Here is a 144,179-nt window from a genome sequence, read left to right as displayed (position 1 = left end):
AAGGTTGCCATTTTCGAATCCCGAGCCGCCAAGGTGCCACTGAGCACAGCACCGTCCCCACACACTGCTCCCCGGGCGCCTGTTATAGCTGCCCACTGCTCACCAAGTGTGATGGTTAAATTTAGAGGACACATTTCACTGTGTGCACCGTGTGCTGTGCTGATGTGTATCACAATGACATTCACTTTACTTTTTATAGGCCTTTATCACAGTTTAAGTTTAATTTTTGTTTGTTAAATAAGAGACCTTTTTCCTGTATCTGTGTGAGCATTTCATATATGTGTGTGTGTGTGTGGTTTTCACATGTATCTGTGTGAGCATTTCATATGTGTGTGTGCATGCTTTCACCTGTATCTGTGTGAGCAGTTCATATGTGTGTGCGCGTGTTTTTCACCTGTATCTGTGTGAGTGTTTCATATGAAGAGCGGTTTTGCCAAAGCAGCTCGACCTTCTGTGCATACTGCGCAATTTCAATTTAAAATTTGCATGAGGTAATGCACATGACCAATAGATGAAAAGCACTAAAGTGGGTCTGAATCTTTAGCTCTGAAAGCTTACCATGACACTGTGTAGAAGGCAGTTTACTGGAGGAAACAGTCAGGTGCTACAGGCCTTCCAGGTGCGTTTTGACAGTGAATTTAATATGCAGTATATGAAAGTAGTAATCTCACGACTGGACTACTGTAACTCTCTTCTAGCTGGTCTACCTCTATGCGCCATCCGACCTCTAGAACTCATACAAAATGCAGCAGCACGACTGATCTTCAACCTTCCCAAATCTCCCACACCACCCCTCTGCTACGTTCCCTCCACTGGCTCCCAGTAGCTGCACGCATCAGATTCAAAATACTGATGCTGGCCAACAAAGCCAAACATGGAGTAGCACCATCCTACCTCACAGCCCTTATTACACCTCGCACTGCACCTCGTATACTCCAAGCCTCCAGTACTGCTCGTCTGGTCCCCCCATCACTAAAGGTAAAAGGAAGACATTCATCTAGACTCTTCTCTGTCTTGGCCCCTCGTGGTGGAATGAACTTCCCCTTGAGGTCAGAATAGCTCAGTCACTGACCACTTTCAAACGGCAGCTCAACACCTTCCTCTTTAGAGAATATTAAGATACATTTTTGTCTGGTCATAAGGTGTGGTGTTGGAGTGGGGAGTGCATTGCCATCGCCACTGCCTTATGCCACAGCCCTCTCCGTCTTCCACCTCGAATCCAGAATCAACCCGTCCAGTTTTAGATAACGTTCCTCCCTGTTACCACGAACTAGCTGCCGTCTTCAGCCCGTCCAAAGCTGCCCAGCTGCCACCCTATCGGCCAGGCGACATGGCCATTGACCTGCTACCTAGAGGACATCTCTACTCTCTCTCTACAGGGAGTGCAGAATTATTAGGCAAGTTGTATTTTTGAGGAATAATTTTATTATTGAACAACAACCATGTTCTCAATGAACCCAAAAATCTCATTCATATCAAAGCTGAATATTTTTGGAAGTAGTTTTTAGTTTGTTTTTATTTTTAGCTATTTGAGGGGGATATCTGTGTGTGCAGGTCACTATTACTGTGCATAATTATAAGGCAACTTAACAAAAAACAAATATATACCCATTTCAATTATTTATTTTTACCAGTGAAACCAATATAACATCTCCACATTCACAAATATACATTTCTGACATTCTGACATCTGTTCACCATCAACATTGCGTGCAGCAGCAACCACAGCCTCCCAGACACTGTTCAGAGAGGTGTACTGTTTTCCCTCCTTGTAAATCTCACATTTGATGATGGACCATAGGTTCTCAATGGGGTTCAGATCAGGTGAACAAGGAGGCCATGTCATTAGTTTTTCTTCTTTTATACCCTTTCTTGCCAGCCACACTGTGGAGTACTTGGACGCGTGTGATGGAGCATTGTCCTGCATGAAAATCATGTTTTTCTTGAAGGATGCAGACTTCTTCCTGTACCACTGCTTGAAGAAGGTGTCTTCCAGAAACTGGCAGTAGGACTGGGAGTTGAGCTTGACTCTATCCTCAACCCGAAAAGGCCCCACAAGCTCATCTTTGATGATACCAGCCCAAACCAGTACTCCACCTCCACCTTGCTGGCGTCTGAGTCGGACTGGAGCTCTCTGCCCTTTACCAATCCAGCCACGGGCCCATCCATCTGGCCCATCAAGACTCACTCTCATTTCATCATTCCATAAAATATTTCTTGACCCAGTCTTGACGTTTCAGCTTGTGTGTCTTGTTCAGTGGTGGTCGTCTTTCAGCCTTTCTTACCTTGGCCATGTCTCTGAGTATTGCACACCTTGTGCTTTTGGGCACTCCAGTGATGTTGCAGCTCTGAAATATGGCCAAACCGGTGGCAAGTGGCATCTTGGCAGCTGCACGCTTGACTTTTCTCAGTTCATGGGCAGTTATTTTGCGCCTTGGTTTTTCCACATGCTTCTTGTGACCCTGTTGACTATTTTACATTTACATTTACAGTATTTATCAGACGCCCTTATCCAGAGCGACTTACAATCAGTATTTACAGGGACAGTCCCCCTGGAGCAACTTAAGGTTAAGTGTCTTGCTCAGGGACACAATGGTAGTAAGTGGGATTTGAACCCGAGTCTTCTGGTTCACAGGCAAGTATCTTACCCACTAGGCTACTACCACCTTCATTTTGAATGAAACGCTTGATTGTTCGATGATCACGCTTCAGAAGCTTTGCAATTTTAAGAGTGCTGCATCCCTCTGCAAGATATCTCACTATTTTTGACTTTTCTGAGCCTGTCAAGTCCTTCTTTTGACCCATTTTGCCAAAGGAAAGGAAGTTGCCTAATAATTATGCACACCTGATATAGGGTGTTGATGTCATTAGACCACACCCCTTCTCATTACAGAGATGCACATCACCTAATATGCTTAATTGGTAGTAGGCTTTCGAGCCTATACAGCTTGGAGTAAGACAACATGCATGAAGAGGATGATGTGGACAAAATACTCATTTGCCTAATAATTCTGCACTCCCTGTAAAGCAGAGCAATCGGCCATGGAGCAGTTTGTGGCCGAGGCGCTTCAGAACGGCACCATCCGCCCATTGACCACGACGGGGTTCTTCTTTCTTTCCAAGAAGGATGGTGGTCTGAGACCCTGCGTGGACTATCGTGGCCTCAACAAAATCACCATAAAAAAACGGACACCCCTTACTATTGCCCCTTACTAACACGCCCTCGACACGTTCTCGGGGGCCAAGTTTTTCACAAAGATGGATCTACGCTCAGCCTACACCCTCATCCGCATCCGAGAGGGCGATGAGTAGAAGATAGCATTCATCACCCCCACTGGTCACTTCGAGTCATTAGTTATCCCCTTTGGACTGTGCAATGCAGCCACCGTCTTTCAGTAGTTCATTAGCGACGCTCTCCAGGACATGCTGGGACGGTGGGTGTATGCTTATCTGGATGATGTCCTCATCTACAAACCCACCTTGGAATCCCACATGCAACATTTACATTTACACTCCTTCTTCGAAGAGTAAGACTGTTCCTGACCTTATCTTATCCTCTCTCCTGAACTCCTTCCTCTCATCCTGTCCCGTACTAAATTGTACTATAACGCGAACAACAACATCCGTGTGGTGTTGCGGCTTACGCCAGTTCGCGTTCGCATATTAAGTTGGAGGGAACTTACCTGCCTCCTTGTGTCCCACTGCACCAGGGTTCCTTGTCTCCTCCTACACGTGCTCACGTTCTGGTTCCGTGGACCGTGACAACACAATGGTGTGTGTTTGGTAGGGTAGTGTTTCTTCCATGGGGCTCTGGTCTGTGACATCAAGTATATTCTTTATGGCCCAGATCATGGTCTGTCCACTACTAAATAATTTATCATTATTCAATTTCTGTCACACTGGCAGAACAGAGCAGAGAGAGAGAGAGGGAATGTCGCAAGAAACTGTAAACCCAGTTGTGGTCAGGTGCAGAGAGGTGGGTGAGTTTTCGCCTTTTGGTCTATGAGCGTTTAACAGATGATGATGTCACACCTACCGATGTTGACGCTGATCTAACAGCACTAAGCATGAGGAAAACAGGGTCCATGAAAAGATAGAAAGGAGACCATCAATCTTCCTTTGGATCGTAGAGGTGAAGATAGCAGAGTTGAAGATACTCATTATATGACAAAAATCATCCAGTTCCATATTCTCAACTGTCACATGACTGGAGTCATGTGAGAGTTTCTCTCTTTTACCCCTCCTCATTATATGTCTCACTGATTCATCTTTAATCTACACATCTTTAATCTATCACAAGCCACATTACTGAGATCCGAACCTTGTAACTGAGCTATGTGGCCAGTTTATAATGACTTTGTCAATGTCAGAGTGAGTGTACAAAACAGGATTTATTGAGGCTTGAAAAGTAATCAAGCAAGTAGGTCCAGTGGAAAAACCCAAATGATGATAAAGGAACACAATACTTTCAGCTAAAATGCTTTCATACCAAAATGATTTTCCACAAGGCTAAGCTTGTGCACCAACTAGGTCAAATATAATATATGACTGTAAGCACCAAAAATTGGTCTTATCGTGCTAAGGTAATAGGCTTGTCTACAGATGTACAAGTGTCTGCAAGTTTGTTTATGTTCGCGTACTACATACTACAAGGTATGTACATGTATCTCACCATTTCACCTTTTTCATGCCAGGTCGTTCACTTTTCCGGGGGTTCGGACCACTCTGAATATGTTAATAATCATGGCTCATTCATTAAAGACTACAGTCCTATTTTCTTAACCTGAGACCACAGTCAGTTTAATCTTGCTTCCCTTTTTTTATTGCCCTGTTTGCCTTATATTTCTATCTCTGTTTTCTAGGAAGTCTAGACACTTGGAACACTTGAAATAGTCTCATTGACATTGTGTGAAGGATAATGAGCTCAATCAGATTGCACTGATAATATCACCTTATCAGTACAGATACAAGTGCAAACCTTACCAGCAAATATTTGTAAAAATAATTGTAATAAATAGTTAGAGGAAACCTTTTTTGCAAATCATAGCTGCAGCACAATACTGTTCAGGAGAAAAAAATAAATAAATGGCACAATCAAAATGTTTCCTGTAAGTGTAATTTTGTGTAAATGACATCTATGACAGATCAGCCTTCAGTCAGACAGTACAAAGCCCCAGCCCCCTTCTCGGAGAGACAGAAGGTCCAGATTTAAAGGTTCCACTTTGCTTAAATCTAAATGTTTTTCTGGATAGCGCCTGAATTATTATAATTATTATTATTGGGGTTTTTTTCTGCACGTACTTTGGATTCTGAATGCTTTAAATTTAAAGCGAGTGATGGAAATGTCGTGCAGAAAGATCCAGAGATGATGAGCAAATAGAAAATGCAAAACACATGTTTTTTTTAAATCTTCCATTATGGGGTCTGAGTAGTCCTCAGCCAATTCAAACCAATCCCACATAATCCTTCACCAAAATTCAGAATCACTATAGCAATCAGTACAATTTTCTGAAAGGCACTGGGCAGATCTTGATAAGAAGCGATATAAAAAAATACTTAAAATGAATAATGCATAAAGACTGCTGTTGTGCACACAGCACTACAGAAGCATTGTTAACCTTGCTCTGTTCCCTTCATTGCAAATTCATCGTTTTTGCCATTATTTTTCTTCTTACTCCGTCTCACTGACATTCCCCACAAGTGCAGCAGATGTATACAAGCTGCACTTGAGTTTAACTACACCATCCACTGCTGATATTGTGTTGGAGGAATTGATTATCCCCCGTTTTTCTTTTAACACAGCATGGGCAAATAATCTAACAAATGGATATTTGAGGGTAAACGTGTTTGAGATGGGGGTTAATAGCCGAAGTAGTGAAATTGGACTGAGATAAGTCACATCGAACTGCGTCAACCTCTGGGCAGCATTCAGTGCTGAGTGCATCGGCACAGCATGTAGGTCTTCTGCCTATTACACCCACATTACACCACCATCTGCATGCATACTCAAGGGTGCACTTTGCAGCTGGTCTGATCCTCTTTCTCCCAAACGACTCACATTTTCATGCTGTCAGAGGAGTGCTGAAGCTATTGTCACAGACACCAGGCATCCAGCTCAAGCACTGTTCTCACCAGATCCCTCAGGTAAACACTGCTGGAGCCCTGCCTAAACGTTACTGAAACTTGATACAGTATTCCCCCACAAACCAGCCCTGTATTGTTTTATATAGGCTACCATGTATACTGTATCTTCACTGAGAGTAGCTCAGAAGGTTCCCATGCCTGATACCTTCAGTACCAATGCTTCCAGTACGTTGACCAAACAACTTGCATTCAGTTCATTTAAGGAAACATTTCCAGTCACTGAGGACTATATTAGTGCTAAATAAGACTTAGAACGATGGCATGTTTTCTAATGTCACATCAAGCAAGTGATTGTAGTTTTCAAAAATAAATAAAATCTAAAAATGGCTGAAGCGGTGGCTCTGAGAAGTGCCTGTAAACACTTAGCTGGTTGCTTGCCTTCATCTGTAATGACGATGAAGACGAATTTGTGGGCTTGGTGCGACAATCCACATGAGCTAAGTGCTATTTAGCATCAATTATAACACAAACATTGAACAATCAACCCCCTAGTATTATAATTAAAGCAACTGCAAAGATTGTCAAAAACCATGCGCCTGCTAGCATACATCTGTTCCCTTCATGGGGAGGTCAAAACATCAGGAATTATCAGTGTAGCCAGATCGCCTTCATGATACACTAACTAAGTGGAACAAATACCCTGCGTGGGTCTCTGAACGGTACGTAGACATGTTCTTTACATTACTGTAAATATGTTTTCTTCCACTGAACCATTGCTGCTGTTTTATATTTCCCACGCACTCCAGACCCACCTCTTTATGCAAATCAGTGTGTACTATCCGCACAAATACATTGCAGTTGCATAATTGCTAAGACAATAACAATTTAAACATTGGACCTATTTTAATTAAGCTGGCCAGATGCATGATGGGTTATTTTCCATGACAGCAAAACAACAAAGCCACACTGTGCGTAATTCTTTTGTTTTTCTATAATGCCATAGTTGTTATTTGCATCCTCCATCCCTCTAACCTTCAAAACAGCATGCATTGGTAGTGAATAAATACAAAGTCCCATCCGGGCTGTAATGAAAACAGCAAAGCGCAATATCGGCTCTGACCTTTGGTAAGGATGATAGACATTAGCATAAACACGTTGAGCGCAGAGACGGGGAGGACGGATAGCATTACGGTGGGAGGCAAAACCGCTAACGTAGCTCCCCAGCTTGGACGCAAGAGCACTGTCAGGTGCGCGGAAAGGAGAGGAAGCCAGTGCAATTATTTCCTGTTGTGCTGAACCGACATCTAGGACCTCCCACCCGTCCTTCTAGGAGCTTGTCTAGAGGGGGACATGCCAAGGCCCCTACTCCCCCCGCCCTTGCCCATTTCCTTCACAAGATGCCCTAGCTGCAAAGAACTGTAATTTAGAGTGATTACACCTCATCGCTCAAGAAATGGCTGAGTGCAGCGGATGCCGTTATGAGACACCTTGTCCGTGACCTTTGCTTCTCTACTTGGATCAATGAGTGGAGCAACTTTCTTCCAAGGGAAACTGTCACTAAGGTTTTGTCAATCAAAATGAATGGAAACTGAAAAATTATTGATTTCTGTTCCTTGTAACACAGGTGTTTTGTTCTGTCAGCCCACAATAACTTAGCAAATACGATATGTTCCATGTGGCACTCCATGCTACATGGCCTGCATATTTAACATCCCGTCTCTGCCACTTCCAGCAGCCATGGCACCGGCTCAGTTATGCTGCCGGCAATGCAGGGCCACTTCTGGAGCACAGCAGCACTCTGGAGGAGAGCAATGCAGAGAGGCTGAAATTTTTCTCTACTTTCACCCAGTTTGCACTCACTCCTTTGGGGAAACCATGAGTTCCCTGCTCCAAAGTCCTACTTGACCTTGTGAGCCAAGTTTCAGGAAGTCAGTAACAATGTAACATTCAAGCATCGGATCTCTTTAGAGTAGCTGTGTCACACAATTTGTCATCTTTATTAGTTTATACTGAGATCAAAAAAGATATAATGTCTTCAAAGTGTCATGTGAACAATTAAACAGACTATTACTATACTCTACTGGCAATAGTGACATGTCCCATACAGTTGATCATAGGTCTTTTATTTGCCTCCACTAAGTAAATAATAAAATGTAATAAATAATTATGTGCAATGCACAGCTCTTTAAAATGTTAGTAATAGTAAAAATGAATGATTTTTGACGTGTAATGTAACAACATCTGTTGCAAATGCAATTTAATAGAAGCCACCGTATGAGCTTTATCAAAATAGCCACCATTGCCTTTATCACCGCAGCCTGAATTATTTCCAGCTATTTTTTGGAAATAACCTGTGTCCAAAGTCATTCTAGCACCCTTTCAAGCATGCAAAGTGAATGCCACCTAGTAAATACATGTCTCTATTAACAACCAATAGTTTAAATCTTTATGGCTAGAAATAGGGGTTACAAAGTTTGATCTGTGGTGTAGATCTTGAAAAAACATCTTCATGTTTGTTATGAATATGAATCAGTTGGACCCACTGATTTTGGAGATCATGAGTGCAACGTCAAGGTCACTGGTGGTTATATAAAGTGATATTTGTGTGAAACTGCATACATCTGGGAACTGATTCTCTCCTTTGGAAGTTTTTACACTGTGGATCGATGGTGTCAGGCATCCTCACTCCTCTCTACTCCTATAAATCTATTGCCCTCTCACTCCTCTCCAAACTATGCAAAAACCTTGGCCCAAATATCCAAGCTGAAAAGAAAAGACTTCAAAGATCAGCTAGCCATTCCCTCAGCGACATCTTGGCTTAAAAAAAAAAAAAAATGTGAAAAAGAAGAGCAAAGCCCATGTGGTTACACAGCCGCATCATGTCATCATGTTAGTGTAAAGCATCTTGTACTACAGCTCCTCCTTAAAAACACAGTCGTCAACTACTGAGGTTATGATTAGCAAATGCACCGTCTGAACTGGGAGGGGTGATACATGAAGGAGGCTGATGTTATGAAGGCTACATGTTGTGAATAAAGATGTTTGTGAAAAAAAGAGACGGGACGAGTCTCACAAGCAGGTTTCTAATCAGTCAGAGGGTGCACGGAAACATCAGTGAAAGAGATCATTTGTGTGGAGCTTTTGGCTGGTTATTTCTTGTCCTATGGGATGACTGTCCTATGATGGAACATTTCTGTTCTTAAGGAGTGGTGACACCCACATGGCACAGAAGGGCTGATGAGCATGAGAATTATTATCCCCTCTTAAGCAGAGAAAATCTGCAGTGGTCCGCAGTGGCCGTCTAGTATAAATAGTTCCTGAGGAGCGGAAGTGTTTTTTGTAATGAGTTGCCGGCCCTGACATCGAACTTGAGTGCAGACGTTGGAGCTAGACCAGGGGAGGGCAAATTACGACCCACGGGCCACATCCGGCCTGCAGGTCTTTTTAATCCAGCCTGCTGTAGACTGGTACCAACTTGCCCATAATGATAACTGTGCAAGTTTGACCTTTTCCTCTAATGCCTGGCATTACACCGGGTGGCGCATTAGGCGTCTGTCAAATATTGAAAGTCAATGAGACCCCTGAGGTACAAAGTTTGCCCACTCCTGAGCTAGATCATTCTTGTTCTGCACCATTATGATTTGCCAGTAAGTTGAACAGCATTCTTGTTTTGTGGTCCCTTTCCACCTTGACACATGAGCGTCACCAGGTAAGCCCGGTGAATATTGGACAAGCTGTTATAAGGAAAAGAGACATTGTTGTGCACAGTCCTTGCCGGGAATTTTTGAGGGTAAATGAACAACAATCCTGTCGCACATGTTATGTGACAGGGAAGTAAAACTGATTAAGTTTGAGTGACGCAAAACAAAGGAAGTGCTGCGGTAGGTCAAAATGGCAAAAATGTTGCAGTAATTCAGTATTTAAAAAACATTCATTCTGATGTTACCTGGCAGATTATAAGAATGAGTTTCTAATTTATTAACACCAGTAGATTTCTATTGCAGTTACATGTAAATGTTGTATGTAAAAAAGGTACCAATGTTACAGAAAAACCCAAAATAACAGAAAGGAGAAAAGGCATAGAGGAAGAGAGAGAAAAGCCAGGAGCCAAGCTGCAGAGGGGCAACTTGGCCCTTAAGAAACAGGGAAAGCAAGCAAGACCCAGAAACTGGGGTAAGAACCCCAGCTCCCGATGGAGGAGGAAGTGCAAAGCCAGAAGCCCCCAAGAGAAAAAAAAATGTATACATTGGATGTCCTAAAAGTTCCCACAGACCAATCAGGATTTGTCCTTTGATGTTTCTGTCTTGTTACTTTCTCGTCGTGACACCTCAAGCAAATGGCTGGCGTTTTACACCTCTTGCTTGGGGGAGGTTGCAGTTTGACAAAGAGGAGGGGAACCCCAACGAAAAACAAAATCACAGAATGCAATAGACCTGGGAGTTTCCATCTTACAGATGGCTGCTTGATCCCTTGCCACACTCGATCCAGGGTTGATGGGGATCACAATTTGTCTATGACAAAGGTCCTGCTCCTTCCTGGTCAGTTGGGAATTCAAATGGAGCTGATGGTGGTAGTTCTGGCTAGACATTGCAGCTCCATGCTGAGAGGGGTGGTTTCCCCTCTCTCTCTCCCCCCATCTCCGGTTTGAATGTGCTCACAAGCAGAACTCACTTATGGACCGATCGACAAAGATTAATAAACAGAACATACAGGATTCCAAAGGACTGTAAAAAAAACAAAATCAGCACTGATACCTCAGACTTAATATACCACCATGTTCTCTTGTTGTGTATTAGTGTAAAATATATTTTATGCTATGTTAAAACACTATGTAGGTCATATTTGGAAATTTTTTAAATGTTGATGAATGTGTCTGAATGATAATAAATAGATTTTTAACGGTGTGGCTGGTGCAGACATGTCTGGGCTTAAAAAGTTCACAAAAAGGCCACAGACCCATCCCGCACAACAGAAGGTGAGGGGTCTATCCCATGATTCGACCTGCTGCTATGCAACACAGGAACTGACAGGTTAATCACAGATAGTTTGAACTCTTTTTGGTTCACAAAATTCCTGCATACATGCTATAGGATCACTATAGGATCACTATAGGATCAAAACAAATAAAAATTCTTGGTTGTTGACATATGATTAGAGAATTCCACCTTTTACCCACTAAAGGTTACTATTTAAGTCCACTGTTATAGAACTGTTGAGGTTTTCAGAGAGAAAACTGTAAATTCTGCTGTTATCATAAAAACAGACATGCAAATTCCATCTATGATCCTAAACATGTTGATCATATCATATCACTTGAACTGAAAGGATTTGGTTTTAACTGCAATTTCCAATTCCTGATCAGTTATTATCAAATTGTTCACCGTGGGCAGCTAAACAGTGTTTAGTCCATGTTCATTTTATACCTCGTCGGAGTGAATTTGGATTAAGAAATGCCTCAGTTTCTACACTCCCTGGCCTTTTAGGATATGTCCTTTTTATTTAAATTAAAGCATTCTATTCTTCACTATGGATTAAAATTCATATAAAAAATACTTAGTCACAGATTCACATCCGTACAGGGCATCACGTTATTGTTAACAACCCCATTAACACATTATTAACACCTGTAGATTACTATTGCTGTTACATGTAAATAATGTATTTAAAAAAGCCAAATAAAAAAAAAAGGAGAAAGGGGAAGAGAGAGAAAATCCAGGAGCCAAGCTGCAGAGTGACAACTTGGACCTTGAGAAACAAGGAGAGCAAGCAAGACTCAGAAACTGGGGAAAGTGAAGTGAAGAACGCCACAGCTGACAAGAAAAAAAAAATTATTTATACATTTGACTCCCCAAAAGTTCCCACAGACCAATCAGGATTTGTCCTTTGATGTTTCTGTCTTGTTTCTTTTTTATCGTGACACCTGGCTTTTTACACCTCTTGCTTGGGGGAGGTTGCAGATTGACAAAGACACAGGCAGGGAACCCCCACGAAATACAAAAGCACAGAATGCAATGGATTTGGGAGTTCCCATCTTACACAAATAGTTTGCGCTTATTGGCTGAATTTGTGTTAATTGTTGCAATCACAATGTTGCAATTTCATTATTGCTGCTACTTTTCTGTCTGGTTTGCACTACGTCCTGGGTTGTTGCACATGTCCTTTGCAGCGAATACCACATACACACACACACACACACCATGCCAGCTGTCTGTACTTCAAGAGTCCTGTCCAACCAAGAGAAGCCACTGGATCAGATGTGGAAGTTATCCTGAAGAGCATAAAGTGGACACTGCTTTCCAGCCATAACACTGAAAGTGACATTGGCCACCATCTCCTCCCCAATTCTTTAACATCCATCCTGACTGATGGTTGGCGGTGGAGAAGAATGCCTTTCACTCCTTAAATTATGCCTGACATGGGCAACCTTTCTGATGTGTATTCAGAACTCATGCTTGCTTAGACACAATAAATATTTCATATGAAATTACCTTTTGTCGACCTTATGGAATGTTGGCACTTTGAATTGCTTCGGGGCTTAGGGTCTACAGCTGAAGTATATGAGAGTTCACTGTCGACTGACAGTGGTGATATTCATGAATTCTTATTCCTTCTTAATAGAGCTTTGGCCAATTCCATGCAGTTCTTGCGCTTTGAGATTTTCTGCTTATGGGGGTAAAACTTTCAGATGCCATAAGTCCCACAAGTCATCCTGTTGCATCATAAGCATTACTTTTCAATTGCTAGTCCAGATTCTGCAGCCTTGTTAGTGTGTTTCTTATCCAAACTTGCAATCTCTCCTATTTTCATTTTTTTTTTTTGCTTTCCCTCCTCATTTGGGCTTTGGAGGGATCAGAAATAGCTCTGAATTCTGCTGCCTCATTCTAGAGTCTGCCGAAATGAGAGGGACCAAAACACATTTGTGAAAATAGCCCAGCATCATCCAGCTCTGTCAAACACTTCTTAAGATAAGATGCAAAAGCGATCAGCAATTTCTGTTACTGTCCAAATACCCTGTTTTTCTGCAGTTATTGCAATTTTTTATTGCTCATTAGGCTTGAGTCAGCTTGCAAACACAGCTCTGTGTTTTGCACTTTTCTAACTCGCTCATTTTTGGTTGGCCTCACTCCCTCTAAATCCCTCCTGCACGTCTTGCTGAATCCATGCAAATGAAGATAAAGTGCAGAGGAATTTTCAGAAGGAAAAAGTAGAACAGTGTAGGCAGGGGAGGAGGTCTTTCTATTTCTCTTACAGGACTGCTGAAACCAGCAAGCAGCGAAGACCCAAGTGCTGGACAACACATTTTCTCTGGAGCTTTGTCTACAAGAAGACATCTGTCAGCCTTGCTTTTTTCATCTAAAGTTTGCTTGCCTTGACATACTTGCTATGCGTTAGTGAGCACCTGGTAGAAAATGCAGAAATCGATGACGCCAAAGTAAATTAAGGTGTCAGCAGGAGTTCAGAGCACAGTTGTTCATTAACCAGTACAAGATATTGAAAGATTTTGATATAAAAACATTTTTTATGGAACAATTTTCATGTTAATTGTCAAATTTGTATTTTTTCTTTAAACTTTAAAAACAAAAGTGACCTGTAACGCTGGTTTGACATGGCGAGGCAGTATATCTGGAAGGATGGCTGGACATGACAAGGAAGAAGGACACATACAGGGGTTTAATACATGGTGACCAGGACAGGGGAGACATCAAGAAACAATGACCCGATGTCGAATACGTACTGGGCAGCTTTATACAATTAGACACAGGTGAAAACAACCGAGAAACATAATAGCACAGGATGAACCGGACCGGAGTTTCATGTTCGTCCTGTGCGATTATGGTTCCTGTTTGTTTTTATGATTGTTTTCTCAGATTTACCCCAGTACTCCAGGGGCTACTCCGGATCTGGGATTTTTATGTTCGTCCTGTGTTATTATGTTTCCTGATTGTTATGTTTCACCTATGTATGATTGTATAAAGCTGCCCTGTATGTGTCTGTTCGCAGTCGGGTCATTGTTTGGAGATGTACTGTCATGATCTGGTCCGGGAGGAGCTACTCCGGATCCGGGATTCGGACCAGAGTTTCATGTTTGTCCTGTGTTATTATGTTTCCTGATCATGTTCACCTGTGTATGATTGTATAAAGCTGCCCTGTTCATGATGTTTCCCCTGTCGTGTGATATTCTGCGTATGTGTCCTTCTTCCATGCCATGCCCAGCCATCTCTCCAGATCTACTGCCTGTCAAACCAGCGTGACAATATATCTTTAATTCAAATTTCGTTAAAGTCCAATAAATAGCTTCAAATAATATGAAAGTAATGTAACTAAATACATTTTATTCGTTTTTGATTACCATCAAAGGATGAATTTTGAATGAAAGAGATGCAGAGGGAGTCCTTGCACGTCAAAACGCCCTGACCAAGTGTCGGTTTTGACGCGTTGTGAGTGAGGCAGTGTTGCAATTAAACATATTGGCAATTATTAGACTAAAGTAATGCCATGACCGGGGCCTGGAAGCACATGATGGTTCCAGTTTGGGGAATTTTCTAGCCCATGCGAGCAGTTTGAACATGTCACATGTACAGAGACAGCAGAGGATACAGAATTAATGAAAATATAGGATATTAATAAGCCTATGCACTGTACTTGTCCGTTTGTCTCTATAGCATGGGGTGTTGATTTTATTGTGTCTAAGACATTTTAAAAACGATAAGAAAATGATCTGAGATTATCTCAGATTGCGGAAGAGTGAGTATGTCAAGGTCAGTACAAAATCCAGCATTTGACCACCTAAATGAGTAGGTCCTATTATACACAGATACAACCAGGTTGGAAAGAAAGTCTGTAAATTCACTAATAAACTCAGAGTAAGGTACAAGGGGTCTATAAATAATAATTAGTTGAATAATTTTGTAACTTAACCTATGTACGGTTATGTTCATATTGAGAATCTTAGAAGAATTAAATTAATGTTCATGTTTATGTGTAATACCGAAATTAGTATTATAAATTACTGCAACACCACCTTCTTTTAGAGTTAAAATCAAATTTTATTTTATTTGACATGTACACAGTTATACACAGTATAATATGCAGTGAAATACTTGTGCGACTGCTATTGCAAATATTCAAGTGCTACAAATATGCAAATATAGACAAATATTACAAACTTGTTTTTAAGCATAAAAGATATATAACAAGTAGGGTGAAGGTGTGCAAATGTGTAAAGTAAACATGTGCAGAAGTGTTTGAAAGTGCAGTAGTGTATTAGTGTTATGTCCTATGTAGTGTTGTTGTTGTTGTTGAGAACCTGAATAGCCTGCGGGAAGAAGCTCCTCCTCATTCTCTCTATATTAGAAAAGTGAAGTGATTGTCACATGTGATACACAGCAGCACAGCACACGGTGCACACAGTGAAATTTGTCCTCTGCATTTAACCCATCACCCTGAGTGAGCAGTGGGCAGCCATGACCGGCGCCCGGGGAGCAGTGTGTGGGGACGGTGCTTTTGCTCAGTGGCACCTCAGTGGTACCTTGGCGGATCAGGATTCGAACCGGCAACCTTCTGATTACGGGGCCGCTTCCTTAACCGCTAGGCCACCACTGCCCCACCACTGGCCTTCATGGAGAGGAAGCACTTCCCTGATCATGGCAGAGAGAACAGTCCATTGTTGGGGTGGCTGAGGTTCTTCACGATCTTCCTGGCCCTGGTTCAGCACCGTTTGCTGTAGGCTGATTGAAGGTGAGGGAGCTTGGTACAGATGATGCGTTCAGCTGATGGAACCATCCTCTGTAGGCCTCGCCAGTCCTGCATGGTGCTGTTGTTGAAGCAGGTTGTGACGTTTCCAATCAGGATGCGCTCTATGGTGCAGGAGTAGAAGTTCCTAAGCACCTTGAAGGGCAGTCTGAAGTCTCTCAGGCGACTAAGGGTGTAGAGATGCTGCTGGGCGTTTTTCACCACGGTGTTGATGTGACAGGACCATGACAGGTCCTGCGTGATGTAAACACCAAGGTAGCGGAAGCTGTCCCCTCTCTTCACTGGGCCCCTGTTGGTCCTCTCCTGCTTGGTACTAAAGTCCACTATCAACTCCTTTGTCTTGCTGATGTTCAGGTGGAGATTGTTCGTCTGGCACCAATTCACCAGATTTCCAAGCTCTTTCAGGTAGGCTGTCTCGACAGTGTCATCAGCAATTTCAACGCTCGCACTGTTGCACCAGCTGTTGTTTACCATCAAGCACACGCCGCCTCCCCTTGACTTCCCCAAAGTTGGTTGGTGTATCCAGGAGAGCAAGACTACTTTAACGCTACAAATTATTTTTGTTTTAACCAAGTTGCAGTCAGGCACAGTTCATCAAACCCTGATCTGTAATAATTTTGTTAACAAAGAGCGCTTAGGTGCAAGAGATATAACATTTAATAATGCGATTTTTATATCGGAGGTGCTGGTGGTACGTTCAGACGCCCTGCCCAGCCCGGGGAACCAACATAGCTTCAGCATATTTATGTATTTTATTATTAATCTTCCTGTTTATTGTATAAGCTCTTGTTGTAATAGAGCGAGGTAAAGACTCAGTGTAAATAGTGTACATGCTGGGTGGTGGCTCTATAGAAATGGCAGACGCTTGGTTTAGTCAGTCTGTCTGCCGCCTGTTCTCAGCTCCGGTGAGTCAGACTGTTTTTTTTTATTCTAAGACTATTTTTAGATAACTATGTGCCACACGCCCAGTTATAAAGCCCACTTTATCTTTTAGACTCCACTCTGACAACCAACGATTTGTAGCAAGGCAAGGAGTTGGCTGATCTTGTACTGAGGCTGTCATGGCTGAGGTTTGGGGGCACACCCCTGACATTGTTGCAGACAGAGTTAAGGCCACAGTGAGACTGTAGATGGCAGGGCAAGGGCGTTTGAGTTGCAGCAGGAAGACAGTAGGTGAGCTGAGCAGAAGCACCCGTGTGGGAAGTGCGGTCCAGAGGCTCGCTCTATGGTGGGAGATGTAATACACAGTGTAATTGAGGAGACTCTGGTTATTGTGGCATGGTTCTAGTGGAAGGCAGCAATGCTCAGGTGACAAGGGTCTACAACATTGGTGGGTGATGCATCCGAGGGCGAAACGAAAGATGGGTCAGGGGCAAAACGGGTGGTTGGCAACATCTGGGGAAGAGGTACAGACCAGGGCAACTCAAAAGATGTGGTCAAACAGGCAATCAGTCAGCCTGAAGCAATGGGAGTCAGATACAGCAAAGGAGTAAATCACAATGAGTATATGCCTTCCAAGATGGCTGCCGGATATTTATGTGCGACGCCGACCCTATCCTTGACCATTTCCGGGTGGCCATCCTCTTTGGGGTCTGTGGGCCTGCTGGTGAATAAATAGAGGAAGGTATTAGGGGACTGCTAAGAACACACCAACACAGAGGCAACAAATCTTATGCACAGCAACCTAATCCACAACCAAACCTAATCAATACCACAACCAAAACCACAAAGAGAGATCTCTAGTAAACTAAACTATGGTCTCTAAATATCTTCTGTAGCAGCCAATCGGACAGTGGTAGGTAGAGCTGGTAGGCATGAAGGTTTTCCCAGACACACACAAACAACAAGGAGAGACACACAAATACAGTTGAATCCACCAGGACATAACAGTGTCTAATGCTAAAATGCTATAAGAAGGTGTTTTGGTCTGATGGACTATTTTTAAAAAATCTTCATCACACAGGATGTTTGTATGCTGTTTAGTACACAAAAGTATGTTTTTTAGGTATATGACATAAACTGTGATGGTGTCTTCCTCCTAAATGTCAAACATGTAGGAGAAAGCTTGATGTGACCAGGGAATTGTTCTAGGTCCAGGGCTGGAGAATCATCCTGAACCAAATAATCTACCACAGAATTCTTTTATGTCACGCAATATCCTCTGTATGGGCCCATCCTACAGCAAGATAAACACCCAAAACATAAGTTAAAGCTATGCCAGAACAATCAAATAAAAATATATATGGTAAGCTTGAGAACATGGAGCAGCTAGCGCACTCTCCAGACTTAAATCCCATTGAGCTAGTTTGGGATGAACTAGACAGAGTCAAAGCAATGCACCTACATGTGCTACGTATTTATGATAACTTCTTGGGAAGATGGGATGTATTTTGTAAAGAATAATTGATTTGGTGGTAGTAGCCTAGTGGGTAACACACTTGCCTATGAACCAGAAGACCCAGGTTCGAATCCCACTTACTACCATTGTGTCCCTGAGCAAGACACTTAACCCTAAGTTGCTCCAGGGAGACTGTCCCTGTAACTACTGATTGTAAGTCGCTCTGGATAAGGGCGTCTGATACATGCTGTAAATGTAAATTGTTGTATTGATTTAGCATTTTCAGCTACTTGTGTTGCTACAATGAGTGAACAATTTGGAATGCATTTTGCTAAATATCTTTTTTCTGTTTTTGTCTTATTTGTTTTGTGCTTTCATTACATTGAACTGAACATTGAGCTGCAATGCAGAAACTGGGAGAATTGGGGAAGGGGGAAGTCATGTAAGTGCAATTGTCAAATTAATATTAAATTGAGATTATGTCAGATAAAATGTAAACCTGAACCAGTTAACTGTTAGGATAGATTTGAGTAATAGTGAGTGTGTGTGTGTGTGTGTGTGTGTGTGTGTGTACAGACACATATGTATGTGCTATGCTATTGTCTAATGAAGAGGTTGTAAGCTAAACATTTGCAGTCTGTGCTCTAGGTCCATTTCATTTCTGGTATAAACTGGCAGAGAAGAACCTAAACCAGGTGTGGTACCAATAGAAGACAGTGTAAAAAAAACATATTTGCCCATTTGTGCAGGCAATTCTTTCTCTTACCTAATACAATGCATTGCACCCATGTGTTTATGTGTTTTGTGATTTTAAAAAATGGTTAAAAAAATTGTCATATTTCTGGGATTGTGTCTTGCTGATATTACACTGATAAGCTTTTTAATGGGGTGATTTGGGGGATTTTGTGGCCAGTGTGAGAGAGCAATCACTCCTTTCTGTTGCTCTCTGCTCACTCCCACATCTCCTTGCTTCTCTGGAATGGCAGATCCATATCGGCTGAAACGCTGTATATCTTCTCTCTCTCTATCTTTTCTTTTTTTCTCACCACCACAACTCTCACCCTCTCTCTGTAAACATTACTGTCCATGTTACTGTTATCACAGCAAACAGACAATTCCACTTCACCTGGGGTCCCACAGTACGTTTTTGGGTCAAAAATCCCATGCCTGGCTACTAGGTCATAGGTAAACATATATATAAAAAAGGAGAAAAGTTATTTATAGTGGTCAAATAAATTTTGTAGTCCACTCCCCCTTTATAATACGCCTTTTTGTTTATTTCTCTGTGCACCAGATGGCCAAAGCAACGAGTTTCACTTTGTTCAGCATCACTACTGATATGAGGTCTTCTTCTTCTGCTTTCGATGTGTTGATATTGCTTGTGTAGTGTGACAAGTCAGGTCGCATCGGACTGTACAGTTCATGGCCATCTGGACCAGAGCTTCGTATGAGGTTGGCAGTTCATGGCTGACTATTTCCTTTTGTACCGGGGGCACCACACTCTCAAAAACAGAGAATACTTCAGGGTGGACTTTTCAGCGAGGGTCCTGAACTCCGCAGCACAATGGCTGATTTAGGATAATCCCTGGCGTAGATGGCACAGATAGGAGGATATGGTGCTCTGTGGGTGGCGCTACGCAAGCATAGCACTCAGCAGTCAGGTTATTTACATTCTGACTGCCGGGATGTTGCGTCACAAAGAGCAGGGAATTCTATGGCGTTCACACTATTGGGCTCAGTCATTCTGTCAGGCCAACGCAGAATATAAATGAACCCAACTGCAGAAATAAGCTGAAAGGCAGGTGAGTTTTGCTCATGTTCTACGAATGCAGAGGCGGCCAAAGCTGTAACACACGCAGTTCGTGCGCTTGAAGGAGGTGGAAATAAACAACAAAGATCAGGCTTACTAGATATGCTGAGATGAGGAGTCGAGGAGTTGAGAGTCAGCAATCTGTGGACCTCAATGACTGAGTGTGGAACTGCGGGTGGATGCTTGATTTATTCAGTGGGAAATCACCTGCTTCTGTCTTCCCAAACGGTCCTGTGACGAGGTCCAGTGACAGTTGTTTTATTATGTTTTTTTTTAACAATAATATTATTTATTATAGTTTTGTAATACATTTCCGTTTTGTTTGGTCATCAGGGTTTGAACATTGATACAAAATTATCTATGTAGTTCTCTTGTTTGTTTTTTTTTAGATCAAACCATATCATAGCTTTTAGTCAAATTATCTGACACAAGGAAATTAGCTAAATCAGATTTATGTATTTCTATTCAAACAAAATATTAGGTCCCTCACACAGCTGCTTGAAGCTCTTTTTTATGAGTTGAACAGATGTGCATGCCACATTAAAACTGTCAGTTTTTTCTGCATTATCTTGTTAATTTGTTTTGCTTTATTTCACTGTGGGGTTGATATTGAATTTTTAATGGACTCAATTTACAAGCTGTGGTGACTGAGGACTGTGTTCAACACCACAACAACACACACTGCACACCGTGTAAGACACTTCTATTAATCTAAGTAAAAGCAAATAAAATAAGATAACTTGTAAAGGATGTCAATTTGATTTTGCCTTGTCACTAGTTGTGTAAACTTTGAACTGCAGGTAAATTAATGAGATGATTTTAACAGATTCTTGTGCGGAAAATGGGATACTTTGTTTGGTTAACAGAAAGTGACTTGTGATATGTGAAGTACTATGTTGGTTGGAAAGAAGATAAACAAGCCAGAGCAAAGTCAGCAGGAGAGTCCAGGTGCAGTGCAGTGCTTTGCAAATGTCAGGATTGACTGCAGCTGGGCTCATCACCTGTACTCAATCCTGACAATGCATAAAAGCCGGAGATTTCCGCCCCTTCGGAATCTCCAGCATTTTCGTGAACTCTTTGCACGAACTTGACCTGTTTATGTTTCACGTGTATTTTTGAGTTCTGGCAATCGCCACACGCCCATTTGGGTTAGTTTAAGTTCTCCCCTATGTTTAAATCATTTTCGACCACCGCGACATGTTTATTTGTATTTATTGTTTATTTTATAATGAAACCCCTTCCCGGCATGTCCTGCTTCTGAGCTTCCCTCCCCCGTCAGCACGTCGGCGTGACAGCAAACGGGCTTGTTTGAGGACTTCTGGGAAGCCAGTCTAATTGAGTGAAGATCCAGAGACCTGTCAACTTTGGCGACATCTAGGTAGGATTAACCACTGAGGACATCTGAGGGGCTTTTTTCCTGGCCCACCTATGATTGCTGTGGTAGTGGGATGATCGGGTGGCTATTGTTTGCAATGAGAGCCATCAGGCTTGTTGTCTCAGACATTGTCAGATGCTGTTCTGGTCAGACTCTAATAGCTTCCTTGCCATTGTGAAGTGTCCACACACAAAGGAAAGAATCAGAAAAAGATAAAAATATAAAAAAAAGATGTTGGTACATCAATTCATTTTTTTAATTTGAACTGATGAATAGTCCCAAGCAGAAACTTACATTTTGTTTTTCTGAAATATCTCAAAACTATAACTATGATGTTTCTTCAGTCTTTCCCTGTTATGTCCTCATTAAGCATCACATGAGGCTGGCTGAATTTCGTAAGACTATACATCTGAAATATATATTGTTCACGGTTCACACTAAAATGCTGCAAAGCTATCATCTGGCTATTACTCAAATAACTATTAACAGCATGAAAACTTTAACATACAAGCAAAGCTTTTTCTCGGGCAAGAACGTCTTGGGAAAGTATGAGCATGTAATATTTCTCACACTTTAATCTGAATGTGTTTACAATGGTTTTAAATTAACATTGAAGATATATTAATATTCAGTTTTACCAAAAAAAAAAAAAAAACTTCCAACTACAGGTTCACAGTAATATTTATTAAAACATTAAGCACAGAAATAAACAAAGTAACACACAGGTAATTAAATATTTATTATTTTATTTATTTATTTATTTATTTATTTAGCTTCTCAATATAAGTAACTGCATTCATGGGAGGATTATTTAATTAGAGTTTTCATTAAATTCTGTGGCTGAGCTGTGTTTGGTTTATCTGCAAAATTTATTAACTCATCTATTAAATAAAAGAAAAAATCACAGAGTCGCTTTATTGTTATTGCCTATGAATTTTCACTCTTTGCTAATGGATTCGGGTTTAATTATGACCTAGTTTGCACATGGGCACAAATCGTCTTTCAGCTCTCTGTCCATAGTCCCTGCTGCGTCTAGACACTTTGCGACTTGGCTCTCTGCTCTTTATTTGTTCTTTCTTGGTGAGAATCAAGATTGGACCACTTTCCAAGCTCATTTAGAGAAGTAGATTACTAGGCCATGAAAGCCTAATTAACACGCTCCTCACACATGCTCAGTTACGCTCAGCAAGACAGAGACAGATTTTGATTCATGTGCAAGAATGTGTGATGCTGCATGTGCCACGAGCTTATTGGTCAAGCTGTTAGAACAAACATGGAGAGTGTAATGACAGACTGTCCTAGCACAATGGTGATCCTATTGAGCCTTGTGACCATTTTGTTCTATTGATAAGTGCACAGTTTAGGATATTTTTTATCATTGGCATGAAATTTATATAAAGAAAATAAGTTTCCTTATTTCCCAAATTAATATTTGGTTGCATGTCCCTTAGCAAGGTGCACCTCGGCCAGATTCCTTGGAAGTCGTCCTCCTTCATTATTTCAGTACCAGTACCACTGGCAGTATAACAGGCCTCAAGCATGATGGTAAAACTGCCATGTTTGACAGGTACTGTGGTTTTCTCTCCTCCAAGCATATCTCTTGTCAGTGTGGCGAAACAACTCAATCTGGTCTGACCATGAAACTCCTGAAGGCTTATGGTTTATCCATGGTCGGATGTGCGGATTTCAGTCAAGCTTTAACTTGTCCAATTTGGAGCAGTGGTTTCTTTCTTGGATGACATCCTGTCAGTCCATGGTTATGTAAAACTTACTTCACTGTACACTCACAGTGACATTGGAGTTCCCACATTTTCTAGCTTTCTAGCAAGCTTTGGCCTTGGTGGTTTCTGAATTGCTCCCGAATGTCTTAAGTAATTTCCTCTTAGCTCTGGGGTGGGTGTTTTCAAAAAAAAATTGTACTTGCATGCATTTGTTTGAACTGATGTTTTGCAAGCCTTCCTGGTCTGTAAAACCTTCAGCAGCTTTTATTTAAAATTATAACAGTGAAAACCTTGCATAAATGAGCAACTAGTTTAGTTCATTAATTCTATTAGTAAACATTGACTTCAAAATGAACAAAGGATGATTCCAGACTGGGCTAGACAGTTTGAATCAGTATGTAATTGAAATAGTCTGTTTTCTCCCTTTCTTTGGCTCTATCTTTTAAAAGCTCTGTGGTGGATTCTGTTAAAGATAAGAACATAAAAGTGTGCAAAGTAAAAAAAAATAATAATAAATAAATAACTAAACAAAGAGGAGCATGGAACTCACATGGGTATGTATGGATTTGATCTGGAAAACCATGCTCTTGGGCTCTGATATGTGTTGCCTTTTATAACTGTGTGTGTGTGTGTGTGTGTGTGTGAGAGAGAGAGAGAGAGAGATAGACCTATGGTGCTCCAAAGATGTTAAATTCTGAATTGTTTGATCTAGTCTGTCTGAAGGTGTGGTGAAGTCCCAGGTATTGCAGTCTGTCTGTACATTTTGCATTCTTTCATGGCCCTTTGTCTTGCCAGACAAGTCAGGCAAAGGAAAAAAGAAAAAACAATGAGGACATTTTCCTTGAGGTGTATGAGATGTATATGAGACAATAGGGGATGTTTTATTCACTAGTTAATTCAAGAATCATTGAATAAAAGCATATATGCATATATGGTTTAGTATGTTGTCTTGAACTGACAATAACAGAATATGTGATGTTCCCCAATGGTGTTGTTAGCAAGTGGTACTGTTATGAGATTCGGTGGAGGGGAACAGAAAAGGGATGGGAGGATAATGTTGCTCACTCTTGCCAGATAATTAATTTGAATTGAGGTATTGAGTAACTTCTATTTAAGCATGTAAATGAAATACATATCCAATGTCTGTGTGCATTTTAGCACAGTTTTGGACAAAGTAATTGCATATCTGCTAGGGGTGTTGAAATCAATCGTATAATCGATGCAGTGCAGTGCATATCATAATGACGTTGGTTGGTGATTTTTCTGGCGCCGGTATAAAAATTCTCGTTAAAAAGTAGAGATCTACAACAAGACATTATCATTTCACTGGGAGTGTAGAACGAGTCCTGTGGAGATTGCTGCGCTGCTGCATTTCGGTCTGTGTTCAGTCCATGCTCACCTGACTCCACGGCTTGTGGCTTCAGGTTGTAAGGGGTTTGGGTCAATGTGTAGTGCAGGGAACTCTAGTGAAGCACCGGACCACCGGGAAGAAAGAGACTCCACCGCCCTTGGGATTTCCGGACCCGGGCAGACAACTAACTCCGCCCACAGCATAGTGATGTACTGCAGGTATATACAACTGTTATAAGGGGAATGCCGACATTGTCATCATCTGGCAATGTATGGCATGCATACATTGCCAGCTGATGAAAAATGTATGGCATGCATTAATATTGAGGCATTGACAATCGTAATTGAATTGAATAGTGAGGCTAGTGAAGGTTCACACCTCTAATATCTGGCAACACTGGTTGTGCTGATTTGCTCACATGACAAACTGAAATGAAGGAATTTTTACTGTCCATAATGACGCAAAAGATTTCAATCAGGCCCATCTTTTTTAAACTTATTGTATGAAGCTATACATCTGCTAAATGTGTCAGTATAAATCTGTGCACTGCACAACAAACGGCATGTTTATTGTCACAGATTCTTTGATTACATATATACACCATTCTTCTAAAGATGGTTCCCCATTTTGCCTTTTATAATGGTGGTGAAGATGCTTCAACCGGTTTTAAATATATTACTGAAAACCCTAGCATCTTGATTTGCATTTTCAAGCTGACATTGGTATCGTGTGGTGATGGAACTAGATATAGTTTCTCCCAAATGTGCTAATTTTGTTTGACCCTGATCTATAAATTAGTTTCTCTGCTCATTCATTCAGGCTTTAACTTCATGTGGGGAAGAGGGTCAATGTGTTCTACAGAATCCCAACATGCAATCATTAGTAAAATACCATGAGACAATGAAAGACAAAAAGAAACAAAAAGGCGTGCGACCAGAGCCCATAAGAGAACAACAGTGTGGGGGTATTTTCAGCATAAATTCAAACCAAATCCCCAAATTCTGCACTTTCTGGCTCAGGTTATGTGTGAAGTCTTGCCTGAAGCTCACATATCAGCTGTGAATTCAGAGAAGCCTGGCCGATTGTCTGCCTCTTACATCATTCTTACATCGTTCTTTTCTGCCTTGTCCGCCCCTCTTCCAGGCACCAAGCCTACCTCCTTCTGCCCCTCTGCCACTTTTTTTCTCTTAACAAACTGCATTGGGGACTTAAATTTTTCAAGGTGGGAAGGGAATATAGGATAACCTCTGAACTGTTGTGCATGGGCTCTCCGTCTCTTAAGTAGGGGGGTATGTTGGGGGTTGGATGCATCTTTTAGTACTTGGACAAAAAAATGTAAACAAACTGAAAAAAAATATTGTTGGGCCATTAGAACACACAGAACGTCTGCATGCAAGGTGTATAAGCTCACTTACCAGCAATCGCAAACCCATCACTGCTGACAGTATTTTTAATGGTTAAGATAGATAAATAAACAAATTAATTAATTAATTAATTAATTAATTAAGTGGAGCAAAATGGAGAGCAGATTCCTGCTTTGCTGGAATTTTAAAAGCAGTTCCCTTCTTTAAATCATTTTGTTGAAGTCTGGCTTTGTTCCTACCAAAGTCTGGCCTAATTAACTTTGTGCTCTTCACTATTAATTATGATTAATTGGCAGCCGTGGAAACCAGCATGGTTTGATGTTCATGCTGGCGTCTAATGTCTTTCTTTATGAGCAGCTTTGTCCATGTGTGTGCGGCCTAGTCTAGTGAATCAATAAGAAAGTCTGTGATGTGTTACCTTCAACATCAGTCTTTTTGGAGAGGTGGAACAGAGATATGCAAGGGGAAAAACAAAGGAAAATGATGATCACCACGTGCTTTTTAGTGTCATGTTCTGGACTTAGCAGCATTGAACCTCTGGTGCCAAACACCTATCTGCATTCTATTCCATAGTTAACATACATAACCTCCCATTTACAGCATTTACCAGATGCCCTTATCCAGAGCGACTAACAATCAGAAGTTACAGGGACAGTCCCCCCCTGGAGCAACTCAGGGTTAAGTGTCTTGCTCAGGGACACAATGGTAGTAAGTGGGATTTGAACCTGGGTCTTCTGGTTCATAGGCGAGTGTCTAACCCACTAGGCCACTACCACCCTACCACCTCCCCCCTTCCCACCCCTGTCAGGATAAAAAAAAATATTCTATTCGAATCCTCTACAGCATCTTCTGTACAGATGATTCACAAATGAAAGAAATTAAGCATACGCTGTAGGAAAAATGAGTAACTATAAAATATAAATAATCTTGTTTATAGTTCCATTTTCCCTCTATTTATATCAGCCTATTACTCTGTTTCTGAGTCAATAATGATATATTAGTATGGTGCAGGGTGTCCATTTTGCAAGTTTTTTGCAGATGCAAGTCCTGCATAATGGCCAAAAAGATTTGGATGACATTACCTTGGATACCATGACTCAAAATATATTACAAAGGCTTGCTGTCCTGGTCACAGATGCACCAGCGAGGCAATTTTATCCTTTTATTATTTGCATTATGCTTCAAATTCAACCTTCACACTCTACTCATGCAAACACTGGCTACCAGACCGTGCATATGTAGGCATGAAACATCTTCAGACAATTTAGAGTCACCAATTCACCTTGTGTGCATGCCTTTGAATGTTGACCAGAGATCCCAAGAGAAAACCCAAAAGAAAAGTGAAGTGATTGTCATTATGAAACACAGCACAGTGCAAACAATGGGAGCAGTGTGTTGGGATGGTACTTATGCTCAGTGGCACCTTGGCGGTTTGGGATTCGAACCGGCAACCTTCTGATTACGGGTGCATTGCCAACTAGGCCACCACAAAAACATGGTGAAAACATGCAAACTCCACACTAGCAAGGTTCAAGGTCCTTGGAGGTTTCAGTCCACATCACTAACCGTGGCCACATTTATGTTAAAACATGACAAAGAACTAATAACTGGTAATTTAATGGTTAACTGATGCACTCTTCTCTGAGAACCAACAAGTCCACACGAGTATTTCATTAGAACTACTTAAACTCGCATCACCTCAATAAGTGTCAAAGCTTTGAAGCAGTGTTTTTAAAAGTCACCACCTGCTTATTATGAGGAATAGTTGATGTATAGTACCTATCTGTACTCTCAAACAGTTTGTTGTCCCTTTTCAATGCTATCATCTTTACAAATGGGGAATTCAGTAAATGACAGGCTTTGCTTTAAGAGACCCTTGCAACTGAAGGGGAAATGTGTGCAGAATGTCCTTCCAAATCAGTTTTAATTCCATTTTCTGTGATGAAGTGAACGGATGTGAAATGATTTGGAGAGGTGGTTGCTATGGCTGTCTAAATTAATCAACTAAACAATAAGAGAACCTAAACAGTAGCAAATATGATGACAAATCTGACAATCTTCTTGAATGCAATAATAAAATAAACTAGTATTTCTATCAAGATGATTACATGCAGATGCAAATACAAAAAAAAAAAGGGACACAACTGCAAAAGACACATTGTCTGAAATAATGGAAAGTTGTGCAAATAAAGCAAACTTGGATGGAAACAAGCAAGCACTAAAGGAACTTAAATGCATTATAATGGAACAGAAGACACAGATTTACACATACACATCTTTTCGCCTCACCCTAGCATTAAGGGAGTGTTTCCATGATGACCATTGACTCCAGATTCAGTGCACCGGCACGCTTCCGAGAGGTTTATAGGGGCAGTCTGGTGGATTTGAGGGATTTTGAAAGAGGCAGATGGAGAGGGCGATAAGGAAAGGTCTTCTGTGATTTGCTTGCCTTGTAAATTGCACAAATCAGGAGTCAGGATGGTGGTTTAAAAAACAAACAAACAAACATATAACATACAAGCCATGCCACCCCATGACAGATGAGAATTTTATGAAGGACTCATTTCTTTGATGTTTTTCTTCCTATCTTTCTCTCTTTTTCTCTCACCATAACAGGAAATTCAGAGGGGAACTATGTCAAGAATGCATTCAGGTTGGACCATGAGCAATATTATGTATGTTAAGAAACATTTCACTTGGGCTCATCCTAAAATCACCTGCCTGCCACCTTCAGTAGCCACAGAAGGTGATCAGCCTCATCTAGTAGTGTCTATAGCTTGTGGAAGGGCAAATGGGATAACACTGTCCCCTGCTGGTAAAATAATACAAGACAGGCTGGGGACTGGAAGACGTCTTGAAGCTACAGCTTGGTGCCTGACATAAATACAGTGCTGTCTGGTGCTGAGATGGGCACTAAATAATGGAAGAAATATGCTCACTTTCAGACTCAGCAGCTAATATTAGAAGAGTTATTATAAAAATGATGACTGTCAGTAGATTAAAATATCATGTGTGGCATAGAAAACTCATGATTAATCGCACCTTTAAGTCTGTCCTAAGCATACAGATTTAATACTCTTAACAGCATACCAGTAGACTTAGATTTTTGCAGATTTATTTATTTATGTTGCAAATGGAACCTTCAGGCATAGGCAATATAGCCAAATGCTAAAGACGGCATTCACCCAGGGGGCGCCACAGACGGAGGAAGGAAAAAAGTGTTTATCAAACTATTTGGTATAGATGAGTCTTAATATGAAATTAATCATGATATTCCATGTAGCAAAGCATTTTAATTAGTAGTAGTAATAATAACAATGATACATAACTTTTCTATGAGGTCACAATGGCGCACCCCTCCACGCCTTCTAAATACACACACACACGCACATTTGTTAAGGCCGGGCCAATACAGAATTACAATTACAAAATAACTGTGATTACTGACCAATGTCCAGTAATCCCTTGTGCGCGCAACTGAGCTGGTCTGTCTCAACATCTCCTCCACTTTAGCTTTCTCATGTTGAAACACACATTTTTTTGTTACAGTAACGGCTCTCGAAAGCAATTCATATGTGCAGCCACTAGATGCGATGCAAATTATTTCAAGCAGATCAGCCTGCAAGCTGTAGCTACTCATTTAAAGTTTGTTGCTTGTAGAGTTGTCCAGGCGTCCTATGCAACCAGACCAATGTGCTATGCAGAGAGTGGGGAGGCACTCTCTGCATCACACGTGTGCTTGGTTAGCAAGTGGTATTTAAGAATTGATGTAGACTGGTGATAGCATAGTTTACATTGACAGTATGTAAAAATCACTTTAGTTTTGTTGACTGAACAGTCCGGTTGTGCTTTGAATCTGAACTTTCCATCCTTTTCTGCTAATCGCTGGTTTGTATATATGTTTTCATGTGTGGCTTTCTGATATACGATGGGCTGTGCAGAGGGACGTAATGATAGAACACGTATGTGTTTATCTGCAGCTTTTTTAGTAGGTAAATGCAGAGATTTAATTTCCAGATGCTAAATATCCTAAACAAATGTTTGTCGGAAGAAATTTAAGTTGGTTCATTTTGTTATCATCTTTCATAAGATTGGCTGTGGGCTGAAGGTGGGTGCATTTTGCTCTGGAAGGTATGCTTTTTTTTACAATGAACACCACAGGAAGCAGAGGGGGAAGGGGACATGTCGTGCCATGACAGACATTTCTTGCACTGATCGGTCGGTGTCACTGATGCTATTGTGAAACCATTTTGGAGTACATAGTCGAGAGAATACTATCTGGCTTTGAGGCATGAAGCATGAAAGTGGCTGCCAGCTTCAGCCATGTGACTGCTAATTAGCTTTAGCCTCCCATCGTGCCTCCCAGACAACCCACTGTTGGGTAGTTATTTAGAGCCTCTTTCCTTCTTTCTTTAATTCTTACCAATGCCTCACATGCTTCCCCCATTCTTTATTCAACACTTCTGATGTGTAGGGATTATATCCACTGTCATCCTTTCTTGCCTCCATCCAGGCTGCCTGTATTGAGTTTTATGACTCACAGATTTCTAAAAGTATTATTTTTTAAAGTTCTAAAACCTGCTCTGTAAAATGTAACATGTACTGAATGCAAATACCCCATTTGTGTTTTCTGAATATTCAGTGTTTTCCATAGCTGCTCAGTGATCGTAGGTAAAATGCATTATGTTGGAATTGATTAAGCTATGTCTCCTTCCTTAAGAGCGCAGCCCGCTGATGTTGCTTTCTTATTCTAGAGATAGTGGAGGCATTTTAAGCAGGTGAGCTGAGAAGTGAAACACACACACACCAACACACACAGACTGACCATTAGTGTGTGGCAGTGTGTCCATCTGTGTGAAGGAATGGAAGACAGGTAGCTTATTGTCAGCACCTTATACATATCATTTCACTTTGTTTTGCCCGCTTACATTTCCCATCAACCCCTGAGGCCAGCACTCCATCTGACCAACGAACTCTCTCCGCACACTGTATAAAAAGGCTGATTGACGTCTCCATTGGCAACAACACACACACACTGACATACACACCAACTCTTGACTTAAATCGCAGTTGTCCAATTAGAGGCTCTACCCTGCTGCTAATCCCCAAAGCCCCTGCTGGCCACCCGATGCACGGGCCACAGCAGTCAGCATTAGGACAGCGACAGGCCACCGTAGGAGCTCACCTTGCTGTTTTTTGTGTGCATTTCCGGTGAGAGCGGTGGCCACTGGCAGCCCCGCCGCTGCACACTGAGGGCCGCTCATTTGTGTAACGATAATGGAGCTGGAGGCAGCAGCCAATGATTATCCGACACTTCTGTGAGATCCACAGGAGTCTGTGTTCCCTCCCCGCTTCCTCCCCATTGATTTTGCTTTGTGCTTCACTGTGTTACTTCATTATTGTTACTTATTCTATTGAGTTCCTGCAACATAATGCAATTTGCTTTGCTGTAATCGAGGCGCTTTTACCAAACTTTTCAGAATCTTAGATTAATGGCGTAGAGCCAAGGGACCCAGGCTCCAATGGTCTAATCTTAATATAGACCCGAATAATGCTTCATTACTGTATAATGCAAAAACAATGTTCAAGAAGCATATTGCTTTCAACTTTCCATTGTTTGTCTTGCTTGCCTAAACATTCTACCCATCACCTAGTTTTTGGATCTATGTGTTTAAATCTTATATTCAGCCTTCTTTACCTGAACTGATTGTTCTGATTGTGCTGCGAACACCATTTGCGGCATATTTACATTTACATTTACAGCATTTATCAGACGCTCTATCCAGAGCGACTTACAATCAGTAGTTACAGGGACAGTCTCCCTGGAGCAATTTAGGGTTAAGTGTCTTGCTCAGGGACACAATGGTAGTAAGTGGGATTCGAACCCGGGTCTTCTGGTTCATAGGCGAGTGTGTTACGTAGGGTGGTAGTAGCCTAGTGGGTATCACCCTGCATATCAGCAAACTATGTCAAGCCTGTTGCTGGCAAGCTACAGCCAATGAAAGCAAAAACTGAGAGAAAAGGTCAAAATCTTTCTGTACAAGTGACAAAGTTTCAAAAATCAGACACATTCTGGCACCAGCATCTAGCATCGTTTTGGCTATAATACTACATCTGCGTTCTCAGAATAAAGGTTCCAGATCAGTACACAGTGACAGTAAATGGATATTGGGTCTGCGGCTGGCACTGCATTGACGTCAGTGGTCCAAGCTGGCTGCCTGGCTGTGACCTTGTCCTTCTGTGTAATGGAAGTGAGTTGTCTGTCTCGCTGACAATGACATCTCTGTCCCTCCTTGTCTGGCTTCTCCACCTAGTCCCATTGATTTGGCCTCGCCGCCACTCAGCAGTGTAAATGTTGATGCAGAAAGTAATCGTTCAGAGATTGGCTGTCTATCTCTCCCCGACCAGCGCTGTGTCTTTCTCCCAGCCGCAGGGTGTATCTGACATTAGTCCCCGTGTTCAGCGTTCTGCTTTCTCATTCTCTGGGCCAGCGTGGCCATAAAATAGCACGGGCGTGAGATTACCATGTCCCTTTAGACAGTACAGGCTTTGGTCCATGTGGCCACTAATGCACCTTCCTCTTATTTTATAGGTGTAGACTTTATTTAGACTCAGAATTTGAGGCGCATGAATGAGACACATAAATAAAAGGTGGGCTGTATTTTGTGACCCAGCCGTAGGCCATGGGAGAAAATGCCGCTAATCCCTTTACAAAATGCTCGAGTGGAACCAGATGAGTTTGGCCCCCCTAGGGGTAATGTACAATAGCGTTTACCGATCGTTGCACACAGAACAGAGCGAGGAAAGCAAGACAGGTGGACGGTGAAAGGGAAAAAATATAGAAATATAGAAAGAAAGAACTATGTTCATCATTGTTGTCCTACATTCGCTGGCCACGTTTTTTACGAACTGCATGATGACACGTTCCCACTTTGTCAGGTATGTCTGCAGTTGCATATTGAGGAAGTAAAGTCTGTCATAAGAGTGGACACAAATTGACCTGGAATGACGATGGCTGGTGCAAAGTGGTAAAACCCAGTGGTGCCGACTGGGTTTTCAGCCTCTAACTCTGCTCATACAGTGAGCACCTGCTGGGTAAGTGTTTCAAATAAAGTGACTGCTGAGACTTCATCTGACCTCTGTTCTTCTGCGAATGCTATGACGAGAGATGATTCTCACATCAGCAGCTGTTAAACTCCCCGAACAGATCCCCACCATATGCCTGTCTAGGGCCCACCCCCCCAAAAAAAAAACTCTAATGGCTCTCTGTAATGAGCAATCTCTAGTGCCATCTCACCTACGGCGGCAGGCCGGCTGTCGCGACGGCAGGAAGAGGGGGCGGCCTGCCGCCGCAGCTCGTTAGCGACAGCGCGCTAGCAAACAAACATGTAAACGGACCAATAAACACACTGAATTAGCACAATGGCCCTTAATAAAGGGGGGGTACGCTGAGCTCCACGTTACCCCGCAGAGCGCTTTTATGCTATGGCTCTAAAAGCCTTTAAGAGAATTTCACAGACATGACTTCATTGGCGTGACTCATGTTGCTCTTGGTTGGGGTTTGTGTGGGCCTGGGAGTGCTTGGTTGTGCGCGTGTGTCGGAACGCACTGGCCTTCGGGCTTCTGAGCACGCCGCTTAATTCGGAGGTCGCTTATTTGTACATGAAGGCGAAGACTGCGATGGCAATCTCTGAAATGGACAGAATAAAGAGAGAAGTCCCCGAGGCACAAACCATGCGGAGCAGACATTAGACACCACATTTTCTCACACCCTTACATGTGGCTGCATCATTAAAGAAAAGGAGCGTATTAGCGAACCCCGGTGTCCAACAGCTGGAGCGTGAGTTCTGGCTGTGTTCGTCTGAGTCGACTCAAAACGCAATTAGAACACGGTTTTGTTGGCAGGGTGGAAAGTTTGTCAGATTGTAAGTGATTTTTTTTTTTTTGTATTGTGATACACAGCACAGCACAGCACATGGTTCACACAACGAAATGTGTCCACACTTCAGGCCTCATTTATCTTACAGTGGAAAAATCTGGTTATGCCAAGTTTTACAAGTGATTCATGAAACAGGTGTACCTGTGCCAATCCGTGTGTAGCATAATTTTAGCATAATTTACATGGTCGCGCCCCAAAACTTGACATGCAGGAATGGGGGGTGGCTAAAGAAGAAGAATTTATCTGACGTGGAAATTGACGCTGTTACACAACAGGTAGAGAAGACTTTCTTTAATAGTATTATTGCAAAGTAAGATAAAAAACAATGAAGATGTTCATTTATTCAGGTGGAGGGGAATAAAACAGTGCTGTTTGCCATCTTAAAAAGGCAAGTCGAATGTATGGAAGTACGTAAATTGGCGTACTCCATCTTAGGATGATGCATTTTTTTTTTTCCAAATGTTACCTCCTTTGGGGCCGGTTTGGGGTGCTCTGTGTTTGTGCGCGTTTTCCTTTTAGGATGTCTGCTGGGCGGAGATTGGCATTATGGTTCCGCCCACCGATTCCCTCATCAACTTCCAGCCAATCAATGCACAGGGCTGGAGCCCCTAAGGACCATTCCGACCACCAGTCGGGGCTCATTGTTGTGGAGCCGGAGGAGAGAGGAGAGTTTTGCAGTGTTGTAGTGTTGCAGAGTTAGAGAGAAGCCTTTGTTGTGTGTTACAGTAATAAGTTGTTAGTTGTGGCTTTGTTGTGTAACTGTATAGTCTCTCATTTCATGGTGTGATGTCCTCCTATGGATTGTTGTGTTGTTGTATATAGCACTTTAGGTTTGGTTGGTTGTTCACCACTCACTGGAAATAAAAGCACAATATTTCACTTGGGCCTGGTAACATTCCCTTTGTTGTCATGTTTCCCAATGTGACACAAGTGATGTGTTTAGCAGGTTTAACTAAAATCCTAGTAATGTGTTCACTAGTAATGTGAACTAAATTCAAAATGATTTATATTTAGGACTTGGAGATCACTACTTAAAAGTCTAAAATATATTTGAATAGTCAAACAGAGATAAATGTATACTTGATCCAATTTAATTTTATTAAACCAGATGGTACAGCTCCAAGCATCAGTCGGCTCTTGGCGAAGACTGGAACCACACAGCCCTGCGGAGACCGAAAACTGGCCCGCATCCATCTTCAGTCTCCTATCCAGGATGGCGACCCCTACAAGTTATGGTTGAGGCATTATTCCACGTGGCCCGTGCAACATTGTATTTCCTTTCCTGTCTGATAACAGCGCCAGATCTGCCATGGCTGAATATGATTACTGTCATTCTCTTAGTTAAGTCGATCTCTTTCATTGGTTCAACAATGATGTTACATCAATTAAACAATGATTTCATTTATTCTGGATGTGATTTCATTTATCCTTTTGACTGCCGTACACAATTACACATGAAAGACTGCCCAGGGAGCAGTGTGTGGGGATGGTAGCTTGCTCCAGGGAAGGAACCTTAGTGGTTTGGGATTTTATGAGTCTGCTTCCTTACCAGCTAGGCCACCATTGCCCCAAAGCCTTTATTTAGAGTCCTGATATCAATCAGTCTCCAATGGAGTCAACAGAAGTAGATGGAAAAATGTAGTCTTCCTCATTTGTTTGATGTTAGAAATGCCATGAAGCTGTGAATCTCAACAATGCTACTTAAAATAATCAGAATAATAACTATTAGTATTAGTTATTATTGTTAGTCTTTTTCCAGAAAAAACATTGTATGTCTTTGTGGAAGTAGGCACATGCTGCCTAAATGGTTATTATATATGGAAGAAATGTACCATATAGCCAGTAGTTGTTGGACAGTAGTGGTAACCAACCTCAGGTTATTAGATTTTTAATGTACAGAATGATCCAAACATATAGCTGGACATCTTGACATATTAAAGTCATAAAATGGGCTAGACGGGGCGGTGGCACGTGTACAGAGGACGCAGTTAGTGGAGAGGAGAGCCGTGCTGCCATAACAGAATCTCAAAGGCACAAATCAGACGCAGGTCACAGCTGCTCTAGGACACCTAATGTAATTACACAGCACAAGCCTTTATGGCCCAGACCCACTCTAATGGTGCACAAAGACCCCAGACTGCAGAGAACTCTGGGGGCTGCTTAATGTCAGGGGAGAAATTCAATAGAACTGATAGAGATGGAGAGAGATGGATGGCCCCAGAGAAGAGGGAGAAAGGTCCCAATGTGTGTGTTTGTATGCGTTCTTGTGTTTCATGGATATACGTTGACTGAAGTGTATGTACAGTCTGTGTGTATGTAGTATGTGTTATTAGTCTGGATTGTTCCCTCGCAAGCACACACACCTCAGCTGAGCATACATGTCTGTTATCTGAAAATGTGTGTGTATGTGTGGGACTGGGTTGATGGAGGTTGAGGAGAGGGTTGGATGTGATTTATTTTCTCCTGGCAAGCTGACCTAGGGGGCAATGGTGCACCAAGCAAACAACAGAACAGGACAAGCCAAAGAGTAATCCGCTCCCAGATGGCAAGACCTGGGAAAGGATGGCAAGAAAAGTATTAAAAAATAAAAAGAAGAGAGGGTTGTAGGACAAGAGATAGAGCACAATTTGAGAAATTCAGAGAAAGAGAGAGAATGAGAGATGATCTGAAGCGGGAAGGATTTCCTCCTTCTGAAGAAATGTTCCTCTTTTGTTCCTATGCTCATTTAATAACTTGAAGGCCCTGTGATGTTGGAAAACCACCTCTTCAGCTTCACTCTCAAGCATGAGTGAACTGTGGCTTTCGTACTTAACTACCAGATCAGAAATCAGATTCAATTATCCCGCAGGCTGGGCGACTCAATCTTATTAAAAAACAAAAAAGAATAAAGGAAGGTAAACACTTGCGTCTGGGCTACAGAGCCATCACAGTCCGTGGAAAAAAAAGATGCGTCGCCATATTGTTTAACTAAAAAAAAAGAAAATAATAAATCCCCATAATGAAATCACTTTGTAGATATGAAAAAGACAATTAGCATAATAATGGAAAGAAAACATCCAGTGACGGCAGCAGGCAGAAAACAAAGCTTCTTCCTCATCTCTATGTGCCTAAGCCACCTAATCGCCGCAGATCTCTTTAGGGAATTAAAACAGCAGAGGGGCTGTAGACAGACAGCACTGTAACTGGGGCACAACAGGAGGGAAAGTGTAGTATTTTGTGTGTGTGTGTGTGTGTGTGTGTGTGTGTCCTGATGACGATCAGCCATTCTCACAAAATATGGGAACACAAGAATCCGGGGACATTTTGCTAATCCTCTTTCAAAACTTCCTTTGGGTAGTTTAAGGCATGTAAAGTGTAGTGTGTGGAAACACACATTACACATGTCGTTTATTGCTGGGATGACAAGTGCAACACAGACATTTACTTCATTGGTGATTATTGTGGTCCTTTTAGTCTGTTTGTAACCCAATTAAAATTTCAGGATATTTACAATCTTTTTATGGCAATTTCATTGATTTGTCTAACGTAAATTTATATGTTAATGAGCATGTTTTATGTTCCTGGCCAGAACCACCACCTAGACACACCCAAAAAACCCCACATTGTCCTCTTGTTGGCCCCCTTGGAAGCTTTCCAGCGTTCATCCCCATAAGCTGTGCGCTCCTCCTCAGGACGGGAAGACCTCCCCCCCGTTAGGCCACCAGGCAACTCAAAAACACAAACACAGAAACCATTAACCCGGCACTGCTCAGACGGTGTGCCGGTGTGGCTGCCAGCGCACAAATACAAACAAATAGATCAATGAACATCCCCTGTGTGGCCTCAGCCACCACATGTATCGATAATTCATCAGTATGTCAGATACGTGCACATACCTGAGAGTTTAGAGTGTCCTGTTTTTTAACAGACTGAGCACCTGACCATCATGTTCCATTTGATTTTGTCGACCTGCAAGGTGTTGCTACTTTGCATAAAACTTTTTTAAAATGTATGTTTTTAATTATCCTCAACACAATGTACACCAGGTGAAAATTTGACTTGTATGTGTGTGTGTGAGTGAGAGAAAGAGCGCGAGCGAGAGAGAGGCAGGGGATAAAGTATAGCGGCTACTCTCCTAATGAACATTTGCATGGATGACATTGCCTTGAGCGCCTGAGCTCCAGATCGATGGGGGCTCATATCTCTCCCTCTCAACCCCTCCACCTTCTTCAGAGCACTCTAGTCATTAGAGCAGGGCTTTCACTTACACACAAAGACACACACACACACACACATATACCATACACAGGTTTTCTGAGGAAACCCAGAGGACCAATCCGGTTTACAGCTTAAGTAAATTATTTTGCTAATCTCTCACTCTATCTCTCTCTCTCTCTCTCTCTCTCTCTCTCTCTCTCTCTCTCTCATACACTCTGCTGTAAGTACAGTCCTGGTCTTCACCACCCTGTCTCTGGATAAGTGTATTCACATGTTTGTGATTTGGACGTAGACAGGAGGCACATGGCTGAAGATCCAGCAGCAGTGCGACTCACCTCTCTGAGGTAGGTGATCCCACAATGCACAAATCTGGCCTGCGAGTTTGTCACATATTGACAAATTCAAATTTATGCAGACTGTACACAGTCCATATGGTTTGTGTTTTTTTTTTTTTTGGTTGTTTTCTACCTTTATTACAACAAAAAATATGAAATAACTCATTCCATATAGACTTTTTTTTTCGAAAGAAGTAACATTGCATTCAGTTCTAACTTTGCTCTAAAATGTGGTAAAGTGGATCTGTAATAACATGCTTTGTAGGAAGTGAATTGAAAGCAAGTGAATTACCAAGGGAGGAAAAAAAATCTCACCATTTCCAACTGTGTAAATGTGTAGCTAACTGTGAATCTAATATCGGATCAGAAAAAAATAGTAACTGTTAACTACCCAATCTACACTCCATTTGTTGGCTGGTAGTTCCTCCTGTTCAAACTATTGTTTATTTCCATAAAACCCAAAGGTTTTGTGTGATAAAATTCAGATCACCTTTGTGAATCAAGCTGGCTTTAAAGTTTTCACTTGGATTTAAATGGCTATGAATTTAGGATGATCTTGAAATCCTATCCTCCATAAAAAATTTTTATTGAATAGTTTCTTGAATAGTTTATTGAATAGTTTCTTCATGAATAACAAGGGTTTTTCGGTATTAGTTTTTTAAGCTAATGGTTAATACAATTTATGCATTCTCTCTCTCGCTCGCTCTCTCTCTCTCTCACTCTCTGAGCAAATGCACCCTTTGCTCCCACTCAAGGCAAGATAAATATTTAGCCAAGGTCATTCAATCCCTTTTTTTTGTCACAAAGGCACAATCAGCCATTTATACCTCCATGCTTTTGAGGCCTGAAGAGCCAGAGGACTCCACTCATACACAGGCTATTTTTACTGCAGAGAAGAGCCATCCGTCCATCCTGCAATGCCACTGCCTGCTTGGATTTGTGTGTAAGAGTCTGCTGTTACATCAGCTCAGGCAGAAACAGGAAACTGTTCTTTTTAAGCAGAAGCAGTTATCTTTTTTTGCGGGGCATTGAGCAGCACAATTAAAATCAGATAAAAGGCCTTCATTACCTTGTGATCCTGTTGCTGTTTTGCTTGCTTTGTGGCTAAATCTCTGTAATTTCCTGTACATATTTGTGGTATGGCCCTGACTATAATTCTTTTAATATTGTTCCATTTAAAGCTTTAAGAAACTTGAATTTTAATTTGTGAGAGGGTTTGCAGGCAGAGATATTAAGTTTTACCAGAATGGAATATGAATATGAATTACATTTGATTAGATTGGGTCAAGGTACTAGGAAGGCAAATAATAGAGGTACACTATCAGTCTAGAAATAATTCCTAAAAGATTTTTGAGGGGTGGGGGAAAGAAATTTGATTAAGCTTTATCATGACACCCCGAGTTTCAGTTATACTTTAGTAAACCTGTTTTTCTCCTAAAAATCTAGTGTGTCTGAGACACTGGAGTTCATTCAAATACTCCATACTTTTGGTTTAGACTTCCACTGGACTTTTAATGGGCAGTGGTGGCCTAGCGGTTAAGGAAGGGGCACCATAATCAGAAGTTTGCCAGTTCAAATCCTGATCCGCCAAGGTGCCAATGAGGTGCCACCGAGCAAAGTACCATTGCCACACACTGCTGCCCGGGCGCCTGTCATGGCTGCCCACTGCTCACTCAGGGTGATGGGATAGATGCAGAGGACTAATTTCACTGTGGGCACCATGTGCTGTGCTGCTGCGTATCACAAGTGACAATCATTTCACTTTTAATGATGCCACTGTAATGATTGGCCTTGGTTTATTAGTTCATAAAGGGTTTTTGTGCAAGATCCTGCATGAAATCGATTCAGCATACTTCATATTTGGGCTTTTCCCCTCCTTTTTTTAAATTGTGCATGTTGCTATTGTAAAAAAACTGAGGAGAGTGGAGTAAAAAACTCTCTCTCTACACACAAAAGCACTGTATTCAAACCACTCCAACGTGATGTTACCTGCCAGAAAGAGGCATGGCACAATAGAGGTTAAAAGGATGAGCAGATTCTAATTTATTAACACAAATAAATTATTATTGCAGTTATATGTGAATATTGTAAGTAAAAGGGGTACCAATGTTACAGAGAAAACCAAAATGAAAGACAGGAGGAAATGATAGAAAAAGACAGAACCAAGCCTCAGATCCAGGAGTAAAGACTCAAAAGGCCTCCGATGGAAAAGCAGCTGAGAAAAAAGTGAAGTCCTCTCTACCACACGTGAACAATCCTTTATACACCTGGCCTACAGGAAGCTGTCACAGACCAATCAGAACCTGTTGTTTCTGACGTCACACCCCCGGTGCCTCCCGTCTGGGGAAGAGAATGAGAGCAGGGCGGAGTATCATTTACATTTACATTTACAGCATTTATCAGACGACCTTATCCAGAGCGACTTACAATCAGTAGTTACAGGGACAGTCTCCCTGGAGCAACTCAGGGTTAAGTGTCTTGCTCAGGGACACAATGGTAGTAAGCGGGATTTGAACCCGGGTCTTCTGGTTCATAGGCGAGTGTGTTACCCACTAGGCTACTACCACCCACTAGGCTACATACCACCACATCTTGTATCACAAGAACCTGTGGCAGGCATTTCACACCTCTTGCCATTTGACAAAGATACGGAAAACTGAGGTGTTGAATCTTCATGCAAAACAAAAGCACAGAAACATCATGTTCCTGCGACGAACATCTTGTTGCTATGCAGGCAACAGCTTATATTTCAGTAGGAAAAGCTTGAAACTGCATGATTAAGCCAAATCACCTTGTTTGTTCATTTATTTAATAGCAGTAAAAGGATCTTTGAGAGTATGTAAATGTTTAAAACATGATTTTCTCCAGACCATTTTTATAAGACACCAGTGTCCTTGCAAGTTTGTGGCATGACTCTGTTCTGCAACCTAGCTCTCATAATGCAGATGCTGTTCTCACTAATGAGCCGGCATGTCACCCAGTGAACTTGTGCACCCTCGTCCGCTCACGTGCTGTCCCTTGACTCTCTCGGTCAGCCCAAGCATTTCCTGCCAATGCTGCTGTGGCAACTGTTTCCAAGGACAACACCGTTGCCTGGACGTCTGTAGGAAGGGGCCACGCCAGAGCGGAAAGTGTCCAGGAATCAGAAACACATACACAGATGCACATTCCCACTCCACTGCAGCATCCAAGAATCCTCCTAATAAGATGCTGGATGAGATAATAACATAAATACTGCCAGTGAGACTGTGATTCCTGGAAGTCCACAGGGGGGGAAATTAACAAGATGTCCCGTACAATGGCTTGCTTTACACAAGGAAAAGAGAACACTGACAAAAGATCTCTGGTCACTGTTCGGTTTCCAGACTCCAGAGAAATTTGAAATGCTTTTTGTTATTTACCTTCCTTGTGCTGCTGATTTCCTATTTGTCTGAAAAGTACACTCTGCTCTTTTGCGTAAACGATGACCTTTAAGACAGTAAACATCTTGTCTCGAGAGAAGCGACCGCTGCTTCTGCTGCCAGTGAAATCAGATGCAGCCAGGGCCGTTGGATTCGTGCTGGTTTCCCCAAGGCCAACTGCTCTTCCAGTTTGCTCTTTACAGAATAAAAAAGACTCAGAGCGTGCTATCATAAATGCAAAAAAAATTAATAAATAAATTGTGCCCAGTGGTTCAAGGCATTGAAGTGGAGTGTGAATACGTGTGATTAAGTACTGTAGACCAGTTGGCTCAGAGTAGGAATTTCACAGTTTCCTTAAGGTGTCTGTAGTTGTTTGTTGATGGCTCAATTTGACAGGCCAAAATTTCAGCATTCAAGCTGTACTTTAGATGTTCAAATAGGCAGTCAGCTTTTGGTACAAAGAAATATTTTGTGTAAATGAAAAGAAAAATAGCATAGTGGATCATAACCAAGCATATTCCTTAAACCCAAGTTTGTAATAGTTTAGCAGAGCGATGGCATTGGAAAACTGAAATCCACTGCTTGAAAAACACATAAAAGAACATGCAGCATGTTGTCCAATATTGTGCAATACAGACAAAAAGAGCCAATAAATAAAAATATTCAGAGTTCCACTGGATCCTGGTTACATTAGGGAAACATTAGGATTTCGTAACGTTTGTGAAGTGTAGCACTAAGAAGAGCTAGATAGAAGGTTCACAGTCATGACCCGCAGCATACATCTGGAACAGAGGTTCATAGATCTTCTACTGCAGGACCCACTTGCACATGTGTTCATTCAATTTTTTGTTGGCAAGTACAGAATGGAGAACTACTCATCCAGAAAACCAGAAGTTTCTGAATGTACTCCAAGTCACCAACACAGCAGGAAGGAAATAGTCTTATAAAATAAGACAAATACTAGCACTGGTATCAAACAAGGGTCACTGAAACTGCAATGCAATCCAAATCAGTCTTCAGCCGCATTTGACCTTTTATGTTTGCTTTCCCATTAAAATGTTTGAATATTGTATTCTGCTTTGCTGCTCTGCGTTTGTCTAATGGGTATTTGCCAATCGGAGCCACTGGCCTGGTTAAATTTCCATAATGATTAAGGCTGGGAAGTGAGGGATGCAACTGCTCCTGGAACAGCCAGAAAAGCCGTTAGGAATATTTTGAATGTCAAGCCAGAAATACAGACGATATGACTGTCTGACACAAGTCCACTTGTTATAATGTGATTTAATTAGTAATGATTACATATGTTTTATGTCATGATTAGTCAGTAAAAAATATATTTAGAGCCCAATTTGCAAGGTGTGATCTACCACATTGCAACATAAGCACACCATAACATAACAGAAAATAAATTACATTCTATCCAATATCAGCTCTGGTTAAGTGTAAACATTTTAAATTCCATTACAATCCTGTTCCATTTTATTGAATAATGCTACATCAGAGCATCTTGCAGGTCTTGAGTGGTGTTTTCCTGTCAGGATTGGCTGCAGCTGGAGACATCACCTGTGCCCAATCAAGACAGGAGCTGAAAGGCGCCATGCAGCCGCCCGTCGGCAGCGCCGAGATTTTTCGTGAACTTGACCTTCTGTGTGAACCTGGCAACTGTTTGTGTTGGAGTTCTGGCAACTTGCCTGCGGGCTAGTTTTCCTTGTTTTCGGCCATTGCGCTGTGTTTCTTTATTGTTTCCAGAATGTCCCGTCTCTGCGTTTCCTTCCCCCGTCAGCTTGCCGACGTGACATTCCCGTATGGAGTGGTTTGTTCTTATTTACTTAGAGCTCGCAGTAATCTAGTGGCACGGCTGCCAATGGCTCAGTATTGCATCTGGTCTGATGAGAAAATGGAAGAGGGCAGGCTGATTTGGTGAATCACATTCCGTGATGCACCGTGGGAATATGATGAACTGTGAAAGAATGTGATGTTCTGGAACTTTCCATTCTGAACTCCTGTTCACTGGGTAGCATGGACATTTTTCATGTGTCTTTGAGTTCTATTATGGTCACACTATGGTGGGTCTGTTTGAAACAGTATTTCAATACACAGTATACACTGTGTTTACTGTTGCGCTGACAATGCATCTCTCTTGAATCTTGAAGTTGAAGGTTATAGTTCCTGCTCATTCCATGTAAAGGCAAAATCAGACCTTGGACAATGCCCCTGTTTTACTTATTCCTTTTCTGAGGTTCTTGTTCCATTTGCCTGAGACTTAACACCATGATCATGAAGGTGGGACTGTCTGACCACAAATTCTGATCTGTCCAGGCTCCTATATATTCATGATGCTGCAGTGACGTCTCTGGTGTTGATAGAGTAGATATGAATCCAAAAAGCCTAATATGTTTGCTTGTGATTTTATCACTTTGTTAACCAAGGATCACTTTGGACTCAGAAAATGTGTGTTTTTTTTTTGTTTTTTGTTTCCCTTTATCTTCCTATATCATTGATTTAAATTCATGAATAGCGATTAACCTGCCAGGATTTTCAATGATCATTAAGTTGTCTGTTCCCAGAAAGGATGTTACGGACATTAGTGTCACCCAAGGAGCGAAGTATCTAACACACCATGCTGGTCAAAAAGCACACGTCCCGAGCTCCGGGGCTAATTGAGATTCTCATTATGGCAGGCTGATCAGCAAGGCTTGCTGAGCGATTCACAGACTACCCGCCCATTATCTGATCGGCGTTCCACTTCAAGTGAGCTTCGGTCTGCCTTGTCTGTCCGGGTCAATACAGCTTTAATCGTCGGGGGGACCCGCTTTGCCTCCTCGCTCAATAGCCATCGACACGAGAGGAAATAAAGCCGGCTGCCAACGTTTCCCCGTCACTGGCTAATTAACAGTCTGCTTTTCGGCACAAAAACAACACGCGCACTTTCAGACATGATGAAGTAGCTAATGAAGAGAGAGAGATTTCCTCACAAAATAAGCCTTAATCACATTGTCCACACACATGCAAAAAAAAATGAATATGTTTGTGTTATCATGCGGCTGTGTAGGCCAAGTGCCCCGCTATTATTTCTAATTTACCGTCTCCATCCTTCCTCGTTTCTCTTTCAACTAATCTTTTTCTCCTTGCTCCGAACCTCTCCCTCGCTCCCTCTCTCTCATCTGTCTGGCCCTTTCTTTCCCCCAATCGCTCTTCATAATGATGACAAATCTAGCAACACACTCTCAGAGACAACTGACGCCTGAGCTCCCACCCACCAAACAGTCCAGGGCAGCACTTGTTTGTTGAGGATGTGACCTGTGTGTTTGTCTGATAGAGATGTGTCTTCAGGATGCTTGAAATCAGTGCTCGGTTCTTGAGGAAATCCCCCGGTCTCCTGCCGCTGCACCGCGGAGACGAGGCGAAAGTCAAGTAGACAGGGGGGAAAAGATGGCCGAGCTCACCAATGTGCCCTTTGCCCTGCACGCTGCTGCAAGCAACCCCACAAGGAGGAGATTAGATAGATAGATTATTCTAGCCTGGCCTTTGTGGGTTTCTCTGTCTGCGCCAACCCTGACTTCCTGTTCCCACGCTCGCCACGCCAAGGCCATCGCTGTGACCAGCATTAGCCCTTTTACCCATACTGCAGTGTATGCAGCAGAATCAAAGACAACCCAACAACCAAACAATTGTTGGTAATGTTGGGACAAGAGAGAATCTGTCTCATTTATTATTATTGATCGTGTGTACTGTGCTTCAAATTCATTTTTAAGGGTGTCACTGTTTGTGTGTGAGCGAGAGATAGAGAAAAATAGAAAACTCACCAGTATAATCACATGAATGTGTTTTAATGCAATTCAAGCACATTGTGCATTTATGGGTAGGTCATTCTGTGTGTTTTTGTATGTCGCAAAACCGCTCCTCGCTGTGTATTTGTTGGCTGTATTGACAGTCATAATGTCTCCTCTGTAAAACTAGTTAAATAAGCCTATGCTGCTAAATTTTTGTAAAAGTCATTGTTAAAGTCTCAGAATCCCTGCCATAGGTTAAATGTCTTCAGAAAGAGACAGTCGTAGTCAATTTCTGTCCTCTCAGTTAAAACAGTTAAATAATAGGGGAAAAAATAATGCTTACTCTGCTTTTCCATAGTAATGTTAAGTTCAGGGGCAGAGTAAATTTTAGGCTTGAATTCTTGCTAAATGGAGGTAGTTACACATTTACAGATGTCCATGTTGATCACCCTAGGGTAACCAGATTGTCACAACCTTTAGGCATGACGGGCCTTCCGGACCGGATCATGACACAGATTGTGTACAAACTTGTTTGTGCAAGTGCATGCTGATCAGTGTTCATTGTTTTGGGCACTGAAACGGTGGTCAGTGTTTTGATGCACATTATGTGTTAGATGCATATTGTTTAAGGGTCAGTTTAAAGTCATTAGACCAATGAATAAATTGTCAACTTTTCAGAAGCATTTAGTTACTACCGCACTTAACCAATAGCACTTACGCTACCATTTACATGCATGCGCGTGTGTGTGTGTGTGGGTGGGTGTGTAAGAGAGAGAGAGCGAGACACACAAGGAACCACTGAGTGGTTTGGGTCTGGGTATATGTGTGTATTTCAGTTTGTGGTGCCAGTGTAGCGGTTCTTGTCATCTCAATTGCCTGCCTTGCCACAGCCTCTCCAAGTGAAATTGGACAGAAAGAATGCAGTAGCACAGCGAGGGACATAGATACACTCAGACATCAATATTCTGACATTTCTGAATTTGTTTACATCTTCCCCATTCCCCATCTGACACCCCAATAATTTCTGCAAATTATTTTTTAGTTATGTTAAATCACATACTTATCAGACAGTAATTTCATTTCAAATTAAAGTGGACAGAAGTCGGTCTCATTGGTATCATTTCCAGCTGTAAATGATGTTGAACTGCACATTTTCATTAATATTCGCCTACTGTATTCATTTTCCAGATGATGATACCAGTTCCATTTGCAAAGTACGTTTTTTAATTAGTAATTGTTCATTTTGTGGTGAACTATGATTCCTAGTATTCATTCTTTCATAGATCATTATTAACCTTTAATCCTTCATTAAGCACTTTTCTTCAGTAATTACAATTAACAACTTTTTTTGGACTTCTTGTTGCAAATTTAGAAAATGTTAAAAAGCAACTTTATGTGGGCCTGTTAAAACTGTGAGTGTGACAGGTTTCATAAAATGATCAGTCATGACTTTGATATGACCATACATTGTGAAGGAGCCACCAGCTTAGTTCAGGTCTAATGAAACTTGGACTCCACAAGACCTGAAAAATTTCACCATTTCATGTGCTACCTGGTGCTGTCATTAACTCAAATGCTTGTGCATACGTCCAACACCGTACAAGACCAGCTCTTCTGCAATTATTTAATGTTGGTTTTAATGTTATGGCTGATCGCTGTGTAGCCCAGGCCTAAGCTAGTGCACAAATTAAGTCGCAGGACACAGTAGAACGTCCTCTCATTTGCAGCAATCTCTCATTCATCATCCTGTGGGGCTTTGATTTCCTTCTCTCCCCCTCTCCATTCCTTCTAATTAGCCTGGGATAAAGTAACTTTTAAAGGGCCGATATTTATGGTGAGACCCAGCCTGGCCACTAATAACTGTTCACTGCCAGCTTTCTGCCCTGCCTGCTTTATCAGCTGTAATGAAGCATGAAGCTGAGTCTGTTTGAGTGCTGCACTTTTTGCTAAATGAAATTTTGTGCGGAGTAGAAAGGCAAGCGACAACAAAGTAAAGAGATAAAAATCAATTTGACCCAAAGAGCTGCTTTGCAATTTAGATAATTGGAAAAGTAAAGGATTCAGGATTGCACTTGTAAAATTTAAGTGTGCGCCTTGCCATTAGTTTGTTAGCTGTTTAGCGTAATGAAATTCAATAGATTGTGAATTTTGCTGCCGGTCTCCTGTAATGCAGTGTACGCCTCTGAATCACCACGGCTTAATATGAGCTAACAGCCTGAAAGCAGCCTTTGTCAAATTGTCTGAGCAACTGCCCAGAAAAGGAACTTTTTGGGGTGGGGTGATATATTTTTTCCCTTTTCTTTTTTTAAAAACTTTGAAACCAAACTTTCCTCCAAAAGCAAAGCAGCATATCCCTTGCTCACAATTTAGACTGGATGTTTTCCAATAATAAACTATATCAGAGAGGAATTCGAGATCACTTCCTCCGGGGCCTCGTCCTGCACCACTTATGGGGCGTAGGAGAGAACAGTGTGGGATTATGGGTACTGCATGAATGGAGCATTCTTCACCCTCCCGGACACGTGACCTGTGACGCAGTCCACCAGAACGGTTTGTCTGATGATGTTCAACATGTATCCTCATGCTTGCACACACACCCACACACCCACATGCAGCACATAGTTATCTATACAGCAAGTCACATATACTAGTTAGGTACAGGTCAGGAGCATTAAAAATATGATCTGGCAGGTTAGAATGTGAAATTTGGGACTGTCTCTGGCAGTACAAGCACATGGGTTAAAAGTTAAAAGAATGGAATATGTCAGAAGCTGACTGTAAAAACTCTCCAGCAGCATTCTGCTATCATTTGTCTACTCCTAACATTGAGCGATTAAAGTTTTTTTTAGTTTGTTTGCATCAGGAAAAAATATATTACAAATCAGTTTGGAAAACCACCAGCTAGTCCAACTTTAATGCCTGAATTTATTTCCCCTCCTCTCTTGCTCCCTCTTGGCACCCCCTACCACTCTCTCTCTCTCGCTCTCGTATTACGACCATTGAATGTTTTGGAGTGAATTCACCTTTCATCTACCATGTTTTCTCTGATTCACAGAGGCACTGAATCCTAGACACTCGTGAAAGTCTGGAAAGTCTGTGTTTACCGTCGAGGGTGCTCCTGCCCACAGTAGTCGTGGATGCAACAATGCATATGGCACATGCTTACCAATTTTTTATCGCCTGTAACGTGAAGCCCTTAGCATCTGCTCCTCTCTGCATGTAGTGCCGTTCGGGGGAAATCTGTGGCAAGAGAACAAAAGACCCACCGAAGGTTTTCCAAATATTCGTGTGAATCCATACTGAGCAGCATCTGTGCAGCCGTGTTGCCGTGGTGGCCAGCCCCCTGAGTAGCCTACAGTAGCCCATTTCGGAGAGCGACGACTTTGTGTCAGTCCGCTAAATTAGAGGCTGCGAGGCTGTAATGGATGGACTGGCTGAGTCTTGACCACAAACTGTGCTGGTTGCTTCTTCAGAGTCATCAGCCTGCAGCCACTGAATGTAACATGCGGGCAGAGAGGGGTACACTAATGCTGAGGCGCATGCTCCGGCCATCCCTCAAAGTAATTCTCCAATCCAGTACTACGTAATTAAGGTCATTTTCAAGAACGTAGTGTTAGACAGAAAGTTAACTACAAATGCAACGCACTTTTTTACCAACTGATGGAATTATAGGATCTTGTTCTCCTTCACATAAAATGTGATTGGCACCAAGTGAAGAAAAAACCATCCCACGTGCATAACATCCATGTTTTAAAATACACAGCTTACAATCATTCAGATGCCCCTTTATGGGCATTCTATTATAGCCAGTCTGTTCTGGTGTGGCTCTGTTCAGGAGATAAAGAGCTTGTGTTACGTCTCTAGTGCTCATCTAGCAAACTTTTCTTCATTTCCGGCTTGTGAAGCATTACAGAGAGGATAATCACTTGGATTCTGTATGCTCTCCATGTACTTAAGATGACTCTTAAGTGTCCATATGTGTGGGTGTGCAGCTACAACTGTGAGGGCTAAAGTTGAGAATGATGAAGAATGGAATCTAGAAAAAGGACAAGAAGCTAGAAAATAAGTATGACTGGGCAGTGCAATCCGCTGGTTTCCTGTCCGCTCTACCAGCAGCTCATCTCTTATTGCCCCTTCTGGGAATTTCACAACCTGTCCCGTCAGGACTCTCCAACCGCACATCCTGGACAAGTGGTAGCCTAGCGAGTAAGGAAGCAAACCCATAATCGGAAGTAAGTATTAGTAAGTTTTAGGTTTTGAGTCCAAAACTGCCAAGGTGCCACTGAGGTGCCACTGAGCAAGGTACCGTCCCAAAACACTGCTCCCCGGACACCTGTCATGGCTGCCCACAGCTCAGTATGGGTGATGGTTAAACGCAGAGGACACATTTCATTGTGCCACCGTGTGCTGTGCTGCAGTGTTTCACAATGACAGTCACTTCACTTTCACTTTTCAATGGACCAGCGTGGAAACGCTACAACAGCTCTCTGCCCAAACAGATGGAACAAGGCACACGACGTATCACTGCTCGCCACTTCTCCTGCATCATCTCCCGTACTTACTGAGACACACTGCACCGGCGCTCTCTGATGACAAATCTACCACCAGCACATTGACAGGCCCCACCTCCTTCCTTCAGTGCCCATGTTCAGTTCCTGTTTTGTGCATTTATTATTAAACCTTTACCATGTCATGCAATTGTGCATCATGCCTTCACTCAGTCCTGACACCACCAATGATAAAACTGAACAAAAGTGATAATCTAAGATATTAAATTTTGAAGAGTTTTTTTTTTTGACCAACTTTTTCCTAATAAAAACATGACTGTTGAAACCTTATCTGTGATTGGGTATCTTTTGTAAGAAGATGAGAATGTCTGTCAGAAGGAAGTGGTTATTGGGCTCCACATTGCCTCACTTGACTTTCAGGGGAGCAGAAAAGGGACAGTCAGAAATAGCACATGGAACTCTTCCCACGAGTCTGACCAAGCATCAGCTTCCATCTGGGTGACCCAGAGGGAGACATCATGACCACCACATGCGTGTGTGTGTGGGAGACTTCAGATCCGCTGCATGGAGAATCCAAATTGTTGGCAGATCCACGGTCAATTGCTGTTAAGAGCTTATTACCCAACTGATTCTGATACGTAAGTATTTTCTATGGGTATGTGAGCAAATGGTAAGGGCTGGCACTTAGACTCAGATGATTGAACACCTATATATTCTTGTATCCCTAAAACAAATATGCTTCACGTCACCTCAGATTCGAAACTCTTCTCAAGAAATGACTAATTGAACATTTGCACACTCCCATAACCTCCAAGAATTAAAAATTGTAGATGACCTGGTTACCATATGAATAATACTAAATTCCTACTTGGTATTCGGAACTCTTAAACATTGAAAACACTGTTCGCTTACTGTTGTTTGGCTGTATGAGCAAATATAAAACCTTAAAGTACAAAGATGTTCATACTGAGCGAAGCTGCTAGATGAAAGCTGGAATGTGTAAGACGACTACTTTGCAACATTGTCCCGTTTTAATGTGTTGCATTAATGAGGATGCGCACACACAAACAATTCACACACACACACACACACACACCACACAATTCACTCACACACTCACACCTAGGTGGCCTGGGTGGGGGCAGTGGTGGCCTAGAGGTTAAGGAAGCGGTCCCCATAATCAGAGGGTTCCGACAAGGTGCCACTGAGGTGCCACCGAGCAAAGCACCGTCCCCACACACTGTTGTCATGCCTGTCGTGGCTGCTCACTGCTCACCAATGGGTTAAATGCAGAGGACACATTTTGTTGTATGCACATGTGCTGTGCTGCAGTGTATCACAATGACAATCACTTCACTTTCACTGCGTACAATACAGAGTCACCAATTCACCTAGTCTATAAACAACATACATGGATGGACCGAGAACCTGGAGGAAATATCATGCAATTTCTGCACACAGAGGGTCCGAACCGGGATTCTGAGGCCACCATGCATTTTTTCTTTGTTTTTTTTTTCTACATTTTCACACAAATGTTCAGCCAGTTCATTTCCTTATATAGACATGTTACTTACACCAGTGGTAGTGTATTCCTTCACCCATTTCATTCAAAAAGCTGCTGGATGCCAGGTGTTGCGTTTTTACCGGAAGGGTATATTCACAAGCATTGGGTAAACATTTATCTAATTCATGTCCTGTAATTCCAACATATGTGGATATATGAACATTTGCAAAGGTGACAGAATGAATAAAAAATGGCGGGTGGACTGTTCACTTAAGAAACACGGGCCAAAACATTACTGCAATCTCTACTGGGCTTTTGTCCCATTTTTTTTTACAAAACGGTCTGTCTGTTTCTAATCAAAACTAACTGCAGCGCTCCTCTCCCAGCTGAGTCACGGAGACTGTACTGAGAGAGAAAGACAGAAACGGGCTGGTGAGAGGGTGAAAGAGGAAGCGTCTGAACCTCTGTGAAAAGAGGAGGAGGAGGAAGAGAAAGGGAAGATAAACAGAAGAGTGAGTGGGCTTTGACCAGCCAGGCACTGGGATGTGGAACTCTGAGCCTTCGGGATGAAGGAGAAGAAGGGAGGAAAAAAAAGACGAAAAAAAATTGAGGCAGAGGGAAAGAGCCAAAGCCACCCCTACTCCAGGGTAGAGTGCAGTGTCAGGAGAGAAAAGCACCAATGTGACCAGGGTGAATGCTGTCTCTGGACTTCAGCTGGACTTCAGATCTTCTGCCAAACTCCTTGTCTTCTCCGGGCCTGGAGAGGGAAAGAACTGAGTGAGCCGTGGAGATGCACAGATGCGGTCACTTTGACTTCAGCCTGCTCTAGGGCTGCCTTGATGTGCGCCTCATCTTCATGATGACAAATGAAGATTACATATGACTACAATCCTTTTTTGGTATTGGATTTCTGCGGTTTCTGTGGTTCTACAAAAAAATGGAATTATTCAGTTTTCGGATTTTTTATTTTTTTTTTGCAATGTGTGTGGCTGCTATACATGACAAAGATGCATTGTTGGGACACCTTTGACACCAGTCATGCCATCAGAGTGACATCAACCAATTCTCTGACCCTGGTCTGTGTCCAGACCTGCCTGCACTGACAGCTGAGGTCACTGGTGAGGACAGAGGGTAACAGGCAGCGACAGCATCAGCTCCAACAAGCCATCTCCTGTCCTCAGATCTAGCTAGGAAGTGGAAAGTGACAGAAGCCACCAACCCTTTTGTTCCGATTTTTTTTTAACACGTACATAAACGCATGCAAAAAGTTTTCATTTTGCATCAAGTTTAAAATGCTTTTAGAAGACAACATAGATGCTGGATCACAATTCTCCTGGTGAAGCCACACGCCTCAACTCAGCACTCACTGCACGTGCCTTCATTTTGCTGTAGGTAAGCATTTGGTGACGTGGTCTGTGGAAAAAAACTTACCATTAAGAATGAAAATCTAATGTTCCACTAGAATCTGGGTTGGAGGGTGTGTTGAAATGAGAGCACAGGCTATAAACAGATGCACTGTACAGTGGGGAGCTGCTACCATTCTGCACAGATGGCTAAAGAATGTCTTTTCAGCAGTCGGGTGTGTGTGTGGAAATGTGTTTATGTGAACTTGTATGTGTGTGATCCAACCTCAGAGCCATTAGTGCAGTGTAAACAAGGTCTGGCAGCTTTCCGACATGCATTTACTGGGCACTTTTTCCACTTCAGTAAAAAAAAGCTTCTAAAAATATGGTCCGTCTTTTATTTCATGTGGCTGAAAAATGTGGCAGAACATATTTAGGAAAAAAAAGTGGAGAGTGGGGAGATAATAGGAGGAAATCTTTGGGAACAGATGCGTGAGTCAGCACACAGCCGAAGGGAGGTTATGTGGGGAGTAATGTCTTTACGTTCATTGGATCAGCATTCAATTTCCTCTTGCCATCTCCCCCTGAACTGTGTGTATTGGTGAGCTCTTTCAGTTCTGGTAAAACCATTAGCGACTGGCCATATGCTGGTTTTTGATTCATATGTACATATACAAGTGAATTGAAGTGGGCCGGAGGTTATGTACAGAAATGGCAGAGACAAGTATGCACGCACACACACACACACACACACACACTGCATGGCTGCATAGACACTTAATCAGCTTCACTCCCTGTCGCCCTCCCACATTCTCTCCTCACATAGTCAGCGTGGAGCTGAGCTGCAGAAAATGACTCTGTCTTCTGTCACTCTAAGGGAGTAGGCAGTCTGGGCGACCTCATCCTCATTGGGAAACTGGCCCAGGGTGTTGACACTTGTGGTGCATTGAAGGAATCATAGTCATTTTCATTTGTTGGTTTTCATATTCTGTTGTAATGCAAAAAGATTCTCCTTGGTTTTTGAAGTGTTCCAGAGTCATTGTGTTCATTATTGGGTCTCATTTCAGACGGCTGCTGCTGAAAGATTAGTTTCTCAAAGTGCACTTTGGTATAAAACGAAGAGCACTTTCTGGCCAAACTGCTTTCTAGCTCCTTCAAGAATCTAAAGAAACTGATGTGTTGTTTTAATTCTCAGAAGCTCATAAAATACGTTAGCTATGATAAAGCCATGGTATTGATAGGTACAGATAGTTTTCTTGGCTTCACTTCCTGTGCAGTGATTCTGTTAGAAACAGCACAAACATCATTTGATTGCCTCAGAGTTATCCTTGCAAGCCCTCTCGCATAACTTCTCAAATGCAATCTCCCTAACTATGTTAGCATCTGAACTGTCTGCTAACCCCATAACTTGGAGGTCCGGAAATATGGGTGACTGTTTTTCACTCATCAGATCTTTCTTTTTTTTGCTCTGTTACAGGAAGCTGTGCAGCAGTGACTCTCGCCTTTTTAACAGGACACATGGGATAGGTGTGGGTGTCCACCATGACTGTTGCCATAAGGAAAAGAAGTTGGGAAGATCATGTAACTAACCGCCCTGGACTAAGGTATAGCTATGATGACCTAGACCTTGTCTGCTGCTATGGAATTAGCAGGGTTGGCTCACAGTCCAGACGTGGTCGCCGGGAGCGGTGTGCTTCAATGCCCGAATGCTGCCATCCAGTAGGGGCAGCCGCCTTCCTGGACAGAGGAGAAAATGGAGATGGAAATGTTCCCATATCAGAATTTGATAAATGTGAGATCGAGTGTTCTAATTTGCATTTGGACATGTTTGAGGAGGAATCCAGTCAAAACACTCAGGTCATGAAGAGCCAGTTGCAAATGGAGCAAAGTGAACAAAAACCTGTATCAAACTCAGTAGTATCTTCTGTAGCTCAATGCCACACTTACCTAAACAGCAAATGCAGTGGATCTCAGTATGATGCTAATGTAAGAGCCACATTTTGCCAGCCCCCTGTTCTAAGCATACCGCCAGATCATAATGGTGCTGTGGAGTTGAAGGTGGAACAGAATAAAAATACAGCCATAAAGGATGCTTGTGGATTCGGAGATGAGCCTAAGGAGACAGATGTCACTAAGTCAGAATATCCTGCTGTGCAGGATGCTGAAGTCTGTCCTGCATTTATTAACATCATGAATACAAAAACACCAAGTGAGCCAGAGCTTCATGATGCAAATGTTCACGATGATGCTTCCTTGGATAATTCTGCATGCATGTCTGGCCCTATTAAAAGTGAACATTTTGATGCTGTTGATAAAAAGAAGATGGACATTTGTAACCCTCTCCCCAGCAGTCTCGAAACAACAGTTGAGCAAGGTGATGTGTCGAAACCAAGCATTCACTCAGCTGGAACTGAGAGTGTATCAGAGCTTAAGAGTGAAGATGTTTTTGAGGAGCGAGTGACAAGATGTGCAATGGCTGGTGAGCAAAAATTTCTGGGCAAGTCTGATGAAGACATTTCAGACATGGATGTCACCCAAAAGTCACAGGTCCCTGAAGGATTAGTTGTTTTAGAATCTGGATCAACCCTTGCCATTCAAATAAAAGATGAATCCCAAAGCGCAGAGACTGCTCTTTACCAGACCATAGCAAATCAGGCCAAGTGTGAACATTCAGAAACAGATGAAATTCTTGACATGGACGTCTGTGATGGGTCCGCAAAGAATGAATGTTTTAAATCATCCAACTTCCAGTCCACAGAAACAGAATTGTCATTTATGGGGCCTCAGGATAAGCACCATGAAACCAGCTCTAAATTGGACACCATCTTGGAGGCTTCAGTGTCAGAGACAGGAGATGAGAGAGGGAATCTTAATAAGCCAAGGAAAGGTCAAAACAAGACAGAAGAAGACTTTGTCACCACTTCCCCAGGACTTACTATGGTCGACTTCTGTCAAAGACTGCCAGAGCAATGTCCCAGTAACCAAAGCCCAGAATTTTTTCAGAGCAATCTTCAGGAGTCAAAGGATATGGCCTCTTATATGAACAGCAAGGAGCCAAACCCTAATCAGATTAATCATGTGGATGCAAGGAATAACATGGAATCAAGTAACAACAGGACAGAACATACCCCTGTCAAACTACGGACAAAAAAGGTAATGCCACTTCTAGCGTATTTTTGAACTGTAGCCATTAACACAATGTTCGAAATGTTTCAAGCATGCAGTATGGATGAAATCCCACAAATACCCGAGGATCTTTGGTGAGGTTCTTGGTTCTTTTTTCATAACCAAAGAGTTCATAACTCACTTACACTTACTAACCATAACCCATTATCCTGATCAGGGTTGTCGCAGCCGTAGCTCATTCTGGGCCTTGCCTTCATAATAGCAGCACAGATTAACGGCATCCTTTACAACGATCTTTTTATAAATAATAGCATCTTTTAGAGATGCCTGAAAGAAAATAAACATTAATTCATGAAAGACACACTTGGTATGAGTTAAAAAAATTACTACTGGCCATTTTTACACATGCACAGGGAGGTAAACAGTGCAAGGGGAATAAGGAGAGTGTTTATTTGAAAATAAATGTAAACAGTCCTCAATGGCCCAATAAAGGCAGAAAGCAAGTATAATGATAAATAAGAAGATGTGCAGGTAGAGCTGGGACATGAGGGACAGTGGGAGTGAAACTAATGGGGAGCTAATTTTCAAAATGACTGTGTTTCCTTGAAATTAGCTTTTGCAAACAAAATGCTTGATGCCCTAAGGCATCCATACTAGGTGGATTATGCCTCTAGGTCATCGTTATGTGTGTGTGAGTGAATATTTTGAATGAAGTGTGTGCCCTCTTGTTGGCTGGTTCCATTCTCTGGGTCCCGCCCGAATGTCAAGGGATGAACCCTGGCAGCTGCTACCCCTGCTTGAGAGTAAGTGGTTATGGATAGTGTAAAAACTGTGAGAGAACCAGTAAAAACTCTCTCTCTTCACACAAAAGCACTGTATTCAAACCATTCCAACTTGATGTTACCTGGCAGAAAGAGGCATGGCACAATAGAGGTTAAAAGGATGAGCAGTTTCTAATTTATTAACACTGGTAAATTATTATTGCAGTTACATGTGAATATTGTATTTAAAAAAGTACCAATGTTACAGAGAAAACACAAACGAGAAGAAAGAGTAAAGAGAGAGAGAAAGAGAGAGAAAGAGAGAGAGAAAAGCCATCAAAAAATATTAGAGGATAGAGCAGACTCGAAAACCGGAAAATCCGGTTTCGATGGAAAGGCAGCTGAGAAAGAAAGTGAAGTCCCTTCCCCACATGTGAACAGATCTTTATACCCCTGGCCTAGAGGAAGCTGGCACAGACCAATCAGAACCTGTTGTTTTTGACGTCACGCCCCCGGTGCCTCCCGTCTGGGGAAGACAAAGAGAGTGGGCGGTCCCGACGGCCGACACCACACACGTTTGGCTCGGGGGAGGACCGGCAAATGTTGTAATGCCGTCCGACAAAAGACATGTAAAACGGAGTTGTTGAATCTTCATGCACAACAAAGGCACAGGAATGTCATGGCTCCGCGACATCTCTTATTACAGACGGCCGCTATGCAAAACAAAAGTGTAGAAAGGTTATGGTCCTGTGACGTCCCATCTTACAATAGTAAGCAAGTGAGTGCGTGAGAGAGTGAGAGCATGAACATATGTACTGTAACATTTCGAAACCCATGACATCTGTTGGTGACATTTACTTGGCACAAAGCATTTAACACAGTGCTTAAATCATCTGGTTCCGTTGGCTGGCTGGCCTGTTGGAAAACAATGACTTCATGCCACATGCTACAGTGTAGGCCTACAGAGGTCTGTAAAGCGTGTGTTTGTTTTCTGACCACTTCACACTGCTGAAGGAATTCCTAAAAGGGCATTAGCAGTGTGCATATTTTTCATATTTTTCAGAGTGTGTGTTTGCATGTGAGACAACACAGGGCCTGAGTGACAGCAGTGTTGGCAGCCAAACTGTGGCCAGTCTCCCTAAGGTAAACTATTCAGAGCCAAGTCAGACCCAAAGCACTCCCTCAATATTTCTCTCCCACTCTCGCTTTGTGTCGGTCTCAGCCTAGGCCTTGTCTATTCACTTAGGCAAGTGGGACAAAAGAGAATGTCCCCAAAACAACAGTATTATTTTTATGAAGCAGCTTCATTAAGTGGGCTCTTTCCTGACCTCAGCATGCATGATGCATAAATGACACTTATTGCAGTGCAATTCCAACATTGCTTTCTATGAGTCTTGTTCGTGCCATGTAAGGAGATGGTTCCACAGCAGTTAATTAGGTGAATGTGAGGGGGTTGCTGGGTTTCACTGTGCCTATTTGTTTTGTTTTTGCGGCTGTGTGTAGACTCATTGTTTCTCTCAGACCTTGGTGATGGTGGTATTTGTGTTTTTGTGTTGCGCTGTACAGGGATGAATTTCTGTGTATAATTATGAGGCAGACACTCCCTTGTCAGATCCATGCGGAGATTAGGCTCGGAGCCGAGCAAAACCAATGGTGTCCCTGGTGATGATAAGAGATGCTGACGGGACTGAACACTTGGTTACCATGGTTGCAATAGCAGTGATTTTTAAGATGATCATGCCAACTTTTATAAATAATTATGTGGTTAATTAGGACAGAACAACAGCAGGAAAACCTGGCCTGGCACCAGTTTGGGTTGTGACATTCCCAATAGAACTGTGCTGAAGATATTTAAATAATAAATATTTAAATGAATTCAAACCCAGTGAAAGATTGAAATTGCGATTCTGCTGACTTTTTCTTTTCTATAACCAGCTGTCTTACTTACTGCTGTAGTACTGTGTGAGTATTTATATTTATTAATTCGGGCTTAGTAGCTGAGCTGAATGGTATATTTTCTGTCAAAATGCTTTTGCCAGTGTGCACTTAAATTTACTGCTGCCACACTTTCTTCACTTTGGGAGTGCTGACAGGGAACACACTCCGCTTCCAAGTACATATCCCTTTAATCTCTCCAGAGGCAGATGATTTTTCTGAGGACGTTCTCCAATTAAATACATGCTGAGTTTTGGAAGAAGATGAATATGAATCCAAAAATCTGAGGCTGGTGCTTTTGTGCCCAGTAGAATACGTTTCATCTGGAGAGCTGCTCAGTTTGCCCCTCTCTTTCTCAGTAGGGGAGGATGCCTGGAGGTGAATGAGTGGGCTGAGAAACAGGAAGCAGAACAACTTGTAAAAGTAGCTCATAAAGCTCAGACGCCATTCAGACCACTGCCATTCATTTTGTGGGATGGAGTCGGGTCATGTTACATCTACTAACAGTTGCTCAGATTCAAGGTTCAAAGTTCCAAGGTGTTGATGGTGTACAAGGCAAAATGTCACTCTTCATGGAATTATCCACCACAGACTAGACCAAGTACATTAGTCTTTACATTTAACATGGTGATGTTGTGACAGAGGTATATAGCAAACTGTCACAAAAATAGGATCTGCTAGGAGTGCAGCAACAACTGTACAGTAGCAGTCATTAACAGTAAGTTACAGTGATCTGCTGTGTCATGTATAGAATGAACTCTGGTCATGCTATAAAAAATAAACAGTTTTTTTTTTTTACCATTGTGAATACTTAATGCGTAAGTGCTGAAGAACACATGAGTTAAAACTATAACTTTTGTTCTGTGTGTAACTCATTCTTACTTCAGAAAGGGAAAGGTTTCACGTCTGCATGCCATCAATAAGCCTTGAGTGTGTGTTTCTGACAGTGTCACTGATGCTGTCTGTAATACACAATGTGGTAGAGGTGTGTGTATCCGTGTGTGAGTGTGTACCAATTGCATTATTCATCAGGGCAGTGGATGTGACAGTGGTGCAAATCAGAGCTTAACCACTGCAGTCCGCAGCTTCAATCTCGTCATTGTTGTGATTTTATTAATCATTTACTCAGCACATGGCCTTAGTATTTGAAAGGGCTGATGTACAGTCTCATGTGTCCAATAGCTTACTTATGCATACGTAAATGTCTGAGAAATGTCACCGTCAATTACAAAAAAAAAAATAATAACTTGTTTTCTAGCTTTTCTGTTAATGAGCAGTGGGTGAATATAACTAATATAAGCTGTTGCCATGGTAATAAATAATAGAACTGCCTAAATCCACCCTTAATGCACTTTTGTTCTGCTGATGCTTTCCATCTATGGTCTACTGTTTAAAACTGTTGAACATATGTTCAAAACATCTCAAATTCAATGACACAGACAGGGTGGTTTTTCAGACACAGATTCAGATAGATGTTCTTGGTGATCAACTACATTTAAATATTTCATTTTTTTTGTCAGACCATTCTTTTTAAGAGTGTAATTTAAGTCTATAAATAGAATTAGAATACGTCATTATTTTTCTGCACATCTAGGTTCAGGACATTTTCTTCAAAGCCATAAAATTCAAATTGGGGTATGAGTGAAAAGTATGATAATTTCTCTTCACAAAGTGTGTAGAAAACACTTGTGTTACTTTAACATATGCAAGAAACCTTTGTATTTCATGCTGAGAATATTCCCTTATTCCAGTAGATGAGGAATCCATGAATAGGTTTTCATTAAATATTCCAAGGCTGTGAGTTCAAATGGCCCTGGCTCTGACTTTGTGTGATTTTGCATGTTATAGAAGGTTTTTTCTTTGGGTTCTCCAGACATGCACACTTAGTGAATTGGTGACTCTAAATGATCTGTTTTTGTGAGCCTGTGGTGGGTTGGCACTCCACCCTAGAGCAGTCCCTGTCTTGCACCCTTTGTGACAGGATGTGCTACAGCCGCCACATCTCTGATTAGGAATAGTTCAAATAATATGAACAGAGTGATGCCTTAGCATTATGTAACACATAATGTAACACAGAGGTGATCATTATTTAGAAAAAGGCCATGACACTTACTAGTTCCATTCAACATTCAGCTTTGTAGATGATCCAGTATTGTAACTGGGTGTAAATGTTAATAACAGTACAGCGAGGCTTCTAAAACATTTCTGGATATTCTAAAATCAATAAAGGATTAAATGTGTAAAACTGTGCGCAAAACAGTCTTTGGAGTCAATTGAATCAAAATGTGAAAAAGAACCTTAGTTTTGTACTGGGTGGTAGTAGCCTAGTGGGTAACACGCACGCCTATGAACCAGAAGACCCAGGTTCAAATCCCACTTACTACCATTGTGTCCCTGAGCCAGACACTTAACCCTAAATTGCTCCCTGTAACTACTGATTGTAAGTCGCTCTGGATAAGGGTGTCTGATAAATGCTCTAAATGTGATAGTAAATGTCATGTGGTGCTCCACACTGACGTCACATGACGAATAGGAAGACAGGTGACAGGTGATTCCTGTTGTATTTTAATCCCAGTTGTCCTGAAATCCTTACTCAGTCATTGTGTTCCATTCGTCTCCAGCTCATGTCAACTTGATTCAGAGTTGCAGTATATAATGATTTGTGTTCAGAGAGTAAAAGTGCAACACTCACCGGTTCCTTTGCACCATTCTGCAGTTGGGTTCATTCGTATGAACGTTGCCATGCTTCCTCCCTGACAAGTTTGGTTTTCTGTCCTTCGTTTATACTCTGTCTCTGGTGAACTGAGGACTACAGTTTTAGAATATATATTAATTAATAAAGTAGTAGTTATCTACTATACAACTGCCAGAACCAACTTTGGTGGGATGAAATAGGTGGTACCTTCCTGCACACCATATCAATTTGAAACCGTCTCTGTCTTTATAAGACGTGAGAGTCTCTGGGAAAACGGAACACCATTCTGTCAAACCGTGCTTCAGCTGTGGGAACTCTCTCCAGTCTCCAAACAGGAAGTGGTTCTGGAATGTGTCCCCAGCACCCCAAAGACCACCAAAACTAGATCTCAGTGGAATGGCACCAATCACAGCTCCACAAACAGGCTCTCACACGACTCCTTTCCTCCATACCGCTGCTAATAAAGTTGTCATTGTGTTGTTGTTGTTTTTTTTTTTTTTTCACCGTATCTCTGTGACAAAACAACTTTTGTCAGCTGCGAGAGTCAGATGTCATTTGTTTGCTGCCTGCACAACAGTGCAGTCAAGGGTAGAACAACAAGACAGATGTCTGTGTGTTTTGCATTGAAAAATGCTGAACTCTTCCATTCCATTCCATTCCTCTTGGCTGCCCTTGGCCAATCTATTTGGAACATAGTCTCTGATCGCGTAATTCAGAAAAAAACTGGAAAACAAATGTGAGTGCAGTCACGAGGCATTACAAAGAGGCCAAGCTACACAACTAAAATCAAGATGCTTTCTGCTCAGCGGAGTGTATACATTTGAATCAGATGTTGAATAAGGGGCAGTGGTGGCCTAGCTGTTAAGGTACTGGCCCCGTAATCAAAAGGTTGCCGGTCCGAATCCCGATCCACCAAGGTGCCTCTATGGTGCCACTGAGCAAAGCATCGTCCCAACACTTCTCCCCGGGCGCCTGTCATGAATGCCCACTGCTCACTAAGGGTGGTGTGTTAAAAGCAGAGGACACATTTTGTTTTGTGCACCATGTGCTGTGCTGTAGTGTTTCACAATGACAATCACTTTACTTTCAGATAATCACAGATTCAAACTCCCTCCCTTTACAACTGCCTACTATTGTGTATGTCTTCCTTGTGTCACCTAAACAGTTCTGGTATTTGTTGGTCCCACTGTTCCCACATGTCTTTTGGCAGGGGACACTAAACCTGGTCTTGCAGGGAATTTATATTTTTGGGTTTACCCTCATTCAACCTCTCTTTTTTTGTTGTTTTTTTCTCTTGTAGTTAAATCTGGTGTGGTGAAACTCACTGAGATGCACATGGATATCTGTGACCTATGCCCCTTGCTAGTGATTCACCAAATGCCCTTCCTTGTACTTTCAGAATTCTCTGACCCAGTTCTCAAGCATCACTCTGAGGACTTTGCACATTGTCCCATTTCCAACACATCAGCTTTAAGAATAATAACAACTTATTGACCATGGCAGATACCTGTCAGTGATATGAATTTTGTTGAACGATTGGTGCATACTGAACATTAAAGACATGTATAGCCATATAATATGGGAATAAGATACCATACCATATTGCTATAGACTTGTCTCACCAACCCACCCACCTACCGACACACATGTTGCAGCCGCCTGAGTCGTATTACATCAGTCTCATAAAACAGTTAACAGGACCTTGTGTGCTGAGATTTTGCACTTTGCTAATAGGATTTGTTTGTGTCCAATGAGCCAGGCCTGATGATGTCACATCCTGACTTTGGCATGGCAGCATAAGTTACACAATTTCTAATGAGTGGGGAAAATGGAAAGAGAGCAGGAAGAGGTAAGAAACAGGAGATGAGGGATGATGTATTCTAATATTCAAGTGAAGAGCTCTGGAGCTCTGGAGACTCAGTGGAGTGCAGATGCTTCGGTGGAACGCAATGAGAGATACAAAGTACTGTGTACCTCATTATGATCGGCTTGTTCTGAGGAATGCCAGTCTCTCCTCTCTCTCTCTATCTCTTAGCATCTCTCATTCTGCACACATTGGTCTTTAGGTGCTGTGGTTTGACAAGGTGGGTTCATTTGCCTCCGTGTGCCAAGCTGAAGGAGTATAATGTGAACAGCAAAACGGGACAAATACAACGGGCGCTGCTAAAACCTAAACTCAATTAAATTATTGTTTCTCATCCATCCAACCACTTCTCCTAATAAGAGACAGACTATAAATCGTATTAAAATTATTCATTCAGTTTTCTAATTATTGTGCATATTAACTATTCATGAAAACGCTGTCATTTTGTCTATTGTCATGTTGTTACTTAAAACCTCAATTGGCTGTGTAAATTAACATGAAGTTGCTTAGTTTTTTTCTTGTTGGAATGCTACTCACATTAATGCCAGTCAATAGAAAAATATGTAAATGTAAACAGCACTGTAGCAAGTCACACAAAATTGAGTAGAGTAAAATTAATGTGGCTGTGCAGACAAAAACCTGTTCCGTCTCACTAATTAAAATATTTTAAACAGAATCCATTTAATTCTAGATGAAATGTCAGGAGAAAATGTCAGGACTGAATGTCATTGTGTGAATGATGATGCATGGCGACCTGGTCCTGCTCAGGTGTGCACGGAAGATTATCTGTGTGTGTGTGTGTGTGTGTTGTGCACAGTCAAAGGCTCTGGTTGTCTTATAGAAACTTACCACCTGAGGTCAGCATAAGACCTCCAATGCCTGTTAGCCCAGAGAGGCAGCTGAGTTTTGTGTGAGGAAGCTCAGGGTAAAGGAGAGCAGATGATTGGGATGAAAGGACAGGGAATGGGGAAGGTCGTACTATGCTGGAAACCAAACTGGGTTTCCGATCAGCAGGACAGTAATGAGTGTGTTTCGTTTTAGCTTTAATGCACATTCCTCTCCAGTAGTGTTTTTAAATGAGTGTGTGCGGGTGTCAGTGAGTCCATGGCTGTATGTTCTTTGGCCATGGGAACAGAAGCGCAACTCAGATCCAGAAATAGTCCCGCGTGATGAATGGCTGGACTGTGTGGGTTTTGCCACCTGTAGAGAGCACTGACCTATATCTTTCTGAAATGAATGGAGAAAAAAATCATTATAACACAAGCTGTTGGATGGATGGATTGATGACAGTATAAATACAAATTTATAAATGAAATGACAACCTCCAAAGCAAAGAATCCAACAGAGCCCATGTTAATAAAAATTGTGTTCTCAGAAAACTGCTGATGGCTCAGTGATCTTGTGTTTCCTACACTAAAAATAATAGGCTTGACCTTGACATGTGGTGTATGAAAATCTTTAATTAATTTCAGGTAGCCTGCCCATACCTCTTCTTCCTGCCGAAACTGGAATGGCACCAGACCTTCAGAGTTGCTTCTTTAAAGATTAATCTTAGTCTTAGTCCCTAGTCCAACCGTGTCTATAGAACAGTTTATTGACAGCACACTACATCTGAATTACATTTAGAGGAACATTATGTAAAAGACTATTGGTCTTCACTGTTGTGTCTGTAATGGAAAAAAGCAATTGTGGGCTGAGCCTTTTTTATCCATCAGGTGGAATTTTTGTGTCTCAGTGACTTTAAAATGTGATTAAACTGTTGACCAAGCATGACACAGCTGGGGATCCTGGAATGACTCTGGGTCAAACCACAACTCCTGCCACCTCCAGCAAAAATGATTCTGTGTTCTTATGCCTCTATTAAGGAGCAGCAGCAATGCAATAGATTATGACATTCAAGGATATGGCAAACTTTTATTGCAATCGTTGTAATAAATTTTTGTCTGGCAACTATCTATTTACAAACAGTCTACATAAAAAGGCAGCATTTTAGGACATTTTAGGCAGGAAGAGAACATTTGGTAGCCAATAGTAGTAGCCTAGTTGGTAACACACTTGCCCACGGTTTCTCACTTTTTAGAGGTCTCACGGAGCCCATTGAGACATAATAAATGTTGTTGTTCTCATAAACCAGAAGACCACAAAGTTACAGGTTCGAACCCCACTTACTGCCATTGTGTCCCTGAACAAGACACCTAACCCTGACTTGCTCTGTCCCTGTAACTAGTGATTGTTAATCACTCTGGATAAAGGCGTTTGCTAACTGCCGTAAAAAAGTAAATGTTTTGTTCTTGACATTTATGTGTTTGGAAGCAGAAAACATGGGCAAGAATCAAGATTTGTGCAATCTTGACATGATCCAAAGAATTCTATTAAAAATAAATAAGCTAAATGACAACTGCAGCTTTTGTGGGGATATTCCAATTCGGCAATAGTCAGAACCTCTACCTGTCAGGTTCACCGTGCCAAAGGCCCTTAAAAAAAGCCTAGCGGTTAAGGAAGTGGCCCCGTAATCAGAAGGTTGCCGCTTCGAGTCCCGATCCGCCAAGAAGCCACTGAGGTGCCACTGAGCAAAGTACCGTCCCCGCACACAGCTCCCCAGGCGCCTGTCATGGCTGCCCACTGCTCACCAAGGGTGATGGTTAAGAGCAGAGGACACCATTAAAAGTGTCCACAATAGACATGAGAGTGTAAAAACTGACACACAGAGCAATTTGTGTGATCTTTTGTCTCCAGGTGCCAAAGGCAGTCCATGCCAGTCCACAGAATAATACACAATATCAGTCATAATGCAATGGGCAATTGATGAACAGAATGTACAGTATGTACAGTACATTTGTATCTAGGATGTGCTCTGTATATTTCAAAGACAGCCTGTAATTATTTTCCTCAATTTTTATAGCATTTAGACATTTGCATGAAAGTTTTTTTATCAGCCTTCTGTGGACTTAAAGTGCAAAGCCAAGGTTTGCTATGCAACCCATCACATACATGCCCAGTCGCACACACAAGCCCGGCTTTGTGCTTGTCTGTTTGCTTAAACCTGGTTCAGGCTTAGGGCAAATGCCAGAGTAATTCCTTTCCACTTGAACTGCATAAAAACTTAGTCTACATGTGTGTCGTGTTTGTGGATGCATTCATCACCCAACCCTGAGCGCAGTTTTACTGAAGCATTATAATCTTCTTGAATATTGTAGGATTATTGTGTCTCAGTGTTGACTGACAAAAACCAAACAGCTGAGACCATTTCTCTACCAGCTATGGACAAAACAGTCAATTTTTTATAAAACTTCAGAACATGAATACTTAATGCATAAGATTGTTGTAAGCAGCATTTATGTTTAATATTCTCTTCTCCAGAGCTCCAGAGAGGAGAGGGAGCGTTCCGGTTTGGACTCCATGGTTCTACTCATCATGAAGTTGGATCAGTTGGATCAAGAGATTGAGAGCGCACTCAGCAATGCCTCATCAATGGCCAGCACCCCCACTCCAAAGAGGCGTGGCGTCTCAGTGAGTGGCTGCATGTCATAATCAAAGTTGATGGTGCAACACACCAATCTGTGTTTATTTCTTGAATGAAAAATGATATTTGATAGGCTAAATTATTCCATAATATATGTTGTACCCTGTAGGGCTGATATAAATTCAATCATGTTAGCTAAAAACAATACAACAAAAAAAGTTTTTTTTTTTTTTTCAATGATAAAACCATAAACTGTAAAAATTAAAAAAATGTTTTGTGTGTGTGTGTGTGTGGGCGGGGTGGTGATGATTCAAAAAGGCAGACTGTCAAGATTCCTCACACAGTCCAAAACCAAACCTGCATGTGGAACTGGCAACACTAATTTGGACTTAGTGGGTGCTTGTTCACCATGCAGTGGACTGTTGTCATGACAGGTGGATGGGATCATACAATGAATTGCACTAAAAATAGCTGTTTTACAGTTGTAATACACACAAAATTCTCAGATTTTTTTCCACCAGAAACAGCATGATTTTTTTGTTCCAGCTGCCTGCTCATAGAGTAATTTCTCCCATCTTAAGTTTGGCTAAGGCTTTTCATACAGCATCTTTTCTGCAGAATATGGATTTGGGAGCTCTGAATGGAGACGGGAGTCTATCTGTCTCAGCGCAGTCCCTGCCATCTTCTCCTCATCATATCCCTTCGTCATCGTCAAGATCTGCAGGTTCCTCAGGGGCAAAACCTAAGACTGGGGTGAGTGTTCTGGAATAGCACAGTTTAATCAAATACTGCAAGCATACACATTTCTACATGGAAATAGACAAATATCGCTGTCATTTCCCCATGCCACTTCTGGTAGAAAAAAGAGAAAACATCTCATCTCAGCATCATTAGTGGCTTTCGGCTGTGACCTCGTAAAGGCAGTTATCCTGCCCCATTAGGCCAGAACACTGTAGAGGCCTGGAGTGCGGATACGAAAACCCTCCCTTCACACCGAGCCAGCTGCGGGATCGAGTTTAGGGTTTAGCATATCAGCAGAGACCCTTTGTCCCCCTTTTTTTTTTATTTGCTTGTTTTCAAGGTTCTGGTCTGATACGGTGAGTGGGTCTCCAACCAAGAAAAATGGACAAACACACAAAAGCAGGTGCACATACAGGATTTTTCAGGATTTGAAGTACACAGAATGGTCATTCCGGCATCCGGTCACACACCCACGCAGAACATGCTGTCACATCAGCTCAGGCAGTGACTTGGTGGAATGTCACACAGCTCTTGTGGCCGCTTGACCCTGCAGACAGTAAAGCCTGTAATTAGCAGGATCCTGAGGGCCCAACCGCACACTCACAACAAAAAGGGTCACGGAGGAGAGTCAGGAGGTGGCGTGTCAGGACACGGCTGAGAGGAGAGCGGGTGGGGCCGGATGAGGGAGATGGGTCATTTGTGTTCATTGGTTTTCCCTGCTGTTTCCTAATCAAAGGAGCCAGAATTTTGAGGAAAACTGTCCATCGTTAAGAGAAAGTGAAATAGGGATCCATGAGGCCATACTTAGAAAACATATATATGTATACATATATGTGTGTACAGTTTCCTTTGTTTTCTTTGACATTTTAAATTGATATTATTTTCTTAAAACAGTTAGCAAGGAAATCCCGACTGGGATTTGAACCGTCAAATCCCAGTCGGGATTTCCTTGCTAACTGTTTTAAGAAAATAATATCAATTTAAAATGCCACCCTGTTCCATTTACTTAATCCAGAACATTCCAACACAATCAAGCAAATTTAAAGTCTCATTGAATCACTGTAGCATTTTTAATGATTCCCTGTGCTTGTCTCCGTGATCTGGTCCATCTGAACAAGTTCTCAGTGTAAACATGGTGTAACTACATATTTGACAACTGGTCATAATGTGAGCTCATGGGCCTGGCATCTGCAGAGCTGTGTGTTCTCCGATGTGTTTTTTGGCTGCAATACAGACATGTGATTGTGTGTGTGTGGTCACTTTCCCAGCTGACAAACTTTCCACTTCCAAATGTTCACCAGATCAGCATAAAATTTGATTTCACAAGCCGGGCACAGCATGGTGCAAAGAAGGTCAGATTCCCGCAATCCCAGTGCAACTCATCCTTGTCTCCCGTATCAGTGAGTGTAAATGGTGGAATAGGTCTGACTTTGGCAGAGTGCAGAGGCCTTCCAGGGCTTTGCTGCTCCCTGAACATGAACGCCGGCACGTCACAACCGCCCACATGCCTTCAGAATGCAGGGAGGCAAGAGGTCCATCCAACGATATAGGTTGGCTTCCAAGAATGAGAATGATGGTGGAAAAAGAGAACGGAAGTGTAAGGAAGGAATGCAGAGCAGAGGGGGATCTGGGTAATGTAATTAAACAGCAGGGCCATGGGAGAGTGGGAGAGCTACTGCTCACACAACACACATGCGCGCACACACACACACACACACACACACACATGTGACTGGTCAGCCCAAGGTCAACACTCAATCTCATGCTACTGTAATGAGATAGGTAGGCACGGGCTTCTGCAGAATAATCAGGTCAAAGAGTTAACAAGGTCTGGATCAGAGGCCATATTCACCTTACACCACGATAAGACTTAATTGTGGCACATAGTTTGCTAATATCTCACTATTACGAAAGCAAATGAATAATGATTAGCCAGTTGCTCCTACAGATGATTAAGGAGTCAAGTGACCATGCCCACATTTTATTTAAGACTAATTTAAGAATAATCATTTTATCAAACCAAACAAATTCTAGATATTAGATACATTTGGCCCATAAAACATGCTTTTGGCTGCCAGTGCTCTAGCAGGTGAAGGTGGATTTTAATGCAAGTGACTTTTTTTCAGATCTTACTGGCACTTATTTAATTTGTCAGTCCCTTCTATGGTTGTTGGAAACCAATAACAAACCTCCAAAAGAGACTCAAGTTGCATCTGAACTTTCTTGTTTTTAATATTTTCTAGCTTATAGTAACACATTGTTAATGCCTAAAAGCTCAATGTCAATGTTGGACATCAGCATTCACTTTGCATGATTTAAAAGGATGCCATGACAAAGTTCTCATTTTGTCTACTTTTCAGCAAAGACATGTGTGTCTGCACTTGCCATTGGTCATTGACACATTCTCTTTTCATTTTTAGCATTCCTTGCAGGATTACGTAAGCGTTTCAGGTAAACAGGGCTCAGACTGGTCTTTGTGATATGCCTCACACACACACATGGACACATACCATCGCTTGCACAGTCCCTGCGTGTCCATAACTGTCCTCTGCCTCTATTATTCTTGAGCCTGATGTGTGTAAACACCGGATTAGTCTTGTGAACAGCAAGATTGCCCTGTATTGTGTGTTCAGGAATAGACTGCTGAAGCAAAAAAAAAAGTTTTCCTGCTTGTGTGTACTGTCCGTTATGTCATGGTTGATGTATTTGTATCTTGGTAGTATATACAGTAAATATACTTTCATAAGATATATGTCAAGATGACTGATGCCCGTTGGTTGCATAAGAGATTTTACTTGCAATGACATAAAATGTTAAAAAAATGTTATTACATTATAATTTAATGTCAACCACTAAAAATGCTGACTAAGCATATGATGAACTTAATAAAATATTAGAAATCCCCTATTATCAATGACCTTGAGCTGCATAAGGGATTTAAGATTCTATTAACACATTTGAATGCCCGGACGGACACCATAATTTCTCTAGAGGCCCTATATTTGAAAGATAGTCAAATATCTAACTTGCCATTTGCTCAGAATGAAATTGTCAGAATTAACTTTTTTTTTTTATTATTTGTTATATAATCTCAAGGTGTTGGTGACCATTGGCCTTGAGCCCTTATCAGAGATAGACAAGAACAATTCAGTTGGATTCTCCCTCTAAAGTTCACAACCTCAGATATTGCATTTTGTTACGACAACACCAGCAGTTTTTTGCTGCCTCAGAACCATTTCAGTGCGTTTGCAGTGCTGTGTATGATCTTCTGAAGGCTGGGTGGTGTCACGTTGTGAGTTCACTTTCGGTGACAGGAACATTTGATTTTCTTATAATTGCATTTCCTTTATTGTATTGTGTAACTGTGCTGTGTTGATATGTAGCGGAGAAAAGCTTTTATTTTAGGCTAAAATGATCTAAATTCCAGCACGTTGCGACCCAAGTTGTCCTGAGTGAATTCATCCGTTCAGAATTTCACATCTCAACTATAGTGCCAGTCGAAGAGAAGACAAACAGAGCAGTGGAATGGAGGCAGAAGAATCCCCTTAGATGGGACTTGTTTACACTTCTTTCCATTTAGAGCCGGTGGAGTGACCTGTGCCTCCACACACCCCTTTACACACTCTGTCCCTGTTTGTTTCGATGTTTCTTAAACCCTTGCCTAGCAACGGCCCCTCACTCAAAACATGGAGTCAGTCATCACTGTTGCTGTGAAGAACATTACATCACTGGAGCAGCCAGGTGTTAGAATGTTGGCGCTCTTCCCCCTATTTCTAGTCCGGCTCTCCTGTTTTCGTCGCTTGGCGTGACAGCCCAGGACATGAGGTCGGGGGGGGTGACGGCGGTGGCCCATGTGATTGATTGAGCCGCATGTTCTGCGTTGTTGGTTCTGCATGGGTTTCTTTGTCCTGTGCACGATAAGGCTGCTGCCTTTGCTTGGGCTGTGCCTCTCAATCTGTCTTCCTGTTTGGCAGGTGGCCTTCATACATGCACACACACCAAACACTCACACACACTTAAACACTGACATCCAATGAATGACTGCATCTTTACGGAACGTAATCCTATTCAAATGATTGTGATAATAATTTTCCATTGTTCTACGTTACGTTTTATACCTTTGTGAATTATAGATCTAATTTACAAATGCTGTTGATCATGTAAGACCTGCAATACATAAGTGCATTCTAATCATATACGTATTCAAATGATGTCATTATTTATACCAATTCACGCGCACACACATTATTCTTTTTTAAGTCTTTAAATGATTGCTGGCCTATGCACAGGATCAGATGATGTCACCGGACTGTAATAATCTCCATTTCTCCATGTGAGAGAGAAAATTCCCTCGTGTTCAGTTCTTGGAATACGTAATGCAATAACCAGCGCTCAAAAATTGACAGGAAAGAAGTGATTTTCCTTGTCTTTTTTTTTCACTTTTAACTGGAGACGAAACGTTGAAAGCTGTCTGTCTATGTATGCGCCACTGGTATCATACTTTTTAAATAAAACACATTCTGATCTCCTTTTAGCAGTGCAATGCTACTCTAAAACTCTGCACTCCTGAATTATTCAGCATAAAATCAATAATAAATGTGCAAGCAATGCAGGGAGAATGTGGGAGGAATAGGCAAAGACAAGAATAGAAATAATTGAAATTTACAGGTGCAGTGAGATTACCTGTGTGAAAGGACAGAAGTCGACTGTGTGTGTGTGTGTGTTTTTTTTTTTTTTTTTTTTTTTTTTTTTGGGGGGGGTACTCTGCTTATGAGACACTAATGAATCTGTATTTAAAAAGTTCATTTCCATTCTCATGTGTGAAGATGCACATGTTCATCTATCAAGGCCAAAACGCACAGTAAAACCTGTGTAGATGTACAGGGGGAAGCACTGGAGTGTCTTGTCAAGACAATAGACGTCAGTATGTATAATTACGTTGATGGGGCTAACAAAAGTTACATTTGCACAAAGATAGTAGTCCAGGGCAAGACACTCAGGGAACACAAAGGAGTGATGAGTGCTTCCTAAATAACCCCAGGTAATTATTTACCTGGAACTACTGTATGTGATACTTTGTACTATTAGAGTTGTTTAGTAACATTTGGAAATTGAAGTTGAATCATATTGCCTGTATTGCATTTCTGACAAGTTATAATTGCCCATATGACTAATACTTGCACAATTAGGCATGTGCAGATCTGTGTTTTGTTGTGTCTAAATCTTAGTTAGGATCACTCTTAATGCAACTCAGCTTTATGTGCCAGACTGAGAGAGATAATGAACAAATCATATGTAATATGATTAATTAATATGCTATTAATTAGCCATCATTGGCAGAGGCCAAACCATGCATGATCATGTTTGTCTTCATGTGTCTGCATGTCCATCCACATGTGGGTTTGTGTGAATATTTGTGGCCATGCATATGTGTTTTGCCTTCTGAGCATATGGAGTGTATGTACATGTGTTCCAGCTTCTTATTTTACAAGAGCAACCATCAAAACAGCACTCACATAGCTTTGAGTTCAGATGTGTATCAACTAGCAAGAGCTTCAGGCTACATGAACCTAAGCTATAAGATCTCTCTTCAATCAACTGTAAATCAGACCTCCCCTGGAGCGAATGCGTAAAGGAATCCATATAAACCGCACCAATAAATAAACAAGCACAGACACACACAAGCACATTCATCCCGCCATGGAAAACACCGTGGAAGGCAGGTGTGACAGTTGTGTGTGTGTGTGTGTTTTTTGACATCACCCCTCAGCATTTGCTCTTAAAGCAGAGACAGTGGGAGTGGGTGACTCATGTTTAAAGCGTTTTTGTGCAGAGTGTTGGCTTTGTGTTTGTTTTATGATTCAGTGTCTGTGAGTGTGTGCAGATGTGTGTGAATCTGATGAGTGAATGTGGATTTCTCGCTGTGGTGCTACAAAGCGTACCTCCTTCTTCCCGTATGTCTTCACAACTCCAGCACCCTTGGTGAGACCCCATGCCACCATGTTCCATCTCATCTATTTCCAGGGACTCAACCACTGCATGTTGATGTGTGTATTTGAATATTCATTTTCTAGCTTTCCTTCCTATAGCGCATTATGAGGTTATACAGACTCAGACTAGACCAGGCCTTGTCCTAATTGGCTTGTAACAGTAAATGTAAGAACTGACCCCCCGCCAAACACCCCCTATAACGTAAAATAATGTAGCGTCCATACATGTCTCTTGGTGGAATTTAATGTGTGTTAAAATGATTTACTTATGCTCTTGCCATACAACATAGAAATATAGTCACATGTGAAGCTTAATAAATGCCGTTTGCCTTTATTACAAAGGTAGGATATTTTTGATAGATTCTTCTTCAGAATGAATTAGACATGATAAAATTAATGACCCCAGAAGCAAATGTGTTTCAAGGAAACCATATTTAGATTTTTTGATGATGTCGTTAAGAGCGACAGAGCTGCCGTGACACATGAGCAGTTGCATTAGAATTTAAACCATGTGACTGGCTCTACACTGAACAAACATTTAATATAACAGCAAATCCCTCTGTGCATACCTCGAGGTTTAAAGATTGGAGTAAGTGTTCTTTTGGGGGTTGGGGACGTGCTTCTACACCACCAGGAAGGTAATTGGCTGCTAGTCCCATATGTCCACATCCAAATCCCAGCTGTGCAGTTCCCCGATACTTTTTGTTTTCCCAAAGCACCACAAGCTAATCCATTGTATACCATTGTTGCTGGAATAAGGATGACAGGGATTAACCCATGGAGACTTGGCTGTCTAAGCCCTTGGAGTCAACTGACAAAGACAAAAGGAGCAGATTTCCCTCCACATATTGAAGAAGATCCACCATGTGCACTCTAATGCGTGTGTTGGTCGAGCACAGATTTTCTGAAGCCACTGGCTTTTAGCTCTTTGGGAAATTGAAACACTTTGGGCACATTTCAGCTTCACATTCAGAAACAGAAGCTAACAGAAACTAGAACCAGCTGGTACTTCATGGGCTCTTTGGGGGGAAATAGAATGAGATGTTTTAGCTGTAAAAAGAAAAATGCAATTTGCCATGGGTTGCACTATGCAGGTTCTTCAAGCTGGATCTCCAGAAGTCTTTCTTCATTGAACATTTTCTTCAATATTTATTTAATTTGCAGCAGTCTGTCTGACCTATGATAATGTACTCTGTATTTGTATGGTGTCACTGATCAATGATAACAAAACTTCATATCAATGTTGTCCCCAATGGTCTACGTACGTCGACCTGTCATTTCTAATCATGGGCAAGGTCTCTTATTCTAAATGCTAGGTGAAACGTGTGAATAATGACCACAAGCCCACACCTCTTGTACCTCCACTGCTCTGTAGGTGGGTGAAGAGAAAATGCGGTGAAACTGAACTTTTACAATCTAACCTCAAGTGAAGAAGGCAAGAGAACGGATATGGTGGTTTTGAGTGGAGAGGCTTTTTCAAAGATATGAGAAGGAACCTTGAAGGTGAAGGACGAGACAGTTGGAAGGGTGGTAGAAGCCTAGTGGGTAACACACAGTCACAGATTCAAACCCAACATACCACCATTGTGTCCCTGAGCAAGACACTTGAGTGTCTCCAGGGGGACATTCCCTGGCGCTCTGGATAAGGGTGTCTGGTAAATGGCGTAAATATCAACGTAAACAGTAGGCGCAACAGGAGGTGTGTGTGGAGCGGGTAGCGCAAGGGTAGTTAACGGCAGAGCGATGAGGTGTTTTACGGCAGAGTGGGGCTTGTAGATTATATGGAGGAGTGTGAGGTCACAGTGAGGAGCTGGCTGATGAGGAGCAGCGTCTGAGCAGACAGCAGAAGCTGGGGCCTGTTACAGATGGAGGGGGAGGAACGGGCCTGTCTGTTGATGGATTCCTCTCCCCAGTTTTCCGTTTACATTCAGGTCCTATCAGCAAAATGCAGCAGACATAACCTGAAACCAGGAGCCTGCTGCTTGGCATGCTGCAATAAACAAAGGGAGGGTGTGTGTGTGTGTGTGTATGTGTGTGCGCGCCTGTGTATGAAACAGAGCGAGAGACAATTTCTTCCTTCATATCCATCATCGTCATCACCATGATCATATCTAAAGTTAACAAAGTTGAAGGAGAGGACACAGTCTCTGTGTGTGTGTGTATCTGTGTTTGTGTGTGTGTGTATGTGTGTGTGAACAAAAAATATGTTCCATACATTTTAGCAGACAACAGGAACTCTTCTAGAAGGTTTCAGAATGAACAGTTTCCAGAACAAGGAAAAATATTTCACAGCAAGGAGCGAACAAAAAGAGAGAGAGAAGATGACATCACTTCATCCTCATGAAATGGAATTTAGAATGGGGTAGCCTGAAGTCCCTGTGGAATTGGAGTTAAAAAAGAAAAAATGTTTTTCCCAGGTCTTTTAGCCCATCCGTAGGAATGTGTAGATTAAATATGGAAGCCACATTCCTCTATAAGTGCTGAGTAAACGCTTCATGGTTCTACTCTCCCTGTTCACAGGCAGAGAAGGACATCAGATAAGCACATTAAACACACACACATAAAAACTGCCATACACAGGCATTAATAGATTTGCAAATATAATTACACTTTCAGTGACTAAAGCCTACACATATACACAGATCAGAATGAAGGAGAACCACTAAGCACAAAAACTGCATATTAAACATGAGCATATGAAGATAAATAATGACACACACATACTGATGAGTCTCCCTTGCTTTATCTCTCTCTCTCCCATACACACACCTGTGTATAGCCTGTCTGCTGAGTATTAGTCCAGGCCATTAGAGTTAAGTGAATGGAGAAGGGATGCCTTTAAGCTCTAATATCCCACAATCATCTGGTGTCTAAACGTCTGGGTGGTCAGTTCATCTGCACATTCTTAGGTTAGGGGCAGGTAGTGTATGAGTTTAAAAGCCATATTGTTGTATTTGGCATGGTGATATACAGTGAAATGTTCTTACATGGCAGTAAAGGCGCATGAGGACTGCTGCATTACCATGAATAAAAGAACAGCCATACATGCTGTTTTTATGTGTCAGATTAAATTTGCTCACATGTAGGGAACATGTAGCATGATGTGGCGTGACATAGCAGAGGGAATGCATCAGGGCCAACCTTAACATAGGAAGGCCATGAGTGTGTTATCACTATTCTAACTAGGTTTAACTTTCATTGATTGTGAATCAATAATATTTAAAGTATGTTTAAATGCTCCCATTTGTACCCTCGAAACTCCCTTCAAATCATGGAATATATATGCAAAATATGGTAAATACACATGAACATTCACCCATACACATGCTGCTATATGCACACACAAACTCCTCCACAAAACAGGCTCCCCCGGCATTATTTTAAAACACCTCTCTGTGCCTGGGCACCCAGCTTGACCCCCGTGACCCCACACATCGCCACCCGGCGCGCCAGGCCCCTCCACGCAGAAAAATGTGACCCTAATCTCTCCACAACAGAGAAGCTCAGGGGACACAGCAGACCCCCCCCCTCCCAAAAAAAATCCATGTGGTGAGTCTCTCTAGTGCTGGGTGGTCTTATTTAGCAGAGGTTTTAAGTATATACGATCTTAATGTTTTTGGGTTGGATATGAGGAGAGAAAAAAAACAACATTGCTGTTGCACCGTCTACACACCTCTATGGCCTTAGTGTAAACAGGTTTCTGGACACTCAAAACCACTCATGGCTGAAGGTTAGAATGGCTCATAATGGTACTTAGGTTTTGTTTAAAAAGGATAAGTGTTTCAGAGTAGGAGTGCTTTTCTTTCTCTTGGCTTCAAAATGTTATACTGACTCTTTACAAGGACATCTGTACACATAATATCTCCTTTAAAAAGTCAGACAATGTAATCTTGAAAACTTTATTTGAATCTTCAGTGAATAAATGACTAAATAATTCTATTTTTAATGTTTATTCCTCTTTGAAGACAAACTGAATTGCAACAGAAAGGGTAAAGCTTAAGTACAGGGACAGTGGTGGCCTAGCAGGTAAAGAAAATAGACTCGTAATCAGAAGGTTTGAATCCCAAACTGCCAAGGGGCCACTGAGGTGCCACTGAGCAAAGCACTGTCCCCACACACTGCTCCCCGGGCGCCTGTCATGGCTGCCCACTGCTCACCAAGGGTGATGGTTAAAAGCAGAGGACACATTTCGTTGTGGCACCGTTTGCTGTGCTGCCTTGTTTCACAATGACAATCACTTCACTTCCACTTTCATGAACAATGAACAATGCACAGAACAAGATGAACACATTCATGGATTTCAGGAATGACAAACTGAACTTAAACTCAAATAAACAGAAAAGAGGAGCAAGGGTGTGGCAAACAATCACATATTTAAAATGGACAAAATATGATGGGTTGAATACACACAAGTTCATTTAAATGCACATTTGTGTGAATTACCTTTGAGTATACAAAAACAGTTTTATTGTCTCCTCATTATTTGTGTAATTGCAGCAGTATCAGATCTTCTTCCCCAAAACACTCCCCATGATGCCAACAATCTCTCAGTAGATCTTGCAGTTTGATTATCTGATTGGACCTGATCTCTTGGGAAGAGTGGGGCCCATTGGTTAAGGCAGGTGGGGACTGTCTGGTCTGGTGTTTCTGGAGGTGATATAGGAAGATAGGGGTAGGTGGTAAATTGGTGAATTATGTATTTATGTTTGCATTTACATCATTTAGCAGATACCCTTATCCAGAACGCCTTACAATCAGTAGTTACAGGGACAGTCCTCCTGGAGACACTCAGGGTTAAGTGTCTTCCTCAGGGAGACAATGGTAAATAGTGGGGTTTGAACCCTGTGACTTTAGTTCATAGGCGAGACTTGTGTTATGGATGCATTTACATGAACCCATCTGAGGAATAACGCTCCTCCATTCCACACCTCTCTAAAAAGACAGACAGATCTGGACAAGACAACACTATCCCACCATCTATAGCAGCACGAGCAACAGCCTCACAGAGAAGGTATGTGGCAGCTCATTTATGAGCTTTCTGCTGGATGTTGAGATTACCGGCCTCAATGACTGCCTATCCCCAAAAAGTTTTTTATTATTTCAATCGGCTCAGTATGTTAATGGCATTTTACATTTTTAAACACAATCTGATTGGGGAAGTAAGTATCTAGCATCCTGGCCTCTTTGTGTTATCTCTTCTGCACATTCCGCCTTTGTTCATCGAAGAACTACTCTGTATCAGGCTGACCTTGCTCTGCCCATACGCCTGTCCCAGCCTGCAGTCTGGAGCCATATTGATCAGCAAGGTGCCAGTCAAACTGCAGTCTCTGAGGAATGGGAGATATGGGGTGGGTTATTAATCTTTCTTTTCAAAGGACCCTGCCTACATCTAGCTAAAACAAAAGCCCATCATGTGACATAAGAGACCCTCCACCGAGATAAGATGCATTTTCCCTCCAGTGTGTTGTGTCTTGAGGTCTGCTGAGTGAAAAAGGGGAGATGGGTACAGAGGAGAATGTGTTTATGGCTGTTATACACTTCTAAAATAATGTTCTAGTCATGAGTAAAACACAGATAAAAAATGATAAATTAGTAAATGATTGAATTTGTGTTGAAAAAAATAAAATTTTAATACAATTGTTTTGATTTAAACATTAACAATATAGTTATTCCTCATAAAAAAAATCTATATAATATCATTTCAATTGAACATTGTTATATTGGTTGATGTGTATATGGATTGACTTAATACAAATATGATGATACACAGAACACAGAAGTTTATGGCAAAGTGAAAAATATATATATACAAATGAGGGAGAACTGATTCAGAAATCATAAATATAGCTACCTAACTGAAAAAAGAGTGATAATAAAAAAAATGTTATGACCTATAACTTGATAAACACCACATACAATGAGAAGAATTTTAAAAAAGTTAAAAAAAAATTCAAAGTATTACTGTTGCAGAGTCAAATCCAGAGTCAAATCCTGGGGTTACCAAGTCTCAATTCCCTGAAGTGAACCCTTTTGAAATCCTGTGGAGTGATGTGTAGAGACACAGGAGAGTGCCATGGTGTCACTGAGGTTTCCTTGAGCAAGGTACTGTCAACATGCACTGCTCCCCAGGATAAAAGCAGAGGACACATTTCACTGTATGAACTGGTTGCTGTGCTGTGGTGTCTTACATGTGACAATAACTTTCACTATTTTATTTGAAACAACATCTGGACCCCAGTATGAAAGACCACCAACTTGTTCAGACATGAGATGTCATAAGGTGGCGATGTTGATCATATAAAGAGAGATGATCAAACAATTTCTGTGTGTGTGTGTGTGTGTGTGTGTGTGTGTGTGTGTGTGTGTAATAGTGTGTGGGGGCGATGACAGCAATAGGTGAACATGTACAAACTATGTGTACAAAAAGTTCAAATTGAAAACAAAGTCAGAAATGCACAATGCTTATTGTTTTTATTGAATTGTACAGGTTCTAAGTCACATTAAAGGCGGAAAAACCTTTGAAATAATTTTTATGGTCTCACAAAATCTTGGAATTCTTAACAGCGCTGTGCACACATTTTATATCCACTGTAGTTCTGAGGGTGTGGCTGTGTTTGCAGGGGTGCTGTGGATTAGAAAGTGTCAAAGGTCGGTGGTCAGTCAGGTCAAATGGCAGCAAGAGAGACCCTGTGCATTCCAGCCCCGTTCCTTATGAACAGTAACCCTTCTGACTATCTAATTATTACACAATGTCTTTAACATCCCAGGTCCTTATTGAACCAACCTAGTTGTGTCTTTTAAATGTCCATCCATATACATAACTTTTGAGCAAATTGATACACTATGTAACCTTACAGAATTTGCAAAATATATGTCCAAAATGCTAAATGTCTATGTGCTTGTGGTTCAATTAAATAAATGTAACAGAACTATGTGTTGGGTCTTGGTCAGTGCCCTGCTTCATGTTTAAAAACACTCTTATCTGCTATGCCTACAAAACCTTGCCTGGCTGGGTCAGGGTTCTGTCACTCCTCATACTGAAAGGAATGTTTTTAGCCTGTCAAGGTTTCTTCTAGATTATGGAATATCTTGCCCTTGTATCTTAGATCAGATGGGTCTTTTTACTACTTTTTTCTTTCTTACATGAATATATGACTACAAAGTGTAAAGAAGGATAATGCTTTACTAGTCATCATTGCTGTCCCACAGTGCTGTCTTCACTCCGTCTTTGGGCCAGCTGTTGTGAGACTGTTAACTTTGTGAATAACAACTTCACACTGCGTCCAACTCAAATATTAAATTATCATGAATCATCGGAATACCATTGCAATACGCATTCGCAACATTCCTTCACAACCACGTCAAATTTTGTTATTATGAGATTAACTCAGCACATTTAAGGCATTAAAACCCCAATTATTGGAAACCATCTGAATGCTCACCTCCCACAGAGTTATTTCAAAACACTACTTCATTATGGAAGCATATGACTGACATTGCTTTTTTTTTCATTTTTGATTTTGCAGATGCCCACGGCCATTGCAGAAAAGGATAAAGCTGGTAAGTCCGGGAATTCTTAATTATTGAAAGTTAACTTGTCCGTTGTTATCAGCTTCTGGTTGGCCAGTCTGCTATACAATGAGCTGTACATTCTACAGTTTGTGGTTGGCGTTCGCTGCACTATTCCATGGCCTTTTGAGTATGTTTTGGGTTGTTGTACCATGTTTACAAAGGCGAAACCCTTCCTCAATTCACAACCAAGAAACCGTCTGTTAAAGATAAGCTACATGCCTTGCACTGGCCCAACTGCCCCTCACCTTCCATCATGCCCCTCCTTGCTGGTGGTTTCCTGTTGTAAATCTTCCCCCTAGGCCTGACACTTTGAATGTGTTAGCGCCATTGGTGTCAGTCGTTACTTGTGTAACTTGTGTCATAAAAATGAAGCCTGTGTACATTTAGAATTATTCGTCACCAGAGTGTGAAAACTTAACTAGAACATCCAGTAGTAATGATCAGTAATGTGAAAATGTGAAAACCTCGAGTCAGCTGAAGCCAGCATGCCTTTTGCATTTTGTTCGCATGCTTGCCTACGGGCAGGGATGCAGAGAAAAGGCCAGTTGGTGCCTTCTGTAGGAAAGGAACGGTGCAAGTTTTAGAGTATTTATGCTCGCTATGCTTTGTGAGATATCAGGGCTCTTTCCAAACACACACTGTAGAAACCACCTGGTAGCCGCATGGCGCAATAATGGCTCATTAGCATCAGAGGGCTAACCACATGTTGTATAATAATCCCATCTGCAAGATTTCTGGGCTGATTGCAGCAGTTTAGATGCACAATCAAGAACGTCTGCCACAAACAGGTTTGTGGTGAATGCCTCCGATACTTAGCAATTGAAACTTGGAACGGGTGCTTGTCTGAAACCTACAAACAGATGCTACGTACGACAACGTAGCTCAGGTCAGCTGTGGGTTTTCTTCCTCGGCGTGATGTTAGTATACTAAATGTTTGTAAAATGGGTCGGAAACATAATGGCGCTTGTCTGAGGAATGTTTGTATGGCTGGCTGGACTGTCAGGGGAGCAGCAGGGGTCTTATGTTCATTACACACACCCCTACATCTCCCGTGGGCTGGTAAACAATACAGGGCAGACACCCTTGGACGGGCCATGTCTTCCCCACTGTCTGTCTGTCTGCTGTGAGTCTCTCTTCCTCAGACCAATGTCTCATTAGAGCAGTGGGCCTGTATGTGATGTAACTTGAATGTGTGAAACAATATATCTGCATTGTTACATCATAACGTTTTACTCATTCCCATGATTACAATCAGTTGTGACCTGACCCTGCAGTAACCGATAAAGGGTCCATTCTGAGGATGTTAAATAATAATGAAAAACTGCCCCAGGTTTATGACCGGTGGCAGTGATCCCACCGTTTCAGCCCTGTGGCCTTGGTTATGCAACGACCCCCTCCAGAGAACCACACTGGGTTCTGATGAAGCACAGGACGCGGTCCTAAGAGCTGCACAAAGGGATGCGTTCACAGCACATGAAAGCCCCTCTGTCCTCCCCTCTCGCTCTGCCGATCGCCAGGCCTCTGGGAATGTGGAGGGCTCCAAGGGTCTCTGGCAGTTGGTAGAACATCACGCAAGCCCTGCCGCCCTCAGAGCATTTGAGGGTGGACCCCATGTAGAGCCCTGTTGACACTCTACATGTGTATGAACTTTTGTGTCTCTATTTTTATCGAAAGGACATTCTCTTTTTTTCTGATTGGTGATGAAATTCAGACAGGACCCTTGTTTTGCAATAAAATTGTCTATTTGGAAACTGTGGGTGTCTGCATGCCATAATGTTGTGGTTCATCTTAAATTTGCAATTTAATTCAACCACACAAGTCTTGAAGATATGAGAAGTAGCATGAAGCAGAAGCAGAAGCATGAGATGCAAGAGCTTAAGAGTGCTCTTGCTCTGGGGTTATCAGGAGGGATATATGGGATAGCCAGTTGAGCCTGGAGCTGTTGTTGTCACATGATTCCATTCATGTGACCGTGAGAAACGCGGAAATGAGGTAACGTGACTCCTATAAATTGGCAGAATAGCCACTCTGTCATGAAGTGAAGTGATTGTCATTGTGCACACGTTGACACAATGAAATGTGTCCTCTGCTTTTAACCATCACCCTTGGTGAGCAGTGGGCAGCCATGACAGGCGCCCGGGGAGCAGTGTGTGGGGACGGTGTTTCAGTGGCACATCAATGGCACCTTGGTGCTTCGGGATTCGAACCGGCAACCTTCTGATTACAGGGGCGCTTCCTTAACCGCTAGGCCACCACTGCCCCATCAGTCATTGATTGGCATTCGTCAGTTCGACTCGGCTAACTCGACTAACCCTCCATCTCAACCAGTAAGTATTATCCCACTAGTCTTCTCACCTCTCCACTCTTCCCTGTCATCCTGTCCCTTCCCCAATTCAACCTAGAATGCAAACAGCAGCCCACGCCAGCTCTCATTCGCATATCAAACCAGAGGATACTTACCTGCCTGCATGCAATCGCAACAGGGTTTCTCGTTTCTTTGAACACGTGCTCACGTTCTGGTACCGTGACAGTTGTGAGAAATGGAGACTTTGGTATCAGAAATAATCTGTCTCTCATTCAGATTTTGTTGTCTCCTAGATGTATGCTCATATATATGCTCCTTTGGGCAGTGGTGACCTGACATTTAAGGAAATAGACTCATAACCGAAAGGTTGCGGGTTCAAATCCCAAAGAGCCTGAGGTTCCCTTCAGCAAGGTAGCGTGCCCACACACCGGTCCCTGGGCACCTTTCATGGCTGCTCACTACTCACATGGTGAGCAGGGGATGCAGGGAACAAATTGCATTGTGTGAATAATGCGGCCTCAATGCTGTGTATTACAATGACAAAACAATCCCTTAAAAAATATTTAAGAGGACATGTCAGATGTTGCTTAACGGAAAGAGTCTCCAGACAAGCTGACACCAACCCCCTACAATGCTGAGAGAGTTCCTTTACACTTCTTCTCTGTTAGAGACAGCGACCTGGCTTCCTCTTCCTGTAAAATCCATGCTCGGGCAGGAAGTTATGCTCATGTTCTCTATGGGCGGCAAAACAGGAACATGGGATGAAAGGTGAAATGAGATCTTGAAAGAGAAAGACAGTTGACTGTGAGTTGGAAAGTGGCCGTAAAGCCTCCCACTTTTTTTTCCCTTTGCTTCTTTGTGTGAAATGAAGTTGAGTTGAAGTTGACAGGACAACGTTTCTCCGGAACCTGGTGCTACATGTTACGTTTGAACGACTACACAAAGTTACGTACTGACATGGTATGAATCAAAATCTATTTGTCTTATGTACAATATACATCCTTAGCCTAGCGGGTAAGGAAGAGGACCCAGTTTGATTCACGAGCCGACAAGGTGTCACTTAGGTCCCAATGAGTTCCACTCCCACACACTGCTCTCGGCAGTGTCATGGCTGCCCACTGCTCACTTAGGGTGATGGGTTAGAAGCAGAGAACACAATTCGTTGTTGCGGTGCTTTATAATGACAATCACTTCACTTCTTTTTAATATAAGGACTCTAGTTTCATCCCATACAGTTCCTGCTGTATTCCTAGAAAACAATAGACCTATTGATTCATCCTCACCAATGCCCATTTCTCTGCAACCTCACCTGCACATGAAGTCTAGTTTTGCAGGTGGGGTGATTGCTGGTTGGGTTAAATGAAAGCAGCAAGCCCTGCTGGTGCAACGCTTCATCGAACATCAGCAGTGTGACTTTTGCAGTATGCTGAAGATATTCTTCCTATGGGAGATCTGTGAGTTGCTTCACATATTGATGGTCTGGGAATGTAGAGAATCCCTCTATTGTCAGATTTCTACATTTCTCCCTCTCTTTTATTGCCTCTCCTTTTTTATTTTCCCCTCACTTTCTGGCTCTGTGCTTTGTCTCAAAGAAATGGGCACGCTTGAGCTGGAACATGTGATTCCCATCATGAGGTTCTGGTGATATCAGTCGAGTTGACAATGGCAGTCTATGTGATGTTACTGAGTGGGGCAGGGAGTAAAGTGTGGCCAGTTACTTAGAACAACCACAGTTGCAGTTAATTAAATCATTTTGATCACTGTTTTTATTTTCTCTGTAAGATAAGTAAATTTGGGAATAAAAGTTTTATGAAGAACCAATTTTTATTGTCTTCACTATGGTGCAATGGAAGGAAATGTGTTCATGGCTATGTGTGGGTGAGGAGCCGGTGATGTAGAGTGAAGGAGATGGTCTATAAATAACCCCATTTGGTAAAAATAAACAGCACACAATGACCGGTATGCACCCAGCAATCAAAGGTCAAAGCCTGACCCTTCACCTGAACTGCACAGTCTGGACATAGATCAGGGAGAAAGGCGAAGAGACAGGGAAAAAACATAATGGAGGAGGGGCAGAGATAAACAAAAGAAGCAAGATTAAGCACTGTATTTCCGCAATTCCAGGAGCAGAACATTTTTTTTTGCCATATGTCCAGGTTCTATCTGTATTATCCGGACACTCCATGCAGATCATTTGTGATCTAACACATTTCCTGTTAAGGCGATTTTTCGTTCAGGAATTACTGGCACACTGTGGGGAAATTTACTTAACATTTCATCTGGGGATTTTTGCTTAAGGAAAAAACAGCTGGTCTATGCATTGAGTCTTGTGGAACCTCAGCAGAGGTTAGTCAGCAATCCTACATTTTTCTTTGCTCTTTGTCATTCATGACAGAACGTGATTGTTGTTTTTACTGGCATTTTTTGAACATTTGGCTTTTGTGTTTTAATCTGACTCAGGCAAAGCAGATTTAAAGATAATCAGATAGTCACATTGTCAGACACAGATTCTAGCCTTATTATTCTGGCTGGAATTGGAAATGGTTTATTATTGAAACATCCATTTCTTGAAACACCAATATCATTAAAACACAGTTTTTGGAGTAATTATTTTGTAATTGGGATCCATAGAAGTCTGTCAGTGGATTTTTTTTTGCCTTTAAAATATCATCCTTTTACCCCACTGTGTATTTCCAAGGTATTGACTGTCCCAGTAACTGCTGGTATATGGGATAAATAAAATCCCATAAATATAAAATGTCCAGATTTCCCAGGTCAAATCCCCATACAAACAAGGTAAAACAATCATCTCCACAGGATGCCAGTCCACCGTAGCGTTACTGTTGTTGAAACAAAATATTATATTTTGTTTATAATCTGAAAACCACCCCAATGGATCAATGAGTGTATTAAATCCTGTGACCAGTGCCAGCATTGCATTTAGCTGCATTTGGAGCCGTCCTATTTCAATATGATACAGTTAGTGTTGATTGCAATTCTCACTCAGCTTTTCCAGTTTTGTTTTTCATTTGTTTCCCATTACAAAGTTCTCTCTATAGCCGCTGCACCTCACACCATTCATTTGATATCCTGGCAATGAAGGTGGCAGTCTTTTTCCACAGAGGCACATTCCTGGGTCTAGAGTCAGCCGCATCCTGTGCAAGCTATTTTTCCTCCCCATCCGCTTGACACACTTTCTCCCTGACTGCTTTCTATGGCCGCATGTACACAGTGTTATACATTTATAGGCCCATCTATTATACAGATGCTGGACCTGCACCCTAGCACGCACTCACACAAAGAGGGTTACATGGCAAACCTCATGAACTGAGAAAGCACCAAGAGACACTCAATAGTACTGATTTAAAGTCCTTTTCAACCATACTGCCCATTGCATAACATTGTTGATTCGCCTTCTTTAGAGTTTAGTCCTTCAAAGTGTGACACTAATAGCAGTGGATGTGTATTACAGATTTAGAGTCCCATGGACATTCGTCTGCTAGAACAGCTACAGTCCTAAGGAGTCCTTGGCAGGAAGTAGTCCCATATAAAGTGTGCATAACAGGAAAATGATTTCTGCTAACTCCTACAACAGGAAAAGACTATGCTTCCCTGATAATGTTCATTAAACACTGGAGAAAATTTCTCTTTCCACTAAACAAGATCACAGCTCTGGCTCATATGGAGAGCATGCCGCATGCCTGTAAAAGTCCTCTGTTTTTTTGTGGGGGTTGATACAGGGGGTGGGCAGTCCAGCATCTCCCACAAGCCCCCAACATATAATGAAGCTGAGTGCCTGACGAGTGGATCCCAGCTACACCTCAAGTCATTCTAAGACCCTACCAGACCTGTTTGTACTATCTGCTAAAAACTTCAGTCCATCCCCGCTCCCGGCCCACCCTATTTCTCCCCCTCTCCGTAGTCACAGCCAACCACCACACTACAACCACACTGTAAATCCCCTGTCTGATGGTGAGATAAGTGTGATCTGAGGAATTTTGGGTGGGTGTGAGTGTGTGTGTGTGTATGGCCTTTTGTACCTGGAGGAAAAAACAGTAAAGATTTTTATTAAAAGTGGAACAGCATCAGGTTACCCGGAGAGTATAAATGTTACATGCCAGTAAACAAACAACTAAACACACATATACACACACACACATTAACCAACTAATATCCCTCCCTGTTTCTTATGGTTCTGCTGATGAATGTGTTTTCATTCACAAACATAAGGTACTCTCCCTACTTTAGATTGACACATTTTTGGCATTACAGGGTGGCAACTGAACTCTCCTATGCCACCCCCTCCTCTCTCTCTCTCTCTCTCTCGCTCTATCCCCCTTTCTCTCCCTCCTTCTCGGTCTCTGCATTCCCCTTTGCCAGCCTCATAAGCAGGTCACCGTCTGCGGCCAGTGTTTATCACACAGTCAGGTGAGAGACAGCAAGAGAAAAGAAGGATGAAAAAGAGACAGAACACACTGATGTGTTGTCCTGATAAGCGCGGATACTTGTTCCCACACAGACCTCTCATTCACAAGCCCGCTGCCACCGACAAGCTTTCATGTCACTGATACAATCATATAAAGAATGGAATGTACTGGACTGTCGGGTGAGAGTCCACGATCCGTCTCACAAAGGTACCAGGCACGAGCCTGTGAAACTGTACGCCAGGAATGACTTTAATGCCCCCGCTGTTTTCCTGTTCAGAACCAGGTCAACGAAGAAACCTGAGAAAAATGTTCAAAGAGAGATGTATAATAACCATATTGGTCGTTAAAATTACAATAAAAATCTGCATACATTGCCATTAGTTTTTTATATTGACCTGCTAGCATTTAATTAAATGCTATAGACCACAGACCAAAACATTTTGGTTCTGGGATAAATTGTTTTAAGTTTGTTTTATAGAACTTTTCAGTTTAAATTTGAGGCAGGTGACATTTTTGACAGGATTGGGGTTTTAAATCATCCAGAAAGAGGAACTAGGATGTGTGAAAGCTGTTGAACACTGGCTCCTCCCGCTAGCAAACATGCTTAATGCAAGATGCCCAATGCACCTTATTTTTACACATTTTATTGGTATATTTGATTTTACATGATTTAAATTATATTTTGTTTTATTTAACTGCATTTTGTAAAAATGTATAGAACTTTTTTTGACATTCTTAAGCACAGCTGTTCTGAGTCAAATTTCACAAAATATAAGATGTGCAAAACCCTTGAAATGTTGAAAAGCAAAAAACACAACTGGGCAGCTGCAGAGGTATGTACGAACGAAGCCTGTGCCTAAGCGCCCACTGTTATTCCAAAGGCTGTAAAGTCAATTAGCCTGAGAGGTTGCATGGGGGGGCACCGGCGCTATCTGTTACCCCCCTGGTAAGCCACCATTGTGCGGAGTCTGCGCTCGGCAATTAGCATGATTGCCTAGCTCACTGGCGCGGCTCATGGAATGTGGAAAGCTAATCTGAAATTTACGCTCCCTGACAATGCAGGCACGCAGAAACAACGCACACAGGCAAAGATCCTAGACACACACGCATTTAGCGTTCGTAAAAAAAAAAAAAAACATCATTCACACACCATTGAGCGAGGGAGGAGCGTTTAGACTGCTTTGACAAAACTGAAAGGAAGGAAACACCAAACGATAGAGAGATTACGGGATCAAGAGAAGATGGGAAGATGAGAAGAAAGACGTAGGAAGGCAGAAAAGGGTGTGAGCCTGCGATCTAACCACAGAGCGGTTGTGTTGTGCAACCGGACTACACATTAAGTCCTAAGTTGCCTTAGCTAGAGGAGTGTGGGGAAACAGCGGATGGATTTATGATGCTGTTTCTGATTGTTTGTGGCCCAGCACCAAATCAGTGTTAGAAATACAAAATGTGGATTAACCGCCCAAGCCCTTTCCGTGCCACGGCACATTTGCAGTCCAGCGTGACAGCGTGGCAAAACATATAAGCATGTTTTAGTGCTCAAAGCTTCGCTTCAGCACACTGGGTTATATAATGCAGCTTAATGCTTTTGTTTCTTTTATTAATGAGAACATACTTTGTGTCTGTGTGTTGTGTTCATGCTTGCATATGTAATGTGAGCTATTTTTGTGTTTGTGTGCTCCTGTCACCCTGCAGTTTGAGATTATAAATGCACTTGATTTGTACAGCATATGTTAAAATAAACAAAAACCCTCTTAAAATTTCAGACTTCTGCAAATTAGACGACAATAGATCATTTCCGATCTTTTCACACCTTTCATCTGGTACACCTATAACCTGTATAATCCAGTTCAAAACAAACAAATACAACAATTTTTAAAAATGCATAAGTGTTCTTAAACTAATCCTTTGTTAGAAGGACTTGTAAGTTGAGGCATATTGACGAATCTTGACTTGGCAATACTTGCCCACTCTCCCTTGCAAAAAGCATTCCAAATCTGTCAAATTGCAAAGGCATCTCTCGCACCACAGATTTTCTATTGGATTTAAGTCTGAGCTGTGCCTGGACATATCCAAAACCTTCATTTTCTACTGTCGAATCCATTCTTTTGTTGATTTCCTCTGGGTCCTTGTTGTGCTGAAAGGTGAAATTCCAGTTCATGTTCCGCTTTCTAGCAGAAGAATTACAATATTGGGCCAAAAAAAAAAAATTGTGTTTGGAACTGTTCATAATTGCCTTTACCTCTCAATAAAGTTTCCCAAACTCCAAAGGATGACACTTTACTACTATGCCACACCTTGGGTATGGTGTTCTTTGGTGATGCAAAGTATTGACAAAAATATATTTTGAAATTGTGACAAGAAAGTGCATCACACCATAACACATTTTCCTACATGCCTTTAGGAGATGTAGTGTTTTTTTGTAGTCATTTTTGCCAAAACTGGATGTTTTCTATGCAGTGCTGTAACCTTACCCCATATCCAGGCATCTGGAGAATATGGGAGAGTCCACTACACTGTACTACAGTGTACTACATGGGAACCAGTAAATTCTTGCAGTTCCTTCACTGTTGCTGTAGGTCCCTAACTTGTTAATTGTGGTGTGTGTGTGTGTATGTGTGTTTTTTTTTTTTGTATGTCCTCTGTATATTCTGCCATTGTGTGGCGTCGAAAGAGTGAGTCGGGGTACGCCTTGCTTCATTTCTTCCTCTTTTCTGGCCATGTATAAGAGAGCAGCAGCCTGGTTCGCAACAGTAGGGCCAGACCCTCACGCACTGCCTGGCAACTGACCACATCAGGAACAATATGCCTCACTGCATCACTGATGAGAGAGAGAGAGGCTGGGAGGAGACCAAGTAGGATGGAGCATGAAACCGCTGAGACTCGCTAATGTGGCCTTCTCTAAAATTCACACTGCAGAACACTCTCCTAGGCCTCTAAGTACATGCTCTCTCTCTCACTCACACACACACACACACACACACTCACTCGCAGGCGCAGTATTGAACATGAGCGTGATGCTGCAGCTCTCAGAGGCTCTGCGCTGCAGCTGAGAGAGTAGCGCTGAACAGGGCCGTGCTGCCGAGAGGGGGGATTTCACACTCAGGTCCGTTTTAAAGGTGTGGAGCGCAAGAAGAGGGCGTCGCTGGACTCCACCATGTCTCGGTCCATGCGACTCAGGCTGCTGCAGCGTTCGTTCAGTGAGCACATAAGGTACTCCACGTCCCGGGCCATACACCTGATTAACAGAACGTCCCCAATCCGGAGGAGCCGAGGTGAGTGTGTATCTGAGTGCGTGTTTGAGATGCGTCGAAAGGGACGTTTTTCTGTCCGAACTGTACGTGTGTGCTGCATCAGTGTTTGTGCCTCTGTCCTAACTGTAGTGTCTGATGCTGCAGTATCCACCCCTCCACTTCCCTGCCGCTCCTCTGTCCCGCCATGACAGTTTATAGTGGGTAATGCTGAGCAGACGTGTCTGCCTGATGGACTCCGGCCTCTGCAGAGGGTCTTGGGCTGACGACATGCACTCTGTTCACACCTCAGACAGCGGCAGCCTCCGAGCGCGTGATGACTGTTCAGAGTGCGTCTGTGTGGGTTAAACGCGCCTTTATTGCAGTCCGAGAGACAGCCTCCTTAATGAAAGGTGCTGCGTCATCCCCCAGTTCTGAATGTGTGTGTGTGTGTGTGTGTGTGTGTATGGTGATGCTCAGATTGGGGAGTGGTCATGTCTAGTACAGCTGCGGTGCAGCATTCTTTAGACATTACTTTAGCGTTACACGGTGGCTCTGCCGCAGCAAAATAAAGGCTGCAGAATATTTCATAAAAAAATCACATCCAGCTGAAAATGTACGGTCCACCAACAGTCCTTGTCCATGTCTATATTACAGATTGTATATGATTGTGTTTTATGTGTGTCATCATTTAAGGATAATTGTTGTAATTCTGTAACAGCTTGCATTATGTATACATATATGCATTGATTAATGGATTAGGTAAAAGTCGGGATGAAGTGTGAGAAAGAGAAAGAGCGAGAGTGTTCAAACACACAGACCTGCCCTGCCTTCATGTATAAATAATGTCAGCATTAGACTGCAGGACATATGAGATGCTCCACCAGGACAATGTTTCAAATTCATATTTCACCCAATTTTAAGCCTACACGTCTACAATTCTCAACCCAGACAATATGAAACATAGTGTGGACTATGTGGTCTGTAGTGTGGACATGTGGTCTGGGCCAGTGGTCTGGAATCAATAACAGAAGACAAACAAGAGATCTTAATAATCAATATTGGCCCCAAGAGGTAAACACATGCTGTGCTTAAGTTAGATGAAGTTATTTATTTATTCATCTTTTTTTTAGAGAGATAAACACATCATAATGAAGCATCATCATCCGGAAAAGTAAATCCGATGGAAACTCGTAACTCGTAAAGGTTGCAGGTTCAAATACCAAACAACCAAGGTAGTCCCCTTGAGCAAGGTACTGTCCCCACACACTGCTCCCCAGGCACCTGTCATGGCTGCCCAGTGCTCACCAAGGGTGATGGTTAAAAGCAGAGGACACATTTCATCGTGTGAGCCGTGTGCTGTGCTTGTTGTGACAATAGCTTTCACTTAATCCTAATGATTTCAATTAAACACTTTACAATACAATTATTTTTTTTAACAATTTTATCTGGACAATAGTTCTGTGTTCAAAAAGCCTCAGGGGGCTTCCAAAGTGTTTTTTTTTTTTTTGTCCTTTTTTAAAGAGCATTATATTATGTCATGGAACATTTTGGATATAATTGATTGGTTTACCAGCCTGAAAAACTTCCATTCACAACATGTCTTCCTGTGAATGGACAACTTCTATCTTCTCCACTTTCTGGTTCTGGCTGATTGGAGGGATGAGACGTGAGCGTCTGTTTCAGCTATTCATTTCACATTTAGCTTTATCTTAATCACCTTCCATTATTTGGCAATAAAACATTTTTTTTTTAGCTCTGGACACTCTGTATAGACATTAAGTCATTATGCAGTGTGCATGTGATTTGACTATTTCTCTCTCACTTGTGCACTGTGTCCAGTCTCTTTGACAACATTTGATGGATAGAAGCATGCGTATTGTCACATCCATGCGGGCATGACGATACAGGTGAATGGAGAGGATGACGAAGAGTGACGAGGATTGAAGGACGCTTTCACCTGACATCACGGAACAGGGGTTTAATGGTGAAGCACAAGACAGGGGAGACATCTGAGACGTAGACACTGGTGAACACGGAACATAAATTTAAAGACCTGACAGCGAACAGAAACGAACAGGGCAGCTTTATACAATTAACACAGGTGAAAACGATTAGGGAACATTACACATGACAACAATGAAACCCCATTTCGGACCGGATCCTGACACGAATGCTTGGGTTGCAGACATTGCAATTCGAGGCTTCTGTCCTGTCACCGAACAATTTGCCCTTTTATTTAATTTTTTAAAAAATTTCCAAGTAGTATGAAGTGTAACTCACCTCTCTCTTGTAAACATGAATACAGATCTCCATGCTGGGTAGATCTTTGTAGAGCTTGACTGCTGTTAAATGTTGCCTGTCTTCAAGGGTCCTTCTGGTTCCTGAGAAACATTTACACACCAGCTCTTTCAAAGCTGTGAGAAGCATCCAAAGCCCCAAATTCTACAAAATGGATTCATCCTTGGTCTTTCTCTCTCTTTCCAGAACTACCTTGGAACATGTTGGGGTTGACATGAAATCATAAAGATTTTGAAATTCCTTGATATTTGATAGAATGTTGGAACCTGCTGTTCTAGAATGCAGGACCAAGCTCAGATTAAAACTGTAGTCCTATATGCATGTGTGGGTGTGTCTGCATATGCAAGTGTGTCAGCCAGTCTAACAGTGTGAACCCACCGCCACATGCATCACAAGACCACTTTCAGAATGCCACTCGATGCCCCAGGCCCTGGAAAGAATATGAATGCATGGAGACTCTTTAGGGCCCGGGTTTATGTGGTGATGCATAACACACAAGATCTTAGCATCAATACAACACATGTCCTCTGTACCTCACATTTTCAATAATTGTAAAAGCAAACTAATAAATCTGGATTTAGCAAAAAGTCCCCATACATTGAACAGTTTATCTGAACTACGCCCCTAAAAGCATAAAGATTGATTTGCTTCTACTTTTTCACAGTTTTCTCTAACACCCTGGTTTTGACTGAACTAAAGTTGAGGAATGGAAGGCATCTTAACTTCTTTTTGAACCAAGGGAAAAGGGTCATCTGGGGGGGTAAAAGGGTCACAGAGCAACAGGAAACTGGGGGAAGGCGGTGAGTGCACAGCATAGAAATAACCTCAGGAGCAAATAGTCAAAGATAGCACCTCTGACTGTACAGACGCGGCCTTTAACTTTAAGTTCTGCCCAGTTCAAACTTGAGGTCACACTAGATGCCGAAGAAATGGTGTTTTATTCATTAGTTTGAATTAATTATTTGCATTTGTTTATAATGTACCTTTCTTCAATTTACTTGGACCATCATATCAGCATGGAGGCAGGTTTTTTTTTCAACGGAAACACGAAAGGTCACCAGTGCAGCAGGGACTGCATCTAGAATTTTTACTTCTCAACTCAAGTGCTAACCTCCTAATGGTCTTATGTAACTGTTCAGCTTAACTCAGCACAAGTCCTTCAAGAAAACCTCCAAGCAGCTTAAAAGCAATGAATGAGGAAATAGGCTTTCTGTTTTTTTTTATATATATATATATATAAATTTTAAGATGTCTTAGTTTTTTGTAACTCAGCTGACTTTTGCACTGTTTAATGTAACCTATTTGTAATCTATTTTCTACATTTGATTTAAACTAATGCCATTGGCTAGGTGTGGTGTAACTAATCTAGCCATTGGCACATCTTTGAAGATCAGCTTGTATGCAGCCATCCATCCATTAATTTACACCTAAATATCTCCATGGACGGCCATTTTCTCTGTGAGGCTGGTTTTTAACAAGCCGGACGCTCTGTGACCTTTTTTAAGAACCCAGTTTATAGCTCATTGCCTCTAACCTGGCTCAATACTAACAATTGTAGGGGGTGGGTCCATTGCATTTCCAATGCCTGGGTCCATTTTTCAGACAAAAGAGGTCCTGGAACAATGAGAGTTGACAGAATATCTCATTTTTAAGAGGTTCTTTATGTTCAGTGCTTTGATTTAGTTTTTTTAGTTTTGGGGCCATTTTGCAGAAAAAAAAAATCAGCCTGTCAGTCACCCAACACCCAAAATTCCCCCCTGGGATTCATGTCTTCGTCGAGACAATTCTGAAACTCAAGCCGTGGCTATAAAACTTATGATGCCTGAAATCATAAAAATGTTTGAGGTTTACTATAATGGCCCTTTTGCTTTTGCATTCATAGACCCCGCCAGTGTTTTTCATGACCGTATGGAACAGTGTGTATGCATCTAGCAGATATCTTAACACTGCAGCTGCCAAGGCGAGACACCCTACCTTAAATATAGACCAGCATACTTAGCACCTTCAAGTCAACATCACCCTGAAGAGGCCGGCGTTGACGCCGCACTGTCTTTGAGGGGACATGGTGCTGAGGTTTCCCCCATCACCAAAGCTGTGCCTTCAATTGCATTCTGCTCCCCGCCACTCATAAAGCTGCGGTCTGATTGAAAGGATTGTTTTTCGTTCTCCCAGGGTTTAATTAGAGCCACAATGATGTGGAGGGGGGAGAGTTGAGGAATGCGGGGAGAGGGGGATTGATGCCGAGTGCGTGCGTTGTGTATTCCTGGGTATGTGTACGTTTGAATGCATGTGTTTGTGTGCATGCCCTGGATGCTGCTCAGTACGTGCTGTACGTGTGAGGGTGGGCGTGTGGACGTGCCAGTGCTGCTGGTGGAACAGAGGGTACCTCATTAGAAATGCATCAGGCAAGTAGGAATATAGTTACAAACATGTCTGTGGAACATTTGGAATTTAAAATGAGTGTTACGATACTGGCTCTGAACAACAAGACCTATGCCTAGAAATTGTCAGGAAAAAAAGGTTTTAATCAAACATACAATCAAAATCGGTAGTGGCCTAGTGGGTAACACACTCGCCTATGAACCAGAAGACCCGGGTTCGAAACCCACTTACTACCATTGTGTCCCTGAGCAAGACACTTAACCCTGAGGGGTCTCCAGGGGACTGTCCCTGTAACTAATGATTGTAAGTCGCTCTGGATAAGGGCGTCTGATAAATGCTTTAAATGTAAATGTAAAATCCATTAAGAATGTCTCTAAGCTCAATTATATCACTCCAATTATATCACTCCAGTCCATTTGGGACAGTCAAAATTCTCAAAATGTCTAGTGATTTATGGGTCATCTAATCATTTATTGTAGAAAAAAGCAATTCATAGTTCAAAACTATGAGTAACACATAAAATTTTTCCAAATGCAGATAGCCACTGGAGCTGGTTTTTCCAACAGTCCTGAACAATTTCCTGTGTTAAGCATGTATTGGCTGTTTTTCAATCACTCACGTTAATGAGCATCTTCTGAAGCTGGTCATGATAATGGTGAATGGTATGCAAACTGATTGCTGGGTAAGATGCTGGGTAGCTTCTGCTGAACTTATTTTACTTGAAAATTGAGTTCACAGAAATGGTACATTTTGTATTGTATTAACCAATCACATGCTTGTTTCCAGCATTAGGTATATGGTTGGTAAATATATTTACAAAGGTTTGCAAATGTACATGTTGGATAACCACATGAACTTGTGGTATGTACTTTTTGCTGGTCCATGTGAATAGGAGGGGAAAAGAGGTCAGAGTTTAGAATGTTTTTCTAAATGCAGTGAGCCCTAAAAGCTTACACCCGACCTGTTTACTTTTCTCTCTTTCTCCTCGCTTTCAATTTCGGATGGCCTCATGGACCACAGCCTTCCTTCGGGGCTGTCTGACCTTCACCTTACGGTCATGGTTCCTACTCAACCACACTGACACTTTATCCTAGGAAAACATGCTGTAGCATCCTGCCAAGCTGATAGCCAAAACATTCCAGTGTTTCACTGTCAATAGCCTTCCCCCAAACAGATATCTCACTGGAAGGGACCTTCACGTGGAGGCTAGATTGCCATGGGGACTTGCTGTGACACAGCCAGCGAAGCCAGGGTCACATTATCATCAGGCATTACTACTGTCTTAACGTGTTCTGCTGTCTACACATTCTGATGTAGTTCACATTCATTCGTAAAATGAGGCTGCATTAACACACTGAGGTATTGAGATTCAGCTTAACAAGATGCACACAACTCTTCCTGAAGATCTTCCCACCTGTGGTGTTTTACTGTCATTAATACTGTTACTCATATTATCATATGATTTATTCCATTTTCATGTTTATCAAACATGTCAAATGTCAAAATGATCCAGAAATAACATATTTTTACTTATTTGCCATAAGCCAAAAAAAAAAAAACATGAGAAGTGCCCTCTTCCTGGTGTCCATGAACCTCACAGTTTGAATGTTTCTGAGAGAGAAGTCAGAAGTCAGGGTTTGACCACTTAGTGAAAAAGCACTCATGTGAAATGGGATGCACACATATTTCAGGTTGTCACTTTATAGAATCAAGACATTTTGAGGTGAGAAAGTCTTTATTTTCACACATTTGTCAGTGCATACACACTCTAATATGCAGAAGAAAAAAAATGAAATATGGACCTCTGCTCTATACAGTTGGCATGCAAATGCATGTCTGCCATATTTGGCATTAAGTATTAGTATTAATAGTATTACATTAATATTAAATAAATATTAATATTAAAACTAGAATAATATTTTCCTTACTTTTTTTCTCTTAGCCAAACAGGGCGGTGAGGGGCATTCTGCTTCTCCTGCACCTCCACCTGGAACCAGGCGGCAGATGTTAATGAGTCAACCAAGTCTGCTTTCATAAGTATACATGTGTGTTTGAAGGAATGATTTCATACTTACTCATATGTGACATCTGCAGGCACAGACATATACACATCCATACAGAAGGAAGAGTTGCACAATAGTGGAAAAATGGCAACGTGCAGCAGTTCATTGAAACAGGCAATAAACTGAGTGTCCGTCTGTCTCCCACATGACACTTTGCACGCAAACAGGGGCCAGGAAAAGAGACAGAAAAAGAGAAGAGAAGGAGATACCAGAAGTTAGAAGATCCCAGAGCCTCTAAATATGCAAACAGGAAGTCCCTCTGGAATGACCCAGTCCAGTGCAGTCTGCCCGGAGGCGCGTGAGTGTGACATGAGAAAGGAAAAAGCCAGCGCTAACACCAGCTTTGTGTCAAGGTCGCACAAAGCCGTGTTGGCCATTCTATATCTCATTAGTTCATAATGTCACTGTCAAACACATTAAGACTTTCAAATTCAATCAAATTCAAATTTTATTTGTCACATACATAGTCATACACGGTATGATATGCAGTGAACTGCTTTTTCCAACTGCTACAGACCACAGTATTGCAAATGATGCAAGTGTACATTGAACCAATATTGCAAATATGTGTAACTGGTAGGGTGAAGGTATGCAAATGAGTGAAAGACAATTTTTAAACAAAAGAGCCTTAAAAAAAGAGCAGTAAAGTAAAAAGCGCAAAGATTTTGTGCAAAGTGATTTCACATATGAGTCCAGAGTGATTGAAGGTGAAAGTGGAACTGGAGTGGACAGAAGTCCTTCCTGGGTAAAACAAACTGAGATTTTGGGATATTTGTGAAACTGGAAGGAGAAAATTTATATTATAAGTATATTATAATTATACCATACCTATACATGTTTTGTCTGTAAAGATTGTAACAAAGAAGACATTGGAAAGCTAAAGGGAATGGTATAATGATTTACGTATACATTTATGGCTTTATTCATGCCCTTGGAGCAACACGGGGTTAAGTGTATTGCTCAAGGACACATTGGAGGTAATTGGTGCTTGAACCTACAATCAGCCATGAGCCCACTAGGCTACTACCACGCCAGTGGTGATGCTAGCATACTTACAGTCTCAGTACAGCAGCTTAAGAACACACAACTGTCTATGGAATGGTGTTATTTAGGAACTCAATGTAAAATATAAATATATATATAGAGGGTTAAATTTTAAGATTTGCAACCGAATGGTCTACATTAAAGGAGTAACAGAAGAATATGGGCTGTGTTGGAATAGGAGACAAGATGCAATCTCTAGGAAAAGCATAGCCAAAGCAATCATCCTAAAGAATAAGGTACTTAGGTCAACCAGGACAAACACAGACCTCAGGGCAATTCTTTTATATCTAGATTGTGGCAACTTAGGGAGTTGATACATGGACATTGAAATGGGAAAAAGAATGTCAAGTGAGATGGATAAGGAGGGCTCAGACTGACAAGACAAGATGAATGGAAAGTAATAAAAAACAACAAGGAGGAAATTGGTAAAAAGATAGCTGTGAGGGAAAGTAAAAGATGAGAGATGTATTAAGAACATACAAGGACCTGAAGCAAACAAAACAAAATATTAACAAATGTCCATATAATTTCAGCGAATATTCAATTACAGAACATGCAGCATGTATAAATAACTTATATTTTATTTATATTTATAATATATGCATCCAATGTTGTTGTTTTTTGCTAATTCAATTGCAATGTGCATTAACCTACATACGTACACACACTCTCAAATGAACTCCTGGTAATTTCCACAAGTTCCACAAAAATGGAATGCAAGGACTCTGCTAGTCCTTGCAGAAGTAATCGCATTTAGGGCTACCCATTGAGGTTAGACAATTATCATCTTCTCTGTAACACCTGAGACTATAATGAAAACCGGTTATGAGACCTAATCTGTTTTGAATAGATAATGAGAGGTAGAATCCTAGAGAGTAACACACTTACCTGTGCCTATGGGCAGTGGTGGCCTAGTGGCAAAATGAAACAAAACTGAAAGGTTGCAGGTTCAAATCCTGAAACACTTAGGTGCCACTGAGGTCCCTTTGAAAAAAATAGTGTCCCCCCACACTGCTCCCCGGGCGCCTTTCTTAGGTGCCCACTGCTCACCAAGGGTGATGGGTTAAATGCAGAGGACAAATTTTTCTAAGTGCACCATGTGCTATGTTGTGCATCACAATGACAAAACCAGTAGCTTTCACTATGAACAAGGTGACCACAAAGTCACAGGTTCAAACCCAACTTACTACTATTGTGACCCTGAGCAAGACACTTAACCCTGAGTGTCACCAGGGAGACTGTCCCTGTAACTTATGGTTGTAAGTCGCTCTGGATAAGGGCGTCTGATAAATGCTGTAAATGTAAATGAGGTCTAGAAACATGGAGGTACAGTGACCTCTTCCCTAACAACAATAAGCACAGGGGTTGTTCTAGACTTAAAACCAAATCTTCTGCTCCCAAAAAACCCTAACCTGGATCGGAAAATAGATAGATTGATGGATGAATCAGTGGAGGGAGGGACCATCATACCCCTAGGTTCAACTTAACTTATGTTAATCATTAGTTATTCGTATTTGTAGGATGGGGGAACACTGTTGTTTCATGTCTGAATCCCACATGTTTAAACAAGATACACTGTCATGTCCATCTGGCTACTGACCCCTCAATCAATATTGGTACATGCAATTACTCAAAATTATCATTGGGTTTGACCAACCATTTTATTGTTAAGAATATTAAGAAGTAAAAGGTTTTCTGAAAAGGTAATGACACAAGTTGCCTCAACATCTCAGAAAAAAATTTCAGAATTTACCGCACCTCTCCAAATAACTTTATATTCCTTATAATACAACAATTAGCCATTTAAGCCCCACCATCCATTAATGTCTAATAGTTTTTTTACTACCCCTTCATTATAAGGTGTGCTGTGCTGTGTATCACAATGACAATCACTTCACTTATGTTAAGTTAAATGCCTTTATTAGCATGATTGACACCAGCTCTAGACCTGATTTTTTTAAAAAAAGCCTCCATATGCCACAAGAAATTTGATGATGGCAATATGATGATAGTGAAACTTTTGCTTTATTCTGACAGCTGCATAATAACAAATATAACCCCTGCTAAACATGACATACTGCATTGATTATCAATCAATACAGCAGATTCCACTGATGGCCATTCCGTGCTCTCTCCACTTCTCTCCTCTCCTCTGAATTTAATCTTTTTCTGAAGACAATTCTTTCAGCAGCTCGTTCACCAACTTTCAGCCCATTGAGGTATCACTGTGACCTCTGACCACCTTTGACCTGGCAGACTGCAGAAAACCCCCCTTCAATCTGGCCCAATCCCGAGAAAAACCCAGTTACCTAAACTCTGACCCCTTCTCCCCGTCGCTGCACTGCTGGACAGTTTTCTTTCTCTCCAGCGGTGCGCATTAGGAGTTTAGGTACAGTTTATACCGAAACTAAAGCTAAACTCCGACAATATTCCACTTATATAGGACAAAGAGTTGAACCCAAGCTGCTGGTGTGTGTGAATTCATGCATGAATCCTGACCCACTCCACGGTGCAATGAGTTTGCTTCAGCTTTTTACATTTTACATTTACAGCATTTATCAGGCGCCCTTATCCAGAGCGACTTACAATCAGTAGTTACAGGGACAGTCCCCCCCTGGAGCAACTTAGGGTTAAGTGTCTTGCTCAGGGACACAATGGCAGTAAGTGGGATTTGAACCCGGGTCTTCTGGTTCACAGGCGAGTGTCTTACACACTAGGCTACTACTACCCATGGCCTTGTATCACCCAACAGAGAACCTGTAGTTTGCTGTCCTGGGACCCGATGCCAGACGGCGAAGTCTCTTGTCACCGCAGGTGTAAAGACCCAGGACGTCTGAAATTATTTTGGATGGTGATGGCCCTCTAATCTCCCTGTTGTTAGCAGTCCAAGCGTGGCCTCATATTCTCCGTCTGCGTGTAGTAAACACGCGTCTCTCCATCCTCTCATGCCGTGGGCCGGTGTCTATGTCATGTGAAATGCTTTGATAGTTTTGGCTAAAACGTTTTGCTGAAATTAGATCCTCGCTGCTGCATGTTTAGGCAGTGTGACAGATTGCAGAGAAAGTTCAGCCCTGGGGTTGTTTTTCTGTCCTTTTTTTCTTTCTTTCTCTAAGACTCAAGAGAAAGGAGCTTTGGTCTCAATCGCTCCCTTTTGGACTATTTTTCTGACTTCACGCATAAACAACAGAGCCCTTCTCGAAGGTCCGTAAACACGTTTTCCCCTCAGGGATGCATCTCTCCTGTGTCTGTCAGTGTGCGTATCTGTTTGATGGCGAGGGGGTCGAGGACCTTTCGAGGCCAAGTCCTCGTGTCAGCCGTGACAACACAACAGATCTCTTGTCCCATGCCTAAACAAGCAACATTCTGTGTGCCGAAGCGAGCATCATGTGAAGTCGCCTGCAGTTTAAACAAGGGGAGATTCTTAAATCTTTTTTCAATTATATTTGTGGGGTCAACAATGTTTTCAGAGGTCGTCATTTGCTTTTGCGTCTCTGTGATTGCAGTTGTCTCTGCAGATGTCCATTCAGAGTTCGTGGCCCCCCCCGAAAAATGATTCTTTAAGAATTCCCATCGCACCAATAACGGAATTTCACAGCTCAAATGCCATCTCCAGTCTTGGGCTGTGGAGATGCATTAGGGGTTTGGTTTGGGAAATCTGAGAGGGAGGGAACTCTATCTGTGGGCATATGGAGCTGTTGTCATAGTTCCTTGACTCCAGCTGGATGGCATTAGTGCCCCGGTGTTATGGCCACCCCCTCTCTCAGCCTCCAGGGCCTCTCTGGTCCTCATTAGAGCAGTTCATTAACTCCAGAGCAAACATAACCTCTAGACGAGCGGGTATGAAAAGACCAGGGCTTTTCTCACGTGCCGGACCCCACCTGGGTCACTGGCACGGCTTTGAGAGCCAGATTTGTCTGACGTAGCACCACACATCACATAAAACAGAGAAACGTTTAGTGTTAATGTTAAAGCCGGATTTTATCTGTCCATCTGTGTATCTCTTCAGTATGATGAAGCTTTTGTTTGTAATGAGAACTTATCTGTCCTTGGATGCTGGTCATTTTTTGGATTCCACTGGCCTGCAAACAACAAACCTGATAGTAAAAGAAATGGCCCGTGTAGCTCTGGATCCATAAAAGCCAAACATTTTCATCTGGAGGTTAAACATCCATAGACAAGCAAAAACAACTTCATATTAGATTTTTACACGATTCATTCCATGAATGCATACCATTTTATGCACTTTCAAGAAACACAGTCGCCGCAGGTATTTGACTGTTTGACACCAACTTCACAGTTTAACTAGAATCTGATCAAATTGTGGCTGTCTAGAACCAGCATTTTATAGGCATAAAATAAATAGATAATTTAGAGTGTGATCTTCTTGGTTTGCATTCACTTTTAAATTAATTCATTCAAGACAATTGTTAAAAGTGACCATTTAAATGAATAAATCATCTCCCTTTGTAGTAAAAATGTCATTAAGTTGCATGAACCCATCCTCACAAAATTGCTTCAGTGGGCCAAAGGTGTGAGCAAAAACTCCCTAGCTGGCTTTAATTTTTTTTTGACCTAATCAAGTCAGCGAGACACTGTTTTGTCTAATTGTTAATTTTTCAATAGAACATAAATCCTTCAATTCTTGCTGTGTGACTATTTCTCTTTCGTAGCCAGAAAATTCAAACTGACCCGCCGTTTATTTCTGTCCAACCCCTTATTTCCTTGTATCATCCTTCTAAATACATACATACATGCATATGTATTTTGTAGGATGGCACATGGAACATGGGGTTTGACAGAAATAATATATATTGCATACCCCAAGTACTACACATCTGTAATTGAGTGTGAGATGTGTGTTGTATCGAAATAAATGAGATCATTTCCTGTTCCAGAGCAGAACATTCTGGGTTCTTTCATCCTTGTCATAAGATATAAAGCTGGGTGTTAAAATCAGCATTAATCACATTGTTCTGAAAAGACTCACTCACCAGTGTGTTCTCTGACCCCCAGCTGTTGACTTTTCAACTTTTATCTCCTCACAGGTCTGCTTTGCGTTGGGGGCGGAAGTCGTGGCTCTGTGATCTGTGCCGTACTGTTCCTCATTTTGGCTTATGGTTCGGACAGGGGTTAAAGGTTGAAGAAAAAAGGTTGAGTTTCTACCTGCTCTGCGTTATCTCTGAAAACTTGGATAGGTGGATGGAGCATATGGTTCTAAGATATCTGGGCCTCCTGCCATCTGTTTTTATGAGAGGTATTCAGAGTGAAGCTAAACTCAACCATCCTTTAAAAGGGTCATCGTTTTTACTGCCTTTTTTGTTGGTTACACTTACACAACCTGTCTGTTCTGCTTACCCTGTCTGTATTTTTAGGTTTCGGGCCAGCTTTACTTGCCAAATCGTTCTGCCGTTGTACTGCTGTTCTCACGTCTTTAATTTGATAACATTCATAAAATATTATTATTAGCTATTGTGGATCTATGCACTAGCTAGTTATTAACATGTTCAAATGTATTAGCGGAATTACTAACGCAGCATTTTGGTTACTTCTGTAAGTGTGACCTGTGACATGTATGCAAAAGTCACCCTAGACCAGACCAATCATAAATACAAAACCATACGTGTTCCATGATGATGTTGTGTCAGTCCGATTATTTATTAACACATCAAGTAGAGCTTAATGAACCTGCGATCGAATTTTGTGACCCACGTCTCACTGAAGCAAACTCTACTTATCCTGCAGTATCAAAACTATGCGCCTGGAGGGGCCGCTTGTGTCAGAATGATTTAGCGTGGCACAAGAAGCTGGCACATGTTTGGCAGCCGCCTCCATCCGCTCCCTCTCCCATGTGCCAAGCTTGCTCCCGTCCAGAGCTGTACATCATAATGTCAAAAGGAGGAATGCTGGGAGGCATTTTTTCTGTCTTACGTGAGGGAATCACTCAAACGCAGCCCTGTGAGGTATTGGGCTCAGACGCAGACACAAACGCTTTCAAAGCCTGAGCAAATGTCAAACACCAGATGGAACAGAAAAAAAAATAAACTGACCCATTTCACAGACAGATAAAGCCACGTGTGCGGCATGAAGTGGTCCATGGCAGGGTCGCGGCGGCTCACTGCTATTTCCTGGCCTGTGTTTGTATGTCAACAGAGTTGTAAACAGGAAGGACACATTTTTGGCTCGTTTGCCAGGTCGTTTGGGGTTGATTTCTGAAGCTTTACATTCCTATCATCTTCTACTGGAAAAGACTTCATTAAAATCCATCATCAAGATATTCTAGGCACTTTTCATTTAGAATTTAGAATTTTTAAATTCTGGACCACTTATACTTTTGAAAAGAAGCCAGTGTTGAGTTCAATAAGAATAGAATAGTTACTCCATTACCTGCCAGAATGACCCGTTGAGTGACCACCACGGATGGCATTCAGTGCCTTCAATGAGACGAGACTTTAGAAAGTTTGCCATGTAACCCAACCTGCCCTCACCAGCATCCCATACTCCATCTGGGCAGCAGGTTCCAGGATTTTGGTGGTCTGACAAGTTGCTGACAGCCCCAGTGAGTCACAAGCTGATAAAAGAAAATTTGACCCAGTTGATTCAAGGTTTGGATGTGAATGTTGGAAGGGTTTGAAGAAAAAGTTGACAAACTTGTAATCATAGTAACAAATGGCATAGTAGGAAGCTGAAAGAGTGGCAATGTTTCTAGATGTAACGCAGCAGCGACGATTGGCGTGGCAGGAAGGAACACAGGATGCAAGGGGGTTTTACTCGGCTCACGCAAGGCTCACGATACCGGACAAGGCAAAACACCATACAGACACAAACAGTGACCCGGCAAGGACTAGACACAAAAGGTCTACTTTCATACAGGCAGACAACATCAACACCACAAAACATCACAACATCAACACCACACGGATCGGGAGTACCCTAAAGTCACGACCATGACACCAGAATATCATTATGTTAACTAAGGTTAACAAATTAAATGCATGAAAAAGCATTTCACAACGGAACTGATTATTTTTACACTTATTTTAATAAATAGCGTCCAAGGATTTTAACTGAACACTCAAATGTAATGCATCTACAAAATAAGACTCGCCTTTTGTCACACACAAACCATCTCTAATTTGCTGCACCCTTCCATGACTAAGTATAAAGAAATTTGAGCCAGTGACTACCGAGAACCCTTCACACAGAATGTGTGTGTGCAATTTTTCTCATATTTGCAGTCATGCTGGGCGTGTTTGTGGGGAGGGGGTCAGAGGTTTATAATAAATTCCATGGCTCGTTTGGTTGCTTTAAAAGGGAGAACCCTCTAAATCACGAGATGAGACACTGCATTTTAAAATCTTTGAAATACTGTTTGTTTGCTAGTTATCACAACACCATCTAGTACATTTGCTCCAAAAGTCTAACGCCATTTCCTTGAATGTCAGCTTTCATCCGAGATAAATGCATTAAATGATGTAGTCGTTTTTTTTTGGGGGGGGGTGTCTAAGCCTCTTCAACGTTCATCAAATGTGGGCGTGCAGTTATTTAACTGAAGCCATATTTACTCAGTCATGACTTCAACGTACGGACACAAATCACAGCTCAGAGTTGGTCCAGAGTATTTCATGTCCCAGAAACAGCCTCTCAAGTTTGAAGCTAAATCCCAGCCATGCATCATTCTGACACCAGCACAAGACTACGGGAGAAGCCCCGCCCTTACCGAGACATGGGGGCGATGTGGCATAAGATGCGTATAACAAATGTCACATTTAAATAGTGACATAATTCTACATTTTCTGTAATAATTAATGAGCAGGGTGGTATGGTGGCTAGTAACGGACATGGGTTCAGATTCCACTTTGGTTGCATCCTGCAGTAAACTGTCCCCGATGTACCTCTTCATGTCTGTTGAGCATTATAGTGAGCATTTGGGCCAACTCTGTTCAATATGTGTCTTGCTGGTGGAATCAAACCACTAGACTTTTTTCTGTGTCATAGGGAACATCTGGAAAGGCCTGTTGCTGTGACAAGCTGAATCAAAACGGACATTTTTACAATAATTTGCCTTGTTAGTTTTAGTGAGACAAGCTCCATTTCCACTCAGCGTGATTCAGAGCGAGGGCTGTGGGTCAAGCACAACACGTGCAGACTGGTCCACACTTTCCTGGCTTAGCATTTTAACGTTATCGTTTTCGAAGGAAGCCGCTCTTGTCGTTTGAAGTGGCTGCCGACAGCCCAAGGTTAAGCTAAGGGCACATGTGGAAGCAGCAGAATGGTCAAGGGTTCAGACGTAACAGGGAAAGTGCGCTGGTCAATGGCGGCACTGACAAAAAGTTGATTTACAGTAAGCTCTAAACACTTCGAACAGTTTGAAATACCACTGGGGTCACGGGGATGAAAGGAAACTTACCACAATTTGCCGTTCTCCTTGTGTAACCTTGTGAAAGGAAAAGTGCTTGTAGCTGTAAAAGATGCAGTATCAGAACTTTTTACTGCTTTACAGGCAAATTATTAAACAAAAAACTAAGGAAAAGTTTCATTGGGAGGGACGAGGATGGAGGTTGGGTTAGGAATGAGTGCATTCAAGGGCCACTTTTAGGGCTGGAGAGCAAATGAGGCGAGAAAAAGGAGCGACGCTGAGTGTGTTGGGAGAAAGACTCCGATGATGAAAAGAGGAATGCCTAGTTGGAGTTTTATGGCGTGGACCTAATGCCATCTTGCTGTAATTATCTTAGAACAACTTGATAGAACAACTTTCTCTCACCTCCATGGTGAAAGCTGTGCAGAAATGTGTGAACTCAAGGCCAGAAACAGCAGCAAAAAGCAATTAAGAGTGTGCTGAGAATTATGGAATTATGCATTTACGGCATTTATCAACTCTCCCAGGTCGACTTACAACCAGTAGTGACTGAGACATTCCCCGTGGAGACACTCAGGGTTAAGTGTCTCACTCAGGGACACGTTGGTAGTAAGTGTGGTTTGAACCTGTGATTCATAGGCAGGAGTCCAATCCACTAGGGTACTACCACCCAAGCAAAGGATTTAGAAAAGTAGTATAATCGTAAAAAGCACCTGTTCATTCTCCACCTTCCATACACACGACTCGCTTAACGTTTGCTCATCTACACGCACGTGCGCAGGAAATGTGTGGAATGAGTCTCATCATTTCCTGTCCCACAATTCCCCAGTGCCGGCCATCATTTCAACAGACACATGGCAAGCAGCTGTTATCAGTCGGCTGAGCGCAGATGCTGGCGTCTCCTTTTTCCACGTTAACCATGTATCTCTGCGCAGAAACACAAACCAACTCCTGGCAGATGTTTACAACTGGAGTGTCCCCACGCTAAGGCTTGGGAACATCAGATTCGATTCGCTTTGGTCGAAGTCACGATGTTCAGTTGATTCTGTAATGTGTCATGCACAAAACCACTGAGAAAAATCATACTAATTCTATCAATTTCTTATGTTGAACCATTCAGTTTGCATGCGTTTGCCAACATTATTCTACGTGACCCGCAAATGTGTTTTCATCTTTCAATCCACCGTCCCAAATTTACTTTATTTGTTACTGCTTATTTTTCATTCGACACATTCAGCATGAAATCTTTTCCAAAATATACATTTTCTTACTTGAACACTGGCTATAAAGGAATATTATATCTTAAATGGATTTTATCAAGGCCCCAGAGCGAGCGTTCTTCATCATCGGCCCATGGAGGCAGAAGCATGAGCGAAGACAGTAAATTAGCAGATGATGTCCATGTGCTTTGCCCTCCAGCACTTCAGCTTTGCCCTACCACTGTTTTCACTTTGACATCTATCAGCCGCTTCTTTCCTTTTGGGTTTTTTTTTATTGATCGAGCTGACACAGATTCCTGTGGAATGTGTTGGGCTGAGCGCCGTAATGGATCATCTAGGCCAAGTGCTGCTTGCATTACCTGAGGCTTTCAGATTTCTCATATGATTGGTGGGATTTGTGTGTGTGTGTGTGTGTGTTGGAATGATGAAAGACTCTGTTATAGTTCTGCAGACAATAATGTCAATGTAGGCTCATACACTCGCTGAATCAACGCATGGCCTCAAACACACATGGCCTCAAAAACTTCATCTCGCAAGTATGGCCAAGTTTTGTTTGACCCAGATATTGTTTACCACCAATTCTGTGCCATAACCATTAAAACTCTGTTGATCACAGACAGGTCGGAATCCGATTTCCAGTTGTCCCGACGCACGGGGGGAACGGGAGGATAAATCTTTCACTTCCATCCCCTCTGTGCACCAACCCGGTGCCTCGAATTTCACTACAGTCTGTAGTTCTCTTATCACACGATGCCAGAGTGGACCCTGATGGTTGAATAGGCCGGTAACAGGAGATGACTGCCCTCTACATCCTGTCTGTGCAAACACTCACAAAGACGCTCCTGCTCTTCAGAACAACATGTCAAGAGCTTATTCCGGACGCTCTGTGTCTTATGTGTATAAGCGTGTGATTGAGAGAGGGTGTGTGTACATGTTCGCCATCTCGCCTTGTCTCTAATCTCCATGACAGACAGAGGCAGCGGAGGCCGTCAGCTATTAATGGAGGTTCCTGTTTTGATCAAGAATAGTCTTTTTTATTGTACACACCCAACCCTGCTAGGTGACACACACTCACACACACACACACACACACACTTCAGATTGTTTTTACAAATAGCCATGAACAGCCCCTGCTTACTGGAATCCAAACCAGTTTTCAATGTTAATGCTCATTAGGTATTTAAAATGTACAGCAAAATAGTATTAAACCAACACTTTGTAGCTCTAGGGCTGTGTTTTCCCAGGGCTTTATTTCTGTAATCTATCATATAACAGGAGGTAATTATTTAGCTATTTTAACAGTTGGACAGGCCGAAAAAGTTGTCCTAAATGTGTTCATCAGAAGTGTGTTTTGGGTGTAACATGTACTAAACCAATCAGAAAAACACATCAATGGACCTTTAAAGGCAGGGGTGTAAGCTCTATGGACCTGCTTGTGCGTGTAGTGGAGCACTTCATGCATGGCAGAACCACTATTCCACCTAATTATAAAAGTGAACTTTACACAGCGCGTTGGTAATTAATATTTTTTTTTCTTAAACCAGGAACCCTTTCATTTTTAATTAATATTTCAAATAAAATGTTTGAAGAAAAACACAGATGCACAGCCTGGGCCAAGGGAGCAGAATCCATTCCGCTGCCAAATACACAAACAATGTGCTGCATGAGACTTGTGCATCTGGATGTTTCTAGAACATGCCAACGTTCTAATATTTAATAATGTGTTCACTCACTTTAGACTGTCATTTATTTAATTTTTTTCAAATAGCAACTTGCAGCACACCAAAATCATTTTGTGGACAGAAGAAAGTGGGGTTTTAAACTGCGTCGTAGATGATTAAAAAGACCTAAAGTAGGTTCATGTCATTCAGAATGCAGAAATTGAGCATATGACAGATGCCAGTCATTTCCTTTTTGCCCATCATTTTGAACAAGATAATGAAAGTATGTTATATGGGGCTTGTTATCAATCTTTCAGCATACAGATAAGTAGAAAGCCTGTACGTCCTTTCTTGCCTGTACGTCCTTATCTCTGCCAGTCCAGAGGACGTGCTCGATGAGGTAGTGGCCTAGTGGGTAACGCACCCGCCTATGAACCAGAAAGTCACAGGTTCAAACCCTACTTACCACACTTAACCAGTCTCCTGTCTCCAGGGGGACTGTCCGTGTAACTTCTGGTTGTAAGTCTGATAAATGTCGTACATGTAAGCGTGACATTAGCAAACACGCCCCACAAGTTGACAGTACCTCTTGCAGTCTATTACGGACATGTACCACGCCCCTCCTACAGTGTGCTTTTGTCCTCATGTGGCCTGAGCTTGGGCTCTCTTACGGCCAAGAATTCGAACCTGCCCAATGAAGTAAACTGGGTTTGCTCTGATAGGAGTCAGGGGATAAATGTCGACTTAAATGTTTGTGCACACTCATTTTCACATACAGTCAAATACAAATATATCCTGCTCACACATTCCCTTTCAGGCACACACCCTTACTGAATCTCTCTAACTTGTCCGAGGGTTGGACGTGGATCTCACTGTCTAACCACACATGTCCAGACATTATGGGAACCGCTGCTCCAAGACCAAACCCTGTGAAACGATGTCTGGGTGGCTTCGCTACCAAATATACGCCTGTAATTAGCACCTCTAAATATAATTGTCTGCGCTTTGTATGAAGTTCCTAAGAAATATTGTACTTTTCAGTAGAATGTGCACTCTAATTGCAAGTCCTTTGTTGTGGCAGAGATCAACCTGTTTTTTTTTTCACCAGCATGCAGTGGATTCTTGAAATGCTGTATTTTTAGAGTGCATTCGTAAGAATGTGACGTCAGGGGGAATGAAGAACCTTAAACAACGAATGCTTCCCAAAAGGGGCACCGCTACTAAATGTGGGCCCTATGTAAGAATATACTGGGACCCAGCCCCCCCAAACAAAAACACCCAGTAATTAACTCCCAAACTCCCTTTTATGGCGCTCATGCTTCATGCTTGTTACATCAAGTTTCGATGTGACAAAATATATACATGACATGCATGTTTTCTCATCAGTAATATAATTTTAGATCAGATTTTCTTTTATATGTTTTATAAGTCTTTACCTGTGTGTGTGTGTGTGTGTGTGTGTGTGTGTGTGTGTGTGTATAATTTCATGATGGGATCTTCACATGATTCAAGCCCTGATGCCCTTGACTAAAAGGAGAGGAAAAGCAACAGAACAAAAGAAGCATTGAGAGTTGGAAATCCGTTTTATACAGACGGAAGTGTGTATAAACCAAGCACCATTTAAATCAATGCCCACGTGACTATTATCTGATCAGCTTTGGCATCTAATACATTTTTGCACAAGGGGTAGGTTTGCCAAGAACATTTCCAGTGCATCTTCTATATTTGGAGAATTACAAAATGCTAACCCGAAAATACTAGCCTGATAGTTAGTTGCATGTAATTCATTTCTGCTAAAATGTTTAAACTGAAGCTAAGCATGGTGTGAAGTCAAATGTACGGTCAAAGACATCCTCCAAACTTGCATAAATACAACTGATGAAAAAAGAAAGAAACATACTTGAGTGAAAGTTGTCATCTGGCTTAAACTCCCATATTAAAGACATCATGTTCTGAGTGAGCAAAATAATCATCAAGATAAAAATACAGATATCTACCAAACAGTGCTGTGCTCAGCCTCGGGTTGAAAATAGTGCCCAACTGCTGATTGTAAGTCTCTCTGGATAAGGGTGTCTGATAAATGCCGTGGATGTACAGTACAGGCCAAAAGTTTGGACACCTTCTCATTCAATGTGTTTTCTTTATTTTCATGACCATTTACATTGGTAGATTCTCACTGAAGGCATCAAAACTATGAATGAACACATGTGGAGTTATGTACTTAACAAAAAGTGGAGACCTGGCCTCCACAGTCACCGGACCTGAACCCAATCGAGATGGTTTGGGGTGAGCTGGACCGCAGGATGAAGGCTAAGGGGCCAACAAGTGCTAAACACCTCTGGGAACTCCTTCAAGACTGTTGGAAAACCATTTCAGGTGACGACCTCTTGAAGCTCATCGAGAGAATGCCAAGAGTGTGCAAAGCAGTAATCAGAGCAAAGGGTGGCTATTTTGAAGATACTAGAATATAAAACATGTTTTCAGTTATTTCACCTTTTTTTTGTTAAGTACATAACTCCACATGTGTTCATTCATAGTTTTGATGCCTTCAGTGAGAATCTACCAACGGTCGTGGTCGTGAAATGGTCGTGAAAATAAAGAAAACACATTGAATGAGAAAGTGTGTCCAAACTTTTGGCCTGTACTGTAAATGTAATTCACTCTCGACATGCAATTGAAATCTTAAGGTCGTCAACATTACATAGTCATTAATCAATTACACAAATGGCCAAAGCCCCAAACAGCAACTGTGCATTAAACTTTATCACAGACCTACGCCTGCAGTCATTAGCAGTAATTTGGGTGTAAATGGCCATGCCTTGTGTCCTAGCCCATCACAAGAGGAGGTAATTGTTATGGGTTCTCCTTGCAGTCGCATTAGGCATATGAACGGCCGTCTACAACTCTCTCTATCTCTCTCTCTTTCGCTCCATCCCTCCATTCCCTCTCCCCTTTCTTCACCACTCGGGTCAAAGTGGGTCATAAAAGTGAACGTTTTATAGCCTGTATTATGCTCAGTTGTCTAGCCGTGCAGCATTAATGTTGCGCTTCGAGGTGCCAGATGCATTTTTTGTTGCTTTGCACATAGTTAGGTTTAACTGTGCCTCCCTATGCGGTAATTAAAGGTACGCGGTGGAGGGATGTATAAAAATGCAGATAAATTGTACAGAACAAGCATTTCATTGAATGACTCTCACAGTCCCATGGGTAAAATCTAGTTTGTCTGTATGCCTTTATCTCTCTCCCTGTCTCTCCCTTGCTCACACACGTGCAGATGCTTTCTCCTGAATGGCCATTAGCTGCCTTAATCCCGGAGTGGTGACCTGTCAGAGAAAAGTGCAGTCTTTGACCGGGTGATTTCTGGCCCCCCAGGTCAATGCGCTCTAGCCTTGTATGGGAATATTAGCCTGACAGCCCCCACCCCCCTCCACCTTGTTCTCTGTACTGCTTTTCAGTCTCGGCTTTTTGATTACGATGCCTTGCCACGTTCCCTAAACGATCGTGTGGCCAATCCAGACCCGTTCTCCACACAATATGTCATCACTGAATGATGAAAGGCGATGAAAGGCATGGTGTGAAGAATTGGCTCATTGCCATTGCAAGATGATTTCAATAAACCCCTCAATTAATAATATGCATTGTGTGTGTACATACAGTCCTACTGGCACAGCTCGCACCATGAATAGACCATAAAGGTGTTTGATCTCAGCCAGGAAGCCTTGCACAATGGAGCCTCCAGCCTACTTTTGGCGGCTGGCTTGTGGCTTTTGACCCTCCCCAGCCTGCGAGGTGCTGCCGTCACGTTGGTAACCTGTTTGAACGTCCAGCCTACGTGTCGCTCCGGGCTCGGCTCAGGGACGCCAGGCGACCGGGGCGCGATCGCATTAGCATGGCGCGACGTGCCCACCTCCCCTCTTATTATTCAGAGCATCGCGTCCCAACAATGGCGACTCTCGATTGACCCCGCCATTAATGCGCCCCTCCTAATGATATGCTAACGCCGCGCCGGCTTAATTGCCGTTCAATGGAGTCGAGTCGGCGGAGTCGAGTCACTTTCTCATATCATCATAAATGAAAAAAAAATCTAAATAAAAATTATATATATATATATATAATGTATGTCATACCACTTCGGTTCTTGTCTACTTTTTCTTAAAAAAAATCGATATCTAAGTTGTAGAAAAATGTGTACTTGATGTATTACGTATATCATATAAGTTACGAAGTGGGTGAACATGCGATCCAGTGACTAAATTGGAACGAAATCCTTGAAAACGAGCGCACCAGTTCGCACCCAAATCCCCGTAATAAGCGCTAGTAATAATGCGGAAGAGCGCGCTAGTAAAAGCCGCGGAGGCGGAGCCTGTGGGTCCCCGCTCCGCGTTCCCGAGCCGTGAATCACGCCGCTTCTTTCATTCACAGTTCGAGTCCAGCCGAGACCGGGATGGCGCGGCTGGGCTCCGGCGGACGCAGGCGGAGGAATTAAAGCGGCCGGAATTATTCTTCTTATTTTTATTTCTTTTTTTTTTCTGCGCGAACTTCAAAGGCCAAAAAAATGATCTTGACTCGTAAGTTTACTCTCGAGTTGTAAAACATATTTGTAAGTTGTAAGTAGCAGCCTGCGCTTTCTATCCATTTTTTCTATCCATTTTTTTAATATGTGTGTTAAATATGTGAACATATTTAAATGTTAATGTTACCAACTTTTATTTAGTGCAATGCACGACCGCAACATAGAATATAGAAAAAAGAAAACGGCGCACCGGTCGGGACATGCTGCTTTATTATGACGTTGTGCCGCCGTTTTTATTGTATGCATCGCGATGTCGGCGCCTGGCTGCTGCGGGGCTGTCAGATAAGAACTCGCCGCCCTGCGCACGGAGGAGGTTCGGGCCCTTCACCAAATTCCCAGATAAGAGCCCCTCTTTCGTCAGCGGGGGTCTGTTTTCCCTCACTAATTTTCGGCTAAAGTCGTTGTGTGTGTGTGTGTGTTAGAGGTGCTGGAGGTCATTTTGGTGCCTTCCATTTACCATCTGGGTGCTCTGTACATTCCTATAAACGCGCCTTTTGCCTCTCGGCCCCCGGCGGACCGTTTGCGCGTCACCGCGGACCCCCTTACTGATGCGCGCGGCCGCTGCCCCGATTACCTGCGCACTGCGTGAGTCCACGATGGCAGCTGCCTGCCCTGTGATGGCGTGGGAGAGGAGATCTTGTTTGCACGATGTGATAGAAAGTGTGTAGACACACACACACACAAAAAAAAAAAAAAAATATATATATATATATATATATAGAGAGAGAGAGAGAGAGTGTGTGTGTATCTATCTATCTATGTCATATATATATATATATATATATATAATTTTCATAAAGGGCCTCCCTGTTTTTTGAGCTGGTGGTTGTGTTAATGCCGTGGTCAGGATCTGGATGGATTAACCTGTCAGGAGGGTGCAGAGGGAGTTGGTCGCCATGCTCCTTGCGGGCCAGCTGTGCGTGTGTGTGCTTGGTGTTGGGTGACTTGTGATGGGAGGCAGGGTCACATATCTGGCATGGAAGCCCAGATGGCGGAGACTCGCAGAACATCCAGATCGCGTCCTTCACATCTCCATCTGCTGCTCAGATGCATGACTGTCGGGCTTCTTTCTTTCTCCAACTCCGTGGAGGCCATGACATCCAGAACGTGCACCTCACGCTCCGCGTTGAAGCCGTACTGATGGAGCCTGGTGTAAACGGTGGTGCCTGTTGTGGTCGCAGTTTCGTCCCTCTCTCTCGCTCTCCTCCTCCTCCTCCTCCCGTCTCTGCTCCTGGTTTGTTTGGCCACAGGAGCGACTGAGGCGCCTTTGAAACTCGCCGGCCGGCCACAGGCTCTGTCAGCAGTGGCCCAGTCTCCCACAGCCGGGGGAAACCTTGGCCAGCGATTGTGAGAATTTCCTGTCGCAGGAAAAAGAGAGGAGGGGGAAGGGGGTGACCGGAGGAGAGCAAAGTGAGAAAAAGACAGAAAGAAAGAAAGCGAGCGAGAGAGAGGGGGGGGTAGAAAGAGCAGAGGTGGTCAAGGGTAATTTTAGAAGCTCAGAAGCATTTTGAGATCCACAGGAAACCCATCCAGTGCAATCATTACGCTTGTAAAATGGCCCGTCTGTCAGTGTGAGCTTCGCTCTCCCTCCTGTCCTCGTCCAGATGTGTCCAAGTACTGTTTTACACGCCGCTGGTTGGATTACATTAAATTTGAGGCTGATTAATACAGTAAACATGGCAACGCTAAGGTCAGAGGGTCACGCAAATCCAACAGAGGACCAGCAGGAAGTGGAGCAGATGGAGGAAGATGGGGCCGCCGACTGGTCCCCTTAGTTCCAGATGTTTGTTTATTTGTGTTGCCCATGGACAGACAGGAAGTGTGTCCCACCTCCTGTGTGTGTGTGTGTGTGTGTCCTCTTTAACATGAACTGTAAAGCACCCTTGTGGATTTAGCAAGGCTAACTCATCTCCGCGCACCCCACACTGACCTCTCCGGCCACTGGGGTCTCCGCTTGGGCTTTTCAGGGCTTCTGGCGTCAGAGCCGTGCGTGTTTGTCTTGGCCGCAACATCGTCCATTATCCAGCCTCGAAAAAACAAAAGGAGGGCGTGGTGGGGCCAGCCAGCCGTCACGATTCATTGCCATGCCGCCTTGCATGCTTCCTGCTCCTCAGGCCGGGCCAGGAAGGGGAAGTGAGGTCCCACCAGGGACACGCCGCCGAGAGCATACCACGCCAAGCGCACTCGTGCACACACCCACGGGCCGACGCGAGAGACGGGCGCCAGGTCGGGTGCGGGGAGATAAGGGAGGTAGGCGCTGAAAGGAGACCGAAGGAAGGAGGAGAGCGGCGATAAAGACTCGCATTTTGGAGATAAAAAGTGTGCGGCGCGTGTGTGGTTTTTAAGAGGAGTCCTGGCGTCCACTTGATTGTGTGTGTGTGTGTCCCCGTAAAGACAGCTCTGGTGAAAAGCCTTGTGTGTGCGTTTTTGCCTTTTGTTACTGATGTCGCTGGACTACCTGGAGGGTAAAGGGTGTATTGTTGGACCCTGCCTTGGGAAGACAAGAGCAGAGAAAAGGAGGTGTAGAATTTGACCTGACCAATCAGTGGAGCCGCTGAAGTGTGTGACAGCGTGTTTGTGATTAGCCAATCTGTATTTGTAGTTGTCAGGATTTGACAGTGTGTTCATTGATCATTTAAGACCAGTGTGTGTTTGTGTGTGTGTGTGTGTGTGTGTGTGTTTTCACTTTGCCACTCGCAGTAGACACACACACTTGCAGGAAGCCACAGCCTCTTATTATACCCTTTTTTCTGAGGCTCTCTCCATGTTATTTTTAGTGTGTGCATTCCTGCAAGTTCACAACCCGTCAGAAGTGCTCAGTCTTCACCACTGAGAACACCACACCTGCAGCGGCGGCGTGAAGAACGGCTGCGTGGTAATGCAGTGGCGGTGGCGTGAAGAACGGCTGCGTGGTAATGAAGTGGCGGTGGCGTGAAGAACGGCTGCGTGGTAATGCAGTGGCGGTGGCGTGAAGTACGGCTGCGTGGTAATGCAGTGGAGGTGGCGTGAAGAATGGCTGCGTGGTAATGAAGTGGCGGTGGCGTGAAGAACGGCTGCGTGGTAATGCAGTGGCGGTGGCGTGAAGAACGGCTGCGTGGTAATGAAGTGGCGGTGGCGTGAAGAACGGCTGCGTGGTAATGCAGTGGCGGTGGCGTGAAGTACGGCTGCGTGGTAATGCAGTGGCGGTGGCGTGAAGTACGGCTGCGTGGTAATGCAGTGGCGGTGGCGTGAAGTACGGCTGCGTGGTAATGCAGTGGCGGTGGCGTGAAGTACGGCTGCGTGGTAATGCAGTGGCGGTGGCGTGAAGAACGGCTGCGTGGTAATGCAGTGGCGGTGGCGTGAAGTACGGCTGCGTGGTAATGCAGTGGCGGTGGCGTGAAGTACGGCTGCGTGGTAATGCAGTGGCGGTGGCGTGAAGAACGGCTGCGTGGTAATGCAGTGGCGGTGGCGTGAAGAACGGCTGCGTGGTAATGCAGTGGAGGTGGCGTGAAGAACGGCTGCGTGGTAATGCAGTGGCGGTGGCGTGAAGTACGGCTGCGTGGTAATGCAGTGGCGGTGGCGTGAAGAACGGCTGCGTGGTAATGCAGTGGCGGTGGCGTGAAGTACGGCTGCGTGGTAATGCAGTGGCGGTGGCGTGAAGAACGGCTGCGTGGTAATGCAGTGGCGGTGGCGTGAAGTACGGCTGCGTGGTAATGCAGTGGCGGTGGCGTGAAGTACGGCTGCGTGGTAATGCAGTGGCGGTGGCGTGAAGAACGGCTGCGTGGTAATGCAGTGGCGGTGGCGTGAAGAACGGCTGCGTGGTAATGCAGTGGCGGTGGCGTGAAGAACGGCTGCGTGGTAATGAAGTGGCGGTGGACGTGGATCAGCGCCGCTGGCTGTGTGTTCAGGCGTCAGGTGGTAAAACCATGCCGCTGGTCTTCGTTTTGTTCCCCTCGTTCGCTCGCTCTCGCGTCATGCCCTGTCGTCTGGGCTTGTTCGTGGTATGTAACCACCTCCCCAAATCCCCCTAACACACACACACACACACACTAATGCGTACAGCACCGACTCACAGTAGCCGCAGGGGTCGTGGAAGCCCGTCTGTCATCGCGTGCCGGGCACACATGCGCACGCAGAACCCACACGTACGCTCCGGCTCGGACTCGAGGAAGAAGTCACGTATCGCCTCCGCCCGGCGGCTACGGCCGCACGCTCCACCACCTTTCCTCTCTGCTCCATTTACACGGCCCCGTCCCCGCCCCACTAGCTCTTTCACGTAATCCGTCTCCTTTTTCCGACTTGCCGTCTGGAGGTGGGCTCTTTTTATGACGCTCCTTTCGTTCATGACCCCTCAGCAATTGTTGGTGGAAATGAGGTGGAACTTCTCCAGTCGGGGAGGGGGGCATTACAGAGATTAAACCGGGCTCTCCTCAGCTCCTGGCTCCACGGCCGTGGCAGCAATTAGCACAATTATGTTCAGGGGATGGAAAAACAGCAACATTTCATGGCCCTAAAATAGAAAGGGCCCCTCGTATCCCCGATCTTGTTACCCACCATTGTGATGTGTAATTGTGCAGCTTGCAGATGCCATTAAGGTCAGTCTGGAGCCAAGCGCACCGACAGATGTCCTCCTGAAGGGGGAGCGCGGGAGCACAGCCCACTTAACATTCCATTCTCACTCCGGGCAGAGTCTTGGCCCGAAAATATTTTTCAAAATGCAACTAAAACGTGGTGTCAGCTTACTTAAAGTTACTTACTTAAAGTGGGGCAGTGGTGACCTAGTGGGTAAGGAAATGGACCCGTAATCACAAGGTTGCCGACTCGAATCCTGAGCCGCCAAGGAGAAACTGAGCAGAGCACCGTCCCCACACACGTTCATGGCTGCCCACTGCTCACCAAGGGTGATGGTTAAATGCAGAGGTCACATTTCGTTGTGTCACCGTGTGCTGTGCTGCAGTCTTTCACAATCACTTCACTTGAAAAAAAAGTAGAGGTAGATGGTGCCAAATACGAGATTTTGTTACAAGTGTTGTAATTCGTATGGAAAAGAGGGGGGTTGTTATATATATCCATGCTATTTCTCTGCTTTTGGGGGGGGGTGGTTTGGATTTGAAAGGTTGGCCTGTACCGGCCATTGTGCAGCAAATGTGAGTCATTGTGATGGTCTCGCCCTCGTCACGTTGCCTTTGGGCTCTAATAGCTGCTAATTAGCATGTCCCTCTCAAATGTAGCACAACAGCTAGAGGTTTAAGAGACAAGGCGGAAAACAAGTAATGGCAAGAAATGACAAAAGCCATGGAACAGTATTGCACGTGACCAGCTGTTTTCTGGGAACAATGCTTTTATGTTAGCGCTGAAAGGTGCGCGTGAAGGAATCAGCAAAGGGCTTAGAAGGAGGGAGGTGCCATCGCTGCCCCAGTAAAACTTTAATCTCTCACACGCAGACAGGTTATTTTTTTTTTCTATACAACCTTTCCACTTCGATCGGTTGTCTTTTTGATAAAGATGTAATTGCACAGTCATTCCAGTGTGAAGAAAGACATTTAAACATGGGCCCATTTGCATATGTGTGTGTGTGTTTGTGTACATTCTGATGGTCAACATGGGTTGCTATAGTAAAAGCTGTCACTCGAAGAGAAACTCCCCGCTCTGTAAACACATCAATAACCTGCACTCTCTCTCTCCCTCCCTCTCTCTCTCTCTCTCGTATAGAAATCGAGGCCAAAGAGGCGTGCACCTGGCTCCGGGCTGCGGGCTTCCCACAGTATGCCCAGCTCTATGAAGGTAAGGACCCGTTCTCAGGCCTTCACAGCGGTGCCATGGAGGCGCTGCCAGCCAGCAACGAGCCTAATTGGTAGATGGCACCATGGTATTAGACCATGACGTCACACTTTTGTGACACACTTTTGCTCTCACTCACAGCGGCCCTGACTCCCGATATTCAAATTCAAAAATAGATGGGTAACTTACTGTGACTCGGTATACCAAACCGTCCATGAATCACGTCATGCAACAGTTCAGACGAAAAAAAAAAAAAAAAAAGTAATTACATATTTAAATAATATTATTACCACAAGCATGAAGAGCAGAGAGGAATCAGACAACATTAAATCCTGTTGGCCAGCAGCAGTCACATGATACCAAGTATCAGCTGTACATGTATAAACGAAGCTTTGATTAAAAGAAGCTTTGATAAAATCCAGTTTTTCCAACCCGTGGACCCCCAACATTCGGGAGATCAAGTTAAGCCCCTCCCCCCACTCCCCACCCCCCTGTCTCCACACCCGTCCACGTTGCCTTGCAGCCTTCTTAGTGCATTCCTGAGTGGGCAGGCGTGTGTTTTTGTTTAGCGTTGGTGCCTGTCTCTATTTGCGCATGCGGGGGGCGGGGCCAGCCTCACAGACGTACTTTAAACACACATAAACACTCACGCGGACCGGGGGGAGTGAGGACGTATGCCTTCGTGTCTGTCGACAAGTCGCCAGTCGCCTTCTGCCAGCTGCTCTGAAGGGGCATGAAGGGCCCAACGCGTGCGCACGGGAAGGCCAGCGCGGTTGCGGTAGCCGACACACCTCCCTGCTTTATCTGCCGCCGCGGACGGGATCTTATCCCCCACTAAAAGATAGGCGGGAACCGATAAACCTATCTGAGTACAGAACGTAAAATAGCCTTTGGCCCACCGACGCTTTCTGCCGCGGCTGTCGGCAGATTCCCCGGCAGGGATGGGCCCTGGTCAGACACCCTCACCTGGGCCACTTTTTACAATGGCCCAGATAAGACTGATTCGACGGAAGTACATTCTTCAAATACCCAATTTCAGGGGTCGACAGTGTCACTCATCAAAGACAAACCTCCACACCGGGAGGAATTACTATTATTATTATTTTTTTTAAAAAGTCTTAAGCCTGCATTAGACAAAAACACAGACTCAAAGCTTTGAACACAAGGCGAAATGTATTATGTCTGGATCCTTTATTTATTTATTTATCATAATCGCACCCCTGTAACAGGGGAACAGATTAGGAAAGCAAAAGTGAAGAGGCACGGCGAGAGGGCAATCCCAGTGTCCTTTGTCATTCCGGCTCAGGCCCCCCTCCTGCCGGCTGGCTCCTCCGGGGCCGCAGCTGTGTTTGTTTGGCCCGGGTAAGACTCACTTCCTCCGGCCTTTCAGCTCTTCTGGGGGGGGCCGCTGAAGAAGCAGGCAGGGGGGCACTTGTTTATATGTGAGGAGACAGAGCCCCCATGCCTGCAGAAGAGGGTACGGGGCCAAGCTACGCAACTGAGCTTTACCTCTCACTTGCCCTTTCGGCCAGGTAATGGGCCGGTGTACCGTTACTGACGTGGCGGGCCTGTAATAATTTGTTCCCCTCTGTCCTCCCCACCCCCCACCCCTCATTTGCCCGCTCCCTGTGCTCCCCGCAGATGGCCAGTTTCCGATTGAGATATCCTCTGTCACGAGGGATCACGACTTCCTGGATGGAGACGCCATTGAAGCGCTGTGCAGGTGAGCTTAAGTCTCCCCTGGCCCTGGCCCTCTCTCTACCGAACTAATCTCACGCAAAGCTGATTACAGCTGCAGATCACTTCAAAAGAAGGACGACCTCTGATGAGAAGAAAAGGCCTGGCGATAAGCACCTCAGAGCCCTTCCGCCTCTCTTTTTTTTTGTGCCTCCTTCTCCCATTTTTTTCCTTGTTGTCTGCGCCAGGTGGCGGTTGGAATGATATGAGCGCTGGAGGCTGTTAATGTTTATCTCCTGCCCTCTGGCGTTTCTAGGTCTGTCCATCAGACATCTGGGCTATCTTTCTCCCCACGTTCCTCAACTGTCACACCATGTTCCTCTTGTCCTTCCTCCGTGTTCTGGAACATTCCACGCTATCTCCATGCTGGCACCTGCGCTCCATGTTGTTTCCTGTTGCGAGTGCACTGCACACAAGTTCTAAAAGCAGAAAGGAGGACAACAAGGGAGAAATACGGTAGGAGAGAACAGAGGATAGAGGCTGAGAGAACATCCAGCCCAGCTGGGGGCTCGGGCAGCATATGGAATCTGTTCTGCCATGCCAGACCCTGGAGTGCTGGGTCACATGGCCTCCTCCGCTCACCGGTTGTCTGAGGGGGCATGGGGGGGGGGGGGGACACCCTGCCAGGTGGCCAGAGGGATAAGCTTTCCTCCTCTTTTGTTGGCTTTTCCTCGCTACTCTAGAAGATTTCTTTCTTTTTCTCCTTCTCTCCCTTTTGCCATTTCTCACTCCATCTCTCTAATCTGGAGCTTACTTTTCAACAACTCATTAGTGGATCCTGCTGCTTTTTTCTGTCTTTCTCTCCCCTTTTGACTTCCTGTGTCCTGGGTTTGTCTTCCAAGCCATTAGTGGCTTTAAGAAAAGACCCTGCTGTGAAAGGACCGTGTCAGCTTGGAATTTAAAAGTCATGTTTCCTTCTCTCTCTCTTTCTCTTCTTGTTGTAGGAGGCTGAACACCCTTAACAAGTGTGCCCTGATGAGGCTTGATGTCTCGCCACAGCGCAAGAGGGTAAGGTAGACTCTCACGGTCCTCGCTCTCGCCCTCTCCCTCTGCCTTCATCATGCCCCTCTTTTTTTTTTTTTTTATGTCTGGTGTCTCACTCTTTGTCCACAAAGTAAGGCTTGTCAACTCTTTTAATTACAAGGAACTGTGATTTTTTTTTTGAGAACTGGATGCAGTGAGTGATGGCTTTTATGTCCAAATAGAGGGGTTGTGTTCCTGGGTCCCTCCTTCTTCTTCACCTCTCCCTCCTTCTCTGCCCTCTCTCGCTCTTGTTCTCTTTTCTCGCCGAACACTTCCTCGGTGCTCATGTTTCCATAAAAGGAAGAGAAGACTTCCCACATGCCTATATTGTGTCTGTGAGTCTTCATGTTTTTTAGCTCAAGGGATTTTTTTTTTCTTATTTTTATATTGCCCAGAAGCCAAATCCTGAAAGTCATTTCATTTCTTTTTGTTCACCACATCCAATAAATGAAACTGCTTGGTATGTTCAAACAAAGGCATCCTTGTTAGCCATGAAAAGCGATGACCCCCAAGTATCACCTTGGGCCTAAGGAGTCAACCAGCAGGGTCACTCAGAGACTTAAGGAAGTTGTTTGCTCTACGTTCTGCATAAGAGCCCCAACCATCCCTGGAATGCACTGATAAGTTCATCTCCAGGCTCTTCTGTCTGTGGAAAACTGCCCAAAAAAAAAAATCCCAGAGTCTTTTTCTGGCCTTTGTATGCTTAGATTCGGCATACTTATATCCACACACTGACAGACGTCCTGAACTACACTTTTGATGCAGGGCAATGAGAGGAGAGGTTCTCCCCAGACCCTTGTCGCTGAACGGGTTCCTCTGATCAAAGGCTTAGTCCCCCCCTCAGGGGCTGTAAAATAACCACCCTGCTGCCTTTTATGGACTGTGGCCGCCAGCAGTATTAGCCACCATGACGGAGTCACCTCCTCAGTCCCGCGGCCCCTTCCCCCTCATCCAACACTCAGGAAGTTTTCATTATTCACCTGATTGCTTAATCCTCTGCCACCTCCACCACCTCCAGGGAACTTATGAAGGCTGGTTTGGTTGCGGATGGTGTCAATGGTGTTATCCAAAGGCAGGCAATGTGGCTTCTTCTCTCACTTCCGGTTCGAAAGAGGATTGTGGAATATTGTGGAATAAGTACAGAGGGCTTTGGTCCGTTTGGATCTAATTCAACATTTACATGCAGGAATATCTCGACTCCCAGTTGTGTTATTTGGGTGTTAGTCCAGGTTAGTGTAATTTCAGTGAGACATGTTTACATGCATTTAAAACACAATGATGTGAGATTCGGCCTGGGTGGCACAGCGCAACAAAACTATTACTCATTCGGGTACTCTTACGTGCATACTCAACTTTTTTTTTTCCAAAAATGGAAAGATTTAGTAAAAATTAGGTCATTTCCAGAACCAGGTCATTGCAGAAAAGCAATTCAAATGCAACATAAAATCCCTCTTGTGTAACTGTCACTTGGACGCATTATGAAACATTTAACAGTTGCCCTCGTTCATGCCTGCAGAGTGAAGACTCGGACGAAGACGAGCCGTGTGCCATAAGTGGCCGCTGGACATTCCAGAGGGACAGCAAGCGCTGGTCTCGCCTTGACGAGCTGGAGGTCTTCTCTCCTCCAGGGGAACCAATGGACACTCCCTTTGCCCGTGAAGAGAGGCTTCGGCAGGGCGTCAGCGCTGAAAGCGTGCTGACAGACCTGAGCGAGCAGCCAGAAGTGGGCTCCCTCCACAGCAGTGGCAGCGGAGATCATGGACGAGGTCCAGAGGTGAAAGCCAGAAGAGAGAAAGCAGCAGCAGCAGCAGCAGCAGCAGCAGCTCTGAGCATAACAACCTCGGGCCCATCTAACCCCGCCGTTACCTCGGGAGCAACGCGAGCCAGCTCAGTGGCTAGTGTCTGCTCCTCGGCCACGTCCGGAGCTAACGAGGACTCCATGTCAGATGGCATACCCTCGCCCCTAGAACGCAGAACTTTCTCTTTTGATGCCAGACAGGGCCAAGAACAAGGGCAGCCGGAGGCTCAGGAGAGCAGTGGGGGCAAGAGCACGCGGTCTCGGGCCAAGAGCTTCCTCAAGCGCATGGAGAGCCTGCGCCTACGGAGCGGCACCCTCTCCAAGCGGAAGAAGTCTAGATCTGGAGCTTCGAAGTTGGAGATTAGTGGCCCCGTGCTCAAGGAAGGGCTGGATGAGGACAAACTGAGGCAGCTGAACTGCGTGGACATTTCTGCCCTGAACCAACCAGGCAACCACCTCCACCAGCAACTCGTGCAGCATGGCCGCAACCGCAGTGTGTCCTACTCCACCCAGACCAGCAGTGGCAGCACTGGCAGCAGCCAATCGGAGGCCGGCAGCAGCGGAAGTGCCGTCAGCACGCCCAGCCCGGTCACGCGGGCGCGCAGCCATAGCAGCACAGGCTCCAGCTCCAAGCGTGGGGGGATGTATCTGGAGGGCTTCGACCCCTTCAGCGTGCTGCTGCAGCCGTCACTGGACCACCAGAACGAGAACCAGAACAAGAGCGAGAACCTCAACCTCAGCCAGGGTCAGACCGGAGTTCCCGGACTGGCAGAGCACAACAGGCACAACTCAAAAATGTCACCCTCAAAGTATGAGGAAGAAGATGAGGAAGAAGGGGTGATTTTCTTCTATTTACCAGAAGGGCACAAGCCTGGTACTTTCCCCAAAGCACTGGCTGATGGGGGATCGTGCCGGCGGGGCATAAACCGCCATCTGCGCCGTGGCTCGTCCACCTCTCTAGACAGTCGCCTGAGCTTCTACGACAACGTACCGATCTCAGCCTTCCCGGGCCACGGTGACGAGGACGAAGATGCAGGAGAGGAGAACAGAGAGCGCAAACTGGAGGAGGTGCTGGAAAGAGTGAGCGGACTGCAGAGACTGGTGAACGCCTGGTCCGAGGTGGCCGTGGCCGGAGAAGATGAGGATGAGGAGGAGGAAGAGGAGGAAGAGGAAGAAGAAGGGGACTCTGACTCTGCTCTGGACTCGGCATCCCCCTGCCCCTCATCGCCGCTGCAAAACCGACTGGAGGAGGAGAACGTGAGTGACCAGGACAGCACGGGGAACCCCCTGGGAGAGCGAGAGAGGCGGGACTCAGGAGTTGGGGCTTCTCTTACCCGCACTAACAGGTACACTCACCTGTCTGTCTGTCTGTTGGTCGGTCGGTCTGTGTATGTCAATGAAAGTGAAGTGATTGTCACATGTGATGCACAGCAGCACAGCACACAGTGCACACAGTGAAATTTGTCCTCTGCTTTTAACCATCACCCTTGGTGAGCAGTGGGCAGCCATGACAGGCGCCCGGGGAGCAGTGTGTGGGGACGGTGCTCTGCTTAGTGGCACCTTGGCAGATTGGGATTCGAACCGGCAACATTCTCATTACGGGGCCGCTTCCTTAACCGCTAGGCCACCACTGCCCCCCCAAGGAGTCGAGCCAGCCAGGAGTCGAACCTAGAATCTTCTGATCCGTAGTCAGACGCGTTATCCATTGCGCCACTGGCCCACGACACTCCTGTTATAGTTACAGCAAAGATCTTCTTTGTGAGTGTGTGTGTGTGTGTGTGTGTGTGTGAGTGAGTGTGAGTGTGTGTTTAAACAAAAAATGTCTGACCGTGTCTATTTACCATCGCCTGCTTGTGACTGACTATGTTTGTGGATGTGGGGCAGGTCTGTAAATATGACATGTTTATGCGGGTGCAAATACACGTTCGTGTACTCATAAACAAATACTCACTGTGCTGTTTGTGTGGCTGCTTGTAGACCCCAGAAGCTTCGCTGGCCCAGCTTCCAGAGCTCACACAGACCCAGCCTGTCTTCCTCGCTGCTGCAGATCGGCTGTCAGTCGGTGCTGCAGATGAACCTGCTGCAGAAATACAGCCTGCTTAAGCTGACCGCCCTGCTGGAGAGGCACACACCCACCAACAAGCATGGATTCAGTTGGTGAGTGAAGGGACGATGTGTGATAAACACTTCTGGTTGTCATATGATGTGTCCATAACCAATTTGAGGAATATACACACACAAACACACAATCCATTTTTTGTAATGTCTGTATGTCTGTCTTTCCTTAGATTTAAAATCTCACCTTATGTTTAAAACACAGCTGTGGACCTCTGTCATTTTTAGGAATGTGTTTGTGTGTGTGAGTGTGTGTGTATGTGTGTGTGTCTGTCCAGCTCTAGGGCTTATGTAGGGTTTGGTGTTAAGGTCTCACATTCTTTTCACAGGCAGTAATTACAGGGAGTCTCTCACACACATGTACACACACAAACATACGCATGGCGCTAATGCACAGCTGTTGTGTGTGTCTGAAGGTCCGTGCACATGCACGTGCGCACATAAACACATGGCAAAAAAACAACTCATACTTTAACACTGTTTAGGCTTTTTTATAACTCCAAGATCTCCAGCGGTTCCGCTCTGGTATATCTCAAGCAAATAAAGTATACATACAGAAGACACTTTCTGTGTCCATATCTGCCTGAGCATAGATGGCCATTAAAGCGGAGACATAGATGGCTTGGCAAATCTGCACAAAGTACGGATGTGCACTTGCCCCGACTTCTATTGTCAGCCCGTTCTGTTTATTCTCACATTCAAAAACGCGGGAAACGGACCCACGGACCGCCGAAAGCTTCCTTTACGCACATGCGCCTTGTGCCTGGCAACCCCTTGACTGACAAACACTCGCACTCACACTGTGCCAGTAGCCAAACACCAGTTGCTGCTGTGTAAGAGTACAGTAAATGCTTTTTTTGATGTTGTTGTTAAAGGAGTGGTGTTTGTGTGTGTTTGCTGCAGGGCTGTACCGAAGTTTATGAAGCGCATGAAGGTTCGAGACTACAAAGACAGGAGTGTGTTTGGAGTCCCTCTTCACCTGAATGTGCAGCGAACAGGGCAGCCTCTGCCCCAGAGCATCCAACAAGCCATGCGCTATCTCCGCAGTCAGTGTCTGGACCAGGTCAGTTTAATGCACAGATGCACACACACACACACACACAGGCTGGTCACCGAAAGGCTCCAGAATGCATCTCTGCACTTCATGCAAACGTGACATGCTGTTAAGAGAGCCAGAGATCCATCGTCGCTTAAGTGACTTTAGCTTGATGGATTACAATGTGTGTCTGGTCGGAGCATTCACCAAGCAGCACATCTGGTACTGTGTGACTAATTGCACACGCATGCACACATTCTGACTTGTTCTGCCACCTGTCGCGTCCATCAAGCTCACCACTCGCACACACTGGCCAAGAAACAATGACGCAAAGGCATCCATCCTAAACGCAGGTTACGTACAGTATGGAGTTATCTGTTTCTTTCCCAGGCGCATACACAAACACTCTGACTCGCACCAAATACGCAAATGCAAATCTGTTCTGGGCGTTGAGTTTCACCTAAGCATTAAGGTTAATTGTAAAGGCTGGAAGTAAATATTGGGTTACATAATTGTTGCTCTTTTAGTCATACACCCTTAAAGCGACTAAAAGGGTTTTGTTTCCTGTTACATATTAAAATAGGGCAGTAAATCTAACACTGCAGTTTGGAAATACATTTAAAACCTTCCGATTATATTACTTAGCGTTCAGGATGGCATTTCCAATACAAAGCAATAGGGATTAACTCTTGTGTTTGTGCATACAGGTGGGATTATTCAGGAAGTCAGGGGTGAAGTCTCGCATCCAAGCCCTGCGGCAAATGAACGAGGCATGTGGAGTGGACGGGGGCGGGGTCAGCTATGAAGGCCAATCCGCCTATGATGTCGCAGACATGCTGAAACAGTACTTCCGAGACCTGCCTGAGCCTCTGCTCACCAGCAAACTCTCGGACACCTTCCTGCAGATCTATCAGTGTAAGAGCAGACACACACACATTACAATTCATCTTCTAGACTTATTACATAAGGATCATTATCATAAGGACCATATGCATGTCATTACATTCCACAAGAGGAAGTGTTTTTCCTCTTTCGGTTCTTAAAGAACACACACATGTATTAGTATCAGTAGCAGTAGTAATAGAAATGAAAGGAGTTTGAGAATAAACACACAGATTTGGGGATTACACAGGCTTTAAAATTCACCCCATCCCTCATCACACAACCAAAAGCAGAAAGGTTATTTTTGCTTGTTTAGTTCTATAACTGTGGTTACTTTTGCACGTATTGAATGAGATCCTCGAGATACGGGAACACACACATCGGCCACAGAAAGCTGCAGATTCTTGTTCCTTGGCATGAGGGATTGGGAAAGTATGAAGTAAAAACAAACACAGCAGGAAATACCTGTCAAATGATGCGGTGGCACACGCCATAAAAGTATTACCCAATCACCGAAGAAAAAGGTGACTTATCTCATCGAGCTCAGTTTGTACAGGTTGTACCCTGTATCGTTACATTACCCAAAGCCCACTTTTCATTTGTCAAGCCGCCATAAACGTGCCACACGGTTCTGATCGGCTTGTATTGGAAGGTTAGAGATGTGTTGGATAGGCGTGTATGTGGCAGAAATCACCCCAGAGGTCTTGGAATTCCAGAGGAACAAGCGGGATCTGTGGTGTGGTCTGAATACGCCTTTCATTCCCACAACCCCCTTCCAGGCAGAGATAACACACATACACACACTCCGTTTCTGGTGAGGCATGTGAATGTTAAAGAAGAAGAAAGAGAGCAGCGGTGAGATTTAAATACATAAACACAGGATATGTAGACTAACCAGGTCTTCTGCATCTGTCTCTTTACATCAATGGCCTTCATGTAAAGTTTTAGCAAGTTTACAGACAGCTCTCTTAGTTCCTCAGTGATAACGACTCTTTCGCTCTTCTTTTTTTCTGCTAGACATGCCCAAGGAGCAGCGTTTGCAGGCAGCCCGAGCAGCCGTGCTGCTGCTGCCCGATGAAGCTCGGGAGGCGCTGCAGACTCTTCTCTGTTTCCTTAGCGACGTGACGGCCAGCGTCACCGACAACCAGATGACCTGCACCAACCTGGCAGTCTGCCTGGCGCCGTCGCTGTTCCACCTCAACACCTTGCGCCGAGACAGCTCCTCGCCCAGGTGTGTGTGTGTGTGCGTGCATGGATGCGCGTGTTCATGCGCGTTGGCAGGCAGGGCGATTATGCGAAAAGAAAGAGAGAGTGTGTATGTGGGCGAGCGGGATGTACCCTGCTTTAATTTGAAAACGGGCAGACGATATATCAGCCTAAAGTGCTGTCTTAATTACATTGGGATTTTTTTTTTGTTAATACCATATAATTATACCAAGCAGGTACTTACATAATGAACAATGCAGGGCACACACTCATAACAGGAAGAGAGGGAGACTCTCAAACCCACATGCAGGATGAGCCAAGGAAGGATGGAAATAGAGGAAAGAAAACAGAATGGAGTTGCATAAGTGTTTGGTGTGGCCCTGAGAGCAGATAGCTGCTGGAGCTTTCTTACCATAAGCATAATAGATATGTCATATATATATATATATATATGTGTGTGTGTGTGTGTGTGTGTGTGTGTGTGTGTGTGTGTGTGTGTGTGTGTGTGTGTGTGTGCATGTTGATCTACTAAGCATAATTGGTACATTCGTATGTGTCGGATGCAGGGTTATGAACCGAAAGCAGAACCTTGGCAAGCCAGACCAGAGGGATCTGAATGAGAATCTGGCCGCCACCCATGGCCTCGCCCACATGATCCAGGAGTGCAGGAAGCTATTCCAGGTTAGATACCTCCACCGCATTCTTTTATGTCTTCCCCTTAAACAGGCCCCTGTCCCGCCGCTCATCTGCTGCACTTTCCTCCTGGTTAGAAGCGAAGCAAAATGAATAATGGTCCAATGCATCAAGTGGAGTCACTGGAAACTCTGAATGGAGTTCAGTGTATCCACCGCTGACATGCACCTCTTGCAGCTTGGATTTGGAAAGTGCTTCTGCCCATGCATTACATTAAATCACAAACTGACAGAAGATAATGTGTGCACTTAAATAATAGCAAGTAAAGGACTGGGGTTCAAGGAGGTCATTTGTTTTATTCTTATTCATCTCACACACACACACACACACACACACACACACACACAGTAATGTACTTACTTTTACAGTACAACATTATTTTCTTGAATGCCCCTAAATCCCAAACAGCAGGTTTCAGACTCCTTACAGGTAATAATGAGTAGACGAGTATAACACTTACACGCACATGCACACACACTGAACAAAATATTTGTAGTTTTTTTCGTCTAGCACTTAACAATTTAACATTTTTTCTGAAAAGTTAGTTTTGTAAACTCAAAATCTATAGAAATTGTACGTGTCTTCCTCTTGTAAGTCGCTTTGGATAAAGAAAAGTAAAGTAAAGTAAAGTAATAAACTTAGAGGAGGATAAATGACACACAGTATTAATAAATGAGGAGACCAATAACCAACATTTGTAACAAAAATGAACATAATTTTGTCAAAGGTATAATGCAAATCCATACACAGGAAAAAATGTACAGTGAGATAAAGTAGCACATTTGTAATTAAACAAACAAAAAAAAAAAAGGTCAGAATTGTCCATGAAATCTGGCTACCGCTCAGCTTCTATTTATTTTTCTTATGTAACAGAAAGAGAATGAATGGGTGACACACAAAAGCCGATTAGTTTTTTGCACCTGCAGTGCATATTTTTGGTTGGCGTGGCGTCGGGCTGTAGTCGGCTCACTGGTATGCCGGGGAGACCTTGATTATGTAAGGCCGTGACCTTGTCTGGTCCAAAAAAAAAAAAAAAAAAAGAGTAGAGCAGCACCACCTCCTCACCGCCGGCTCCACTCAGCCTTCTAGGTTTGGTGTTCCAGCCAAGGCCAGAGGATAAGAGCGGCGTAGCGAGCGTCAGCAGATTTGTTGTGCGCCGCGGTTGTCTTACGTTCCACCTGACAGACCACTGTTATGACCCATCCGGCTGATAAACGGTTATCTGGAATAATATTTGGAGTACGACCCGTATCTGCCCAATTGCACGACAGGAAAGAACAGGACGAGTCTGAGCAAACAGGAAACACAAATAAATCTCTTTATGGTTTCCTCTCGCAGTCTGATTCCATTCTTAGCCTATCGCGTGTTATTTCGCATTCACGCCTGCGTGTAACGGTGGGATTTGAAGACCTCTCTATCCGTCACTCAGATCCCGGAGGAGATGAGCCGCTGCCGGAACTCGTACGTGGAGCAGGGACTGAGCCCGGTGCGGATGGAGGAGCTGACGGGGGGCTGCGGGAACTACCTGAGGGAGCGCCTGGACGCCCTGCTCAAGGAGGCCAAGGACAAGTTCCGTGGCTACGACAGCTGCTCCACGCCCGAGCCCGCCGAGCTCGCCTACAAGAAGGTCAGCACAAAATTACTGCTTTCTGTTCTCCAATGGAAATTAGTTGACGTTCGTTAGAACAACTAGAAAAACTACTAAATATGAAGTGGGATGCGGGATTTTTTGGGGGGGTTTTGTGATCTTGGAAGGTTGGTGAAACTCATTCAAGACTAATAAAAACACTTTATTCTGCATCAGAAATGTCAGACGGCGCCATTATGAGACATATTGAGAACATGTTTACTTCTCTATCCTCTTTCTCTTTTATGACTGATGGAAAAGGTTGCTGTCTCTTTCCTGTGAACTCTGTCCACTGTGTGAAAGTGGCCCGGCCTTGTTCTTTCCCAGCATCCTCTGGCCCTTCGCCCACTATGAGATCACTTGTGATATGGCCATGGAGAACAGTGTGCCTCTTCACAGTCCTCTCTCCACTTCCTGCTCTTCACAGTGTCAGACTTTCCCTTCCCTCCTTCTGCACGTCCTCTCTGTACCTCCTCCAGGATCTTCTTGATTAAAATAACGAAGGAAAGATGAACAGATCTTCTTTCCGTGTTCTTCGCCATCAGGTGCATGATGGCTTCCCACTGCGGCTGTGGAAGGCATCTCTGGAGGTCCCTGCCTCGCCAGAGGAGGTTCTGGCACGGATCCTGCGGGAGCAGCAGAGGTGGGACGAGGACCTGCTGGAGTCTCGAGTGGTGGAGACGTTGGAGGAGCACACAGAGGTCTACCAGTACGTCAGGAACAGCATGGCTCCCCACCTGCCCAGAGACCACGTTGTCCTCAGGTAACTTAGCTATTAGCTAAATGTTGATTTAAATATTAGAAATATTTGTAAGATTGTAGCATAAGAAATATTAAATACATGATTTGTCTAACATAGTAAACATACAACTTCAAAGGATTCTTCTCAAACATGCTAATGTGTGTTATGTGTTTGCTCTGCAGGACATGGCTGACCGACCTGCCCAAGGGTGCATGTGCACTGGTCTGTGCGTCAGTGGACCACGAGGCGGCAGCAGTGTTGGGCGTGAGAGTGAACGTGCTCACCTCCCGCTACTACATGGAGCCCTGTGGGCCCAACAAGACGCGTCTCACACACATGTCCAGGGTGGACTGCAGGTGAGCGCCCCTGTCCGTAATCTGGACACCAAAATTTGATGTCGTAAGACCAGTCGGAGGGTTCTGGAATGTCGCGCTCCCTGTACTCACATCTTTTTCTTGCTCCTTCTCTTCCAGGGGTCGGTTCCCGGAGTGGTACAATAAACTGTATGGACATCAGTGCGCTGCTGAGGTTGCGCGAATACGGGACTCGTTCACCTCGCCGCTGGAGAAATCATAACAGTCCTCTCCATTCATCTCTCGCTTTGAGCACGGGATGGGCAAGAATCAACAATACACCCATGCTGACCGGGGCAGAGAGATTGACCCTTTTTTCAGACTGACATGATGGGTCAGATGGCCCATGACTGGAATGGACACATGGACACTTGAACAGTCCTCCGCTGATCACTGTCAGTGAACGCACTTGGTGTGTCTGCAGTACTGCAAAATATAGACTTGGGGAGGGCTGTGGTCAGATGCTACTGCTTCTGAGAAGCAAAAAAAAAAATGTATGTGTACGTATGTTTGGATGGATGTGTGTGTACAGTGGGAGATATTGCCAAACGTGTGCATGCATGTGTGTATGTTTGTGTATGTCATGTGACCACCACTTGTCACAAAACACAGCGTCTGCATGTGCTCACAATAGATTTTTATATATCCGATGTACTGGATGACGGAGCGGAGAGATGTGCAACTGTGTGTTTGTGGGTCTAAGGTGGCTGGAACACCTTCAGCTGAGTTTGTGGACTGGCAGACTTGGTTGTTGAGCTGAGTGCAGATGTACAGTAGTGGGTCAGTGGGCTGTTATTACCAAACACAGAACGACAAAACGTTGTTGGACCAAACTTTTTTATTTTTTTTTTTAAGTCTACCTAGGTTGGGATAGAGTTTTGCTCTAAAAAGTAAGTAGATGGAGATAATTTGGCTGATGCCTGAGACTAGTTGAAGGCTGCAAAATGGCCCTAAAACTGTATTAACAGATGTGACCCTACTTATATGAGAAGGAATATCTGACTTGGGCAAGTCAGATCGAGTGGACACTCGGGCAGTTTATTCTGACTAATATCTGTCTTGTGCTCACCTCTGGCTGAATAAAGAAGAAAAAATAAAGAGGAAGGGATGAGAATAGAAATGACAGTGATGGGGGTCCTTTTATAAAGGTGGTGATATTACAGGTTTTACTGTAAGGGAGTGCAAGTCGCGAGGAGTGAGGGAGGCACTTCCTGTGGGGGATAAGATGGCGTGGAATGTTTGAACTAAGAAGGAACTGTTGGTTTCTTGTTTTAATATGTTCTTTCAGTGTTACCTAAAAATGAAGAAAAGGTCTAATGAGTAACAACGAACGCTACCATTTACCTTTGTTCTGACATCTGACAGCATTTCTTTTTTGTTAACTATACAACTAATTCATCCTGCCTTGTATTGTAAACGTGTGTACATTACAGTAAACTCTATGCCACCAAAATAAGATTAACGCATGACAATGAAAGTTAATTTAAGCATCTGTGTATTTATACCTCAAGTATATGTTTTGGGTTTTTTGTATCGTGTTATTTTATTGTAAATGTTACGCTTTAAGTTACAAAAATGAGAAAATGGTTTATCTTTTTTATTATTAATATTATTTGTGTACAGATTAATCAGTCAAGTGCACTATTAAATGTATTAAAATACATGTTACTGTTCTGAGTTCATTTCAATGGGTCCTTATTTAGGCCTACTTAATGTTGAGCCGTTGCGACTGGTGTCTCTCAACCAACACAGAGTTCCAATCAGTGATACGTACTATTGTGAGATCATGCCAGAAATTAAACATAAAATATACAGAATTACTATGAGGTTTTTAAGCCATTGCAAGATGAATTAATAATTGAGTAAGTGACACAAGCAGTCATAGGTCAAGAAAGGGCAAAGGCCTTCACTCACCCACAGTGGCCGCCACCAACTTGAACAAAGAGGGGCACTGTATTTCACCTCTTTTCATGTCATTGTCACATGCCCTCATTTCAATTGTACTTTATTGTCACTGAATGGCAGCCTACAAACAGTAAAGAACAGTGCTTAGAAGTGTAATTTTGCCTTTTAGTAAAATATTACTTTATTTAGAAGACAACATGGGAAAACATCATACCTAAATCTAGATATGTAGATACTACATTCCAGTTATTTCTTAGAACTTTACAGCTGTTGTGCCAGGACAATGTGAAACGTCCTGTACGCTCATGCTATCATGTCAATTACTAATAGAAAAGTGTCTCTCCCTCGCTCTTTCTCTCTGTGGGAAACACGTCAGGGACCAGATAACACAAGACTGAAGTGATCGCTGACCAGAACATTCCTGTGCATTCCTTTGAGAACCAAGCGGAGGAGGTTTCCCACATTGATAAGGCAAAGGATGACCAAGCTGACATGTTCACGACATGCCTGCCCCCTCAAAAAAAAAAAAGAGAAACACATCCAATGTAAACGCATCCGGGCCGAACTGAATCCGGGTGATGCAGCGTGCATGAAGCCCTGAGCTCTGGATGCAGATGGGGCTGGTGAGATCCTAACTGCTGTACATTGGTGTAATCCCGCTCAGGTGGGTTAGGAGTGTGTGTTCCCACAAAACTGAGCCCGTTCAGTTTAATTGCCTTCCATTTGAAATCGTTATTGAACTGTCACTTTTGTAGAAGTTTTTTTTAAACAGGTGCCTGCGCTGTAGAATTCTGGCACAAAGTGAGATTTTTGTGTGCAGGACAGAAGCAGATGCAAAAGCTGGATAATTGGTCACGTGAGAAAAGGCCTATTCGGTGAGGCAGATCAGCACCCCACATCAAACAGTGCCATCTAGAGGTAGATTTGAAATAATTACAAAACTTGACCATCAGAATGGGTGCATGCAGAAAAAATCTATGGAGATGGGAGAGTCACTGCCTAATAACACTGCCTCCACAGACGGGGTTGTGCATGATGGGATGCACCGCTAAGTGCCCCCTCATCTGGATGTCACAACATTTTTTCAATTGCTCCAGAGATGGTTCATCACCATCCTTCTCCTTATCCTCATGTCTGTCACTTCCATAATCTACTCAAGTGTTTTGGTTGCATGATGCAGGCCAAAAATTCAGCACCTCAGCAATGCAATGACATTCTTTTCAATCGAATGTGTCTTGCAAAATGGAAAAAATTAAAAGTTGGAAATTGCATCAGCTATTATTAAATACCATGTTGAAGACTCTTAGATTTTTTTGTTGTTGTTGTTATTTTGGCAGGACAGTGCCAATGACAAGCCTGTACTGAATGGACTTATTTTTTTTATTTATAAATGTCTAGCACATAAACCTTCTTCTTCTTTTCATGGGGCTTAACGGCCTGTTTTTGTGCTTGTGTGGGACTGGTTGTTTGAAGACCTTGTCTCTGTGATGATAATGGTCCGTATTTCAGTGCCATTACCCCAGATCTCTCGCATTCTTATTTACAGCCTCTGCATGGCAGTAGTCAATTTCACTAGTTCTTTGTGTGTGAATGTGCATGAGTAAATAATGGCATTTGTAATAGGCCCAACTTACTCATTCTCACATACATGCACATCAATTTACCAAGCTTTTCTTCTATCACACGGTGCCTGTTTAAAGGAAAAGTGTTTCTCCCTAACTATTTCTAGCCTTTTCACTAAAGAGATGAGTGGCCATCCCTCTGTGCCATTACTGAGTGGACATGGGCTCATTTATGATTTTTGCGGCAGTTAATAATTCCTAACCCCTTTGATGATTTATGTGTCTCTGGGACTTTCAGAAATAGACCCAAAAGACGCCTTTTACGTAAATGTAAAGTGCGGTATTAAACGTGGCACAAAGGTGACGCTAAAGACTTTTGAAAGTGAAGTGACAGTCATTGTGAAACTGCAGCACAGCACACAGTGACACAATGAAATGTGTCCTCTGCTTTTAACCATCACCCTTAGTGAGCAGTGGGCAGCCATGACAGGCACCTGTGGAGCAGTGGGTGGGGACGGTGCTTTGCTCAACACTCAAATTCAAACCGTCAACCTTCCACTTCCTTACCTGCTAGCTCAACCATTGCCCCTGTGTAAAGGTCTGTTTTTTTATATAATAATATGTCCAAATGTACCTTTTTGAAAAGGTAAGATTCTGTGAAAAAAGGCAAGATTCAGTAAAAATTATTATTTTACAAAGCAACGAAATTGTGTTTTGATAGTATATTTTTTGTGCCATTAAGGACACTGTTTTTAAAAGGTACAAACTCGGTTAACCTATTTTGTCTTAGTCATAGTGTATGAAATTATAAAATCATAAACAAACAAAAAAACATAAAACAATATAGATCACCATCAATAGATTAGCAACTGCCACATATTCTGTTCCAAAAGTTCTAACCTTACAATTCCTAGCAGCACAGATAATAATAACCAACATGAAGAGATTCCTCCAGGGGGCAGTCAGCATCCATGCCAACCTTTTCAGATAATGGGCCTCTGACAGAGACCTTTTGCAACCCATGCAGGAGTAGTCTTAGCCTAAAATGCATGTGAATACAGTCGCTCTTTTAATACCAGGTCAATGGCAATCTGGTCTTGGAAGCTCCATTACGTGCATGTTCACTGTTCTCAACATTGCAGCACATGATGCACAACAAAATATTCAAATCTTGATCCACATTTAACCCATCACCTTAGTGAGCAGTGGGCAGCCAGTATGTGGGGACGGCACCTTGCTCAGTGGCGAATAAAGTGGCCCATTGGGATTTGAACCTGCAACCTTTTGGCTACAAGTTCCCTAGCTGCTAGGCCAACACGTTTCCTCTCCAGCAGAGCACAAAGATTCTCATCAGGATTGAGGGGTGCAGTCTGCGGTGGCCAATTCATGTGTGTATATTATATTTCATGATCCCTGAAAAACTTTCACACATTGGTGGTGAGCGGCCATCATAAGCAGGTGCATTACCCACCAGGCTACTACAACCGAGAGACATACCTCACTTCTTCAATTTGTAGGATTCCTAGAACCATTCAAGGATGTGTTTCAATAACTAATCAGGCTCAGAAATATCAGAAATAATAGCCATTGTGATATCATCTTAAGAGAAAAGTTTTTGTGAAAAATTAATAAGGTTTTATTGTGTAAGCCTTCTTTTAAAAAATGGTTAAATAAGTGGTGTGACTGGTGAAATGTATAAAACTTACAAAAACCAAGGCTGAATGCTGGACAATACTATTGTGGCTCCCTGATGACCCTTTACTCAGAAAAACCCTAGATCCGACACTGTTCGTATATGTATGAAGCCCCAGCACCACATTTGACTATCAAAAACATGCAAATATTGTTTGATAATGTTCTATATTTTTGAGCACCATCTGCTGCATTCGGCATTTGTAAATTTCCACCTTGTGGGTCTAACAAAGGATCATTGTATTATAGTATGACGATTTGACTATTAGACCATTTATTTATGCTTGTGATGGCCACAAGATGGCAACAACTGCCCTTGTTCACATGCTGCATGACAGAATAATGTGTTAATGTATTGTATGAACAGTAATGTGTGTTCCTGACCTTTGCAACAATATTACATCACAACATCAATATTATTTTCTGCCAATGCAGCATTTGTCTTTTTCTTGGTGTGCTGGGCCTTGATGAATGTCATTATTGTGCCACTGCACAACAGACACCATAAAATTCCCAAGACCAGGATTTGTCTCCCATATCAGTCCCATTTTACAACGGTACAGTGGGGTCGGATGAACAATTCCAATAAATTTGGCCTAAGTCACATTGGCGTGAATGAAATTGTGATTCTCCCCTCTGGCTGTTTTTGGGACTTCCCCCATCCACTCTCACGGTCACCATTCATGAAGTCTCAGTGGGTTTTGCGCAGTCTGAAATCAATGGGAAAGCCGTGTCAGTGCTGCAGGTCATCCCGGGGACCATGTGCACACTATTGTTGCCAAAGAAATCCACTCTTCTCCAAGCCAATGGTGTCTGATTGACACACCGACCCTCAAAGCTGTCTTTTGTAATGAACTTGGATGGGTCTCCTTGCAGGATCACAAAAAGGAGCTGAGGTTCTTTATTGATGCCACAACTTTAGATGTTATAAAAAAGTGGAGAATAGTAAAAAAAGCACTGTATTAAAACCACTCCAACCTGATGTTACCTGGCAGAAAAAGGCATGGCACAATAGGGGTCAAAAGAATGAACAGTTTCTAATTTATTAACACCAGTAAATTACTATTGTGGTTACATGTACTATTGTGCTTGTATGTGAAGAAGGTACCAATGTTACAAAGAAAACCAATATGAAAGACAGGAAAAAAAAATTAAAAAAGAGAGAAAAAGCCTGAACCAGGCTTCAGAGATCACCTGATCTAGGAGAAAAATAGGTAAAGAGAAAAGATTCAGAAACTGATGGAGAGATTCCCCTCGATTCCTGATGGAGGGGAAAGTAAAAAGTCCCTAGTGTCCACGAGACAATTCTTGTATACATTTGACGTTGGAACAGACCAATCAGAATTTGTTGTTTCTGCCCTGTCACGCCCCCGGTGTCGCCCGTCTGGGGCAGACAAAGAGAGCAGGGGATCCCAAAACAAATGTCACACCTCTTGCTCGGGGGAAGGCCATTTGACAAAGATATGGAGAATGGAGGTGATGGACCTCTATGCAAAGCTGCAGAACATCATGGACTGTGAAGATGGCAGAGTAGAAAATGGCAGCATTACTCATTGGAAGTCAGTCTCTATACTCTGCTGTCTATACAGTTAATTAGCCAGCATAACAGCATCTTGATTAAAGAATTGCTAGTTCTTCCCCATGACTCCTCAGAGCTGGTAGAAATGATTTTGTTCTTATAAATAATCATTTTGACTATTGTTACTGAAATTTACCAAATTTGTCTAAAACAAAATAGACACATTAGGAAGTCACATTAAATTGTACTTTTTTTAATTCTCCTGTTAAATTATATATGTCTATTGAGAACCTTTATATGAACTGCCAACATGGCCAGGTCAGGCCATGTTGTTGGTCCTAACATGATGCTGAAGATGTTGAAAGAAGTCCCTGAGGAAGCCCTTCATGTCAGAGTACCTCTCTGTATCTATGATGATATGGATACAGCTCAAGCTTGATTAAGTAGGAAATGTGAATGAAGGAAACCTTGCTGTAAAAATCTTTGGTGTAAACCAAACACACCAACAGTGAAGCATGTGTTGGAATTGTGGGGCTGCTTTGCTGTACACTGAAAAAAAGAGACTCTCCATGTCATGGATTTATATATGCATCTTAGGTTTAACACAACTGTCTCATGTTCTAAAGTTAAACATAACTGAATAGTGTATAAACTGCATGATTTGTATAGAGGGCAAACCGATTTGTTCAGATCATGTTAGGATGAAGTGACTCAATTTAGTACTGATGTTAATTATCGTGATATCGCGTGCGATCTCGTTTTGCACGATTTGCATTGTTGGTAGAAGAAGTTAACCGTCACGTTCACGTCCAACGACTCACGGAACATAATGCCATGATTTCTGTCAGTAAGTTAGGATTTAATATTGTGAAATTCTCAGCCAAATGTAGTTTAACATCTTGAGAGTCATGATGTAACATTTACATTAAATAAGTGCCACAAGATTATTTGTTCGCGCTGTTTCACAGCATTTTTTTTTTTTGCATGAGCTCAGACATGCGGATCAGCAAAAAGTATTAAATGTGACTTTCTTTAAACCTGCAGAATCCCTGGAGCCATTAATGTTAGATATAACTCTGAAGTGCTCCTAACATACTTTGCTATTTTAATGGGTTTGCTAATTATATTAATAAAATACAGTTGTAATGATAATTTTATAATTGAGGATTGAAATTGAAAAAGTTTTGCCTAAACTATTTTCTGTTTTACTGCAGATTGACAATTTCAAGTCTGCATATTCCTTGTCATCTTATTGATCGTGGGCTCAGGTTTTTATGGTCAGAACATTATCAACCTCTTACTGTTGTGTATATTTTCACCTTGTTATTCTCTATAATATTTCAAGAATGTATTTTTGAGTTAAACCCCATTTTGTCCTCATTAGACATGAATCCTTCTTTGCTTTTACGTTTACAGTGAATGGTGCAATGGTTCCAGTTACAGAGTGAATGTGGCAGTGCAAAGCTTTCCAAGTAGGTCCCATTTTCTGAAGCATTATCGAGTGAGGCATAGACATTATGGGAAAAAACAATCGTATTCAATGCACTTTTAGAACATAGAATGCACTGTTAATTCCTTTGAATAGATGTCATGTTATTAAAATTAATCAGTCAGAGAGATGTACATTTAGTTGCCATTTGTGTCCTTGTAACAATCTGTAATGACACAGGTCATATTTGCCAAAAGATTTTAAACCGGGACTTGTAGTAACCTGATGTTACCTGGCAGAAAGAGGCATGGCACAATAGAGGTCAAAAGAATGAACAGTTTCTAATTTATTAACACCAGTAAATTACTATTGCGGTTACATGTACTATTGTGCTTGTATGTAAAGAAGGTACCAATGTTACAAAGAAAACAATATGAAAGACAGGGAAAAAAAATAGAAAAAAGAGAGAAAAAGCCTGAACCAGGCTTCAGAGATCACCTGATCTAGGAGAAAAATAGGTAAAGAGAAAAGATTCAGAAACTGATGGAGAGATTCCCCTCGATTCCTGATGGAAGGGAAAGTAAAAAGTCCCTAGTGTCCACGAGACAATTCTTGTATACATTTGACGTTGGAACAGACCAATCAGAATTTGTTGTTTCTGCCCTGTCACGCCCCGGTGTCGCCCGTCTGGGGCAGACAAAGAGAGCAGGGGATCCCAAAACAAATGTCACACCTCTTGCTCGGGGGAAGGCCATTTGACAAAGATATGGAGAATGGAGGTGATGGACCTCTATGCAAGACAAAGCTAAAGAACATCATGGACTGTGAAGATGGCATTAAATAAGTGCCACAAGATTATTAATCAGTCAGAGAGATGTACATTTAGTTGCCATTTGTGTCCTTGTAACAATCTGTAATGACACAGGTCATATTTGCCAAAAGATTTTAAACCGGGACTTGTAGTACAGATGCTCTAAATGACCTCCCAGATGTAATAAGGCACAACAGCTTTTTTTAAATTAGAACATTTTTACAATGTACAATCAGCTTTGTAAAACTCTCTCTACATACAAAAGCACTGTATTCAAACCACTTCAACTTGATGTAATCTAGCAGAAAGAAGCATGGCACAATAAAGGTTAAAAGGATGAACAGTTTCTAATTTATTAACACCAGTAGATTAATATTGCAGTTACATGTAAATATTGGATGTAAAAAGGTACCAATGTTACAAAGAAAACCAAAATGAAAGACAGAAAAAGACAGAAAAAGCCAGAACAGCCTGAACCAAGCTTCAGAGACATCACCTGATCCAGGAGAAAAATGGGAGGAAAGAAAAGACTCGAAAGCCAGAAGGTCCGGTTCCAATGGAAAAGCAGCTGAGAAAAAAGTCCCAGTTCCCACACGTAAACATGCTTTATACATTTGACCCACAGGAAGTTGTCACAGACCAATCAGAATTTCTTGTTTCTTTTGTCACGCCCTCAGAGTCTCCCATCTGGGAAAGACAAAGAGAGCAGGCGGTCCCGACGGCCGGCGCCTTGCACCTTTGGCTCTGGGGAGGGCCGCCAAATGCTGCAATGCCGCCCGACAAAGACAAGTAAAACGGAGGTGTTGAATCTCCATGCACAACAAAAGCGCAGAAACGTCATGGCTCTGCGACGTCTCATCTTACAGACGGCCACTATGCAAAATAAAAGTGCAGAAAGGCCACGGCCCTGCGATGTCCCATCTTACGGCTTCACCACTTAACTAGTTGTCTCTCTAAATCTCATGCTGAAGGTGTTCTAGTGAGTATTTTTCAGAAGCACAAGCTCCAAGTTGACATAGAGCAAATAATCTCCTCTCTGCTCAGCAAATCCTCTAAACAAAGCCATAGAGAAGGGTGGAGCTTTGAGTTCTGCATATCAACGTACGCCGTATTACAATGCAAATTTTTATATTGTTGAACCAGTTGAATATATTTTGGATGCGAAAAAGAACAAAACATTCCAGTATGTCCCCATTTAGAAGTCCTGCCAGTGCTACTGCGTAAGAAAGATATTATGGGCAAGATAGTTAGTAATAGGGAGACTGAGACTGCAAAAGAAATAGTGTATTGGTCTTATAAGGAAAATAGTTTGTTGTCAGGGGAAGACCTAAGTTTATCCATAACTTTGTATGCTGATGACTTTGAGGTCTGTAATACTTTGGGCACTTCCCGCAAAATCCACAAACTCTGTGTTGTGTATTGGATACTGAGTAACCTACCCCCAGGGTCTCATTCTAGTTTGTCCTCAATTTTCCTGGACATTTTGTGTAAAACGGACCATGTGAAGTCATTTGGCTATGACAAGGTTTTACAGCCCCTAATAAGCAACCTGAGGTCTTTGGAAATTGTTGCCATTTTTGTGCCACAACTAGACAAATCACTGAAGGGTACAGTGCAGACTGTTGCTGCTGACAATTTAGGAGCACATGGAATAGCAGGCTTTGTGGAGAAGTTTACAGGCCAGTATGTTTGTCATTTTTGTACAGCTCAAGCTTCTGACATACAATCGCAAAAGGTTAGGTCAGGAACTTTCAACCTCAGAACCAAGGAAACACATGAAACCC

The 144,179-nt window shown here is 43.0% G+C and overlaps 1 protein-coding gene and 1 non-coding gene across 7 annotated transcripts; one reads left to right on the top strand and one right to left on the bottom strand.

Annotated features, from left to right (window-relative positions):
- Positions 1-38,154: 38,154 nt before the first annotated feature.
- On the top strand, positions 38,155-135,154 carry dlc1 (DLC1 Rho GTPase activating protein). Of its 6 annotated transcripts, none has more exons than XM_028978518.1 (18): positions 38,155-38,276; positions 54,274-55,949; positions 66,538-66,687; positions 67,259-67,393; positions 80,898-80,931; positions 120,197-120,268; positions 121,907-121,988; positions 122,947-123,010; positions 124,542-126,169; positions 126,801-126,980; positions 127,842-128,001; positions 128,682-128,889; positions 129,874-130,087; positions 130,629-130,743; positions 132,185-132,382; positions 132,928-133,145; positions 133,307-133,480; positions 133,598-135,154. In XM_028978518.1, the coding sequence occupies exons 2-18, from the start codon at positions 54,339-54,341 to the stop codon at positions 133,698-133,700; spliced, it is 5,346 nt and encodes a 1,781-aa protein (XP_028834351.1). In that variant the 5' UTR covers positions 38,155-38,276; positions 54,274-54,338; the 3' UTR covers positions 133,701-135,154. The 6 variants fall into 6 exon arrangements, with proteins under 6 accessions (XP_028834351.1, XP_028834352.1, XP_028834350.1 ...); XM_028978519.1 differs by lacking the exon at positions 38,155-38,276 and adding an exon at positions 51,826-52,841; XM_028978517.1 differs by lacking the exon at positions 38,155-38,276 and adding an exon at positions 51,826-52,845.
- On the bottom strand, positions 126,471-126,543 carry trnar-acg (transfer RNA arginine (anticodon ACG)). The gene has a single exon. It is a non-coding gene; the product is annotated as a tRNA-Arg (tRNA).
- Positions 135,155-144,179: the final 9,025 nt, after the last annotated feature.

This window comes from Denticeps clupeoides, chromosome 4 (genome assembly GCF_900700375.1).
Source record: "Denticeps clupeoides chromosome 4, fDenClu1.1, whole genome shotgun sequence".
NCBI classification, from domain to species: domain Eukaryota; kingdom Metazoa; phylum Chordata; class Actinopteri; order Clupeiformes; family Denticipitidae; genus Denticeps; species Denticeps clupeoides.
This window is presented reverse-complemented; position numbering and strand designations above follow the sequence as displayed.

Excerpts from the sequence above, each read along its gene's own strand:
- dlc1 (XM_028978518.1), top strand. The coding sequence starts at position 54,339 with ATGACTGTTGCCATAAGGAAAAGAAGTTGGGAAGATCATGTAACTAAC. Across the intron at positions 120,269-121,906 it reads GTATGCCCAGCTCTATGAAG|ATGGCCAGTTTCCGATTGAG; the intron begins GTAAGGACCCGT and ends TGCTCCCCGCAG. Across the intron at positions 123,011-124,541 it reads TCTCGCCACAGCGCAAGAGG|AGTGAAGACTCGGACGAAGA; the intron begins GTAAGGTAGACT and ends TCATGCCTGCAG.